Raw genomic sequence first — 144179 nt, 5'->3', positions numbered from 1 at the left:
AAAATAGATAAATAATTTTTAACAATAATAATAAAAAAAATCTGAGTTTCTGCGGGCCTCTCACTGCTGTGGCCTCTCCCGTTGCAGAGCATAGGCTCCGGACGCACAGGCTCAGCGGCCATGGCTCACGGGCCCAGCCGCTCCGCGGCATATGGGATCCTCCCGGACCGGGGCATGAATCCATGTCCCCTGTATTGGCAGACGGACTCTCAACCACTGCGCCACCAGGGAAGCCCTAAAATCTGAGTTTTAATGTCAGTGGTTGTCAAAGCTTGAGCTCTAGACCAGCAGGTTATATATGTAAGCTCTCAGGCCCCATCCCAGTCCTACCAGATCTGAAACTCTGGGGAGGGTCCCAACAATCTGCTTTAACAAGCCCTCCCTCCGGGTAGAGAACCAATGCTCTAAATTACTGTTAAGCCACGGAAGATTTCCGAAAGGAACGTAATGCTTATAAAGCGGTGTTTCTGAAGATTAAGCTGGCAACTGTGGGTGAGATAGATTGGATAGAGAAAGGATTGGAGGCACGAAAGTCTGTTTTCTTAACATAATGTCTTAATTAGCATCATATATATAAATTATAATACCTGCTGTTGAATTCCAAAGCTGTTCTTTGTCAGAGTTTTAGCATCTTCATTTTATGGTACAACATATTAAATTGTGGCAATCTACCTTAGTGAGCCAGCTTTAAATTATTTAACAATCAATTAAATGCTTTCATTTTATTATCGTGAAAGTTAATTTAATAACTTGTAGCTAGTAACTAGTAGGAGGAAACTCCATCTTTTACACAAAATACAATAAAAATTCAGCAACCTTATAAACACAAATCAGAAAGATAGGAGGACCATTTTTATGTAATGAATTTGGGTGCTTTAAGGGAGTTTTAAAAGATACTCTCCTTCCCTAGACATGATAACTTCAAATAAACATGTGTGAACTCGCAGTATTATAGGATATTTAAGAGAGAGAAGGGGGATGGGGGAGGGGATGGAGAGGAGAGAGCTAATGGTTATTAGTGGTGAATGAGAGAGTAAGGGAGCAGAAGAGTGACAAAAAGAAGAAAAATGCAGCCAGAAAGTATAAAAGAATGTGCCTCAAAAATCACTCAAATCCATCAGCTGTTGGGTCTCAGTGAATCAGCAGAGCAGGACCCAATCTGGCTCTAAGTGCGGGGTAATGAGTACCACCTATGACAGCCCAGCTGCGGAGAACTTATGCTTCTGTGCCTTGGGGCAAAAAATGACTCTAATGCTGCTGGACGGCTGCCCTTTGAGTGTTTTCTTAAGTTTGAAATCTTGGCACTTTTTATATACCCATCCACAGAAAACCTGCTATGTGAGAAACACGCAGAAAATGTACTTATGGAACCCCATGTGTGACGTGATATTGTTTACATAAGGCTTACACAATTTGAGAATAACGCAATTTGACAGAAGAGACAGGTTGATGAAATGCCTGTGGTATCTTTTTTTTTTTTTTTTGGCATTACAGTCGAGTGGGTAGAATCTAACCATGGGAAAGCCGAGAGCTGGCCCCGATTCCTGGCTCTGTTACTGACATCCCGTGTGATTCAGGACAAGAGACACGGCTTCAACCCCACGTTCATTATCCAGGAGGACCTGAGGGGAGATGGGTGTAAGGGCTGGTACAGGGCTCCAACATCCTCGTTTTTCATCAGATTAGAAGGTTATCCAGCAGACAACATCCAAGCCACATGTGCCCCTGCCAATCTCCCCTCAGGTCAGGCACTAAAAAGAGAGCTTTTCATCAAGACCAAACCTTGAATATTGTTAATGTTGGAACCGTGTAGGGCAGCTGGTCATGGAAGCAGGGTAGAGGCCTGGGAGAGTGTGATAAGAAAGGTCTGGAAATGGGGCAGACGCAGGCATAAGTGCCCCAAAGCATGAGGCAAGCTGCAAGGGCCTGGAGTCACAGAAGAGACCCAGAATCAGAACACACATGCGGGTTCCATGCAAAAATCAAAGCAGTGAGATAAATTGTGGAGGTGGTCAGGGGCCAGAGCCCAAGGTAGGGAATAATAATACTACTCATTCACATATGCCCAGAGCTCAGCATGTGCCAGGCACAGATCTTAGCATCTGGACTGTATTAATTCATTTAATCCTGGCAGCCCACTTAAGGGGTAGTATTTTGTAACACCCATTTTTTAAAAAATTTATTTATATTTATTTTATTTTTATTTATTTTTATTTATTTATTTTTTGCAGTACGCGGGCCTCTCACTGCTGTGGCCTCTCCCGTTGCGGAGCACAGGCTCCGGACGTGCAGGCTCTGCGGCCATGGCTCATGGGCCTAGCTGCTCTGTGTAACGCCCATTTTACAGATGAGGAAACGGAGGCACACAGAGATATCACTGAGGCACATAGAGATATCACTAGGCAGAGACTCAATGGCTGGGCATGCAGGCAAGCAGTCTGCAGGCTTGAATTTCACAGGAATAGAAGAGGAGCAAGAGGTAGCACTGTGTATGTAGATCAGAAATAAAGTATCCAGCATAAAGGTTAACTTTCTGTTCCAATCAGATGCCTCCTACATGCTTCCCGTCAGAGCGCTAACCAATCACAGAATGGAAAGGCCTACAGCCCAGCAATTTGCCACATCTCGCAACCCTGAGAAAAGCAACTGCCTGAATCTGTTTTACCACCGCCAGCCTCTTCTGCTGGTCCTGGTGCTCCGCCAGGCCCAGGAGGCAGGGGGTCGGCGGCCTCTGTGCCAGGATGGGAGAGTGGGCTCCGTCTGATTGCAAAACCATAGCCTTAACACAAGCTCTGTGTTCACTCAACAGAAAACGAAGTGGAAAGTTTGCAATTATGTAGCTTATTTGAACCAAGGAGTCATCCAAAGTGGTAATTCGACTCTCAGCCGTGAACCAAATTGGGGGAAAGAGATGAAGATGTTCACCACACAATATAGAGGAAAACATTCACCCTGGCACACATGCACACAACCCTGTTTGAATAAAATGTAATTGGAAAAAACCTCACTTGGTTAACAGATTTGTTGAGATTCTTTTAAACTGTACTTTAAGAAGAGCACATCAGTGGACAATTTTGAAAAATAACACTATAATACGCTGCAAATTCTCACAACACTTACAGTGATATTACAAGTGAATACATTTTTCTTTTCAGAAAGAATATAACCCACAAGGATTATGCCCTGGAACACTCATTTTTCTCTTAACTCCTTCTTCTGAAAAATGCCAATTGCTTTTCATATGAATGTCTTGTTTCTCCTTCCCTACAAGTGGGAAACGAAGTTTCAGAGCTTATAAGTAAACTTAAAAGCCAACAAAAGCCTCGAACTTTGGATCAAGCCCTGGAGCATCACGAACTATCACGTAAGCTTTGGTGAGAAGTCCTGAGTTGATTAGACACATTAAACCAAGGAATTATAGAAATGAAATGGAGACTTAATCGCATAATTAGAGGCTTTTATTCTACAGATGAGGAAACTACAGCTAAAATGTCTCTCATTAGGTCATTTGCTCACAAAGCTGGGAAGTCACAGAGATGAGTCCATCCTTTCTACCATCCTCTGCTCTTGCTCTGCTACCCACTAGACTGAATTTTTTTTCTGAATATTTCTGAAGTGTTTTTTTTCCTCCCACATATGAAATAAACACCAGAACTCAGCTTTCCTATTTAAAAATACATGGGAAACGGGACTTCCCTGGTGGTGCAGTGGTTGAGAATTAGCCTGCCAATGCAGGGGACATGGGTTCGAGCCCTGGTCCGCAATAAAGCCACCGCAGTGAGAAGCCCACGCACTGCAACAAAGAGTAGCTCCTGCTGCAAGTAGAGAAAAGCCTGCGTGCAGCAACGAAGATCCAATGCAGCCAAAAATAAATAAATAAATTTATTTAAAAAATAATTTTAAAAGATCTCTTAAGCTAACTTTTAAATTCAGCTTTTCACAATTTGCTAATATAGGGTTAAGCTCTATTAATTCTTTCTTCAGATGTTGAGAACTTATGACATACCTGAACGGTGAATTTGGCATGAAACCAACATTTTACTTTTGTCAGCTCTGCAGAGTCAGTATATCATATCCCCAGAAGAGAAGGTTGTGTTCCTCTTTGCCTCAAACATCATTAACAAAACTGACAGTGAAGCGCTAATTCCAGAACTGTTCCAGTTGTTACTGACGTGTAGAGTGGAAAGGACTGAGCCTGATTGTCAGATGTCAAGCTGGTTTCCACTACTAACAAATAAAAACCTGTACCGTTTGACTTGTAAAGAAGGGCCAACTGGGCTTCCCTGGTGGCGCAGTGGTTGGGAGTCCGCCTGCCGATGCAGGGGACCCGGGTTCGTGCCCCGGTCCGGGAGGATCCCACATGCCGCAGAGCAGCTGGGCCCGTGAGCCATGGCCGCTGGGCCTGCGCGTCCGGAGCCTGTGCTCCGCAACGGCAGACGCCGCGGCAGTGAGAGGCCCACGTACCAAAAAAGAAGGGCCGACTGATCAGAACAGAGTAGGTTAGGAAAAAGTATTAAGAAACATGATTATGCCACCTTTTCAGAATTTTTTTAATCATAAAAAGGAGAAAACAGACGTCTAAGTAAAAACAAGGATGCTTTAAGGATAAATGAAAAACAAAGGTTCAATTAGTAAGAATTACATTTCAGTCTTCCTTCCTCTTTTACTAAAAGAAATACAATATTCCTCACATTTGTTACATTGCTAAAGACAGTTGAACTTCTTTACGGTCATCTTCTCTGGGTCTGTGGGCATTTCCAGACAGGCATAGATTCCAACTTTATGCTCTGGTTTCAAAGTGAAACAGGTATGTATCCAAATGTTATGGGTTGTCTTCCATGTATAATTTTTTTTAAATGTATTTTTAAGTAATTAATTTTTGGCTGCGTTGGGTCTTCGTTGCAGCATGCAGGCTTTCTCTAGTTGCAGCGAGTGGAGGCTACTCTTCACTGCGGTGTGCAGGCTTCTCACTGTGGTGGCTTCTCTTATTGCAGAGCACCGGCTCTAGGCACACGGGCTTCAGTAGCTGTAGCTCGCAGGTTCCAGAGCACAGGCTCAGTAGTTGTGGCACATGGGCTTAGTTGCTCCACGGCATGTGGGAATCCTCCCAGGCCAGGGCTCAAACCTGTGTCCCCTGCATTAGCAGATGGATTCTCAACCACTGCACCACCAGGGAAGTCTCCCATGTATGATTTTGATGGCTTCTATAGGTAGACACAAACATCAATTTTTTAAAAACTTTTTTACAAGTTAATTAATTAATTAATTATGGCTGCAGTGGGTCTTTGTTGCTGTGTGTGGGCTTTCTCATTGCGGTGAGTGGGGCTACTCTTCGTTGCAGTGTGCGGGCTTCTCATTGCGGTGGCTTCTCTTGTTGTGGAGCACGGGCTCTAAGTGCGCAGGCTTCAGTAGTTGTGGCATGCAGGCTCAGTAGTTGTGGCTCGCAGGCTCTAGAGCGCAGGCTTGGTAGTTGTGGCGCTTGGGCCTTAGTTGCTCCGCGGCATGTGGGATCTTCCCGGACCAGGGCTCAAGCCTGTGTCCCCTGCGTTGGCAGGCAGATTCTTAACTGCTGCACCACCAGGGAAGTCCCCATCAATTTTTTTTAAAGAGGCTTTTGGAATTCCTCAATTATGATCTTCCTTTACCTTTCTGAGTGCTTGGCTATAACTGGCGATGCCGGTTGCTTACCTAAGTTCAATGTTTCCACCTTCCTTCCTAGTAGAACCCGGATTTTGTTTGGGGAAAAAAAATCTGTCCTGTCAGCTTTTGCACAGCAAAGGAAACCATAAACAAGATGAAAAGACAACCCTCAGAATGGGAGAAAATATTTGCAAATGAATCAACGGACGAAGGATTAATCTCCAAAATATATAAACAGCTCATGCAGCTTAATATTAAAAAAACAAACAACCCAATCCAAGAATGGGCAGAAGACCTAAATAGACATTTCTCCAAAGAAGACATACAGGTGGCCAAGAAGCACATGAAAAGCTGCTCAACATCACTAAGTATTAGAGAAATGCAAATCAAAACTGCAACGAGGTATCACCTCACACCAGTTAGATTGGGCATCATCAGAAAATCTACAAACAACAAATGCTGGAGAGGGTGTGGAGAAAAGGGGACCCTCTTGCACTGTTGGTGGGAATGTAAATTGATACAGCCACTATGGAGAACAGTATGAAGGTTCCTTAAAAAACTAAAAATAGAATTACCATATGACCCAGCAATCCCACTACTGGGCATATACCCAGAGAAAACCATAATTCAAAAAGACACATGCACCCCAATGTTTATTGCAGCTCTATTTACAATAGCCAGGACATGGAAGCAACCTAAATGCCCATTAACAGATGAATGGATAAAGAAGATTTGGTACATATATACAATGGAATATTACTCAGCCATAAAAAGGAACGAAATTGGGTCATTTGTTGAGACGTGGGTGGATCTAGAGACTGTCATACAGAGTGAAGCAAGTCAGAAAGAGGAAAACAGATATCGTATATTAACGCATATATGTGGAACCTAGAAAAATGGTACAGATGAACCAGTTTGCAGAGCAGATATTGAGACACAGATGTAGAGAACACACGTATGGACACAAAGGGGGGAAAACAGTGCAGGGTGGTGGTGGTGGTGTGATGAATTGGGCAATTGGGATTGACATGTATACACTGATGTGTATAAAATTGATGACTAATAAGAACCTGCTGCATAAAAAAAATGTATATATATATATATATATTATTCAAGTCATCCAAAAAAAAATTACATCATCTCGGTGTGTAGTAGTATATTAGAGATAATAGTTCCCACATCATTAAATATCGCTAGTGATGTAGCTAACATTAAAAATTCTAACAATGTGATCATAGGCTTCTTCAATGAAGAATCCAGCCTGGGATATAAATTCACTGAAATTATGATGTGCTCGGGTAGGAGATTTTGCAAGCAAATGAGGCAACAGCTTTTGGAGGCATCTTCAAAAGATAGTACAAAAGGCCATCGGTGGGGCTTCCCTGGTGGTGCAGTGGTTGAGAATCTGCCTGCTAATGAAGGGGACACGAGTTCAAGCCCTGGTCTGGGAAGATCCCACATGCCGCGGAGCAACTCGGCCCGTGAGCCACAACTACTGAGCCTGTGCATCTGGAGACTGTGCTCCGCAACAAGAGAGGCCGCGATAGTGAGAGGCCCGCGCACTGCGATGAAGAGTGGCCCCTGCTTGCTGCAACTAGAGAAAGCCCTCACATAGAAACGAAGACCCAACGCAGCCAAAATAAATAAATTAATTAATAATTTAAAAAAAGAGTAGCTATTATCATCATTGAAGGGAAGTAAAAACTTTTAAAAAAAAAAGGCCATTGGTGAGAAAGAACACTTATATTTCAACCCTCTTTGAATCCTGTGTATTCAAATTTTTAAATTAAAATGTATCTTAATGTCAGCATAAAAAATAAATTCTCACTGTGTTCATGTATTCTTTTCTGTAATCCAATTAGCATTCTTGGTAGTAATGCTTTGAACTCTTTTTCTGGTAAACTATCTATTTCTGTTTATTAGTTGTTTTTTTCAGGTGTTTTCCCTTGTTCTTTCATTTGAAATAAATCCCTCCGTCTTCTCAAAAAAAAAAGTGAACAGGCAAGTGACAGATAGGAAAATGTATTCACAAAATATGTATCTAACAAAGGGCTTGTATCCAGAATTTATAAAGAACTCCTACAAATCAATAACAAAAAAGATTGACAATCCAATATAAAAAGTGGGCAAAGGAACAGATACTTCCTAAAAAGGCAGTCTAGATGACAAATATGTACATGAAAAGGTGCCCAACGTCATTATTAATCAAGAAAATGCAAATTAAACCATAATAATTTACTCAGGAATGTCAAAGTTACCTACCAGGAGGCTAAAATAATCTCAAGTGTTGTTGAGGATGTGGAATAATGGAGCACTCATATGTTGCTTGTGGGAATTTAAATTGGTTCAGCTACACTGGAAAACTGTACCATACACCTGTACATTTACCTAATCTATCACCCAGTAATTCCACTTCTAGGTATGTACTCAAGAAAAATGAATGCAGTTGTTCACCAAATGATACATACAAGTATGTTCACAGCAACTTCATGCAGAAAAGCCAAATATTGGAAACAATGAAATAACCACCAACAATAGAATAAATACGTTGTAGCCTATTCATATAATGAATATGAAACAACAACGAGAAGAATGAACTCCTGACATATCCAATAACATGGACAACACTCACAGACAAAATATGGAGTGATAGACACCAGATACAAAAGAGAATATACTATTGATTCCTATTTTTATAATATCAAAAAGGAAAACAAATCCATTGGTCAAAGTAGCTGTTACCTTTGTGGATGAATATACACTGGAAAAGGGGATACAATGGAGATGCTGAAAATGTTTTACCCCTTCTTAGTGATGTTTATAAGTTTGCATATAAAAATAAAAATCCATGCTCACCCCCCCCAAAAAAAAATCTGTCCTGTTGAAAACTGTTCTCATCAGGCTTTCTTCACCACCCTCCTTACCATCACTGTCACTACTTTTCACCCCTCTTCACTTTGTAGCTAAAGGTGGCCACGTGATGGTTTGGGTCACGAGTATGTAAGTGGGGATTGCTGGGTAGAGCTTCTAAGCAAAAACGCTTTAGAAAGGAAGCTGACTCAGCTGGTGGCTGGCCTTGGCTTTCCCCTTCTTGCTGGAAATGGGGTGTGAAGTTGGGGTGGAGCAGCCATCTTGGCACCCTTTGAGGGCTCTCCGTGAGGATGTGCTGAACAGAAATAGAAAAGACCCTGGATCCCTATTGGCTGACTGGGGCCACAATGTCAGCTCTTGACAGCTTACTTCCAGACTTCCGGTTATATTAAAATAATGACAATAGTGGTAATCATGCCATCAATTTGTTTAAGCACTCTCCTTTCAGCTTCCTGTTACTTACAGACAAGCTTACTTCCTACTCATGGGAATATTTTATTTCAAAAAAATTTTATTATTATTATTTTTTTGGCTCAAATTTACATTTATTCATTGTCAAGATACGTGTACCAAAGCAGTACAAGTGTATCCAAGGGGACTTGAATCATGATTAACATTTTGGTCAAATCTCAAAGGGAAAAAATTACGTAACAGCTCATCTCTCTTCCCATCCATTCTTTTTTTTAACATCTTTATTGGAGTATAACTGCTTTACAATGGTGTGTTAGTTTCTGCTTTATAACAAAGTGAATCAGCTATACATATATATATATCCCCATATCTCCTCCCTCTTGCGTCTCCCTCCCACCCTTCCTATCCCACCCTTCTAGCTGGTCATAAAGCACCGAGCTGATCTCCCTGTGCTATGTGGCTGCTTCCCACTAGCTAGCTATTTTACACTTAGTAGTGTATACATGTCCATGCCACTCTCACTTCGTCCCAGCTTACCCTTCCCCCTCCCCGTGTCCGCAAGTCCATTCTCTAGTAGGTCTGCGTCTTCATTCCATGGGAATATTTTAGAGCAGAAAATTCAAAAGCAAAATACACTAGAGCCTTTAATGAATGGTATTTCCCTAGGCTAACTTTCTTAATTATGAGGATGTTTAGTTAATATACAAATTATGAAGCTTCGAATAATTGGCTTTTATCAGCATCCTCATTATTATCATTAAGGAGGTTTTTATTCAGAACTCATTTGCATGGGAAGCTTTCTCAGCTATTTACCTGGTGAATGGTTTTCTGTATTGGAAGCCTGTCTCCAGCTTGGAAATCACTGAGGAGAGTCTGGAGTCTTCAGTACGATTATAGCAAGAGAAGAGTTTTATAAATGAGTGACTTTCTCAGAGGTGCTGCAGCATGTTGAAGCTGTCTTCATGAGAGTTGTTACAAATGATCTTTAACTGAGACTAGTTATTTGTGAAAATTTGATATGACTTAATATCTTTTTATATAAAAGGAAATTCAAAGTTGTCAATTATTATATGGTTTGTAATAATATCGTTCTTATCCCCATTCGTATATACTTTCTTCAGTGGGATAGAAGATGATGGAGTTACAGTGAACAAGCTGGGAATTTCTTTTCACTCTGGGCATGCCCATGGGTGTTTCACATTGTGAATATCATCTGTTCTATTTCTTGAAGCAGAAAAAAAAAAAAGAAGTTGAGAACTGCTTTATACACGAAGAACAAACCCCCCTAATGAGTACCTCTGGCAGCACCCAGACAGACCATGGGAGCTCTGTTCTAGATATTCTCAACAGGCATGGAGTGTGCTGGGGGGTAATAACCCTTCAGGGATGTATCATCTCAAGGGTGAGGGCTTAGAGCTTTTTATGTGTACCAGAAGTGGTATCAAATTAAAAGTTGAGAAAAACTGCTGGAGAGCCTTCATTTAATATGTTTCTCTCGGCCTATGTCCAGGTCAAAAATTGGTAGTAGTGACCTGAATCTTCACTGAATTGAGAAGTTTTATGAGGCTACGTTCAGGCCCAGTACGGGGTGAATACAGTGATTGTCTCCCTGGCCTTTGGGCATGGCTCCCCATGTCCCATTGGTACCTCCTTACCCTTTTGCTTACTAGGGCATTTAGGTTGAAGTCATTTCCATTAACCTGTGTAAACAACCTTGGCCCATTCTTCTGCACTGCCAGCACGTTTGGGCATTCTGTAAATCTGTATTAGCTGGGATTACTTTCAGCAGCAAATAATAGTGAGCTCTCAAAGGACAGTGGCTTAAACAATACCAAAGTTTAATTCTCTTTTTAAGTAAAGTAAATCTGGAGGTAGTGAGTCAAGGACTGGCATGGTTCCTTCTAGTTTTCTGCTCCATTTTCCTTATGAGGGGGTTTACATTTTTATATTCTGTATAGCAGGATGAGGAAAGACCAAAAAAAAAAAAAAGAAAGAAAGGTTTAGTCCTTGCCTTGTAAGGAAACTTTCTGTAAATACTATATAACACTCTGGTTTTGTATCATTGGCCAGAACTTCATCACATGGTCACATCTAACTGAAAGGGTGGCAGAAAAACAGAGCCCTCTATCTGCGTTCTTAGATGCACTCAGATAAAGTCAGGATTCTGTTACTAAATAACTGGAGAATGATTACTGGGAAGCAATAGCTGTTGTTGCCGCCATTTGCAAATAACTGTAATTAACAGTATGGTTATTTGTAAATGCACTGATTTCAACATACGGGCTGTAACCCTTGTCTCATTTAGCACCTGAAATGCTTTCTCCACTTCCAAGGATTTATGGAAGCCAGATGGCGGCCAGTTACCAGCCATAGGGGTTTAAGTTTTCTCCACTGCTTTTGTTTATCTTGATTCTGTAGATGAAAGGGCTCTAATTTATCTTTTTGTTCTCCCAGGCCCCATTCCATTTAGTGGAATTGCTTTTCAGATAGGATACACCTCTTCCTCCCCTGTCATGTTGGATGCCTGCTTATTTCTGAAGATTATTAGGGTGCTCTTCATGTGTACACCCCTTTCAGGGGCCCATTCCAGTGGCTTGATCATGACATGTACTAAAGAGCTCTGGTGTTTAACTAGACAAGGAAAAAAAATGCCAAACCAGTGAAAAGTAGTTTTAATATCTCCTAGCTGGATAAAGAATACACCTTAGGGATTATTAGTAGCAATTATTAGGCACAGGTGAACCTCTTATTGCAGAAGGAGTGATGACGTCCTCTTGGTACTTTCTCAAAGAGCCAGAATTCTAGAGCACCTCCCTATCAAGTGACCCACAGTGGCCCATCAATGAGGAGTAGTAATAGGCTAAACAACTGGACTATTTAATTCCACATTTCCTGGCTTCTAACGGTAGATTTTGGTATTTAAAAGACTTTTTAGCAGTGGTTCTATTCCTCGAAGGGATAGGATTTTGAAAATAGATTAAGGTTTGAAGGAGTGATAATCCTGAGAATAAAAATAACACGTATACCTATCAAGACAATTAAAAAAAATTCTTTTTCTCTGATTCATTCAACAACTGAGAGTTGTGGTGGTGTAATTTATTTATTTTTGGACATTTTTAATAGAATAGTACCTTTTTCACTGGGATGGGACTTTAAGAGATTTTGCTATCTTAAAAGATTAGAAGTCTTTTTATTTTGTTGTTAAAATCATGACACTGAAGGCACCATGTTGCCACAAGAGTAGAGACATGTTTTAACAACTGCTCAACAATTCCCATATGGCTCTCTTTAATTCAACTCAATGCAGTTCACTGCAATAAATCAATGGAATTCAATTTAATTAAATACTTACCAGTTCTATGGAGGGGGTAAAAAGATACCATTTTATTTAGGACGTACACATATATGCACCAAGAGAAAAAATATGAGGCAGGCTACATCTCAATGCCAAGATGTTCGTAACAGGACATCGTTATATTTGTATCATAGTATTTATTTTACTTTCAGTTGGATTTGTGGAAAGGAGTCCCTGAAAGACCATCAGGAGATTGTACCTGATGGCACGTCTATATTCATCATACTCCTTTGCAAAGGTGACAATCTGAGTACAGAGTTATTTACAGAGAAAGAAGTCAGTACACCATCAAAATCTTATTTATGCATGCAGAACACTATATATAAATTAATGTTAATGGTAGTTGTCAGTGGGTTGGGGGATTTTAGTGCTTTTACTTTATCTCTTACACTTTTCTGTATTGTTGGAATTATTTACAATGAATTTGCATTATTTATCTATTATGAAAATGTAAATGCAATAGATGACATTTTCTATCATTGTTAAAGAAATCTGGGTATTAAATTAATGATGTCTTTGAAAGAGGTCACAGCCATCACTTAATATTTTGCTTTGTTCGTCCTCTTTTTTCAGTATTCTACCCAGTTCTCTAAAATAATTGAGGAAAGAAGACCTACTAAAATAAGCATAATGTGATGAGGGGTTCAAGATGGTGGCAGAGGAAGACCTTGAACGCACCTCCTCCCAGGGACACAGCAAATCTACAACTACATATGGAATAATTCTCTCTGAAAAAGACCTGAAAACTGGATGAACAGAGTCTCCACAACAAAGGGTAAAAGGACACAGGTGGGTAGGAGAAACAGAGATATGGCCACACCAAGGAAAAAAATGACATCCCAGGTACGGCGATCCACAATTGGGAACAATCACAAAGGTATAGTTAATTTTCCTGAGGAGCAAGGGATTTGAGCTCCACATCAGGCACCCCAAAGCATAGATCTTGCACAGGAGAGATGAGTCCCCCAAATACCTGGCTTTGAAAATCAACAGGGAACACATACAGGAAAACTATGGAACCACAGGGAACAAAAAAAACCCACTCTTAAAGGGCTCATGTGCAAACTCACCTGACCTGAAAAGCAGCACAAAAACATCACATTGAAAGTGCATGGACCATAGGTGAAGGGGATCCATTTACTACTCTTGAAACACCTGCTGGAGAGGCAGGAACCAGCAGGGATGCTCCTGGGCCCTGAGACACCAGAGGAAGTCATTTTTGTGATTGTAGGCTACCTTGCTAATACCAGCACTGGTGAGCAACATTTTGGAAATCTCCATCTAACCTGTTAGTGCCAGGCGGTGAGCCCTGCTGAGAACCCTGTACATGCCTGCATCTCAGCTAGGCCTCACAACCTGCTGGGTGGTAACTCCACCCACCAGTGCCTGGCAGCCACCAAGGCCAGGTCTCACAGCTATTCTGGGGGCCAGTCCTGCCCATCAGAACCCAGCAGCTACCACACCCTCACCACAGCAGGAGGGCCCACACAGCCCACATAGGGAAGGCCCCTTAAGTGCTTGGCTATGGTGGCCAGGTAGGACTGTGCTTTGGAGCCCCACAGGACCTCTCTTATATAAGGGCACTTCTTCAAAAATGGGAAGAGTAGCTGATTTACCTAATCCATAGAAACAAACACAAAATTAGGCAAGATGAAGAGACAGAGGAACTATGTTTCCATCCAGAGAACATGACAAAACTTCAGAAAAAGGGATAAACAAAACAGAGTTAAGCCATCTACCTGATGAAGAGTTAAAAGTCATAGTCATAAAGATGCTCGCTGAACTCAGGAGAAGAATGGACGAATATAGTGGGAACTGTAACAAAGAAAATACCAAACAGAAGTTTTAATTGAACTGAAAAACACACCAGAGGGGTTCAACAGCAGATTGGATGAGGCAGAAGAACAAATCAGTGAACTGGAAGACAGGGCAATAAAACTCACCCGGACAGAGCACCAAAAAGAAAAAAAAAAAAATTAAGAAAAGTGAATATGACTTAAGGGAATTTGGGGACAACATCAAGTGGAAAAACATTCATATCATAGGGATCCCCCAGAAGGAGGAGAGAGAGAGTAAGGGTCAGAAAAATTATTTGAAGAAATAGTGTCTGAAAACTTCCCTAATCTGGGGTATGAAACAGTTAGGTCCAGGAAGCCCAGACAGAATAAGATGAACTCAAAGAGATACATACCAAGACACATTATAATGAAAATGGTAAAATTTAAGGATAAAGAGAGAATCCTAAAAGCAGCAAGAGAAAAACAACTTGTTACCTACCAGGGAAACCTCAGAAGGCTATCAACAAATTTTTCAGCAGAAACCTTACAGGTTGGAAGGAAGGGCATGACATATTCAAAGCACTGAATGGAAAAAACTTCCAACCAATAATTCTCTACCTAGCAAGGTTATCATTCAGAATTGAAGGAGAGGTTAAGAGTTTTTCAGATAAGCAAGAGCTAAAGCAGTTCACTGCCACTAAAGCAGCCCTACAACGCTTTATCATTTTACTCCCCCATTCTGCTTTTTATACTTTCGATGACACATTGTACATCTTTTTGTTTTATGAATCCCTTAACTAATTTATTGTAACTTTAGTTAATTTTACTACTTTTGTCTTTTAACCTTCATACTTGCTTTATAAGTGATTGATCCACTACCTTTATTATATATTTACGCTTTCCAGAAATATTTTTACTTTTGTATGTTTTCTTTTCATTAGTCAGTGCTATTTCTTTTCAGCTTAAAGAAGTTCCTTTAACACATCTTTACCCTTCTTCTCCTACCAGTTAAGATGTGTGCTTCATGAAGCTGGTTACGTTTGTTCCCAAGCCTATTTAAGCAAGTTGTAATGGCTATTGTAATGATAAAATTTAGTTCAAATTTATGTAAACCAATAACATATGAGGTTGAGAAGAAACTTCTTATTTCAATGTAAACTAAGTTGAAAGTGTTGGAAATACTTAACAGAGTAGCTATAGAGGAAATGCAGTGGATTAGGTATGGTAGAGACAACTATGAACATTGTGGGGAGGGGATCCTGATGCTAGGAATCTAGAAGTGATTTGCATCATATTTCTCCATAAATATGTTTAAGTTTCTCCTACAGAAAAATTAGTGATGCATTTTGCATGTGATTTCTGAAAGAAAACCAATGTTCAGGTCCCTGATCTCAGCTTTATATCAGAACAAATGGCAAATGAGTGTTAAAATGTTTGAGATAAGCCTGTATTTTGTTTTTTGGGTGATTTCCTGTTTTAACTGACATACTCAATAACACTGGTACAACAAACAGTGCATCCAGAGAATAATGTGTTAAGTAAAAGGATTATAATTCGTCTGTGACATGTTTTTGTTAATTTTTATCACAATGACATTTTAAGCTTAACAAGTGCCTGACAGCAGCAAAGACTGTGAAGGTGTGGAGTGTAGAATTTGCTGGCTCATGCTAAAACAGCTTCACTTCTCTCCTTACAACTTTCTCTCACTGAATTTTGTAAAGGCAGGTGTTTTTCATTTGACCTTATCAAGAAAATGGAAAACAAATGATTATCATGAAATTTAATGAGAACATGTTTCTTTGTGTGGCTTGCAAAGCAGTGGAAGTCGATTTCTCCCTTCTCAATTCATACACTTCCTTAGTACATCTGGGCTATTTTGCACACTGGGGACTATTTTTCCTAATGGTGTTTTCATTCTTTTGTCCAACTCCTTGCTTCAGTTTTCAGAGTGGGAGGCATCTGCGGTTCCAGATAAATGGTAATGCCACACTGCTCTCAGTTGCTCAGCACACCAAGCTCTCTGCTTTCTCAGGAATTCCCAAATGCCGTTCCCTCTGCTGTTCCCTATGGCTTTTCCTCATAGCGTTCACCCAGTTAGCTCCCTGTTTGCATGAATGTGCACATTAGTGGGGAAAAATATAATAAGTACATAAACCACAGACTTCTGGGGAGGGGAGAGGGGCTGGAAATTAATTTCAATCACCAATGGCCAGTGGTTTAATCAATCATGCCTATATAATGAAGCCTTCAAACAAAAAAACAAAAAACAAAAAGAAAGGATCTGGAGAGCTTTCATGTTGGTGAACATGTGGCGATGTGTGGAGAGTGGCTGACTCAGAGAGGATGGAAACCCTGCACTCTTTCCCCATACGTTGCCCTATGTCTCTTCCATTTGTTATATCTTTTTATATAAAACTCATAATCTAGTAAAGTAAAATGTTTCTCTCAGTTCTATGAGCTGCTCTAGTGAATTAACCAAACCCAAAGGAGGGGGTGGTTGGAATCTCCAATCTATAACTGGTTGGTCAGAAGCACAGGTGACAACCTGGACTTGTGATTGGCATCTGAAATGGGGGAGGGGGGCAGTCTTGTAGGACTGAGCCCTTAACCTGTGGCATCTGATGCTATCTCCAGGCAGACAGTGTCAGAATTGAGTTGAATTGTAGGACACCCAGCTGGTGTTCGAGAATTGCTTTGATATGGGGAAAGACCCATACATCAGAACTGGTGACCAGAATGGTTAGCTATTAACACATATACCAGGAAAGCTTTCATTTCTGTTGATTTCTTCCCTGATAAGAACAAAATAAAAGGTTGCTCATAGTGCCACTTCCCATCATTGCCTCAGAATGTCCCAAGTTTCTCTTATAGTAAATTTTTTATGTGGGTTAGCTAAAAAATTTGAGAAATGAAACGAAGAACCCCTGCAGCTGCTTCCCTATTGGTCTCATCTGGTGTGCATTGCTGGGTCTGTGTGTGTTGCTAACCACCATCACTGGTTCATCAGCTGCGTTCCCCTGAGGGTGGTTCAAGTCATAGCGTTGGTGATGTCACTCCCGCCACCACTGCTGAGACTGGCCTGGTCCCAGTCAGTGATGCGTATGGTAGCAATTTGCATCATGCTGTGCTATCCAAAACTTTCTGAATGTGCACTTTCTATAGCAACTCAGTCAGAAAGTCCAGCAGCCCCATGCTTGTTGTCTCAGACCTCTTGCGCTAAAGTCTGATCACGCAGAGACAAAGATGCACTCACTGATGCAAAAATTCCTGATTATTATTGCCTCCACCTCTTTATTTGGAAGGGGGTTTGGTATATTGGCTAATAAGGAGGAGGAAAATAAAAATAAAAACCAGTACTGTTCACATCCACTACAGACACAAAGCATTACCTGACATCCTGAATATTTATCAGAACTGTAAGGAAAGGGCAATGCAGATCAATTTCAGATTCAGGCCCCTCTCTGTCATAGTCCTGAAAAATTTCCAAAGGCTTTGACAAAATGGTAACCTTGATGAATTTCAGGAATATGACTTTATATGGCCTTCCCTTTCACAGTCTGAAAGGCTAAACAATGGGCTTATAAACAAACATCTTAGTAGTGGTATAAGCTCTGTGGTTTGACTATAAAAACGGATGAAACTATGCTTTTAAAGTGACACGTGAAACCGGCCACATTCCTTCATCTGATATATGGCCATGCTTAGTGTGACTGTGATAGCTATGCTGGTGAAGATGACGATGAATCCTTTAGGTATGTTGGGCAGGATTCAAATCATTAACTGGAATTGCATGAAATTTCAGAATTGTGAAGACAAAAGAAAGTACTGAAATGGAGGAAATTGAAAGCCCACTAGAAATATTTGGAAGAAACAGAACTTGCTGCCTTGCAGTTAATGATCTGAATCCTGCTCAGCATCCCTGAGGTCATCGGCATCATCTTCATCAATGTCATTATCATTGAATTTCTCTCAAGCTCACGCTGCGAATGGCCGTATAGTAGGTGCTTTGGTGCCTTCTACTGCTCTACCTCCTGGCTTATTTAGAGCTTGTTAACGGTGTCATCTGGTTTTTAATTGGTCAGCTGTCAGAAACTTAGAAAACACTGAGTCATCTCCCTGAGCCAAATTGGTGCTTCGCAGCTTCAAACTTGAGTTTACTGCGAGAATAAGACAGAGGCACGTCCTACTGGGAAGCAGTGGGGCTGGGACAAGTGAAAGGCCTCCCTCAACCCACTTACAGCACTTCACCTCATCAGGGTGATTTGCCTGTCACTGTCCATATGGTGCCCGAGGCAAAGGGTTACTGCTGCTGATGGTGACATCCCCTACAGCAGTGGCTGCAGCAATTACCTGGGAGTCACATTATATTTGCAGTTTGTTTGGATGGATGGAAGGGAGAGGCTGCAGGTCAACATCCAGTTTTTTTGGTCAGACTTGTCAAACACAGGAATAAAAATATGAGCACAATGGTCATTTAAATACAAGCTATTATAGTCTTATATCTATTCACCCTTGAATATGTCCTTCTGTTTATGTTTCTGAGTTCTTACTCTGTATAACTCCTGCATGGGATTATATTTCACATGAGTCTTACTTTCCTCTAGGTGAAGCAGGTTTTCCTCAAGCACGATCAGAGACAGGGAAAGAGAAGGAAGGAATGATAAAGGGAACACAGTAAAAGGATTTAAGGATGATTTTTAAAAACTGAATTCAAATAATCAGAAAAGTAAAAATGAGAAGAGAAAAATGGAAAAGTGTACTGAAAGCAGTGACATGCAAAGAAAATAAAAAGAACAGAGAATGACAGTAGCAAAACCTGAAGGTCTCAATATATCATAGAAAGGAAAAGGGAGCAAAAGGCAATTAAATGCACTGCATTATGGGCTTCCCTGGTGGCGAGGGCTTCCCTGGTGGCGCAGTGGTTGAGAGTCCACCTGCCAATGCAGGGGACATGGGTTCGTGCCCCGGTCTGGGAAGATCCCACATGCCGTGGAGCGGCTAGGCCCGTGAGCCATGGCCACTCAGCCTGTGCGTCCGGAGCCTGTGCTCCGCAACGGGAGAGGCCACAACAGTGAGAGGCCCGCGTACCGCGAAAAAAAAAAAAAAAAAGCACTGCATTATACCATATGATCCAGCAATTCCACTCCTTCATATGTGCCCAAGAGAACTGAAAACATGTCCACACAAATGCCTGTACACAATGATTACCCTAAGCCGGAAATAACCCACATGTCCATTAACTGATGAATGGATAAACAAATGTGGTATATACATACAATGGAATGTCACTTGATGATAAAATGGAATGAAGTGCTGATATATGCAACAGCATGCGTGGATCTTGAAAACATTACGGTAAGCGAAAGAAGCTAGTCACATAATGTATTTGTTGTATTTTCTACATATTGTATTTACAAGAAATCAGAATAGGCAAATCAATAGAGACAGAGAGTAGATTGGCAGATTAGGACTAGGGGGAGGAGGGAAAGGAGGAAGACTGTTAATGGGTATGGGATTTCTTTGTGGGGTGATAAAAATGTTCCCAAACTGGACAGTGGTGATGATTATACAACTCTGCGAAAATACTAATAACCACTGAATTTTACACTTGGAAATATTACATTTTATGGTATGTAAATTATATCTCAATAAAGCTTCTATTAAAAAAAAAACTCAGGGCTTCCCTGGTGGCACAGTGGTTGAGAGTCTGCCTGCCCATGCAGGGGACACGGGTTTGTGCCCCGGTCCGGGAAGATCCCACATGCCGTGGAGCGGCTGGGCCCGTGAGCCATGGCTGCTGAGCCTGCGCGTCCGGAGCCTGTGCTCTGCAATGGGAGAGGCCACAACAGTGAGAGGCCCACGTACCGAAAAAAAAAAACAAAAAACAAAAAACAAACCTCACTGTATTATTTTTCTTCGATTCTCTAGGGTCTTCCATAGGGATGGACCCTAGCAGTATGTCTAAGGAATAGATGGGGGGAAGGAAAAGAGGAAAAAAGAAAGAAGGTGGCTTAGAAGGACAAAAAGATATAGGCAGGAGGCAGATATAGAAGAGAAAGCAACAGTTGAGACTTTCAGCTGGGCTTGTTAAACTGCAAGGAACAGAGACCTACTCCAGTTAACTCAACAAAAGGGTCCACTGGAAAAGAAACACATGAAGAGACCTTGAAATGGCAAGCCTTGGGCACAAAGGCAGATCTTGCAAGCAACTCTGTCATCTTCCTCACGGGCTGCATGTTCTCTTTCTCACATGATGTTTCTATTCTCTCTGCATCTGATCCACTTTTTTCCCCTAACGTCCGACTTTTTCTGCTGTCTCATAATTCCAGCCAGCATGTGACTTTGACTTAAAGCCTTCTCTCCAAATGTGACTCTACCTTATAGCATTCTTGGTACAATCTTTGCCCTCTGCCTCAGTGGGTCTACGATTCGGTCTCTGTTTCCTGATTCTCATTTCCTAAGAGAGAAGTCGAACTAGTTTAGCTCATGTTTGTAATCCAAAAGCTGGATCATAGGCTACTGGTCAGTGAGCCAGTCTAGACAGACCCTCTTCAGATCATGGGCATTAGCATTAGAGGGGAGCAAGGCAGTGGGATTATCTGGTTCATGAGGGGCACAGTGGGCTGGAGGGAAGAGAGAGGGAAGAGAGAGGCTGTTTGCCAAAGGACACTGTAGATGGGCAGTGGAAAACATTTCCAGTACTGTAAGAGAGGAGAGGTACACAGGAAGCTGGGGATGGAACTCTCGTCAGCTGTGTCTCCCAAATGATAACTACTGTTAAGAAGCGTCAAGTTCTTGCTCTGTTTATAACTCAGAGAAAGATATTCATTACCCATGTAAGTCCTTTAGTTGGGACCTCAACTCTACACTATTTGCTAGAAGAAAATTATAAAGAGGATGGATTCCATTTCTTTTCCCATTTTCTGAAGTTTCAAAATCTTCCTGCAAACATTCAAATAATTGAAAGACAACAATTTAAAAGATCTTGGACTAGAATCAAAGCAACTAATACCCAATATTTGCTAATTAAAATTTCTATTCTTTTTCTTACCTCACATATCATGGCCTAACTTACACACTATTACACACAAAAACTACACTTTGCAACTCCACTTCTAGGTATATACCCAAAAGAATTGAAAGGTGGGGTTCAAACAGATATTTGCACATCAATGTTCATAGCAGCATTACTTATAATAGCCAATAGGTGGAAACCACCTGAATGTCCATTGACAGATGAATGAAGAAAATGTGATATATACAGGTAATTGAATATTATTCAGGAGCAAAATTCTGACACATGCTAAAATACAGATAAACCTTGAAAATATTATGCTAAGTGAAATAAACCAGATACACAAAGAACAAATATCATCTGATTCTACTTACATAAGGTACCTAGAAAGGTAAATTTTTTTTTTTTTTGCGGTACGCGGGCCTCTCACTGTTGTGGCCTCTCCCGCTGCGGAGCACAGGCTCCGGAAGCGCAGGCTCAGCGGCCATGGCTCACGGGCCCAGCCGCTCCACGGCATGTGGGATCTTCCCGGACCGGGGCACGAACCCGTGTCCCCTGCATCGGCAGGCGGACTCCCAACCACTGCGCCACCAGGGAAGCCCTAGAAAGGTAAATTAATAGACAGAAAGCAGAATGGAGGTTACCAGGGGCTGGGGTATATTAATCTGTTCAGACTGCTATAACAAAATACCACAGACTGGGTGGTTTATAAACAATAGAAATTCATTTCTCACAGTTCTGAAAACTGGAAGTTCAAGATCAGGGTGCCGGCCTGTTCAAGTGAGAGGCTCTTCTCTTCTGATCACAAATTTCTGGCTGTACCCTCACAGAGCAGGATGGGCTGGGGAGCTCTGTGAGGTCTCTTTTATAAGGGCACTAATCCCATTCATGAGAGCCCCTAAGCATCTCCCAAGGCCCCACCTATTAATACTATCACATGGGGCATTAGGATTTCAACATATGGATTTTGAGGGGACACAGGCATTCAGAACATAGCACGGGTTGGGGGCATTGTTTAATGGCTATAGAGTTTCTGTTTAGGATAATGAAATAGTTCTGGAGATGGATGGTGGTAACGGTTACACAACATTGTAAATGTACTTAATGCCACTGGACTGTACAAATGGTTAAACTGGTAATTTTTTTTTTTAGATTCCATATATATATATATATGTGTTAGCATATGGTATTTATTTTTCTCTTTCTGACTTACTTCACTCTGTATGACAGACTCTAGGTCCATCCACCTCACTACAAATAACTCAGTTTCGTTCCTTTTTATGGCTGAGTAATATTCCATTGTATATATATCTTTATCTTTATCCATTCATCTGTCTTCTTTATCCATTCACCTGTCGATGGACACTTAGGTTGCTTCCGTGTCCTGGCTATTGTAAATAGAGCTGCAATGAACATGTTGGTACGTGACTCTTTTTAAGGTATGGCTTTCTCAGGGTGTGTGCCCGGTAGTGGGATTGCTGGGTCGTAGGGGAGTTCTATTTTTATAAACTGGTAAATTTATGTTATGTGTATTTTACTACATGCACATACACACAAATCCAGGAAGAACAACAAAAACTGTATAATTTGCATGAGTGCTTCTTGGTGAAAATCATTTCCGTTTTCATGAAATCACTGGAAAGTTGTAGTCTCCACTAGATCTTCTTACAGAGGTGTTGCTATAGAAATCAGAGCCATGGTGCCCCATCCCGACCAGGATTTACTCTGCTGCATACAGAACTTGTGGGGTATAGTTACACAGAGGCCTTTTTATACACATATAGTAACCCACTTCAGTCTGGTTAAGAGATCCAGCCCTACATGGCATCATGATAATTACATTACTGTTAAAACATCTCAACTGTTATATATAGTAACATGTTTCCTTTAGAAAAAACCATATTGCTTGTTCCACCTTTTCTTGTTTCTTTTGTTTTCCCATGTAATAAAGTTGGCTGTCTTACGTGAAATTGTTCAAGTTACAAATTTTAAGTTATTAAAACAAGGAGCCGTGAGTATCAGGCAGAAGGCAGGGATTTCTGCCCCTCAACCACACTTTTGGCTATTACTTTCCTTTGAAAAAATGAGGTATTCTTGGAATAAAATGAAATGTAACTCTCTTAGAGTTCTTTTTTAAGATATGGTTTCTGGCTTGTAACTAAAGAGTTATGTTTATGGCCAAGAAATAGTAGTAGCTTAGAAATTTTAAATGGTGGAATGGTAGAGGTCGAACCTTTTCTGTACAAGGTTTGTCAACTACCCCTCCCCTAAGTGCTGGCCCACAGGTGCTTTTACAGTTGAGTACAGGGACATGTACCCTCTTTGAGGATTGTCAGATCAGCAAAAATCGAATGTTTCTGGGAGCAAAAGGCTTAAAGACTTAAAATTTGTTTTTAATTTTAACGGTGGTTATTTTTATTATCTTTGTGCATCCATTTTTGTTTTGCTGCTTTGTTCTTGTGTGAAACGAAGTTTTAGTAATCCAACACCTTTTTATCTTGCTCTTTCTTTCCCTCTGGCTCACTCCTCCTGCTTCCCTTTTCTCTCCATCATGCCCAAAGCCAGATAACACTTTCCTGCTGAGACATTTTTAAAGTCACCACACAGCTCTAGCAAATGAGGGCTGTCATAGTTTTTGGATGAGAAAATCTACTGCAGCTCACGCAGATCTAGGAGTTGATAGTGGTTAATTGACAGCCGGAAGGACCTGGTCTCCTGGCAGAGTTAGAGGGAGGGTGAGCCCTGTGGGTTTCATTTGGGTAGAGATAAAACAGGTTTTTATTCAGTACTCATGGAGAGAGCATAATTAACCTTTTAGAAGTTTAAGGATGATCAAATTGTTATTCATTTTGCAAATGAGAAGAGAGAGCTTCCCTTCCTGCCAGCAAAATGCCAGTGCAGATTTCAAGGTCACTAGATGATCTCTTTGAGGAAAAAGCAGTAAACACACATACGCACACACATACACACACGCACACACACACACGCGCGCGCGCACACACACACACACACGCGCGCGCGCCACCCCAAACCCACAGACCGAGAAATGTCACCATGAAAACATTCAGGAATGAAAAGGAACAACTGTTCTTTTCTATCAAGCTCCGCAATAAAAATGGAAGTTAATGTTTGCCGCACATTCACACAGGCCTATTGGATTATAATGGCACTAACCCTGCCAGAGAAAACAGATATATGGCCCCAGTTGGTAACTCCTATGCTCTGGTACGTTCTGAGTTTTTTTAGAGGATGGGGGAAGGGCTTTTTGAGGTCTAAGCATGTTTTAAAGATGGCATGCATAACATTGCTATCACATGAGAACTCTGTGGTGTAAATAATAAACTCTAGTGCTTCAAAAAATTCTAAAAAGGATTTAGCCAAGTCTATGCGTGAAAAAAAAGGGGTTTTCACTAGGTATCATGCCTTACAGATGACGATGCTTGTTGTGTGAATGACCTTATTTTGCAGCTATGTGCTTTACCACATCACAAACAACACTTCATTCACTGTTGCTTAGGAGAATATTCTGGCTATCCTTTTTTTTTTTTAAACTATATTTTGTGATAATTTCAAACACACAGAAAAACTGCAATAATGGTACAAAGAACAAATAATAGTACAATGTGTACCCTTCATCCAGATTCAGGAGTTTTTAATATTTTTACCTCATTTACTTTAATATTCCCTCTCTCTCTATATATATATCTCTTTAGGTAGATAGAAAGATAGATATTAACTCTCTCTCTCTATATGTAGATAGATAAAAAGATATATATTTGCTGCAAAACAAATATGGGTTAAAATGACACATAATACATATACATGTATGTAATGATTATATGATTTTTCTGAACCTTTTGAGAGTAAGTTGTAGACACAGTGTCTCTTTATCCCTAAATAGTTCAGTGTGTATTTCCTAAGAAGAGGGATATTCATTCACATACTTATGGTACAATGATCAAAATGAGGAAGCTGAACATTGATACAGTACCATTATCTAATCTACAGATCTTTATTCAAGTTTTGCCAATGGTTCCAGCGATATCCTTTAGAGTAATTTTGTCCCTGGTTCAGAATCCAATTTAGGATCTTGCATTTTGTTTAGTTTTTATGACTTTTATTTTTCTCTAATTTGGTATGTGTCTTTAACCCTTCCTCGTCTTTATGATATTGTTTTGAAGAGTATAGGTCATTTATTTTGCTGAATATCACTCAGTTTGGGTTGTTCTGACATTCCATTACAATTAAATTCAGAATCTACCTATCTATCTATCCATATCTCTCTCCTTTTTTTAATTTTAATTATTTTTGGTAAGCAATACAAGGTAAGTGATAAGTGGTACTGTATCCTTGTGTCCTTTTTTCACGATGCTGTTAATCTCACTATTGGTGATGCTAAGTTGGGTACGGTGGCACCGGACAGAGTTCTCCACGGTTCAGCTGCTATTTTTCCCTTTACAATTTATTAGCAAATTTCGGGGAAAATCTCCTTTTCTTTGTTGGTTTTGCTCTAAGATAAGCATAGCTGAACAACGCTGCTAGAAGCTATTCTCACATATTTTAAGAGGAGGCTAGATAAGATTTCTTAAATAGTTTAGAAAACATGTTGACTAAACATATTTGGATTTTATTTTTCTCTTACTCTGTGGTGTACAGTCCCGCACAGAATCAATCAGTGCCCTTCCCTTATCGGAAACTCAAGGCTTATCATTTGTTGACAAAATAATCTAGGAACTCCCTGCCTGCCATTTCTGTGAGGGAAGGTGACAGGGGTGGAAAGAACTATTAATGGGGAAGAGGCATGAGAGAAGAATGGGGAGAGCACATACATGCTAAAAGCACGATAATGACAGTTTACAAAGTCTTCTCACATAAATTAGATGTGCACAAATCCGCTTTAGCCCTTTCAACATATACAGGTCCTAAGCCATTTGCTTCTCCCCTCACAGTTACTCCTACTTCCTGCCATTGTTTTCCATTTCAGTGGAAACAGTGGCATCTTCCTGCAGGAAATAAGCTCAATTAAGCTGACACAAAGTTTGTTATCGGTTTCCTCAAATTGTCTTAGTCATACTCATTGTTGAGAGCATTCAAAAAAGTAAATATTATTATGTATATGTTGGAAGATGAAAAAGTATAGCCAAAAGGGGACACGCCTGGGTACGCGATTGACGTTGTCCGTAGATCAAACCCAGGGTTGAGGAGAAACAACTCGTCCTGGCACTGAGAGCTAAGAGAAGTTTCTCCAGCAGGCCTTCACAAAGAACGTGCTTTGTAGTGAAGTAAATACCGTCCTTGACAACATCCTTACAGGAAAGCAGCAAATGAGCTACAGGGTTGTTTCTTATGAGGTCTCTCAATGTGGCTGATTGCCTTATGCCGAAGCACAGGGGATAAAAAGAGATCAGTCAGCTGGTGACAATGCGCTCTGTGGTCTGGTTTATTCCAAGGTTAACTTGTAGAGTATCTAAAGCAGTATTTCCAAATGTCCTTTTTTAAAATCTCCCTCAGCCATGTCCTCAGATCTGTCAGATGGGAATTATAAAGCTTCCTCATTGATTGCAGTGAGGGTTGAACGAGGTAAACCGATGGGATCCAAGCGAGGCAGAGCCAATGATGGCAGAAGAAGAAATTAACAAATGGAAGTTATTAGCAGTTTTGTCTCTCAGGAAACAAAAAGGAATGAATGGATAATCAAGGCCCCAAACAGGGAATGTCCACAATAATGTAGCTGGAAAATTTTAAAGCAGTTTTACCACTCCATGACGCACGCTGTTAGAAATGATCTTTGTAAGTCATCTAGTGAATGTCTGGTTTTATGTAATTTATCTTTCTAGGAGACAGGAAAAGCAGGATATAAAATATGTCCCTACGTGACTTAGTAGATTTGCTAGGTGGGGTTGTTAACTATAACCCAGTTACCTTTCAGCTTGGGTGCTGGAAAAGCACACAATTTCAGTGACTCTCAAAGTGTGGAATTCGAACCTGCAGCATCAGGACCATCTGGGAACTTGTTAGAAATGCAAGTTCCCAGCCTTATCCTAGATCTACTGAATCAGAAACTGTGGAGTGAGACCCAGCAAGCTGTGTTTTAACAAGACCTGAAGGTGACTCTGATGCTGGCTAAAGTTTGAGAATCACTGCTCATGCGTCATAGTTAAATAAGAGGGCTAATAAGCTATTAAGGCCTTTCCCAGGATATGACTGTCTCCTCAAAAACAAAAATCCCCTTTTCACATAGAAGGATGCTTATTTTTCCTTCTCTATGGAGAAGGAGGAAGTAGAACATCCAGTTTATGGTTCAAGTGATATCACATTATGGTATATTATTAAGATCAAAGTTAATATGAAAGGGGATCAAACTACATTTGTCTCTAATTTATCCCAACGGAAAAGATTGAATTTGGCCAATACTGTACCTCCTGACTCTAATATTGGCTTAGCCTAAAACTGGTTTCTCTTCACAGAGTTAAAGGCTGTGGGACAATCAACAAATGTTACAAATGATGCTATGAAAATTAAACCAGTACTACTAACTGGCTTTCTTCTGTTGCATAAGGCAAAGGATGCTGAAATATAGAGCACGTGCTCATAGGAGCAGAGGGAAGTTAGAGGATGAGCTGTGTATACTTTCTGGTGTTTGAGCTTTAACTGGGCTCCTTTCTCTTCTAATAAGAAAAACACACTGAAGGGCTTCCCTGGGGGCGCAGTGGTTGAGAGTCCGCCTGCCGATGCAGGGGACACAGGTTCGTGCCCCGGTCCGGGAAGATCCCACATGCCGCGGAGCGGCTGGGCCCGTGAGCCATGGCCGCTGAGCCTGCGCGTCCGGAGCCTGTGCTCCGCAATGGGAGAGGCCACAGCAGTGAGAGGCCCACGTACCGCAAAAAAAAAAGAAAACAAACAAAAAAACTGAAACGCAGTAACGAGTGTGATATTTTATAGGAAAATTCATAAATGTCATCTCATTTCCGTTTTAATTAATTGTTTGTCTGCAACTTTTGGCACTTTACGAAGAGCAACAAATTTCCGGTGGTACCCACATAACCAACATGACTCTTTACAACTATACTAGTGCATTAAACAGTATGCAGGCAAAAATGGGTTCTGAGCAGTAATTCCAGACCTTATTCTGAGTGAACCAGGCTTATTAAGTTTTTTTTTTAATACGCTGCTCAGTCTTGAACTGCGCACTTAGGCTGTAGCACTGGAGGTGATTTAGAATTTGGATTCCCAAGTAGAGTTAAGGGAGCAAAATGAACATTTTTCTCTCCTGCTCAGTAAATATTTAAAAGGAAGAGAGAGCTAACTAGAGAGAAAAAGAAAAGGAGGGAAAAAAAGGGAGGGGGGATTTTCAATTTTCGTAATGGCCCAATCATTTGGTCACCCTGGGGAGAAGTGCCCTGGCTTCACCACTACCCTGAAAGCCTCAGCCAGATGCCTGGTGTCGAGAACAAAAACGCAGATGGCAATGACCCCACAGACCGGGGTGGCTCATCGGGTACATGCTTAATTTAAAGACAGATCTTTAACCATAATCTCATGCGATATGGGAAAAGAAGTGGGGAACTCTGTAAGTATGACTGCTTTTCAGTTTAGTCTAAATGTTCAATAGTAAATTTTAGAAAAAACAGGTTACCTTTAATTCTAAAATTGGCTCATTTGGCTAAATGTCATATCCCTGTCAAAAAGGAAGAATGAATGTGTTGCTGTCTTCAAACTCGTAGCAGGCTTTTAGGTTTTCCATTTTTAAAAACTTATTTAGTTTTTACAATATGAAAATTATAGACAGAGTGACATTTAAACCTTTGCTTTTCATAGCATTTCACACTTACACCATTTTAAAAGACAGCTATTAACATTTACAAAAATCTTTCAGAAACCAAATGTTCTAACATGCAGAATTCCAATTATACTGTGTAAGAGGGATATCAACCATTCTTCTACAAGAATACTTTGAAGTGTCTGGTATTAAACCAAGAGCTAAAATGTCAGTTGCACATAGACAATAAATTAGGGTTTATAAAATCTTGTAAGATTTATTTAACATTACAATTTTGACCTTTAGGCTGTCCTCACCATAGCTTACTTAAGTTTCTTTCTCTCTCTCCCCCTGCCCCCCATTCCTGTAATTTTACTTGAATGTTAAACAAAGCTTGTGTGGCAAGTTATATAAAAGTGATAGGATCCATTCATGCTCCTCAAGCCTCCCCAGACGCCCCTGTTTGGGGTGATGGAATCCATGAGGCACTGCCCATTTGCCTACAGAGAGCACTTGTGGGGTTATCAGTGGAATGCTAACCCTCTTAGCAGCAATGCCAACAGAGCACAACCTGTTCTGTTCCTGGAGCAGGAAGGCTGTCCACCTCTTTTAGGACCGACTTTGGAAGGCAAGCCTGAAAATGTAAGAACCACTCTCACACCCCTTAACTACTTTGCAAGAGAGATTAAAAGAAGGTGGTATCCACATTTATTATGCTTACAATCTGGGGTGAGATTCGCTGAAATTCCCAGAAAAAATGATCAAAAGAAAATTTGATCATTCCCACTGAGCTGAGGAAGAGTCAGGGCATTTCCCTTGAAGAATGGGATTCCGACCAGGTACCATCCCTTGGACATCTCGTGGGAGGCTCCTACAAACAAATCGTTCTCACCATTGGGCGCTTTTCCCAGAAATGTGGGAAATGTGGAGGGGAGACAGGAAATACGAGAATAGAGAAGCGAGTAGTCGATCATCTTGGTCTTCTCCAGCTGTTGGCAACAATGAGAAATGCTCCCTCTCTTCCACATGTTGGAAAGCAGCTAGAACCGTTGTAGTTTTTAGGAATGCTCTCTCAACCGCTAAATAAATCTTAATAATATCAGCCAACTGTTATACAGCGTTTCTATAGCCCAGACTTCATTCTGAGCACTTTACATATTCACAACTCACAAGGACTCTAGCATTTACTGATGAGTAACCAAGACATGGCGAGCTTTAAGTAATTTGCTCAGGGTCAAACAGCTAGGAGATGGTCGAGCCATGATTTGCACCCAGGCAGTTTGGCTTTAAGGATGGCAAGGGTCTTTCTGAGAACCAACCTATTCAGCTGGGTTAAGAAAACTACACCAGCCTATTAATGCTCTTACGTTTTTAACCAACAATCTGTGAAGTTACAAATGACCTGAAATAAGGCCGTAGACTTGAGCCTTTATAGAATTCATTTTGTCACCTGCTTTTGAAAGCAGCAGCTTTGCGCTGGAGCCAAAAGCAACAAGCAGAATCTAATCGCGAGGAATGGCTTAAGTAAGTGGTTCTCTTCAGCCAGCTACCAAGTCAGAAGCCTGTGAACAACCTGCAGCTGACGCATTAATGACACTTTTCATTTGTGGCAGATATGACTTTTTTCCTATATTTTTGTTAAACAACATACTGTGACATATTGTGCGAGCACATTTCTGAATGTTAGCTTCTGAGATAGATCTATGTAAAAAATAGATCAGTATTCATGAACCCATGGAAGGGTATCTTGCTCTACTAGACTACATTTTATGATTGTAGTACAAATCAAATTCCATTCCAATGAAATATATTCAAAGATTTCTTACTTTCAGCCAATGGCCCACTTATTTTAAGTAATATTCCATACAACAAAATTCTAACATAACCATAGAATTGGGTCATTTTCTTGGAGTTCACTGAAAGGGATTTGGCATGCAGCGGTAAGATTGGCACTGCAAACAGCCATCCATTTATACTGATATCTGTCTAAAGTGGTTTTAACCCCTTATCCACTTCTGCTGGATTTCTATGCACTTAGGTCATGGGTAACAAATACTTTACACCTGAATAGGCCAGCTCTGTCAACAAGAAATATTTGCCGATTTCCATTTCTTAAAAGGTAGATATCCATTTTTTTGTGGTAACTCCTGATAAAATGGAGGCAACTGGGATTCTTTTTCACCTGACATGATGTTGCTTTTTCTGCAAGAAGCGTTCTCTGGAAGGCAGGGATTGCACAAGGCCTTTGTTATTTTATTTGTACTTAACTTTCAAAATATTGGCCTTTGCCCTTGGCAAGTGGCCCTTTTAAAGTAAATTCTATCATTTACTAGAAATTTACCTCTAGCGTTAAGCACCAACCTAGGATAATAGAAACAGTCATCTACCTACATTTGGAGCTTTGGTTTCAAGACTCCATTTACAAAAAAGAAATCAAGGCTGTTAAAACTGGTAATAAAAAGATTACATTTTAGTCTTATACAGATAAAAATAGGAACACAAGTTAAAGATTTTATTTACTTCATTAATGAGGAAACCAGTGAGCTGTTTGAACCAGTTCAAGGGAGAAATTTTTTTTCAGTTTACATTTTTAGATCAGAAATGTTGAAATAAACACGCAAATGGAGGCAAAACTGGCCTCTTCCGTGTGGGGAAGAAAGTCAGTTGAACTTCCACTAGGCAGAATTTATACACCTGCAGACAAGAATTATTTTGCATTGCTAACAGTTGTCTACAAATTACAGAGTTGTAAAAGCTCAAAGACAATTACAGACTAGAATAAGATAACCTGGAAAGGTGTGCTCCAAAGAATGCATTTTCCACTGAAGCACATTTTTTCCTTTACTAAAGTCTCTGTGAAAAACCAGGAAGGGAATCAGAAGCAGACTTATTTCTGTTGGCCTACCATCTGAGCAGTTAACAAATCTCCTAGTTCAGTCCCTCATTACTGCATTACTTCTCACCTGTAGAGGTGCAAAAGCTTCCTACCTGGTCTCCCCTTCCAGACTTTTCTTTCTCCAGTTTGTGCTACTTGCTGCTGACAGTTTGATCTTCTTAGAGCACTTCTGTGATTGCTACAATCCCCTTAAAACTTGTAAATGGCTCCCTGCTGCCTGTAGATAATATTGGAAAGTTCTAACCTGGTCCCCCAGGATTTAGTCCTCTATCAGTCAGGGTCCCACGTTGTAAGTTACAGGAACCGACTCTGGTTGATTTAACCAAGAAAGGAATTTCTTAAAAAGGATACTGGGCAGTTCACAGAATTGCTGGGAGGGCTGGAGAACCAGGCTCAGAAGTTTATGCTGCCAGAGCTTATTCTCAAAGTCATGCCGAGGAACTGTTTGGATGAAGACATCACTGCTGCCGCGACCAAAAGCTGGAAGGGGCGGTTCCCACCACTCATGTTGTTGCCATGGGCACTGGCTTCTGCTTCAGCCATCACCCTACTGCTGCCCCCAGCACAAAGTTCCGCAGCTGTCACCAATGCCACCGTGGATTTCTTCCTCTCCCTGCTACTTACATTACAAACCCCCTATTCAAAAATCGGGGGGTGGGTGGAACTTAGGTCACAGGCCCATGCTCTAGCTGCAATGCAGGCTGGGAAAGAACAGTTGGCAACTGGCCATCTTTAATGGTGGGTGGATCTACCTCCTTCCATGATTCAAAAATGGTGGATTCCATAAAGGAAACTGGGAATTCCTCAGAAGAAAAGGAGCGGGGGTTAGATTCCGGGTAAAGGCACAATGTTCGCTACAGGCTCCCTCTGTCTTCCCAATCTCAGGTCCTGCTACTCCCACTCCTATATCCTACACTCCAACAAAACCCAACAGCAAATCAACTAATTACTGTCTCATTTAGCAAATATTTGATGATACCTATATTCTCAGCACTGTGCTGGGTAATGAAAATAGAGAAATAGTGGTTACTTCAAGGAGATTATAGTCTAGGCAGGGGCTCATACAGGTGTAAGCAGGCAATGATAACCCTGTGCTGTGAGACAGGTAAACTCAAGATGCTTTGGGAATGTTCATGGGGGGGGGGGTGGATATTCTGGAGGGAAGAAATCATCACCTAGTTGTAGTGGTGATTTCTTCCTTCAATGCAGACTGAGTCAGAACAGGTGGTCCTGCTGGTGCCTTTGTGCCTCTTCTGGTCATCCATCAAACCATGGATGAAACCAAACTGACTCTTCTATACCCCACAGCATTATTTAGGTCTGGCCACCAGCATGTTTACTAGGACCCTCAGCTTGTCCATCTCATAAGCTACCTTCAGAAGCTGCCAAGAGCACGTTCCTGCAGAATGGAAGGAACTCAGCCCTGTCCCTTTCTTGTGTCTCTGTGGAGGTGATCATTTTCCTCCTCACAACCTTCTCCACTGTCTGTGCCTCTACTCTTCGACTGCCCTGTTGCAGCTCAGTTTATTCAGAGAGAAGCTGCCCATACTCATCAGCCTGGTCGCCAAAGCTCTGCTCAGGCAGCCTGCAGAGTGGCATTGGCCTGCCCCTGACCCCTGAAGTCCCTCGTGATGTTTGGTCTTTCTGCCTGCCTCTTGGCATACTTTGGTATTTTTGCCTACCTCTAGATTAGTGGATGACTTTCCCTGATCCCAGCTGAGATAGTCTTAACACTTTCTTCATCCAAGGAGCTGCTTTGATTTTAACTAATTTTTCTGAACATGATAAGAAAGGAGGTATGATGTTTCAAGTTCTTGGAGCATGGTTTCAGAACACCTAAACTATATAGAGTGTCATGTGCCAGCTTGGCAGTTGGAGGCTGGCCTGGAAAAACTGGTTCCCAGCTGACAGCAATGTCTTACTTCATTTTTTTCACCATTCCTGAACTTCGCTGCCAGGGAGAGATCCAAAAAAATGTCAATGGGTTGTTTAAACTGAGTTATTGTGAAATTTGTGTTGAATGGCACGTCACACTGCTGCCCTGTGTTAGCCTTTTGAGTCTATCACCCTTGTAGACTGTTGGTCCCCAGAGGACAGGGCCTCTGACTCATTTTGGTAAGACTCAAAATCTCCATCAGACTGCCTTGAACTCCAGAAACAGATGTCAAATACATGAATAATTGAATAAATGGTCTTCCTACTAATAAAGAAGTTGGCAGCCTACGTTTCATGGGATGATTTGACCTACTTAATGTTTTCAAACAACCTGCAGTGTCTTCAAAACCTGTAATTGGTCTGACTCATGTCCAGGGGCTAGAGTGAATGCCAGTTCTGGGCCCTGGCCCAGAGGTTTGCTGGCTTATTGTTTTTCTGAGCAGATGAGGAGTGAAATGTGCTGGTGATGAGCAACGGGATTGGAAACAGTACGTCGTATTCTATTCTTTCCCTCCTTTGCTTTCATGAAACTAGATGACCTCTTAGGAAATCAAAAAAGGAAATGATTTCATAGCTGCTAGTCCTTGAAACTATGTTCTTTTTCTATAGATCTTTATAAAGGTATTGTTTCTCTGTTTGTCAGCCACCTAAATAGTAAATATTTAGTGTCTTTCACATATTCAGGTGCATAGAGCAAGCACATTAGACACCATTAGCCCTCTGCTTGAACTACTTTGGAGAAAGGTACCAGGTTCTGCTGATTGAGTCTTGTGCTATTGATTTGGGCATCTGACCTTTCTTTCCCCTCCCACTGCCTCCATCCCAGCTGAGTCTTTATGAGATCTCATCTGGACGTGCAGTACCCTTCCAGCTGTTCACCCTGCCGTTTACGGATTCTACCATTTATCTATTGCATGAATTTAGATGTCACTAAGTACACTGTGAGCAGCATAAAGTTCTGTTTATCTGTTCATACACTCCACTGCTCAAAAATTCTTCCATCCTGTTTACAGCATGAATGAAGCCCCTTAGAGATGTGCAGGGCCCCATCTGTGCAACTGTAATGGTGGTTGTCCTATTCAGACTCTAAAATGGCCCCAGATGATCCCCATTTTCTGATAGCCACAGCGCTGTGTAGTCCCACTCATACGGCAGGAGGGTTGGGCTGAGAGACCCATAGAATATGGTGGAAGTGATGGTAGTCGTTTCCAAGATCAGGTTACAAAAGGCACTAGAGCTTCTGATCTGGTCTTTCTCTCTTTCTGCCTATGTCTCTCATTACTTACTCTAGAGGAAACCAGCTCCCGTGTGGCGAGGTCCCCACGGAGGCGGACCGAGGTCTCTGGTTGACAGCCATGTGAATTGAGAAATGGAAACTCCAGCCCCAGAAAAGCCTTAGGTGACTGCAGCCCAGACTCATAGACACCATGATCGCAGCCTCATGAGAGACTCTGAGCCTGAATTACTCAGCTAAGCTGCACCAGGATTCCTGACCTACAGAAACTGTGATGTAACAATTATTTTTTGCCTGAAGCTGCTAAGTTTTGGGTAATTCGTTATGCAATAAAAGAGAACTAATACTAAATAGTCCTGATGCTCTTTTCCATCTGTCTTCTCCTCTCCCTTATATCCTTATATATGTTTTAAGCTCCAGCCAAACTGAACAGGTCTTCTTCCCCCAAACAGAACCAGAGGATACAGACTTTTACATCCACGCCTTCTCCTCAAGATGCTCTTCTATCCAAACTGCCCTTCCCTGCTGTCTCCACTTGCCAATGTCCTCCTCATGTTCGTTAAGTCCAGTTCATGTCACATCTCCACCTTAAAGCCTGTCTGATCATGTCTATTGAATGGAGCGTACTCGTTCCATCTAAGTCACAAAATTACTTTTGTTCCTCTCATGTCATTTAGCTCTTGGTGTCTTTTATGTGTTCATCTGAATATGTCCTTCTTGCTGTATGAACTGAGTTACACAGAACAGGGATATGTAAATATCTGTCGAATGAGAAGATTACTCTTAAACCTGAAAACCAACCTGGTTTGGCTGGTTTAGTCATTTTCACTGCAATGACGTCTTCTCCCCTGTGCTAAGCATAGGAGATATTTAAGCTTCACGACAATGTCCAGGGAGGCTTTTTCCATCTATTTCAGAGAGACAGGTCTCTGGGAGATGAGATTTTCAAAGGCAACATTGTTTCCTGGACAATAGTCATTTCCACTGTTCTATGATTTCCACCGTCACCCTAAATGAGCAGGAGTCCTTGTAACTCTGTATGTTTGATCCACAGACAGGCGTTTTCAAAAACACAGAGCTTTGATCCTGAGCTTTAAACTTAGGCTTCAATTTTTCAAACTACTTGAAAATCTAAATAAATGTCCTTAGGCAGGCCCTTCTTCCAACCATTTCCTTACATCATTTATTAATAAGTAAGATGCTAATGCCGGAAAATGGTTACGCAAATGAGAAATGAATTTGCTTTGCTGCTGGCTCTAGCACTGCATTCTATGTGAAAACAATCACGTTCAATTCTCTGTCCCCTTCGGTTGTGAAACTAAGGTACATTTTTATTTTATGGCTCTGTGGGGAATAGGAGAACGATTGAAGCAAATGGGAAGCTGGTTCAAGAAAATGAAACAGAGAATATAGATGGATAACGGTAAAGAGGTTTCCTCTGTGTTTACATCAGATATCCAAGGCTCAAAGGGCAACATATATGAGGTCTGTTCTTATGTGGGAAATCTGGTCACCCAGACTTTTAGAGAAGTGAGTATAAGATGACTCTAGGCAATTTAAGGAATGAGGTTCAGAGAATGGGTGGAGAATGGGAATAGCAAACTCTAATTAATATGTAAGGGAGAAAATGGGATCTTATGGTAGAAATTTAAAATTTTCCAATTGGTTTGTCACTTCAGTAAACCAAATTCCTTAAACTTAAAAAATAAAGAGGCTTAAGAGAATGAGAAGACAAGCCAGAAACTGGGAGAAAATATTTGCAGAAGATATATCTAATAAATGACTGTTATCCCCCAAATTCAAAAAACACTTAAAACTCAAAAATAAGAAAATGAACAACCCAATTAGAAAATGGGCAAAAGACCTGAACAAACACCTCACCAAACAAGACAAACAGATGGCAAATAAACATATGAAAAGACGTTCAACATACGTCATCAGGAAATTGCAAATTAAAACAACAATGGGATCCACTACATACCTATTAGAATGGCCAAAATACAAAACACTGACAACAGCAAACGTTGATGAGAATGGGGAGCAACAGTAACTCTCATTCTCTGCTGGTGGAAAAGCAAAATGGTACAGCTACTTTGAAAGATGGTGTCTTAGTCAATTTGGGCTGCTATAACAAAGTTCCATAGAGTGGATGGTTTATAAACAACAGAAATTTATTCCTCAGAGTTCTGGAGGCTGGAAGTCCAATATCAGGGTGCCAGCATGATTAGGTTCTGGTGAGAACCCTCTTCTGCGCTGCAAAGTGCCAATTCTCATTATATCCTCACATGGCAAAGAGCAGAGAGGGGAAGCAAGCTGTCTCTTATACGGTTCTTATAAGAGCACTAATTCCATTCCTGAGAGTTCCATCTACATGATATCTAATCCTAAATACCTCCCAAAGGCCCTCCCAATGCCATCACATTAGGGAAGGGGGTACGGATAGGGTTTCAATGTATGAATTTTTGGAGGATACATTCAGTCCATAACAGAGTTTGGCAGTTTCTTACAAAACTAAACACACTCTTGCTACACAGTCCAGTAATAATTCTGATGGGATTCAGTACATGCTACCTCAAAATACAGCACTTTGGCATACTGAATATTTCAAGCTGAAGGAATTTGAGAAATGGCAAGTGTAGGAAGGACTTTCTGATCTTCCCCTGAGGCAGGTCATAAAACCCTTCTATGAGAGGTGCCCTCCCTATACTTGGAAAAAAGGAGCATCCTTGTCACTGAAGATGGAAGGACACAGAAGAATCTGAAGGAACAGGCCATATAAATTTCCCCAGTTTACTACACTTGCCTCGTACTCTTTCTACGTACAACTTTCCATTCTTTCTCAAAACTAGCATACAAACACTCAAGTTTAACCATTTCTTTGGGGTCTTCATTTCCTTCTGAAGGTTCCTGTGCCACATACAGTTTTATCTTAAATAAATGTGTAAGCTTTTCTCCCGTTAATCTGTCTTATGACACTTAATTTTAGGCCCAGCTAAGGGCCCAAAGAGAGTTGAGAAAAACTTTCCTCCCCTATAGCACTCCTTGGTATTTCCCCAAATGGATTAAAAAATTATGTCTACACAGAAACCTGCACACAGATGTTTAGGGCAGCTTTATTCAAAACTACCAAAGCTTGGAAGCAACAAAGACATCCTCCAGTAGGTGAATGGATAAATAGACTGTGGTACATTCAGACATTAGAATATTACTCACCGTTCAAAAGAAATAAGCTATCAAGCCATGAAAAGACATGGAAGAAACTTAAACGCATATTACTTAGTGAAAGAAGCCAATCTGAGAAGGCTACACACTGTATGAGTCTAACAATATGACATTCTGGAAAAGGCAAAATTATGGAGACAGTAAAAAGATCACCGGTTTCTAGGGATTAGGGGAGAGGGATAGATGAATAAGCGGAGCACAGAGGATTTTTAAGGCAGTGAAACTATTCTTTACGATACTGTAATTGTGGATATGTGTCAATACACTGGTTAAAACCCACAAATATAAAAAACCGAGGAAGAAAAGTAATGTGAACTATGGACTTTGGGTGCTAATAATGTGTCAATGTAGGTTAAACAATTGTAACAAATGTACCACTTTGGTATGCGCCGTCAATGATGGGAGAGGTTGTGTATGTGGGTGGACAGGCAGTAAGTATATGGGAATCCTCTGTACTTTCCACTCAGTTTTGCTATGAACCTAGGAGTGGTCCTAAAAATAGTGTGCTAAAAAAAAGAGACCAATAACTCACCAGAAAATGGCATGAAGAACTGAATTTATCATGAAGTTTAAAGTTATCTGAATTTAAAAAAATTAACTTTACCTCTATTATTTGTATTTAAATTTATGATGTGATCTTGAACACTGGAATATCTTCTTATATATTTTATATTTTTACATAACCTGATTCTATTAAAGTTATTTTCCAACAAGTTGTGTGACAATTGAATATTTGTAAATACACTCCTGTTTTTCTTACGTTTGTGAAACTACAACGTTCCAAACATTTTTATTTACAATGTAAAATATCCCTTTATATCTCAAGTAACAATTGAATATATTGGTCATAAAAAGTTCAACAAGAGCAAAACACTGAAGGTGGTTAACCCTGTTGGGGGGAGAGGGAGACTTCAATATTTTGTTTTATAGTTTTCATATTGCTTGAATTAAAAAAATGCATTACTTTTGTAATTTGTAAAACATGAATTACAAACTTTTTTTTTTTTTTTTTTTTTTTTTTTGCGGTACGCGGGCCTCTCACTGCTGTGGCCTTTCCCGTTGCGGAGCACAGGCTCCGGACATGCAGGCTCAGCAGCCATGGCTCCCGGGTCCAGCCGCTCCGCGGCATGTGGGATCCCCCCAGACCTGGGCACGAACCCGTGTCCCCTGCATCGGCAGGCGGACTCTCAACCACTGTGCCACCAGGGAAGCCCGGCATGACCCTTTTAAACAGAAATCATGTCCTGTCAGATTTTTGTTGTGACCCCTCTAATGATTTCACATCTCATCTAAAATAAAACACGAAGTCCTTATAGTGTTCTACGTACCATACAGAATCCTTCAATTCAGCTCATTAGGAAGGCCTTCAGTGGCCGCCCTTTACGAAATGGTATCTCACCATGACCTTGCCCTATCACTCTGTAACTTCATTCTTTTTTTTTTTTTCATTCTTTTCTTTATAGCACTTATCATCACCTGACATAGAATTACCCCTACTGGAAAGTACGTACCAAGAAGGCAGAGATTTTGTTTGTATAGTTTACTATTTTAAAAAACAGCTTTATTGAGATATGTCACGTCACCCACTTAAAGTGCACAATTCAATGGCTTTTAGTATATTCACAGAGCTGTGCACCCATCATTACAAATTTAGAACACTGTCTTTGCCCCTAAAAGAAATCCCATTTATCCTAGCCATCACCCCCATTCTTCCTGTTTGCTCCAGCCCAAGGCAACCACTCAACTGGCTATATAGATTTGCCTATTCTGGACATTTCTTGTAAATGGAATCATACATGGTTCTTTGTGACTAGCTTCTTTGACTTAACACAGTGTTTTTTTTAAAAAACAAATTATTTATTTATTTTTGGCTGCATTGGGTCTTCGTTGCTGCACACGGGCTTTCTGTAGTTGCAGCGAGCGGGAGCTACTCTTCGTTGTGGTGCGCGGGCTGCTCATTGCAGTGGCTTCTCTTTGTTGCAGAGCAGGGGCTCTAGGTGCATGGGTCTTCAGTAGTTATGGCACGTGGGCTCAGTAGTTGTAGTGCATGGGCTTATTTGCTCCACGGCATGTGGGATCTTCCAGGACCAGGGCTCGAACCCGTGTCCCCTGCATTGGTAGGCAGATTTTTAACCAGTGCACCACCTGCGAAGTCCCTAACACAGTGTTTTTAAATTTCATCTATGTTACAGCATGTATCAGTACTTCATTTTTTTGTGTGTGTGCCGAACAATATTCCACTGTAAGGATAAACCACACTTTGCTTATTCATCAGCTGATGAACATTTGGGTTGTTTCCACTTTGTTTTTTTTGCTATTATGAATAGTGCTGCTATGAACATTCATGTACCAGTTTTTGTGTGGACATTTTTTTAAATTCTTATAGGCATATACCTAGGAGTAGAATTGTTAGATCATAGGGCAACTTTATACTTAACCATTTCGGAAACTGCTAGACTGTTTTCCAAAGCAGTGGCAACATTTTAAATTCCCAACAGCACTGTATGAGAGTTCTGGTTTCTTTTCATCCTTGCCAACATATTTAAAAAAATTCTCGCCATCCTAATGAGTGTGAAATGGTATATCATTGTGGTTTTGATTTGCATTTCTCTGATGGATAATCATGTCAAGTATTTTTTTCATGAGCTTATTGACCACTTGAATATCTTTTTCAGAGAAATGTCTGTTCAGATACCTTGCTCCTTTTAATTGGATTATTTGTCTTATTATTGAGCTGTAAGAGTTCCTTATATATTCTAGATATAAGCCCCTTATCAGAAATATGATTTGCAAATATCTTCTTCCATTTGGCGAACTGCCTTTACACTTTCTTAATGTTGTCATTTGAAACACAAAATTTTTAATTTTGATGATGTCCAGATTATCTATTTTTTTCTTTTGTTACTTGTGCCTTGTCATATCTAAGAAAATCATCAACTAATCCAAGGTCATGAAGGTTTACATCTATGCTTTCAACCAAGAGTTTCATAGTTTAGCCTTTATATTAGGTCTTTCATCTATTTGGGGTTAATTTCTGTACGTGGTGTGAACTATGAGGTAGGGGTCCAAGTTCATTCTTTTGCATGTGGATATCCAGTTGTCCTGGCACCATTTTTTGAAAAGACCATTCTTCCCTAGTGAATTGTCTTGGTACCTTGTTGAAAATCAGTTGACTAATTATGAGGGTTTATTTCTATATCTCAAGTCTGTTCCATTGGTCTACATGCCTATCCTTATGCCATTTCCATACTGTCTTGATAACTGCAGGTTTGTAGATAAGTTTGACATCAAGAAGTGTGAGTCTTTCAACTTTATTCTTTTTCAAGATTGTTTTGCTGTTGTTTAGAGAGTACTGCAGAGCTGTTATTAAAATACTGTCTTGGGGCTTCCCTGGTGGCGCAGTGGTTGAGAGTCTGCCTGCCGATGCAGGGAACACGGGTTCGTGCCCCGGTCAGGGAAGATCCCACATGCTGTGGAGCGGCTAGGCCCGTGACCCATGGCCGCTGAGCCTGCGCGTCCGGAGCCTGTGCTCCACAACGGGAGAGGCCACAGCAGTGAGAGGCCCGCGTACCGCAAAAAACAAAACAACAAAACAAAACGTAAAGTAAATGCAAGTCATGCCATTACAAAATACTCAGTTTATCTAGCTTCCTTTACCTTTTGCATGATCTCCCTTCAATCTCAAACAGTTATCCATCAGTAACCATGGTTTTACCACTCCTACCCAGAAAAGTCCTATTTAGGTTGTTACGGAAAAATTGCCAGATGAATGGACGTGTACTTATTCTGCAGAATACCTACTATGCGCAAGAAAAATGTGCAAACAACCCAGATTTAAGTGTGCTTCAGTTTGGTGCCATCTGCTTTAAAAATAAGGGCTCTTTGCTTTTGTTTCAGTTTAGAGACTCAGTGGTGAATCAGCTCATTTGATGAGTTATAGATGAGAGCAAGTACTCAGGGAACATCAAGCGCTAAAAGTTCGGAGGATTTGATTTTTTTTCAGTCCAGTAACCCAAAGCATTTGATCTTTTATTGACTGAATATGGTTGCTGTAAAAAAGAAATGAAATGTCCTAAGTATTCAGGGTTGAATAACTACAAATGCTTTCCATTTCCACTGTCCAAACACCCTTAACTTTATGCTGTGTATAATAATATATTAGCCTGTTCAGGTTTTATTAAGAAAACAGACCTTTTTTCCCGACAGTATTAAAATGGTCTCTTTAAAATGTAGATTTCAAAGGAATGAAATTCTCTCCAGGCTGTAGTTCTTTGTATTAACAATTATTTTTCCAGATTAGTCTTCTGTTTTACCTAGGTAAAACAAGTCAAGGGAAAGTAACATAGAGGGATGCTTCTTATTTGAAAGAGTAGGGAATGCAGTTTTCTTCCAAATTGTCATTTCCTTTGATAAATGTGCTGTAACTAGATCCTGGGGGCTACTCGAAGTGCACTCAGGAACAACATACAGCTCGTTGGGCAAATCCTCCCAGGAGGCCCTGGAGACAGTCCCACTGGGCTAGAATAACAGTTCCATTATTCAGCCCAGCAAGTCTATCACCCTACTTATTAGCATAGTTTGGAGGTTAAACAATGGTATCTCCTCCTACTTATTCATTATCAAATTACTTCACGATGTTTATTTAGACTACTATCACTGAATCAGTGATAAAAACCAGTTATAAAAACACAACTTTCTGAGAAGACTTCATTAAAGTGAACACTCCAACAGAAAAGCTCTCTGGGTAGGAACATGGGAAATGTGCTCCTTTGCACTTAACGAAAACAATTCCGATATGTTTCAACTATCTCAAAATTACTATGTGGGACATATCAGTTACTTTAATCAAAAAATAATACTTAGAATAGTATCATTTAAATATTAATGTAATTAATGCCACATCACAGTTAATTGAAAATCACTAACACTTGTTAATAATAAATGGAAAAATACGCTTTACAGCCAATGCCAGCAAGTAAAATGTGTATTTTGCACATGGCGGTTTAGAAATACATAAGCAAACCAAGAGGTGTCAGTTTTTAGCGGGCAAGACGAATCGGTCTCCTTTACATTTATATTTGACGGCAACACTTATTTAATTTTTAAGAAGTCTTTGTGATGAATCAGAGGAGGAAGGATGATCTGTGGGTTAAGTCTGGGGGTTTGGAACAGAGAACTCACTTTTCACTTTCAGTCACTGAAAAACTGATAAACTGGTTAATCTTTTACTAGGAAAATGTCCACTGATTAGGTAACTTGGAAACATGCTCGTATTTCCTAGCTAGGAGGGTAGATCTGCCAGGTCAATTTACACGTTAAGCCTGGGAAATGGAAACTGTTGATCCTGGATGTAGGTCTACCCAAAGCTCTTTGGTGTCCAGCCCTCCTTCCTTCGCCCCCAGACATGGTTTCCCTAGAGGAAGCAGCCTTTGCAGTGGGTATGTGAGCGGCGCCCTGCTCCCCAGCACACACGGACAGTCAGCTGTCTCAGCACCATCTAATAATGAAGTGAGCACCTAGGCAAGCCCAGATCCTGAGCAAATTCTGTTTGAAAGGCAAGCAGCTGTGTAATCATTCATCTAGGCTTGGGAGGAAATGGCTTTTTTTACATCATTTTTTTCAAAAGCAAACTTGAAGTTCTAGTTGTAATGTGACACCTTGCCTATCCTCAAAGTGGAGTGAGAAAAGGAAAATTTAATATGGGTGTCAGCTTTCCCCCTCTCCCCCTTACTAACAGTATGCTAAAATCTGGGAAGAGCTGAGGTCACCTTTTTTGGGTATTTTCATTACAGTTGGTTGTCAGGGCTAAACTGAATTACATTAAGTTCCATGAAGTTAAGGAGGATGAGAATTGTGTTAACTGCAGAATAAACCCACCAACCACTAGACTGTTTACAGTGAAAAGGACCCTCAGTTTTTTCATAGACCCTTGATATTTACAGCCTTCTAACCATCCACCTTCTCCAATTATAAACATTAAGGCAATTTCAAAATCGGAAGGACTATAGTCAATCCGTGAATTTAGGAAGAGAAAAATTTCTTTACGTGCTTACTTTGCATTTCAAGTCTTCCAGAAAGAAGGCTCTGGCACATCTGGAAATATCTTGGGAGTTAGTTACACAAAGGTATGCAAGGCATCCCAGATTAATCTTTGGCATCTCTGCCATTTATTTAGAAGCTGCAGACAAACAGAATTCCTCCTGTTCTGGGCAGCCCTTGCATCACACTAGGAATACATCAGCGTGCTTCTGTTTCTCATGCAGAAGGGAGCGACAGATATGGTCCAGTTATACTTTTATAGCCTCCAGTTTACAGTTGAGCACTATGCCTTTTTAGGGCTGACTAGGAAATCAGATTGGATGAATCTGGGAACACAGCTTCACAATGTGCATAACCCTGACTCTGCAATGGAGGAAAATCAATGAGGGGAAGGAAGCATTGATCTCCTTGCAGAGTGCAAATGCAGTTGGCTCAGAAACACTCTGCCCAGGGATTTTGTTATTCAAGTCATTCCGTTGCACATGTTTTCAAACCAAGCTCTTATCATGAAGCAGCTCTCTGGATTCAGCTTAGCTCCAGTTACACATGCATAAAACCCACGGCTCCTAGAAGGGAAAGGAACTCTGCGTATCCACAGTTCAGCTTCTGTGTTTGCTCAAGGCTAAACGAAACAGCCTTCACTTCAGTGATATTTCACGATGTCACTCTGTCACTGGGTGGAGAAAACTCCTGCAGGAAGGTGAGAATATGACTCACTTCAAGAAAATATTATCTTCAGCTATGATGAATGTGATGTGCGTCTGGGCTGCTTGGCCAATTTGTTTTCCTTTTTTTATTAAGAAGTAAATGTGACTAAGAAATTACCTGGAGGGCCTACTAGAGATATGCACGTTTGTGCAAATACACACAAAAATGAAACATATAGCCACATGCAGTATGTATAAAAATATATATTGCAATATTTCATACTTGTTAGTGAAAATATTTTTACAACATAGTGCCTCCCAAGGGCAGGAAGTAAATCAAGCCTCTTAAAAGTGACTGTAGTTGATTCATTTAGTGCTGTCATAATATAGCGTTTTCTTTAATGAAAATTTATATCGTTTTTTTCCTGGACTCAGTGGAATAAATTTATACTGAAAGATGGAAGCGATCGATGTATTCAGTATTAAACACATCCAATTCCTGACAATATACAGGAGCTTGATCAAGTGAGGTACAGACGGACAGAGCTTAAGCTTAAATGCACCTTTTCTGCTCTGAGCTTTTCCACATCAAAATTGTCATATAAACGTAGTAGAAACCAGTGGCTTTTGGCAATGAGACACAGCACTTTCAGATCAACCTTGTGCTGGTATCACAGTGAACTACCAACACACTGATTCAGATTCAGATAATGGATTTATGTTTAAAGCAATTTGCAATTGTGAACATCTGCAGTAAGAAAGAAAGGAAGTTAGCGGCTCTAGCTTAAGAGCATTTAAAAATGCAGACAGATGTAAAAAATAGTACTAGAGAAGGATGACCCATATAAAATCAGCAGGAAAAGAGAGTAACTGAAAGATTCATATACATGCATGCCTTGTTTTACTGTGTATATTGCTTTTTTTTTTTTTTTTAAACAAATTGACAGTTTGTGGCAACCCTGTGTGGAGCAAGTCTACTGGTGCCATTTTTTCTAGTAGCATTTGCTCACTTTGTGTCTCTGTGTCACATATCGGTAATTCTATGTACATTGTTTTTTTTTAGACATATTGCTATTGCACACTTAATAGACTACAGTGTATTTGTAAACATAATCTTCATATGCATTGGGAAAGCAAAAAATTTGTGTGACTTCCTTCATTGTGATATTTGCTTTATTATTGTCGTCTGGAACCAAACCTACAATATCTCTGAGGTATGCCTGTGTGTATGTATGTATATATATATAATCTTATAGTCCTAGAATGTGAAGCAAGGACTCATGATAAACAAAGAGTCGGGGCCATAAATTAGGACGGAAGAGAAAAAAAATCCTTCCTGGTGTAGTCAAGGTAATCACAGAAAAGAATGTAGTTCAGGAGATAACAATCTTTTCAAGTTTTAATGATGAAATAAAAGGCTCTCCTGCCTAGGGGCGGGGGCAGGGATGGGGGAGGTTTGAAGTCGGGCTAGGTGGGAAGTGGGAGAAATGGGGTGAACCACCAGGACTGGGGTTTCATCTCAGTGTTTTGGAACATCAACTTCATAAACACTGTGAGCTGTGGTCCACCATGGACCACAACCGTGTGCTGCAGAGTCCAGAAAACAAACCAGGCAAGGAACCCGTGGTCCTGTGTTAATATTCTCCAGGATTACCAGTACGAGAGGGAGGGCGACTTTTTATTGCCCTTGAAGTAAAAAGTGATGTTAAAATTTGATTCTTGCTCTTACGATAATCTAACTTGGAACATCAAACAAAACCTTAAGTACTGTATCAGTCAGGGTCCAATCAGGAGAGAGAATCCATACAAGAATCTCAACGGGGAAAGTTTAATATAAAAACTATTAATTTAAGAGGGGATTGGAGTAATGACATATTGGCTAGTAGGAAATAAAGAGATCTCTAAAGACAGTAGGAATGGCAGATAGAATAGCATGTAGTAATATATGATATGATATAATATAAAACATATAACAGAATATAATATAATATGTTACTACCCCTATGGCTGAGAGAGAAAAACCAAGGAAGGGGCCCCCAGAGCTCAGATCTATAACTTGTTGGAGAGGGCGTAGCCACGGCTCACACACTGGATGGAAGAAAAGTTGCTAGTGGAATTTTCCAGAAATCCACCCTCTCAGAGGCCAGGGAAAGCTGTTCATAGGAAAGTGTCTCACTGGAGTCACTCTAGTGCAGAACCACCTGAGGCAGGTGTAGGAGGAGGTTGTAAGGACTGTGCACTGGAGAATCTGTGGGCACATCAGGAATCAGGTGCTGGAAAAACCAGCCGTGCTGCAGGAGCTGGGCACTGAGGGAGCAGTGTGCCCTGCAGGCACTGAACCTGAAGAATCCACCTGTGCTGCAGTTGGCAGATGCTGAGAAAACATCTGGAGAACAAGGAAGAAAACACTTCTCCTCCTGCAATGTCTCTCCAGTGCTCTCTACTGATAAAGCTAGCACGCCTGTCAGCAAAGGGAACATAGTTAAGGGGCCCAGATCCATTTTCAAAGAGCAGGCAAAAAGGTTTAATTTGGAGCTGAGAAGCAACAAATCACAACTGGCACAAGCATACATACAGAATCATCATAATCCTTTAAGTTGAAAATTTGAACACATTGAGAGTCTTTGGACAGTGAGATGATTCTTACACTGTGAGTTGTTTTTTGTTCTCTTTACATCTTCATGAGATGAGTACTCAGAGGAATAGCAGAAAGGGTAGCTGTGTAGGCAGCACAAATCACCCAACTTACAAAAGTCTAAATCAGTCCTCCTACATCATTAACATCGTATTTTGATTACAGACAATAAAGAAATAGAGCATTATCGATGCTTCTTTTTAAAATTCTTTTATACTGCAGAGCGAAATACATAAATAAGTGACCTGGGCTCAAGCCGATTCTTTTTTCTTTTCATAACATTGCTGTTAAACGAATGTTCTTCATCTCTTTTCTGTTAGCCTCATAGGATGGTGTATTAGTTTGCTAGGGCTGCCATAACAAATACCAGAGATTTCTTTTCTCATAGTTCTGGAAGTTCTCAAGAAGTCTGAGATCAAGGCATCGGCAGGACTGGTTTCTTCTGAGGCTTTTCTCCTTGGCTTGTAGATGGTTGTCAGCTCCCTGTGTCTTCACATGGTCTTCCCTCTGCGTGTTTCTGTGTCCAAATGTCTTCTTTTTATAGGGATACCAGTCATATTGGACTAAGGCCCACCCAATTCCCTCATTTTAACATAATCACCTCTTTAAAGACCCTATCTCCCAATACAGTTAGATTCTGAAATACTGGGGATTGGAGGCTCAACATATGAGGTTTGGGAGGAACAGAATTCAGTCCATAACAGGTGATTAACTGCGAGGGTCGTTAACTTCAAAAGCCTGGGTTCAAACTCCAGATCAGCCAGTTTGATACGTCAGTTGTGTAACATGGGGCAACTTATTCACCCACCTTGAATCTCAGTTTTCTCATCTACTTTGTAAAGCTGTTGTGAGAATTAAATTAAGTAATATAGGCAAAGTATTTAGAATAGATTCTGGAGTATACTATGAGCAAAAGATGTTAACTATTAGTAATGGTGATATTATTTTTATCTTCACTTATTTATTTGATTATAAACACATAATGGCTACTTCCCAGATGACATAATACCTTTGCTGGTAATATGATAAGGAGGCACACAAACTAATAATTACCAGGTTAAATTTGTGCTTTCCTCAGGACCTTTGCACTTGCTGTTCCTGGTGCCTGGACCTCTGCTTTGCTGGCTTCTTCCAGCCTCTGCCCAGATGGTACCCACCCAGAGAGGCCTTCATGGACACTCTATGTAAAGTAAATGCTCACTTCTGCTCTGTGTACATCCTATCGCCTTCTCTTCTTTTTGTCATCGCCCTGAGTGCAATCTCAGATTCTCATTTATTTTCCTATTTGTTCTCTGTCTCTTCCACCATAGTGTAGACATTGCTACATCTCAACTTCCTAGTGTACTAAACCTGGCACACAGAGCCATTCAAAAATGTTGTTTACATGAATAAAATACAAAAAACTGTGTAACACCCTATTTTGAGGTAAGTATGTGGTGAAAAAAAACACACAGCCATGTGCTCCAGAGCATAAATAAAAGATCTCAAAAAGGAGAAAGGGATATATTAAACACATTTTGAATACTTCTATTTTTCTAGTTCAGTGATACAATATTAATTGTTTTTATTGCTGGAAAACCTTTTGTTCCTTTCCAGGACACTAGCATTCGTGTTACTCTAACAATAAGTTGGTATCTTAAAATGTTAACTTTTAAATCTATGAATGGAGAGCTAGAAGTCTTTCAACAATCACTGTCATCCACTGAAAATGATCTAAAAATGGGAGCACTTAATGAGCGCTCTTCTCCTTTCCTTCCCAACCCACTACAATGCATTTGTTCTGATCTTAGGGTTACCACAGACTTCAAAGGGGGCTACGGTCAGCTCTGCAGGAAGGAGAAGAAAAGTCCCAGTAAACACAAAGCCCATCAAGTCTGAATACACATTTCTTTGACTGAGTCCACAGTGCATGAGTATTGGGACAATGATTGGTTCTGGCTGAGGACTGTTTTGTCAGGCCTATATGGTTAGGCAGGCCATTTAAATGGTCATATTTTATTCCGGGAGCACGAAAGAGTTATAATCAAGTCAAATATATTTTGCGTATGCACAAATGAGCCTCTGTATATCTTTTTGGCATGAAAATTTGAATGCAATCCTTATTCGAAATTCTAGCTAAATTATTAGATGATTTGGATTAGGAAATATTACACTTACAGACCTTTGTCTGCCATGAACCTCATCCGTCGTAGTTTTATTATCGATATTTTAACGACACTGACGGAAATTTAAGCCTGTCCAAATGTGATGCCACATCTTCGTGGTGCTTTTCAAATATAAACTGAGATAATCTGAGTTTGTTAATATAGTTAGTGAAAACTTTTAACAATTAACTTTAAAGTGAATAAGGAAAAGACAAATTCTCTGCAATCAGTATGCCAGTCCTGGTACAACAAAGTCTACAGTCTAGCATGAATCACTGTTGGGCATGGGTCAGTATGGGACCCAGAGGGATCAGGGGGCAGCCAACAAACAAGATTATTTTCCCCTAAACAATAGGTGGCTAAGGATTTCACCATTTTACAAGTGAAATACTGAAATTAACGCTAAAACCACCTACCATAGACTAAGATAAGAGTTGAGTCAACTACGTTTAGTCTATTTCACATTATGAAATTAATTCTTCCCAGCTCCTAAGTTTTGCTGCCCTTTAAAAGATACGTGTAAGGAACAACTTCATAGGCATATTAAGGGGACTTTATCTGAGTGAGTTGGACTCAGATGATTACTGCAATCATGATTCTGATGTCCAGAAACATAAGGTCAGTTGATTAGCTCCTGAATACTCAGCTTGGCAAAAAGTAGTCTTTGCGGCTGGTTACTCAGAAAGTATGGTGATTACTGATGTGGGTAGGGGGTAGCAGAACTAAAATGAGAACACTTGCTTTGCCTGTCTTAGAGAGTAATGTCTAAATGTGAGGTGCCACATAGAAGCTTTTCTGCTATTATGCAATACACATGTTCCTGAAAGACTTTCTTGTTCTGAAAAATTATGCATGGAAAATAATAGGGTTCTCTGGCTAAATAGGGTTGGGTCAGATCATTCAAACATATGCAACTTCATAACCAGAGCACCAAGAACACAACAATGATCTTAAAATACTAACACAGTTAAAAAGATATTCCAAATTCCTACTGAATAAATATCTTAGCAAACATAGGATTTTATCTTTTTTTTTAAAAAAGTAGACTACGTCTGAAAGAGGGTACAAAGAAGAGCCAAGGTTGCTAAATAACAGAGATAAGGAAAAATATACAAAGACTGAGGAAGAACCAAGCCCAAAGCACCTACATGAAGTTCAGAATAAACTGAGCCAAGAGGAAGACCATGCAGCAGATATGCATCACTGGGAGAACCCTGTTTCTTGGTGGTTCGCCGCATTCAGTGCCTACTGCTTGGTGACATACAACAGTCATGTGGGGAATGATTCTTTTGTGTGCCAAATCGACTGGGCTAAGGCATGCCCAGATAGCTGGTAAAACATCATTTCTGGGTGTGTCCGTGAGGGTGTTTCTGGAAGAGATTAGCATCTGAATCAGTAGAGGAGAAGAGAAGATGGCCCTCGTCCATGTGGGTGGGCACTGGACAATCAACTGAGGGCCCACATACAACACAATATCAGAGGAAGGGTGGATTCATTCTCTGCTTGACTTATCTATCTTCTCCTGCCCTCTGACATCCACAGTCCTCGTTCACAGGGTTTTGAACTTGGACTGAATTACACCACTGGCTTTCCTGGGTCTCCAGCTTGTACACAGCAAACTATAGGACTTCTCACCCTACATAATGACATGAGCCAATTCCTGTAATAAATCTCTTTCTACAAAATACAAGTATAAATTAAACAGATATTTCCTATTGGTTCTGTTTCTCTAGAGAGCCCTGACGAACACAATGCAGTGGGAAAAACCCACGTAAGAACTAATAGGACATCCCAGTTATGTTAGCATTGCTTTCTTACTTACAATTGCATATGAACTCGTGTCCTTCAGAGAGGCATGTGTGGTACCAGAGTAGACTGTATTTCACTTTGAAGTGTGTGTACTTATTTCTATCATCATTTACTGACTTGGGTCACTGGCTTTCAAACAAATTTTACTGAATTTAGCTAAAAACTCTGTATTTGTTTATCGGATATTGAGATCACTGCTATCCTGGTTTCCCTTTTTTTCTTGACTATGGTTTTCTTCTCAACTTCTGTGCTTTGTTCCAGGTAAAATTTTTTTCTTCCTTTCTTTTTTTGTTATTGCCCTTTTGTCTTATTCTTTGTTAATCATCCTTGTTCTTAATGTACCTGTGTTTCGATGGTAAGATATCTCATATACATATTTGAAGCAAACAGTGCATAAACAAGCAGTAACACATATTTAAAAACGTTGATACTAAAGACACACCTCACGCAACATATCACCAATCCACTTTTCCACCAGCTTGTTCTCTCCTCTCTCACACAAGCATAATGCTCTCAGTCAAGCATATTACTGTCCCAGGACTGCTTTGACACATTACCACAACCTGAGTGACAGTTTTATACTCTCACAGCTCAGGATCCCAGAAGTCCAAACTCAAGGTGTGCAGAGTGGGTTCCTTCTGGGAGCTTTGAGGGAGAATCCATTTCATTCCTCTCTCTTAGCTTCTGGTGGCTACTGGCAACCTTTGGGGCACTCCTTGGCCTGTAGGGACATCACTGCAACCTCTGTCTCAGTCTTCAAGCTGACTTCTTTGTGCAAGTCTGTCTTCTCCCTTCCTCTCGTAAGGATACCCGTCATTGGTTTTAGGAACCACACTAATCCAGGATAACCTCATCTTGAGATACTTAGCTTACATACCTCTTCAAATAAAGCCAAATTCACAGGTATCAGAGGACAAAACTTTTCAAGGGACACCACTCAAACTACTACAGGCATAATCAGAGATACTGTGGGTACAGTTCCAGACCACAATGAAGTGAATATCAAAATAAAGCAAGTCACATGAATTATTTTGTTTCCCAGTGCATATAAAAGTTATGTTTACACTATACTATAGTCTATTAAGTGTGCAGTAGCATTGTGTTGAAAAAAAAAACAATGTATGTACCTTAATTTAAAAATACTTTATTGCTAAAAAATGCTAACCATCATCTGAACTTTCAGTGAGTGGTGATATTTTTTTTGCTGGTGGAGGGTGTTGCCTTGAAGTTGATGGCTGCTGGCAAATCGGAGTGGTGGTTCCTGAAGGCTGGGGTGTGTGGCAATTTCTTCGAATAAGACAACAATGAAGTCTGCCACATTGATGGACTCCTCCTTTCATGAATGATTTCTCTGCAGTATGCCACGGTCTTTGATAGCATTTTATCCATGGTGGAACTTCTTTCAAAACTGGTGCCAATCCTCTCAAACCCTGCTGCTGCTTTATCAACTAAATTTATGTCCTATTCTAAATCCTTTGTTGTTATTTCAACAATCTTCATAGTATCTCCACTGGAGTAGATTTCATCTCAAGAAACCACTTTCTTTGCTCATCCATAAGAAACAACTGCTCATCCGTTAAAGTTTTATCATGACGTTGAAGCAATTCAGTCGCATCTTCAGGCTCCACTTCTAATTCTAGTTCTCTTGCTAGTTCCACCACATCTGCAGTGACTTCCTCCACTGAATTCTTTAACCCCTCAATGTCATCCACGAGGGTTGGAATCAACTTCTTCCAAACTCCTGCTAAGGTGGATATTTGGAGCTCTTCCCGTGAATCATGAATGTTCTTCATGGCATCCAGAATGGTAAATCTTTTCCATAAGGTTTTCAATTTACTTTGCCAGATTCATCAGAGGAATCACCAACTATGGCAGCTATAGACTTATGAAGTGTGCTTCTTAAAGAGTAAGACTTGAAAGTCGAAATGACTCCTTGATCCGTGGCCTGCAGAACGGATGCTGTGTCAGCAGGCATGTAAACAACCTGAATCTCGTACCTCTCCGTGAGAGCTCCTTGGTGACCAGGTGCATCATCAATGAGCAGTGATATTTTGAAAGTAACCTTTTTCTGAGCAGTAGGTCTCAACAATGGGCTTAAAATATCCAGTAAACCAGCAGATGTACCGTCATCCAGGCTTTGATGTCCCATTGAGAGGGCACAGGCTGAGAAGTTTCAGCTTAATTCTTAAGGGCCCTAGGATTTTCGGAGTGGTAAAGGAGCATTGGCTTGAACTTAACGTCAACAACTGTGTTAGCCCCTAACAAGAGGGTCAGCCTGTCTTTTGAAGCTTTGAAGCCAGGCGTAGACTTCTCTCTGGCTATGAAAGTCCTAGATGCCATCTTCTTCCAAGTTAAGGCTATTTTGTCTACATGGAAACCCTATTGGGTAGTGAAGCCACCTTCATTCATCATCTTAGCTAGACCTTCTGGATAACTTATCACAGCTTCTACATCAGCACTTGCTGCTTCACCTTGCACTTTGATGTTTTGGAGACAACTTCTTTCCTAAAACCTCATGAATCAACCTCTGCTAGCTTCCAACTTTTGTTCTACAGCTTCCCCTCCTCTCTCGGCCTTCACAGAATTGAAGAGAGTTAGGGTCTTGCTCTGGATTAGGTTTGACTTAAGGGAATGTTATGGCTGGTTTGATCTTCTATCCAGACGACTAGAAGTTTCTCCACCTCGGCAATAAAGCAATTTTGCTTTCTTAGCATTCGTATATTCACTGGAGTAGCACTTTTAATTTCCTTCAAGAACTTATCCTTTGCAATCATAACTTGGTTAACTGGCTCAAGAGGCTTACCTTTCGGCCTATCTTGGCTTTCCACATGCCTTCCTCACTAAGCTTAATCATTTCTAGCTTTTGATTTAAAGTGAGAGACGTGCAACTCTTCCTCTCACTTGAGCACCTAGAGCTCATTGTAGTGCTATTAATTGGCCTAATTATAATATTGTTGTGTCTCAGGGAATAGGGAGGCCCAGGGAGAGGGAGAGAGACAGGGGAACAGCCGACAGTGGAGCAGTCAGAACACACGCAATGTTTATGTATTACATGAGCCGTCTTATACGGGCATGGTTCATGGTGCCCCCAAACAATTACAAAGGTAACGTTAAAAATCACTGATCACAGATCATCATAGCAAACTTAGTAATAACGAAAAAGTTTGAAATATTGTGAAAATCACCAAAATGTGACAGAGACACAAAATGAGCAAACGCTGTTCGAAAAATGGCCCCGACAGACTTGATGTACGTGGGGTCGTCACAAACTTTCAATTTATAAGAAACACAGTATCTGTGAAGTGCAACACAGTGAAACACAAGAAAACAAGGTATGTCTGGATAGTATGGTTTAAGCAATTTTTGTTGTCTGTCATGGAATGATGATGATAGATTTTACTTAATTGTTGAAAATCTCGTGTTAAATAATTGGCTTGGTTAGGACTGTGGACAGTGGCTGGGAGAGTTTTCCTCTGCTTGAAATTAACTTATTTTTATTGAATCTGTGACCTTGGCTGTGTTAGTTGAATACCCCATGAGAAAGTACTTTGATTAGACAGGCAAGTTCAGGGAAAAGTGACTCTAAAGGCCCAACAGTATTAATGTTGGCTCTCCCTCACAGGCAGTATAACTCTTAACAAGTCAATTGCTTTACAGCAACCAGAGTGTGAGATCATTCATAAATTATACAAATTCTCACAGTGGCAAAGTGAAATTTACCTGTAGGGAAAAACACAAATGTAAAAACGTTTCCTGTAGTCTCATTCTGTTTGTAGCAAGATAGAATGATTGACCTCATCTTCTACCACTATTATACAACCCCACACCAACACACACACACACACACACACACACACACACACACACACACACACCACTTTGACTAAATACCCAAAGTGATTTCAAGCAACTCACAGAGTATAGACTCAGTAAGCGGTAATTAAGAGCAATGAATTTATTTCCTTTATTTCTTCCTTTTAGTACATTCTAGACTCTGTTTTTAACCTTTCAATATCACTCACTTAATTAAGAAAAACGACCCCACATTTCTTTTACGTAATACACCACTCCTTAGCAAATATAAGGGGATCTTGGCATACAAGGCTATTGTTTTCCTTTTCACTGATCTTCCTCTCTAGAACCAAGGAACATGAATCACAATTACTTTATCCACTGAGAAAGGAAAGTTTAAATCAGTGCCTTTATGTATAGGGCTACATGAGGCTTTTAGATCACTAGATGAAACTAAATGCCTGACTTAAAAAATAACTGAGTTTACAGATACTACCAGAATTTTACTAGCGTTTCTGTTTATCTGTGGTTTAAAAAAAAAATAATGCCAGGGCTTCTGGTGAAATATAGATGACCCTTCGTAGACCTGAGTCAATGTCAAATATCTTATTTTCTCTGGAGCTTCTTGTGTGGTCAACTGTAATTGCTATTCATAGACCCACAGGGCAGGCTTCCAGGACCAAAATGTACACATTCTACAGTTTGACCCTTCAAGGTGCTGTAAAAACATAAAATACATTTCTTTGGAGAAAACTCTCTGCTACAGCATGGTCCCTTGAACTGTCCAATTTGATCTGTGATTCCTGCTGAGATATGCATTACATCATGGTCTATTTTCAGCTTGTTACATTAATCAAAACCTATGCCATTTATTAAACAGCTTCCTGCAGCTCAGGCATTTGAAATGCAGAGTGCCAGCACGCGGCTGCCAAGCACCGTGAAGGAAAGAGGTGGGCTGGATTTAAGTAATGTACAAATTGAATTTCAAGTGACTGAGCAGCCTCTTTATCTCTTGGTGACACAACCAGGGACTGTAGCAGCGTTCTTAAGGAAATGAAACCCAGAGCCATGGTTCAATCATGGGGTGGTTACCAAGCCTCTGCCCAGCAGTCTTTCCGGAACTGCTGATGAATGTGACCTTTGCAAAAATGCACAAAGCCTTGATTTCTGCAGGGTTAACCTTTACAAGCTGGAACCCCTCTGTGAAACCTACCCACAGCAAAGGGAAGCTTCAGAATCAAAACAGACACATACACATTTCATGAAAGAGCGACTACAGACACGCACATGCTCACGCGTATTCTCAGAGGATGAAGACATTGAACCATTTTCAATGATTCTCTCAACTGTGTGTTTCCAAGCATTTACATTCCTCTTCCTTATGAGTAGGAAAGTACCAGAACTCGATGCAGTGTCAACTCTGTACTTAAATGCATTCGCTCCATTTCAGAACTGCCTTGACCGGAATTGGTGGTGGGAATGGAAATTATATGTGTTCAGGTTTGAGAAGAGTCACTGAGACCCTTTGTTCACCATTAAATAATGATCATGTGCACAGGTTGAGGAGAAGGGGGTGGGTATTAAATGGACACCCTCGATTTCCACTGTTGGTCTACCTAAGAAAACCATTGTGCTGTGATAGCATCTCACCACGTTGTTTTTTCCAAACGTATTGGATATTCACTGTGAGGAGCAGGTAGGATGAGCATTATGAGAGTGACTATGTCAATATTCTTAACCGGTTACAGTAGTGAATCAAACTTCCTTTCTATGGCTTCTCCCTGATTTTAATAGAATTTTGTTTTTAAACAAATCTAATTTTTCTCATTATTAATAAGTTGATTCAGATGACATTAATCATTAAGGAAAAGTAAGTTACACTAACTTATCTAATCCTCTTGTAACGTCTAGTTCTAGTGGTAATTTTTTTTTTTTTTTTTTTTTTTGCGGTATGCGGGCCTCTCACTGTTGTGGCCTCTCCCGTTGAGGGGCATAGGCTCCGGACGCACAGGCTCAGCGGCCATGGCTCACAGGCCCAGCTGCTCCGCGGCATGTGGGATCCCCCCGGACCTGGGCACGAACCCGTGTCCCCTGCATCGGCAGGCAGACTCAACCACTGTGCCACCAGGGAAGCCTGGTAATATTTTTTGTATCATACTTTTCTCTCAACTAAGTTCTTTACTACCTGATCATGTGATTTGCCTAGCAAGCCTATGAAGTAATTAGAATAGGGTAAGCTATTATTATTGATGAGAAAACTAAAGTCCAAAGAGGATAAAGAGCATGTCAAAGGTCAGCATGGCAAATCACTAGTAATCCTGGAACGTTAACCTCTCTTTCCTGTGATTTCTATGAACCATGAGGGCTATGGCAATAAGGATATGGGGAAACCAGTGACTTCAAAAGACACCTTGATTCATCTTTATAGGGTCTCGATCTGCAGCTTCCTGTCCACTGTATTCACTTCAGAATCCTTGTCAAAGTGCAGGAAACCCCTGATCCTCAAACACCCAGCTTAGAAATGACCCAGCCGTGCAAACACCCGCTTTCTGGCTGTCTTTTTACTGTCAACTGATCAACCGTGGGGAAACAGTGGGGAGGGTGTAGGGCAAACTTCTAGAGACATCAAGTGAAAAAAAAAAGTGGGAGGGAGGATACACTGTAAAAGAATAAAGAAAGAGGAGGTGATCCCCAAAGTCATTCATTCATTCACTCACCCACCATGGGTTAGGCAGGAAAAACGCAAGTTAGCGAAATTCATGAACCCTTTTTAGTCTTTGTGCATTGCACTAAGTATTGAGAACATAGACCCAAGATGTGTCTACAAGTAACTCTAAGCAAAGAATGAGTGAGAAGAATGGTATTTGAAAAGTACAAAGCAAATTAGAACACAGAAGTTGGGAGGTTTATTTCTGTCTGAGGTAACCAGGGAAGGCTTTGTGTCCAATGATGGGGCTGTGACGGATGAGCTGGACTCAGTAAAATCCCAGTTCTCAGAAGTCACGCTAACGTGTTATTACTCCCTTGAGTCCAATTTTCAGCCCAAAAGGTTTTGTGGGGATTCTAGTTACTTTCATAAAATGTAAAATACATAAAGCAATGGACGTTGTATAAGGCAAAGTCATACCAATATCTGTTAGGACCCTCTGTGTACCAGGTGTATATTATCACTCATCTTTACAACTGTTTCCCAAGGTAGATATTCTAACATCATTTTACAGATGGAGAAACTGAGGCTCAGAAAGGCTAAGTCTCTTGCCATCACCAGTAAGTGGGAAAGGAATGCAGTTATTTTCGAGCAAAGTGTCAAACACACAAATGGTCTTATAGTCCTAACGTGTGCAGATAACCTAGCCCTGCTGGTTACTTGGCTGGCTACAGTGTGCTGAACCTTCCACAAAAATATTTTGAGATGGTGAGCTACCGTCAGTGTACTTGACCCCTTTAAAGCTTTCATGTATAACGCAAACTTTTCCAAAATACGTGTTCTTTTCTGTAAGACAGTGTCCCTTTGATTTTGGCTAAGTATGGTTTCCCTCCTTCCCTGTTCAATACGGGGGCAACTGCCTCAAAGACATAATTTAGCTGAAGTTAAAAATAAGGGGGTAAAGGGTATAAGTAAATGTGAAGGCTGATCCTACTTGAACGAGAGGTGATTGTCCCAGGGAAAAGTAGGCGATTCTTTTTTTATTTTATGCTGTCAACTCTGGCCTATGTCTTTAGAGGCACCTAAGGCCTTAGTGTATTAACTGTTCAGACTTTTGATTTCAAAAGATTACTTCTTCCTAAAGGCTGACCCAGGGCTTGGCTGTGCTGCTTTAAATTCGGGTCTCTAAGAACTGATCAACTTTCTTTGAGCCTTCAAAGTAAAGCCAAATGCTCCATCCTCAGCGGGAAAGTGACTTTAATTAATTCTGGACGACCTTTAGGTTGAAAAGCAAAACACTGCCCCGAGGCTTTTTAGAAAGGTTAGGTTGTACCTTTTCCCTCTTACTGTGATGAGTTTTGAGAAACACATGTGTGTTTCTCACACAAGTCTCTGCTTCCTGCATTCTTGTAGATGAGCATGTTCTTTAATAAGGGCAAAACAAAATAAAACAAACAAGCCAAAAAGCCCTGTTTGTAGCCAATTAACTTCTCAATTCTAGCTAGAACTAAACCACAGTATAAAATCTTCCGTAACAATAAAATATGACTAAAGACCTCATCAATTCTCATTTAGCAAAAGCTTCGTACTGGACCATCTTTTTCTAATACTTAGGAATTCCATTATTTCTTATTTCAGTGAACATGTTAGGAAAAAAAATTAAGTGAAATGGGATTAGGTTTGCCATTTGTCATTTACTCGGAGCAGAATTCTGGTCTGACATGTGGGCAACTCATACCCAGAGCTTAACGCTTTTAGTAATTATAAGGATCATGTAGAGTATGTTGATTGGTGGGGGGGAAAATTCTTTATTAACTGCTCAGAAATAGTTAATTCTTCATTAGTCAGAGCACTGCACTAGAGGCTGCAGCCTGTGAACCATGGATTAGAGTTTATGATAGTAATAACCTCCCTGAAAAAACATTTGTTACTATACTTAATGACCAGATTTTAGTGCATTAACCTTCCTTGGGAGGTCAACTAACAAAATGGATGTTAACTGCTGGTAACAACCAATTCCTCTGAAATTAATATTTAGATGCCTTTGGTGTCAAAAAACCTTCCTTCCATATCAGGGCATTAAAAACACTTCTAAATTATTAATAGCAGGCAGGATTCAATGCCTCAAAGATTTCCATGCCAATGCTCTTTATCCTCGGCCTCTTCCTATTTTCTCAAACAGTTCTCTTCTGCAGGAACAAGGAAGGCATTCAGGGAAATTAGGTCTCAGAAATGCATGTGGGTCAACAATGCACTGCAGTTTGGAAAAGGTCACTCTTTAAGTTCAACAGAAATAAACATAACAGGAGTGTGAAAGGCAATGCTGAGAGCACTGGGAACCCGGCGGGGACAAACTCCCCACCAGGCCTGGGCTCAGGAGCCACGGCCCTCTCGCCACCTGTCAGGAACTCCCTGCCGACACATTTTTGCATCCCTTCTGTGACTGACCTCCTGGCTCATCTCTTCAGCCCCTCCCCCTGCCCTCAAATTGGAAACAAACCACACTTATGTCAAAACAACTCCTGAACTATTTCCTTCCCAAGCAACCCCAGAATATAAAACATGTTCTGAAAAGCTGCACCATTCCCTGGAGAAATTTTATGATTTGCTTATTGCAGCGTGTGCTGCTCCTTGGCCGGGGTAGCCTTGAGTCCTTGCCAAACAATGAAGCATTGCTATTATTAGCCTTCCTATTCAATGGCCACAAAACAGTCCCTGTTGCTATTTTCAGACTGTGTTCTTCTGGTGCAATAGGGCCGACGTTGCACCAGGAGGGCAGAGTAGCTGTCTATTGCCAAAACCTGCACAGTGGTATGAATGTGAAAATGTTTTCATGGGGGTATTTTTAGGCAGAGGTGAAATACAGATAGAGAGCCAAAGCCCAGCCTGCTGAAAGCTCTGCTAGTTTCAACAGAGACATACCTACTGGCGTTGGGAGAGCGCCCCTGGGACCTCAGTGATGAAGCTGCTGTGTTTAATAATTTCCTCAAATCCCATGAAGGCAGTGACAGTCCTGACTCAGTCATTTACATCAGCCCAGGTACAGGCACAAAGTGATAAACCAATATCATACAGAGCTGCAACGGGGATGATAAGGGTGACCATGCAAAATGCACGTACATTATAAAAGGGCCTTTCCCTCATGGCCTGGTCAGTTACAAACCCAGCAGCAGTGTTTCCAGAGCTGTAATTGATATAACATTGTATCAGTGTCAGGTGTACAACTTAATCATTCAATATATATTTGTGAAATGATTACCACAGTAAGTCTAGTTAACATCCATCTCCGAACAGGGTTACAATTTGTTTTCCCTTGTGATGAGAACTTTTAAGATTTATTCTCTTAGCATCCCACTTCACCCATTTTACTCACCCCCAACCCTGCCTCTGACAACCACTAATCTGTTCTCTGTATCTATGAGTTTTTTTTTTTTTTTTAAAGATGCCACATATAAGTGTGATCATACAGTATTTGTCTTTCTCCGCCTGATTTATTTCACTTAGCATAATTCTCTCAAGGTCCATCCATGTTTTCACAAATGGCACTATTTTATTCTTTTTTATGGCTGAATTACATATATATATATCCATATATATATATATATATATACACCTATATATATACACATACATATGTCTGTCTGTCTATCATCTATCTCACATTTCCTTTATCCATTCACCCATCGGTGGATACTTAGGCTGTTTTCCATGTCTTGCCTATTGCAAATAATGCTGTAGTTAACATGGGGATGCATATATCTTTCCAAGTTAGTGTTTTCATTTATCTTTGGCTAAATACCCAGAAGTGGAATTGCTGGATCATATGGTAGTTTTATTTTTAGTTTTTTGAGGCACCTCCATACTGTTTTCCAGAGTGTTTGAAACAATTTTCACTCCCAGTAACAGTGTACAAGGGTTCCCTTTCCTCCACATACTTGCCAACATTTGTTATTTCTTGTCTTTTTGATAATAGCCATTCAAACAGGTATGAGGGGATATCTCATTGTGGTTTTGATTTGCATTTCCTTGATGATTAGTGAAGCTGAGCATCTTTTCACGTACCTGTTGGCCATCTGTGTATTTTCTTTGGAAAAACATCTCTTCAGATCCTCTGCCTACATTTTAATTGGGTTAGGTTTGTTCTTGTTGAGTTGTATGAGTTCTTTATATAATTTGGATATTAGCCTCTTATTCAATATGATTTGCAAATATTTTCTCCCATTCCATAGGTTGAGTTTTCATTATGTTGATGGCTTCCTGGACTGTAGAGAAGCTTTTCAGTTTTGATGTCTTCCCACTTGTTTGTTTTTGCTTTTGTTGACTTTGCTTTTGGAGTCAGATCCAAAAAATCATCCCCAAGACTGATGTCAAGGAGCTTACCACCCATGTTTTCTTCTAGGAGTTTATGGTTTCAGGTCTTATGTTCAAGTGTTAAATGCATTTTGAGTTAGTTATTGTGCATGGTATAAAATAGTGGTCCAGTTTCATGCTTTTGTATGTGGCTGTCCAGTTTTCCCAACACAATTTATTGAAGAGACTGTCCTTTCCTCATTATATATTCTTGGCTCTTCTGTTATAGATTAATTGACTGTATAAACATAGGTTTATTTCTGGGTTCTCTGTTCTGTTCCATTAATCGAGGTATCTGTTTTTGTGCCAAAACAATATTGTTTTGATTACTATAGCTTTGTAATATAACTTGAAATCAGTGAATGTGATGCTTCCAGCCATCTTTCTTTCTTTTTGTTTGCTTATTTGTTTGTTTTTTTATACTGCAGGTTCTTATTAGTCATCAATTTTATACACATCAGTGTATACATGTCAATCCCAATCGCCCAATTCAGCACACCACCATCCCCACCCCACCGCGGTTTTCCCCCCTTGGTGTCCATACATTTGTTCTCTACATCTGTGTCTCAACTTCTGCCCTGAAAACTGGTTCATCTGTACCATTTTTCTAGGTTCCACATACATGTGTTAATATATATTTGTTTTTCTCCTTCTGACTTACTTCACTCTGTATGACAGTCTCTAGATCCATCCACGTCTCAATGAATGACTCAATTTCATTCCTTTTTATGGCTGAGTAATATTCCATTGTATATATGTACCACAACTTCTTTATCCATTTGTCTGTCGATGGGCATTTAGGTTGCTTCCATGACCTGGCTATTGTAAATAGTCCAGCAATCTTTCTTAAGATTGCTTTGGCTATATGGGGTCATTTGTAGTTCCATACACACTTTAGGATTGTTTGTTCTATTTCTGTGAAGAATGCCATTGAAATTTTGATAGGGATGGCACTGAATCTGTGGATTGCTTTGCATAGCATGGATGGGTCATTCTTGTTTCTTTCTGATGGATACTTTTGTACTATTGGAAATTTAGTACAGACAGGGGTCCATTAAAATTTTGGGCCTGTTTTCATTTGAAAACACGATTTGCTATCTGACCACTCAGCTAGGACAAGTAAATCAAGCAATTTAAATTTAATAGCTAGATTCTTCATTACTTTGGGAATAATTTCTAATCGAAAGGCTGCAATGCCATTGCATATATATTATTCCCCCTTTCAATTGTTGCTGCTTTTCACTTTTTTTATATTGTCTTAGGAAAGAAGTATTTGCAAACAGTAAATAAGCAATTCTTTCTTTTAAACCATGACAGATTTTGCAGATTCAGTTGCTAAAATTTCAGATGATGGTCTCTCTCTCTTAAGGTTTGGTGTTTTACTTTTTCATTTAAAAATACAAATTAAACAATTAAACTTTTTATAAATTCAGTGAAAAAGACAGGATGTTATCTTGGTTTTTAAAATATTTTTTTGCTAGACGTTTGTTCTTAACAGAGGCATTTAGAAAAAGATCTCTTTCCAAATATAAAACTGAAATATGAACTGTTGACATTCTCCCCTGCCACCCTTTTTCCCACGGAAATATCAGTTATATTCTGCTGGTAGCCAGCTTTCAGACATAGTGTTCTGAACTGGTAGGAATGATCAAAATACAGTTATTGTCTTGCTCTGCGTTATCTCTAAACTGATAAGGTTTCTGAAAGCTATTTAATTGTCCTGTGAATCATTAACTTCATTACGTTTACAGAGAATATGTTATCTCCCCTGATTCTTGGGAACTGTGGATCCTTCATCAGTGACCTGGAATGGTTGCTATGTGCAATGCAGCTAATGTACCTGTGCAATTTATTAGTGCCAGGTAGAGTTTTAAATCAGCATGTTGATTGTGGTGTTGTTCACTTAATGAACTTCCATGCACTGCTTCCTGAAAACCCTTTTATGGTTTCTGTTGGCTCCATATGGCATTCTGATGAGCTTACACTTCTCCTTAAGTGCTTCTATATCAGAAAACAAGAGCAAAGCTAAAACAAAGTGAGTCATCTGGTTTTGTCTTTGCTTTCACTGCATGAGATAATGTGGAGGTGTTAATTACAAGACTTCACTGAGTCTTGACTAATAACAGTGTGCAAACAAATGCATGTCAGGCTCAGCCACAGAAATGCTTCTACTAATAAGGTAAAACTAGCAATTAGAGCTGACAATGAAGTAATACTTTCCGCTGAATATTCATTAATGAAGTTCTTGTTTGGGAGAAGGGAGGCTTCTGATTGTCCAGATGGATACCTAGAATAGGAACCCTGGTCATTCCTTTTAAATGAATTAACCACCATTTGGTGAGCCAGCACACTGGATTAATTCCCTTTTGTACTAACGCACTGACCCTTTGCTTCAAAGGCAGAGCCCTGATGACCACTGAGATCCCTCAATCCGTGACCTTGGCATAATAGGGACAAATTGAATTCCCAGAAGGAGAAAAATGATAGTGACCACAGAACATCACAAACAGCGGGCTGGAGACACAGCATGTTTTATTTAAATTCTTTGCTACAGCTCCTAGGGTTTCAGGGAGAAAAAGTGTGATTAGCTTACCTAACCCAGTCATGTCACTTCATCTGATGTTTTCCTCTTTTTCCCTTTTCCTTTTCCCTTTCCTTCCCTCCTCTTGTCTCTCTCATTTAGAGAGCAGTTCTGACATACTTCTTTAAGCACACAAGGTCCACTGTTTTCATGTCAAAAAAGACACCTCCCAGGAAAGAGAGCTTTGGGCACTGACGGCTCTTTCATACTCTGCACCGTTATTTCTTTTTCATTTTTTAGTTACTTTTTATCAGAGTACAGTTGATTTACAATGTTGTGTTAGTTTCAGGTATACACCAAAGTGAATCAGTTACACATATACCTGTTTTTTTGTTTTAGATTCTTTTCCCATATAGGCCATTACAGAGTACTGAGTAGAGTTCCCTGTGCTATACAATAGGTCCTTATTAGTTATCAGTTTTATATATAGTAGTGTGTATATGTCAATCCCAATCTTCCAATTGATTCCTCCCCCCTGCACCGTTATTTCTGATGCCAGATCACGAGCTATACTACCCAAGTGATATATGCCTTTTTGGCATTTCTTAGTAAAGATGCCCAAATAAGAGACTCTACTGATGAAAGCATTTCCTTTAGGGGACCCTTTAAAAGCTCTCTATATATTTACAGAAATACAAAGGGGGATGTATATTTTTTGGATTGGGAGAATACAAAATCTTCCATTGCAATAAACCGTCAACGTATCAAATTTTTAGAATGGATCATGACCTGGGTAAAATAAAACAACCTTCTGTTTTGACTTTCTTGACAGCCCAAATCCTAATTTGGTGGAAGTGACTCTGCCCTGATTTAGAAAGCCACAGTCCCAGCCTTCTTTGCAGTTAGAGGTGGTCACATAACATACATCTGGCCAATGGTATATAAGAGGAAGTTACTCAAAGCTACTTAAAATAGGACAGTAGCTGCTGAGAGGCACAGATTTTGTTCTGTGTGTTCTCCTGTAGTAGCCGGAACCAACTAGCCAGTCTGCACTAGACCATGAGAAAAAAGTGAAGAGAATCATATATTCAGAGCAATAACGGTGCTCTGTACTTCTCCTGATGTAAGGCATTCCTCCTTCCTCCTCCACATTATGCTAGTAATTTTCAGTTCTCTGATTTGCACAGCCAAATGTAACTCCTAATTGAAATAGACTATGGTATCAGAACCATTGGGGGGTGTGGGCAGGAAAGGATGCTTCAAGTAATAGAATCTAAAATGTTTAATTTGCTTAATGGAAGAGGTGGGATAATGAGGGCACTATTGCAGGGGGTAAAGCTGGATGACCCATATTAAACAGGGCAAAACATTTTTTCAGACTCTAGGAACGCTGTCTACTGACTCCTAAGTAATACAGAACGTTGGCATGTGTTGGACCCTTCTTGCTGCTTTTAGCAAAGCCCTAAGGGACTGATGAACTAATTCAGTATACATACAGTCTACAAACAGATGCGGAAGCAAAGACAGCGCTGCTAAGAGAAGTGCTTTGCTCAAGACTTACAATCTAAGTTTGAGAATCTCAAAAGCTGGAGCCTTTTGATAGCTAGGATCAATGTTTGACGGCTGGAAATGAAACTCAAAATATAATGGAAAAGAAAAACAGAAGCTTAGTTCTCTCTCCTGTAATAGTCTGAGCGTAAGCCAGAAAGCCGTGAAGTGCATCACTCCAAGGTGCATTTCTACCTTACTGCTTCTGCGTCTCTTTGTCACAGAGATCCAAGATGACTCGCAACCACTTGGGCATTTCAGCAGGCAGGAGGGGAAAGAGGGAAAGAGAGGGTACCCTCTTCCCTTTAAAGGCATACTCTGGAAGTTACACACATTATTTCTGCACATAACTTATTTGACAGAATTTAGTTACATGTCCACTCCCAAGCACGAGGTCTTTAATCTGGGCCACATGTGCTCAGCTAAAAGCCATGGGTTCCATGACTATGGAACTGGGGGAAGAACTGACACTGCCTCCCTTGTAGAGTTGAATATCCAGCTTCTCCTCTACCTCAAGTGGAAACCATTCTAAGCTGAAGACCCTACTCTGTTTTCCTCCTCTGATCTCCTTCTGAAAATCCAGCTTTGAAAAGCCGCCTACACCAATCTTAAATTTTTCATGCTCCACGTTAAAAAAAAAAAAAAAGCAATGTAGGGCTTCCCTGGTGGTGCAGTGGTTGAGAGTCCGCCTGCCGATGCAGGGGACACGGGTTCATGCCCCAGTCCGGGAAGATCCTACATGCCGCGGAGCGGCTGGGCCCGTGAGCCACGGCCGCTGAGTCTGCGCGTCCGGAGCCTGTGCTCCGCAACGGGAGAGGCCACAACAGGGAGAGGCCCGCGTACCGCAAAAAAAAAGCAATGTAGCTTTAATAAGATAGCAATACTTTGTATTTATATTTCACTCTTCCATTGGGCCAAAGGGTTATAGTGTTGGAATGCTCTTTGGCAATTCCAATCAGGAAAAACAAAATCTAAAAAATCTTTTGAAGATATCTAGGATAGTGGAAACGTCTCAAGATTTAGTTCTAATTAGCCTCTGAAATAATGTTCCTGGCAACTCTATTGCATTAACTGAGTTCAGATCAGGCATGCTGGGACATTTTCTTCTGTTTTGAATGAGGTCCATTGCTAATTCTCTAATCAATGAATGAACACTCCATTTGTCAAACGGCATAATTGCCATTCAATGAATATAATTCATAGCTAATTGGTAAATAGGAATAATTTGCTGTGACTTGACTAGGTTGTATTCCTTGACTTATGGGACCATCTAATTAAATAGCGGAAAAATCTTTTTTAAACCTATATTTTGGAGAAAAACTTGGCAATATGTTTTTGAAATCACACATGGGATGGATTAATTGATTCAAACATTATGTGAACAAGTATGCTGCTACAAGGATGTTCATTGAAGCATTATCTACAATACCAAAAAATTTCAAGCAACTTACCTATCCATCTACAGGGGATTAGTTAAATAAAATATAGTGTATCTATGCTAAAAAACAAAAAAGTTATGCAACCCTTAAGATAAGGAGATAGGTCCATGGGGAAAGATATTCAACATACAATATTAAGATTTAAAAAATTATAAAACAATATGTATAGTTCAAGTTCATTTGTGTAATACAGAACAAATCAGGAAACATACACATATAATTGTATATGCATGGAGGTTTCTGGAAGCATATACAAGCAGCAATTAATAATGTTTACAACTAAATAGTGGACTGGTTGTCCTGGTATGAGGAATGAAAGACTCTTACCTTTTACATTATAAACCTTCTGTATTTGTTGAAATTTTTACCTTAAATGTGCATTCGTTTTAAATTTTAAACAATTATTAAAACCTCTAAAAATAATTTTGTTCCAATGTATATTGTCTTTAAACATTTCATAGAGTATACAGCGTAAGGAATTATTGAACGAGTGTCTAAATTGAATTCTGCTTCCCTTTGTTTTATATTGATTAAGAGCCTGCTTCCAGACAATTTACTGTATTTGTTTAGATAACATAAAATCTGATACTGATTTTTTTCATTTGTACTCTTGCCCCAGAAGCAAAGCCACTGTAAAGGCACACCATAAGATCTTTCAGTAATGTATTTTTAAAAAAATTTTTAATTTAATTTAATTTTACTTTTTTTGCGGTACGCGGGCCTCTCACTGTTGTGGCCTCTCCCGTTGCGGAGCACAGGCTCCGGACGTGCAGGCTCAGCGGCCATGGCTCGTGGGCCCAGCCACTCCGCGGCATGTGGGATCTTCCCAGACTGGGGCACGAACCCGTGTCGCCTGCATCGGCAGGCGGACTCTCAACCACTGCGCCACCAGGGAAGCCCTCAGTAATGTATTTAATACGTTGCAAATTATTTTCTTTTTTTCTAAATTTTACTTTCACAAAGGGTTTCAAAATTAGTGAAGTTTGTCTTATTTAGCAGTTTTGGAATTCACCGGAGAAAAATGAGAAATGTTCTTCGTCTCAAACTAAGCTTAATCCCTTTCCTTATAACTACGAAGCCCTGGCCAGAACCTGTCAAGGAAGAAATCGTCAGTAATTTCCTACCTTATCTGCAAGGTGAAAAACAGATGAAAGGAGCTGATGCTCACTTTGACAGCTCACAAATTTATTTTAAAAATTTCCTCATTTATCAAAATGAAAAGTGCTCAATCAACTGGGCCTCAAATTTCAAACAAGTTTGTGGTAAGTACAATTTCTGCTCATTTTAAGAAAGAGTACATTCCTCTTAAGGGGAACACAAGGCTGAAGTCTGCAGGAGCATGAATTTGAATTTGATTGCTGTATGAAATTGTATGAAATCAATAAGAAGGCCCGATTTCTCTAGCCTCAGGGGGTCATAGGTCACAGCAGAGAAATGTTTAATTCGTAGGAGCTCACGTAACAACCACACTTATCATTATGGTAAAAAAAAAAAAACAATGATTGAGGCTATGTCCTATAAGTTACTGTGTCCTAGGCCCTCTGCCTGCAAAGGGAGAAGACAAACTGTCATCTGAGACTCTATCACCTAGTTGGAGGAGACCAGATTTTGCTATGGAAATTCTTCATAACGAAAAAGTTTTATGTTGCTATACCACAGTATTCATTTCTGAACTTCAGAAATTGAGAGCTTAGCTATGTTATAGAAAGACTCCTCCACATGAATGAGATAAATGCTTTTTAAATCTAATTTGCAAACAGAGAAGGGTAAGAATGGCTGAACAATAACAGAACTTATCACGATAGGCACCTACTCTGAGTTCCACCCTTCACAGACATTCTCTCTAAACTTCACATGGATCCTGCAAAAATGGATACTATTAGTTTCATTTTGCAGAGGAAGAAACTGAGGTTATGCACCAGTTAGCGACTGAGTCAGGAATCAAACCCCAAGCACAGGTTCTTTGAACCTCTGAGCTCTAATGCTTTGTACTCCTAATGAAGGGAAGTGGAGATGGGGAGGGGGTAGGGAAAACCTTTACATTCTTTTTTTCCTCCTGAAACCCTTTAAAAAGACAGACAGGACAAAAGAAGAATGCGTGTTCTATATGCACGATTCTTTGCCGCCCTCTGACGAAGTACCTCAAAAGCTAAGCTTCTATCAATCCTGGAGAGATAGGATCGGTGGAGCATTAGTGATGGAATGAATGGTTGAAAAGAACGGCGGTGACCAAAGAAGTTTTTATGCAGAGAAAATCCCAAATCTGGAGCAAAGCCCTCCTGTTCATTTTATCTCACAAAAGGCAGGTAGCGCTGCCTGTTAAGGTAATGCATTACTACCCTATTTGGAAAAACTACAGTTCTAATTAGACGAGCAAATAAATGTTCATTTCAATTTATTAATATAGCTGTAGGCCTTGTTACACTTTATCTCTTGGTTCTGAGACCAATCCATCTCGAGCTGGGAATCATTGTGGGGAAGTAACGGGTTTTAATAATGGATACAGGCAGTGAATTATTCAGGCAGATGGGAGCGAGCCTTGATGCCTTCACTCACTTCTTTAATTAACTGTGAGATGCTGACGAGTCTGGGCTGTCTGGAGGCTTTCTAAGTTCATCTCCATCAGAACTGTGAATTTTTCTTGAGCCATGGATATGTTGTGTTCTGGCTCACCCATATCTGAGAAAAAGGAACGCCCGTTCTCCTGTCACCATTTTGTCTTACGGTCTGAATTTCTTTGTCTGCTTCAATATTATTTTCACGCAACTTTTTAGCAATGAACATTTTTCTTGATAAAACCCACACCTTCGTCTGACTGCACCTCTGGATACGACTTTAGCTAAAGAAAATCCAAAATATTTCAATCCTGATTGAAGTCTGGGAACTAACCCATAAACAAAACAAAATCCGGTTCTGGTCACTGAAGCCCATTTGCTTGGCTTAAAGCCACTTGTTTTAATGGCTTAGAAAGAAAAGAACTGCTAGAAAAGAATTTTTACAGTCTTCATTTGACAGAGCATCAAACAAACAAAGCTAAAACTCTTATGAGATGCAGATTGCATAATTTGCATGGAACAGGGTATATTAGTTATGGAGCTCTGCAATGTGCCCTAGTGGTTCCTGTAAATAAAAGTTCTAAATGATGGAACATGGCCTTGTCCAGTGAATTTTCTCCTTTGCTTAACACAGATTTTCTGAGTGGGAAATATAGCTCATAGACTTTGCCCCAGTGTAAATCAATGGATTTGCTCTGAACATGTTAATAACATGTTAGATAACCGATTGCCCTTATTTGGGCAATCTACTTTGCCATTACCTGTTACTATGAAAATTTTGTTTCGAAAGTGCACATAAGCTGCTATACAACCATTTACTAATGCTGTGACAAGAGAGCTCCTCTTTCAGTTTTGTCACAGCAGAGAGAAAGTAAGGATCTGGGGGAGGTCTGAGCTCACCACTTCTTGGTAGAAATTGAATCACGATTTCTATAAATCAAAAGTCATGTTAAAAGCGCTGTGAAGTAAACAATGATGTATACGAATTAGCAGCATGACTGTAGTCAATACAAATCAAAGTGGCTTTATGAACATATTGATGTTTTCGGCTCTTCTAAGGTTGAATACATTTAAGTGTTTATCCCCCAGGGCATTGTTGGTTTAAATGAATCTATTTACTCTGAGACCAGACCACAGTTGCAGCTGGAGACACAAACTATCCACACTGACCCAAAGGTGGTTCTGACCCAAACCCAGTGACCCCATCTGTGTCTAGATGCTCATGGTAAGCTGAAATTAAATGAACGACACTCAGGACAAAGACACTGTATAAAAAAGTGGCTACGTTTGTGTTCGGTCTCCTTATATATTAATTTCAGTTTGGAGTCTCTTGGAATGCAACACAAATTTTTTTTCTAAGGATTTGGCCCAATAGCACGCATCTGGATGTGAATCCTGTATCAGGATTTAACTTAAACTATGCTCTTAAGAGACTGATTCTGTATCTTCAAGTTGCATCAATACATCCTGTTACGGGATATTGACTAACTCAGTAGGTACCATAGACATATCTTGCTTGTCTGAAAGGAAAGTTTATTTTTATATCCAAATGCCATGTTTTAAAAATCAGATAATGCAGGCATCCTGTTAGGATTTACTAGATTAGCTAAAGAACACAAAACATCAGATTGTAATTAGATGACTACAGAGAAAAAACATAGGATACATATTTCCACAAAATATCTGGCATCCTTCAGCATATTCAAAGTAAAGATAAGTCATCTATTTTGGCCTCTCTGTGGTTTAGAAAAGGATTCTTTGCACAATGGCTACACGTTGGAATTCATCTCGCTTTTCTGAGAATATTACAGCATCTCACTATGCCTCCAAAAGGACCAGCCTCAAAATTATCAAGGGCACTTACATAGAGACCAGCAGTTAGAAAGAACACAGAAATGAAACATAGACTGATAAGTGGGTGGAAGTCATTCATCTTTTAAAGCCCATTAAAAAAAAGAGAATTTTAAATTAAAATGTCTACAATAGGTTCAACACCTCTCTCTCAGCCCCTCCCCTCCCTTTGTCATGGAACAGCATTCAAGTGTGGGAATGTTTCTCTTAAACATGTGTAAATCACACATTTAGTCATGCTCCAGGCAGGAGCCCCTACCAAGGGGTCCAAGGGGAGGGAGGCAAAGGATATTAAATACTAGTCCAGCAGTGTGTTAATGAAACATTTACACAAGCATTTTGTGTGGTTATAATAAAAAGGGGGACCTCTTTCACGGCACCCTTTCATTACTTAGCACAATCTTTAAGAGGATTAATGTTGGGGGAGGTAGGGGTAAGAATGTGCTTATCAGTTGAGTCTCAGGATCAGTAATGCCGAGTTCTTAATAGATTGCCTCTGGATTTGGGATTACTGCCGTGCAAATTCTTCCAGGCTTTCAATAGAATAGAGAGCAGTTTGTTTTCTCCCCTCCGATGCGGAGAGCTATTGACCTCATGATGAAATGACCTGGTTTATCTATTTATTTATTTACCTCAGTTTATTCATATTCCTCCTTCCTCTCCTCTGTCACTTCAAACAGACAGACTTATTTATTTATTTAGGCTCCTGGTGGCTGATGCATCAATATACGCATTCATGCCACTGTTACTCTGATTAAGAAGCAGCTAAGGAAGCAAGTTTAATAGCAACCAACTGACTTTTATGACGTTCATATCAAGAAAAGGAAGTTACTGAGAAGACAGATGTACATTTTAGAAGTTGTTCGTTCTCTGCATCTCATTTTCTGAAAGGTTTCCAAACAGCTCAGTTAAACTACATATTTTGGAGGACACTGAAGCTTGTAAGTGGCCCTTTTATTTTTCTGGGGAGTTAGAGGCAGCTTTTGTTGGCAGTCTCCTGAAAGAGTACAGCACTGATGGATCATGCTGCCTGAGGTCCCGTGGCTTCCCACTATTTTTAGCACAAGAAAGATGTTAGTTGAAACAGTGTACAATGGACTAATCAGCCATAATAGAACTCACACTGTTTTTTACTTCACATTGCACTTATTATGTGCCTTGAATGTAAACAGCTCTTTGCTCTGACAAAGATGGCAGCTTGCCATGGTGGGATTCAGTCTTCTCTAAAGCTCAGTAAACATTGAATAGAAACAAGCCTGAGGACTCTGAAAAAGCAATTGTTTGAATGTATGTCACTTGCAGCCTTAGACAAAATTATTTTTGTTCCTTCCATCCTTTACTCTCCACCTCCTTCCTCAAATTAGCAAGCATTCACATACACCAGTTATCTGTGTATGAAAAATTATTTCGATCATTTCTCCACCCACCTTTAAAGAATCAGAAAATCACATTTTACATAAAAGGCTTGAATGATGACACCCTGTACAATTTACACTCATTGTGAAACATGTGCAACTTAATGTAATGATATAAAGCTTGATCACGTAAGTAAATTGAAGTCTCTTTAAAGTATGATAAGAGAGATTCCGATTCTATTTAAAATTATACCCAACACCAAAAGGAAGGTTATTTTTTTGTACCATCTGTATCTGCCATTAGCAGATTCAATAGTTTGCTCTCAAAACAGATTTAGAGCAATTTACTATAAATTGTTGTTGGCCAGCCTTCCTACATTGTTATCATCCCATGATTTTCCAGCCATGTTGGCTTATTTAAAAGTATTTTGAATTATGATCACAGTAATACATGCCTATGACATAAACAATCAAATAGCAGAAGAGGGTTTATAAAGAAAACTATCCCTTTCCCACACAGCCCTTTCCATGCTCAGGCCCATTTCCAGCAACAATTTTTAACCTTTTTGGTTTTTTAGCTCTTCTGGGAATTACCTTCTAAACTCTAAATGAATAACAGGCTTATAATGGTTATTCTTGACTCATTCAACGAATGAGTCAACAAATATTCATTGTGTGGTAGGAATGTAAATTGGTGCAGCCACTGTGGTAAACAGTATGGAGGTTTCTCAAAAAACTGAAACTAGAACCATCATATGACCCAGCAATTCCACTCCTGGGTATATGTCCGAAAAAAACAAAAACACTCATTTGAAGAGATATTTGCACCCCATGTTAGTAGCTGCATTAGTTACAATTGCCAAGATATGGAAGCAGTCTAAGTGTCCATGAATAAATGAATGGATAAAGAAGATGTAGTACATATATACAATGGAATGCTACTCAGTCATAAAAACGAATGAAATTTTGCCATTTGCAGCAACATGGATGGACCTGGAGAGCATCAATCTAAGTGAAATAAGTCAGATAGAGAAAGACAAATACTGTATGATATCACTTATATGTGGAATCTAAAAAATACAACAAACTAGTGAATATAACAAAAAAGAAGCAGACTCACAGATATAGAGAACAAACTGGTGGTGACCAGTGGCGAGAAGGAAAGGGGGAGGGGCAATATATGAGTAGGGGATTAAGAGGTACAAATTACTATGTATAAAATAAGTCAAATACAAGGATATATTGTACAACATGGTGAATATAGCCAATATTTTATAATAACTATAAATGGAGTATAACCTTTAAAAACTGTGAATCACTACATTGTCCACCTGTAACTTATATAAAATTGTATAGTAACTATACTTTAATTAAAAAAAACCCAAGTATTCATTGTGTGCCCACTATCTGTCAAGCTCTCTTCTAAGACTGAGATACAAGAGTAAACAAAACAGACAAAAGTTCCTGTTCTCATGGAGCTTATATTCTATTAGGGTGGTGATGAGGAGAGTTAAGTAACAACATCCATGAACAATTTCTATAGTATATTCAAAAGTTAAAACTGCTACTGAATAAAAGAAATGGGAAAGGTAGGCAAAGGGAGCACTGAGGAGGAGAGGTGGTTTGCAGTTTAAAATAAGGTGGTCATTCCATCTAGAGGGGTGGGATAGGGAGGGGGGGAGGGAGGTGCGAGAGGGAGGGGATATATGTATACATATAGCTGATTCACTTTGTAATACAGCGGAAACTAACACAACATTGTAAAGCAATTATACTCCAATAAAGATGTTAAAAAAAAAATAAATAAATAAAATAAAATAAGGTGGTCAGTGATGACCTAACTGAGAATGTGATATTTGAGCAAAGACATGATGGAGGCAATTCAGTAATCCATGAGAATATCTCAAAGGAGAGTGAACGGCAAGTGCAAAGGCCCTGAGGCAGGAACATGCCCCTGCAAATGATACAAATTAACTTATTTACAAAACAGAAATAAAGTCACAGATGTAGAAAACAAACTTATGGTTACCAAGGTGGAAAGGGTGGGGGAGAGGGATAAGTTAAGAGCTTGAGATTAACACACACATACCGTTATATATAAAATAGATAACCAACAAGGACCTACTTTACAGCACAGAGAACTCTACCCAATACTCTGTAATAACCTACATGGGAAAAGAATCTGAAAAAGAGTGGATATGTGTATATGTATAACTGATTCACTTTGCTATACACCTGAAACTAACACATTATAAATCAACTAGAGTAAGTCCCCTACATACGAATGAGTTTCATTCTGAGAGCACATGTATAAGCCCAGTTCATTCCTAAGTCCAACAAAGTTACCAGAGGTACCCAACTAATACAATCGGCTATATATACTGTACTGTAATAGGTTTATAATACTTTTTACACAAATAATACCAAAACAAAGACAAAACATAAACAGTTTTAATCTTACAGTACAGTACCTTGAAAAGTACAGTAGTACAGTACAACAGCTGGCATACAGGGGCTGAACAGGCAAGAAGAGTTACTGATGGGATGAGGGAGAGAAGGTGGGAGATGGTAGAGCTAAAGGACAGTCAGCAACAGGAGACAGAGGGCAAGGTGCAATTTCACTCACACCTGACGTTGATGGAACTTTGCATGTTCACATCTTTGAAAGTTCGCAACTTGAAGGTTCATATGTAGGGGGCTTACTGTATACGCCAATAAAAATTATTAAAAAAAAAAAAAAGAAATAAACAGCAAGGAGACCAGCTTGGCTGAAGCGGAGTGAACAAAGAAGACCGTGAGATGGGGCCTGTGAAGGAAAGCGATTGGGAGGTCAATCATGTAAGGACCCCACTGAATTTTACCCAGCAAGAGATGGAAGTTACAGGAAGAATTTGAGTGGAGAATTGATTAAATAGTATCTAAGTTTTTGCTCTATTGAGGAAAGGATGTACGCAGACAAGAATGGAAGCAGGAAATTGTTTTGGAATGTCTATGGTGATCCAAATAAAAAGAGAAAACTCAGAATGGGCTAATGGCAGGGGAAGGGGTAAAGTGGTCAGATTCTGGGTGTACATTGAAGCGTACATGATTTCCTGACAAATTGGATTTTATAGAATGTAAGAGAAAGACTTTGCCTGAGCTACTATAAGGAAGGGGTGGCCCTTAACGGAGATAAGAGAGACTGAGGTAGAGTGGGTTTTGGGAGGAAGATGTGGTTATGGACATGTTCAGTGTGAGATGCCTTTTAGACTTTGAAGTGATGATAACCAATAGACAAGCAGAAGTAAGAAGCTGGAGTTCTGGGGTGAGATCTATAGTATACATTTGCATTTTTGGTCACTAGCATATATATAGTATTTAAGGTCATATGACTGGATGAACTCACTAAGGGAATGAGACTAAAAAGCAAAGTCCCAAGACTGAGCCCTGGAACCCTCCTGCAATAAAAGGTTAGATAATGAGGAGAAACCTGAAAAGAAAATGGAAAGAAGTGAGGTGGAAAGAAGTGAGGTAGGAAGAAAACCAGGAGAATACGGAAGAAAGGAAAGTAGAAAAGTAGACTAATAAATTCATAACAGGCTCACATGATTCACAGTAATATACCCATGTTAGAGAAAGAATTATGAAGAGAATGGAGATCTTGCAACCAAATAAAAGGTAGCACTAAAAATATTATATGAATAGCTTTTATTCAATGATAAATAATCGTATGAATAATGTTTCATTAAACATTAGAAGCATTCCCTTTAGAGCAGGGTTCCCCAACCCCCAGGCCACAGACCAGTACAGGTCCATGGCCTGTTAGGAACCAGGACACAGCAGGAGGTGAGTGGCAGGTGAGCGAGCGAAGCTTCATCTGTATTTACAGCCGCTCCCCATTGTTCGCATTACCGCGTGAGCTCCTCCTCCTGTCAAGATCAGCGGCGGCATTAGATTCTCATAGGAGCGCGAACCCTACTGTGAACTGCACACGCAAGGGATCTAGGTTGTGTGCTCCTTAAGAGAATCTAATGCCTGATGATCTGAGATGGAGCTGGGGCAGTGATGCTAGTGCTGGGGAGCGGCTGCAAACACAGATTACCATTAGCAGAGAGGTTTGACTGCACAGAGACCATAATAAATCAATTGCTTGCACACTCATATCAAAACCTTATCAGTGTGTGGCAAGTGAAAACAAGCTCACACTGATTCTGCATTATGGTGAGTTGTATAATTATTTCATTATATATTACAATGTAATACTAATAGAAATAAAGTGCACAATAAATGTAATGAGCATGAATCATCCCAAAACCATCCCCTCCCCACCCCGTCCATGGGAAAAATTGTCTTCCACGAAATCAGTCCCTGGTGCCACAAAGGCTGGGAACTGCTGCTCTAGAGTTTAGAATCAGTATTCTAAAACTGTCTGGAATAAAAGAAAATATATGTAAGATAACATTGCTATGTACTAGTAATAATCACTTTTAAGTATTATGAAACTCAACATCAGCAGAGACTATATATACCAAAGAGTAGCTTTAACAAAGAATGTGAAAGATGCGAATGGATAATATCACAATACTGTTTTGAGAGGTATAAAAGTTAAAAAGATTTAATAGAGATACACGTTTATTTGATTATGAACTGTAAGACTGGATATTGGAAAAATGTCGATTTCCCCTAAATGTGTGGGTTTATTATAATTCAAAACAGAATTTTGATGGGCAAATTTTGGGTACAATAATGATCAAAAGAGCACTATTTGTAATAGCCATCAAACTATAAACAATTCAAATGTCCATAAATAAGTAAACAAACAAATAGTATGTTCATTTAATGGAATAATATATAGCAATGAGAATGAATGAGTTCTAACTATAGACAACGATGGCGATGAATCTCAGTAATATAATACTGAGCAAAATAAGGCAGACACTAAAGAGTATGTACTTTATGATTCCCTTTATATAAAGTTCTGAAACAGATAAAAGTAATGTAAGATTCCCAGAAGTTTTGGAAGGGAATCTTTAGCTCTGGTGATGTTTCATTTCTTGATTTTTTGGCTGCTGGTTACATATTGTGTCCATTTTGTAAAAATTCGTTGAAATTACATTTGTAATTTGTGTACTTTTTATATGAGTATTTGACTTTGATAAAACTTTAAAAATACCAATAGTTTTAAAAAATTGGACATACTGATTTAACCATTTGCTTGTAATTGCAGACAATAAAAAAGTAGCTTCTAGTTTGTTCAGAAAGGAAAGTAATAATGAAAAACTGTATAAAATATATAAAAAATCAGAAATGAGTGGAACATTCTGGCAACAGCTAAGGATCAATGGACAGAATACAACATTTGGTTGAGAGGAAAAATAATTCAGTAGGGGAAAGGCATGATCAATAAATGATGTTGCATTTTCAAACCTCCCTATGCGACTGGGTACAACCATGTGATCAGATTTTAGCTAATGGGATATAAGTGAAATTGAAAAATACCACTTCCAAGTCTTGCTGCTCAAAGGATTGGGCTTCTGGTCCTTCTCTCCTGTCCTTCTAATTTAGAGAAGGTCAGATTTAAACAATTGCCTGAGACGCAGCTGTTTAAATGGGAGCCGCTGGTCAAGAATAGCAGAATCACCTTCCTAGGCCTGGCCTGTTAACTGTACAAGAAGTAAACTTCTAGCTTGTTAAGAATAAGCAAACAAACAAAAAATACAAATAAAGCTGCAAGTGCTGGCTGTTCCTTTAGGAATATATCAGTTACCTATTGCTGTATAACCAATTACACCTAAATGTAAGAGCTGAAATCTACAAACATATATCATAATTTCTTTGAATAAGCAATCTGGGGAGCAACTTAACTGGGTACATTTCACTCAATCAAGATCCCTCATGAGGTTTCAGTTGAGCTCTCAGATGGAGCTTCAGTTATGATCCAGACTCAGCTGGGCCTGAAGGACCTGCTTCCAAGCTCAGTCACTTGGTGGCTGGCAGGCTTCACCTCGTCACAGGCTGTTGGCTAGACAGTCTGAGCTCCTCTTGTTCTATTGGTTTGAGGGCCTGAGCTCCTCGCCACCTCGCGTGGTTCTCCCATAGGGCTGCTTGCAATAGGCTGCTTCCTCCCCGTCAGTGTAATAAGTGAGCCAAGAGAAAGGGCGAGAGAGAGCTCAAGACAGGACCTGCAGTTATTTATAATCTAATATTGAGCTACTGAGTCCAGCCCACACTCAAGGGGAGGGGGTGACGCAAAGGCATAAAAGACAAGAGGCAGAGATATTCAGTGCCACCTACCACAGGAAGAAAAATCAGGTTAGATCCTCACTTAACACCACACCAAAATAATTTGCAGATGCATACAAAATTGAAATATAAGAAGTCAAGTCCTTCTTAAAAATAGAACCAAGTCTATGCGAATGTTTCTCTAGTATCAGGATGGGAAGAACAGCTAAGCTTAAAAGCATGGTAGCTCCTGTCACAGGCTGGGTTTTCTAGGAAGCAGACACTGAAATGGGTTAGAAGGTGAAAGCCTTACTGGTAGGCAACAGTGTGAAAGGTAGAGAGGAGGAAGCAGGATCGGGCAGGGAATGTGGATCTGAAAGAAGTCGGTTAGCCCCAAGGGGAGCTCCGGAGCCAAGATTTCCCATTAGATCAGTCCCAGTCTGGGTAGACCAGCTAGGCCCTTGAACAAGTTTCTTGTTCTATATATGGTTAGGGCTGCCTTGAGATCAAGAGCAATCATGGCATGAAAGCTGAGGAAGATCAAGAAGGAACTTATAGCTGGAGGTTGTCCACCAGCTGTACCATTTAACTGGGCAACAAGTCCATTTTTGAAGATCTGAGCTGAGCGTCTAGGTCTCTGCCACAGTCTACCCCTTGCGGCATTTAGACACAGCGCTTCAAACACTTGTGCAGAGCAGCTCCTTAGGGCTGGAATGGGCTTCTTTTCCTGAGGAGGAACTGCCCTCAGGCTCCTGCTCTAGGCCAAAAATACCCATTAGAGGGATCATGCACTGGGCAGAAATGGCCAAGCTTCAGTGCCTCTTTACTGGCTGAAGACGATCCTGAAAATAGTGGGCCCTCAGCTCAAAAGCGGAGGCAAAACCTAAAAGGCTAACAGCTAGCGGCTGAAGCGAAGCACACGCCTGGTCACGTGGCAGGGAGTCCTTTCTACGAGGGCAGTCTGAGCAACACACAGTCACAAAAGAATATATCAAAACAATTTTTTTTACTTCACAAAAACATAATCCTCAACATGCAAATATATAAAACATAACAGGAAAAAACCCATGACATGTTAATATCATAATTTCATAAAAGGCGAACGCCCTATCAGAACATCAGTCTTTAGTAGAGTCCATAGTGTATGTACTGTATATGATGAATTTAACATATTGTTAAACACTTAAGACATAAGGGAATACTTAGAACAAAGCTCTCAAACCCAAGTAAGTATAATTAACTAATAGATATGAACAAATATTCAGCTGGCCTCACAAGTAGTCAAATGAACGCAATAAAGTTTTATTAAAGCAATAAAAAAGTTTTGGCAGCCTATCGAATTTCCAATTTTTTTAGTAAATGATTTAGTTTTGGCAAATGAGCTTTAAGTTAGACATTTGCACATGCCTGGCAGGAGTGTCAATTCATAGTTCTGTAAATCAATTTGGCATCAGGTTTTAGGAGTTGTAAAAACAAATCCTTTTACTCAGTAATTCTACTTCAAGAGTTTATCATCTCTGCTGTGTCTCAGAGGCAAGCAACTGCTTCAAGACAGAGCTGAACATCTCTTTCCCAACCATGGCCTGCCAGAAACTCACTGAAGTGGACAACAAAGGCAAACTCTGAGCCTCCTATGAAAAGCGTTTAGCCACAGAAGCTGCTGCAGATGCTCTGGGTGAAGAAGGGAAGGGCTATGTGGCTGGAATCAGTGGTGGGGATGACAAACCAGGTTTCCCCACAAAGCACGGTAGACTAGGAGGACTAGAGAAAGCAAGCACAAATCCGTTCAGGGGATGCACTGTGGATGCCAATCTGAGTGTTCTCAACTCGGTTACTATTTTAACCAATAATAACCATTGGAAAAAGATATTCTTGCACTCACTGATACTACTGTGCATCATCACCTGGGGCCCAAAAGAGCTAGCTGAACCCACAAACTTTCCAATCTCTCTAAAGAAGATGATGTCTGCCAGTATGCTGTGCAAAGCTCCTGACCAGAGAAGGTACGAAACCTCGGTGCCCAAGACTCAGCGTTACGTTATTCCCTGTGTCCTGCAACACCAAAGTCGGCTTGTTGCTCTGAAGAAACAGGGTACTAAGAAAAATTAGGAAGAGGCCACAGAATATGCTAACCATTGGCCCAGAGGATGAAGGATATCAAAGAAAAACTCCAGGAACAGACTGCCAAGAGATGGAGGCTGTCCTGTCCGACAGCTTCTACCTCTAAGTTTAAGTCCAGTCAAAAACAAGGTTTTCTAAGAGTAAGAAATAAATAAGGTCAGACTTAAAAAAAAGAAAAAAGTTTATCTTAAGGAAATAATCAGAAATGTGGACAAAGATTTACACATAAAGATATTCATCTTAGCATTATTTGTTATATCAAAAGCCAGAAGCAACCCAAGGGCTCAAACTTAGGAAAAGTGTTAGATAAACTACATTGTATCTGTAGGATAGTGTGTCGTGCAACCATTAAAATGAAAATGGGTGATGAAGCTTTAATGTCAAAAGATAATGCTTATGATGGACGTGTTAAATGAAAATAAAAAGAATTGCATATATAGCGTTACCCCAAGTATGTAAAAATCCATAATAAGATGCGTAGAAGAAGATATGCCAAAACTATAAACATGGATTTGATTATCTTTGGTTGGGTGATTTTATTTTCTTTTTACTTTCAATTTTTACAAAATAAACATTCTTGGAGTCGTCTCAAGAGACAATTGCAAGCTTTCCTTGTCCTTAGAGAAAGGGCTGGGTCACGTGCTTCTCCCTGTGTGCCTCCTGCACTTTCTCAGTGCACACCCCTCTCTTAGCATTTCCTCATGGTGCTCAAGTTTTCTGTGCATATATCTGCCATGCAGTCCTGACACTAATGATGTGGAGTTGGGTCAGATTTCACAGGTCAAGAGCACAGTGCTCTACAACATACCCCTCACTTCAGACACCAGCTGCAAGCTCTAGAGTTCTCAGGCCACTCACACTTCTGACCAACCGGCTACGAATCTGGAGCTTCCCACTACCTCCCCAGGTTCTGTAATTGGCTAGAATGACTCAGAGAATTCAGGAAAGCATTATACTTAGGATTATAATTTTATCATAGAGCACACAAATTAGAACCAGCCAAATGAAGAGACACACAGGGTGAGGTCTGAGAGGATCCCAAACAAAAATGTTCCCTGTCCTCAGGATGTATGACCCTCCTGGCACGTTGATCAGTATCACTAACCTGGAAGCTCACCAGAGCTTCAGATATACAGAGTTTTTACTGGGGTTTCATGACATAGGTTTGATTGATTGAATCATTGGCCATGTGATTAAACTCAATCTTGAGCCCCCGTCCCCTTCTCAGATCTTGGACTTATAAATGCATGGCTCAAAACCTTAACCCTCTAATCATGCAGTATGGTCTCTCCAGCATGGAAGCCCCATCCTGAAATTATCTAGGGGCTCACCAGGAGTCACCTCATTGGCATAAATTCCAGTGTGGTCCAAGGGACCCACGATGAATAACAAAGACACTCCTTTCATTTTGGAAATTCCAAGGATTTAGAGGCTCCCTCCTAGGAAGTGGGGCAAAGTTCAGCCGAATTCTTTCTCACACAACAGTATCTGTCTCACCCATTGGCTATGGTGTCCAATATGGAGGGACCATGCCTATGCCTGGGACTGGCACCCAGCAGATTTTTTTTTTTAGTAAATCCGGCAGCTTAGGAAAGTTAGCCTAAGGCCCATTAGTAAACTAGAGAAGCCCCTTTCTGTCTGTGAGTCCCAAGTTGACACTCTCTCTTTTACCTTCCACCACAGTATCCTCAGAAGGTCATTTTTCCGGGAATTAGTAATTCACTGATATTTTGGTCCTTTGATAATTTAATCCATCATTGAGAACAGTAATATGACAGCAATGACCACAAAACAGTTTTTTCTTTCACCATCTCTTTTCCCCCCTCCTGGGTGGTATCTATCTATAGAAACATGTTAGCTAGTCTTGAATTAACTAGGAAATTAATAGAGAATGTATTAGCTTTGTACCAGGAAAGGCAACAAATAGCACAGGATTGACAATTTCATGGCTGTGTTTATGCGGGTGCTTAAGGCGTCAATATCAAGTAAGTTACAGAAGTAAGTGCTGGTGTTTCCATTTTTGTTCTTAATCTAAACATGGCCTGGGGATGGGCTTTTAGAACATCAATATGGTGTTTGGTGAATTTAACAACTTAGTTGATTGTATTTATGTTTGCTCGTTTATTCCAAAAGCTATTTACTTCTGGTAGGTTATATAGTCAATGCTGAGTATTGAATATTTAACTTAGTTCTCCAAGTCTTTCATAATTTCTATTTCACAATTTACTAGATTAAAACTAGGACTACTGCCTGGAGTTTTTTTGTTTTACTTCATAAGACTATGTACTCAAAATTAAGTCGCTTAAGATTAAATCAACTTTTTATTGAGACAAAATAATACATATCCTAATTTTAAATGTTTTACACAAAGACAAGGGCAGAAGTTTCTGGGCATCACAATTCACTAAGTTTTTCCTCTAAGCACATGGAGACGCCTTGCTGGCGTCCTAGGACAGTGGCCCTGGGTGTTGCTTCACTTTCTCCAGACCCCTGACTGGTCTGAACTCTTATTTTTTCTCTTCTTATCTGAGCAGACTTGAGTCCAAGCTTGTGCGAGAAGACAGGACGTTTTGTAAATTAGGATGAACAGAGAGCCTTCTCTGTTTAGTGGATTTTTTATAGTCTCCTGTTGTTGCCTGAGGGTAGGGTTCTCCTGTGACTATATTCACAGTAATTTCTAGGTAGCATCCAATACCTGGTCCATATTTAAATTTTCCTATTAAAATCAAGGGTTGATTTTACTTTATTTAAAACTGTGGAGAATAACAGCATGTTTGTATGTAACAGGATGATGCAGCCAAGAAGGGAAAACTGATGATGCAGGATTGAGTAGAGACCTTTGCAGGGGTAATGCCCTTAACCAGGGCCGTGCACCTCACTCAGCTCCAAGTGAGACTGTCACATGGCCTTCTCTGTGCATGGTTGTCCCAAGAGGGTGCATCAAGGGTACATCAAGCCTGTCTGTGCAGGCTACAGGGGATAGGACTGAAGGAATTAGCAGCCCACCAAAGTGGTCTGAAGATTATTTTAAACGAAAACATCTGAACAGACAGTAGCCACAGAAAGACATTATCTCAAAAAGAAAAACCTCCCGAAAATACAGCTGCCACGGACTCCCCCCATCTACCCCACCCCGCCCCCCAGGGAGTTTCCTGTTTGAAAGAAGACAGACCTTCAGCCCTGGGAAATATGAATTCAGCTGCCATACTCCGTACTCCCCACCAGGAGGAAATTTCTACCCAGGAAGGAAATAGTCCACCCATTTCCATTAGCATCTAAACACTCAATAAGGGCTTCCCTGGTGGTGCAGTCATTGAGAGTCCGCCTGCCAATGCAGGGGACATGGGTTTGAGCCCTGGTCTGGGAAGATCCCACATGCCGCGGAGCAACTAAGTCCATGCGCCACAACTACTGAGCCTGTGCTCTAGAGCCCGCGAGCCATAACTACTGAAGCCTGCGTGCCTAGAGCCCATGCTCCGCAACAAGAGAAGCCACCGCAATGAGAGGCCTATGCACCACAACGAAGAGTAGCCCCCGCTCGACGCAACTAGAGAAAGCCCGTGTGCAGCAACAAAGACCCAATGCAGCCAAAAAATAAATTAATTAAATTTAAAAAAAAACAAAAAAACACCCAATAAAAGCTTCCATACGTTCCCACTGAAACCCTAAGCCCTGCTCTTTGTTAAGCTGGTATATAAAACTTTATCTCTATCCATTCCCTCAGTTACTCACTACTGAGCAACTCCTGTGTGCTCCTGTTAAAGAGGTCTTGTCTTTTTCTCTAGCTAATCTGTTTATTTTCAGTTAATTTTCAGGCCTCTGACTATTTGGACCTAAGCTGGTAGAGAAAAACTTTTTCCTTCCCACAAGATCGTAGGTACATGTGGAGAGCTGGCCTTAGTTAAGAGCATGGACCCTTAATCTATAGTAACAGGAGAGAAGGCAGAAGGATTTACGTGTATTCAGACTCTCTCATTCGCAAACACACTAGAAGTGTCATCTCTTCTCACTGACTCATGTCCTCACTTCCCATTCACTACTCTACCTATTCCAATAAGGCTGCCAGGCTTAACACATATTCATCCAATTATTCATTCATCAAATGTTTCTTTAATCCTACTAAATAGTCTAGGCCCTGAAGATACAGCATTGAACAAAATCCAAAAATCCCTGCCCCTATGGAGCTAGATCTCTGGTGGGGAAAAACAGATGTGAAACAAACTACATACTACCTTCAGTGGTAATAAGTGTGATGGATAAAAATACACACACACACACACACACACACACACACACGCAAGGCAGGAAAGAGAGTGATGGCGTGTTGGCTGCCTCACCAAGAAGGAAGCAGTTGAATAAAGACCTGAGGAGGTAAAGAGCAAGCACTATGGATACAGTGGGAAGTCTTTTCCAGGAAGAGGGAGCGGATAAGCAGTGGGAGTGTGCCTGGTATATACAAGGAAGAGCAAAGAGATAAATAGGGAATAAACAAGGGGAGGAGGCACAGCAGGAGATAAAACCAATGAGGTCATAAGGGGCCAGATTGTGTGGGAGCTTGTAATCATTGCAAGTGCTTTGGCTTTACTCTGACTCAGCTGAGGAGCCAGTGGAGGGATGTGCGCAGACAAAATGGACTTGGGGAGCAAGGATGGAAGTAAGGACAGCAGTAACAATGTTGATGAAATAATTCCACCAAGAAATAATGGACACTGCTTTGGAAAGCAATCTGGCAGCTCCTTAAAAGGTAAAACATAGAGCTGCCCTGTGATCCAGTGATCCAGCAATTGCACTCCTAGGTACACACCCAAGAGAAAGGAAAACAAATGTTTACACAAAACATGAATATTTATAGCATCATTATTCCTAAGAGCCAAAAGGTGGAAATAACTGAAATGTCCATCAACTGATGAATGGATCAACAAAGTGTGCTATATCCATACAATGGAATATTATTCAGTCATAAAATGAAGTACTGATATATCCTACAACATGGATAAACCTTGAAAACATTACACTATATGAAAGAAGCCATTCACAAAAGACCTCATTGTGTACAATACCATTTATATGAAAATTCCAGAATAGACAACTCCATACTGATACAAGGTAGATTAGTGACTGCCAGGGACTAGGGGAAAGAGGGAATGGGGAGTGACTGTTAAATTTTTTGGGGGGATGACTAAATGTTCCAAAATTAACTATGCTGATGGATGTACAACTATGCAGATACAATAAAAACCACTGAGTTGGGCACTTTAAATGGATAAACTACACGGTACATGAATTATATTTCAATAAAGCTATTATTAAAAATAAGAAGAAACAATGGAGTTTAGCATAGGGAGGTGGTGACATGTGGCTAGGGGTCGGAATACTTTGAAGGTAGAGTTAATAGAACTTGGTGAAGACTGGATGAGTTGTAGGAAAGTAAACTAAGAGTCAAGGATGGTGCACTGACACTAAGTGAGATGGGGGAGAATGCAGGGGGAGCAAATTTGGGGAAGAAAATCAGGAACTTTCTTTTGAATGTGTTACGCTTGTGATGCCAAGTAGACATACAATATGCAACTGGAGATATGAGTCTGGGGTTCAGGAAAGAGATGGACTGGAATTTTACATTTGGGAGTTATCAGCATATGAATGGTACTTAACTGGTTAGAGTCATCAGTTACCTCGAGGGAGCCAAATCTTCACCTTGGCTTCTCAATAGCACTGGACATTATTGACCACTGTCTTCATGTAAAATTGTCTCTTCTCTTACTTTTAGTAGAGTAATTTTTGCTGTTTTCTTCCTTCCTTTCTTGTCTCTCCCAATCTGTTTCATTTGCAGGCTCATCGTCCTCCACCTGATCTCCAGTTCAGAGTTGTTTAAATTTTGCTCCTGTATCATTTCCTTCATGATACTGTATATTCTCTGAGAGATTGTATCCACGTCCTAATTTCAACTATTTCTTATACATAAACTTGTAAGTGAGCTTCAGATCCTTCACATAACCACTAAATACATATCGAAAACATCTCTAATTCAATCTGTGCAATATTGAATTCATCATTTCTACCTCCACTCCCAATCCAAAACCAGTTCTCTTCCAACATCCCTCATTTCAATGAATGAGTTATGTATGAGTTATGTAAACCACAAGCCAGAAGCCATCCTTGGTATCTCTCGCCCCAGCATATCTAATCCATCATCAAATTCTGAGACTTTCATCTCCTAAAATATTCTCTAAATGTCTCTACTTTTCTTTATTTTTACTGGTGAGCAATGCAAATATATTTCTACTCTATAATTTTTCACACAACAACCCCTACTGATAACCAGCATTTCTACCATTCTTATGCCCTGGAGACAGACTAATTACAAAATATTGTGGATTTTAAAAAGGGGACGATGGGGGCATGGGCTCCTTTTATATGTTGAGGATTTCTCCTCCTCAATGTTCTCTACAACTTTCCTTTTCAATTTTCCTACTTCTTGTCTCTTTTAAATCCAAATCATTCCACCAGTTATCGCCAGACTAATTCTCGTAACACGTAGTTCCATTAATTTCCCAGCTAAAAATTCAAAACTGCATTTTGCCTAGGAATTTAAGAGCAAACTCCTAATACTAGCATTATCGTTCCATCATGACAAAGTCTAAATACTCTTCTTCTCTATGTCCCAGTGTTATGGGTTGAAGAGTGTCCCCCAATTCACGTCCTTCCTAGAACCTCAGAATGTGACCTTATTTGAAAATCGAGTCTTTGCAGATATAATCAAGTTGAGATGAAGTCATCAGGGTGGGCTCTAATGCAAATGACTGGTGTCCTAATAAGAAGAGAGAGATTTGGAAACTGACCCACAGAGAGAACACCATGTGACAACAGAGGCAGAGATGGGAAGGATGCATCTCCAGGCCAAGAAATGCCATGGATGGCTTCCACTAGAAGTCAGGGAAAGGTAAGGTGAAGTTCTCCCCTACAAGTTTCAGAGGGAGCATGGCTTTCCAATGTCTCATTTTGGATTTCTATCTTCCAGAACTATGAGACAGTAAATTTCTGTTATTTCAAGCCACTCAGTTTGTGGTAGTTTGTAATGGTAGCCCTAGGAAACTAATACATGCAGTTACTTTGGAAAATTCAGTGTTCTCCTAAACCTGCACTCTGTTTTTTAAAAAATTCAGGTATAATTCATGCACTATAACATTTATCCCTTTTAAGTATACAATTCAGTGATTTTTAAAATATTTTCACAAGGTTGTATAAACAACACCACTATCTAATTTTAGGACATTTTCCTCAGCCTTAAAATACATCCCATTCTGTTAGAAATATAGTTCCCCAATGCCCCCTCCTCCCAGCCCCTGGCAACCATACACCTTTCTCTATGGACTTGCCTGTTCTAGACTGCACTCATTTTATTTGTTTCCATGCCTTTTTCTCATGTCCTCTCTCCATTACTCCTATTTGTGGCTTATAACTATTATGTCATTCACTCACTCACTAAACTGGTTCTACCTGAGGACAGGGAATGTGTATCCCTGTTCCTAGTACATATTAAGCATTATAACATGCTTCCTGAGTGAAAATACGAATCAATGAATGCCCATCTCAAAGGCCATCCTCTTTCTATCATCTATCCTTTCTCATTTGGTTCAAATCTACGCTTCTAACTCACGTGGTTCTCCTTGGAATCAAATTGGTTTTGATGTATGAAATATAAACACACAGTAATGTGCGCTACAATATTCAGTGGACAAAATTTATTGAATAAACTACTCTGCAAGTAGCATTGAACAAAACTCTCTACTGGGCAAAATAATTACGATCATGAAATAGACATAAATGAATGGTTGAGTTTCTTGTTTTTTAAGGCCATCTGCACCCTTTAAAGATATTACAGTCTGAATGGGGCTGAGACTAGAAATACTATGAAATACAAGAGATCAGCACGTGGAATCTTGGTCTAAGTATGAATTGCTGATAGAAGACAAATGATGTTGCTTGAAATTGTGACTTGAAAAGCAAGTGCCATGAATCATCCCCATGTATAAGGTTGTAATCAGAACAATGGAGAGCTGATACATGAATAGTTGTCATTTACTATGTTGTTGGCAAAACACTGGCCAATTCATGGCTATGCATGAAGCTTAAATGTTGCAACATGAATACACTTCACATTATCTGGAACAGCAGACACTTCTGTTTCCAATTATTATTTTTTTTTACCGTATGTTTAGAAAAAAGAAGATATCTTAAATTAGCTACAGCTAGGACAGCACGTTGTGCTTCTCTGTTTTTTTTTTTTTAATAATTTATTTTTATTATTTATTTTTTTATTTTTGGCTGTGTTGGGTCTTTGTTGCTGTGCGTGGGCTTTCTCTAGTTGAGGTGAGCGGGGGCTACTCTTCGTTGTGGTGTGTGGGCTTCTCATTGCGGTGGCTTCTCTTGTTGCAGAGCACGGGCTCTAGGCACGCGGGCCTCAGTAGTTATGGCTTGTGGGCTCTAGAGCACAGGCTCAGTAGTTGTGGCGCACGGGCTTAGTTGCTCTGCAGCATGTGGGATCTTCCCAGACCAGGGCTCGAACCCGTGTCCCCTGCATTGGCAGGCGGATTCTTAACCACTGGGCCACTAGGGAAGTCCCTGGGCTTCTCTACTGAAGGACACCATATTAAAAGAGATAGGACTAAGTATGTATAGTACTGCATAGTACTTTAAGATATTCACAATATTTAAAACACTCTTGTGACTTAAGCATTATTATTGTCCCAAATTTACAAATGAGGAAATGTCCTTGGTAAAATGAGATGACTGGCTTATGAATCTATCAAGGTAGTACATGGTAGGGAGGCAGGACACAAACCCACAACTTCACCTTCAAACTTCAAACTCACTATGTCCACAATCCAAATGGTAACCGCACACTAACAGGCAAAGTTGCTCTATTTAATCATGATGATGATGATGTTGTGATAAAAATAACAATAGTAAATCTATTGATTTATTTGTCTCCATTAGAATGTGAGTGCTATGAAGAGAGAGATTTAGTCTTGTTCACTGCTGTATCCCAGTGCCTAGAACAGCCCCTGGCACATAAACCGTCTAATAAAACTTCTTTGTAAATCAAAATAATACATCACATTTTCAAAGACATTTCACAAATATTACTTCATTGTTGTCATAGCAATTTCTAAGATTTCTGACTCTGCTCCAATATTCTTTTCATTACTCCCCATTGTATAAAAGAGGACTTCAAATATCAGCACTGAGATATTACGAATAGGATATATTAGTCATCAAGACCAGTACCATAATAGGATCCCAGCCGATCTTACCTCAAGGATGACAAGTACTGACTTGAATAGGTTGGCTCCTCTATGGATGGAAGGCGTTGAAAGGCACGTAGAGAAAGTCATCAGTGAGGAACACACACATCTGTCAAGATTAAAAAAAAAATTCTGTTAAAGTTCTGAAATGTGGGAGAAGGTTGGCTTCCCTTCATAAGGAAGGTAGTGTTCAAGATCATTGCCTGTTAGAGTTATTAAAATGACTTTCTCTACTATTATCCTGGTTTTTTACATTCATTATGGAGAATCAAAGAGTAAGTAACTGAGTTTAGAAATGAGTATTTTGTTTTCGAATAGAAAGGTAGTAAGACCCTGGACTCTGAGGAGTCTCTTCTTAAGGGGCCCAATGGTTTTGAGAGGAGGAGATGCCAAGTAAGTGGGATGTGGCTCTGCTTCACTTTCTTTAACATAGGAAGTGGGAAAAGGGATTCTGCTGTTTGAAAACCACTTTTATTTAAAGTATAATGCCGTCTGTATCCAGAAAAGATGATTACTCTAATTGGAAAAGATACATACACCCTAATGTTCATAGCAGCACTATTTACAATAGCCAAGACATGGAAGCACCTAAGTGTGCATTGACAGAGGAATGGATAAAGAACATGTGGTACATATATACAATGGAATATTACTCAGCCACAAAAAAGAATGAAATAATGCCATTTGCAACAACATGGATGGACCTAAAGATTATCATACTAAGCAAAGTAAGTCAGACAGAGAAAGATAAATATCACATATCTCTTAAATGTGGAATCTAAAAAATGATACAAATGAACTTATTTGCAAAGCAGAAATAGACTCACAGACATAGAAAACAAATTTATGGTTACCAAAGGGGAAAGGGGGTGGGGGAGGGATAAATTAGGAGTTTGGGATTAACAGATACACACTACTATATATACACTAGATAAACAACAAGGACCTACTGTACAGCACAGGGAACTATATTCAATATCTTGTAATAACCTATAATGGAAAAGAATCTGAAAAAGAATATATATATCTGAATCACTTTGCTGTACACCTGAAACTAACACAACATCGTAAATCAATACTTAATTGATACTTAATTTAAAAAAACCCAATGTGGATATCAATGTGCAAATCAGAAAAAAATTAAGGATTTTTTTTAAAAAAAAGGTATAATGCCATCAATACCATTTTGTATGGTCTTATTTATGTTTTACTCTCCATCCAGAAGCAATATCCAATCAAAGGTAGGGCAAGGTATTTTGAATGTAAACGTTGTTTATCCAGCTCTCTCAGAAAACTGGAGCTCAGTTAAGAAGCTGAAAGGTCATGAAGAACCTAGGGGCAGGATGGGAATAAAGATGCAGACCTACTAGAGAATGGACTTGAGGACATGGGGAGGGGGAGGGGTAAGCTGGGACAAAGTGAGAGTGTGGCATGGACACGTATACACTACCAAACAAAAAACAGATAGCTAGTGGGAAGCAGCCGCATAGCACAGGAAGATAAGCTCAGGGCTTTGTGACCACCTAGAGGGGTGGGATAGGGAGGGTGGGAGGGAGGGAGATGCAAGAGGGAGGAGATATGGGGATATATGTATATGTAAAGCTGATTCACTTTGTTATAAAGCAGAAACTAACACACCGTTGTAAAGCAATTATACTCCAATAAAGATGTTAAAAAAAAAAAAAAAAAGAAAGTCTCACAATAAGCATAGGCCTCCCTGACACCACAACACCATCTTCAAAACTATTAAGCTGTTTACTCACAGGCAAGTCTTCAGTCTGCATCAGGACCCGCTCCCTGGAATGCTAAGAGCCTCAGCTCTCTGGTTTCTCAACCCCTAACAGGAATACAACACCCACGGAAGGACGAGAGGCACCAGGAGGGTGATGGGGCTCTTAGAAGTAAGTTCTACTGGCCGCAAAATGGAAGTGGGAGAGATTGGTTAGGAGGACAGAGCCCCTCCTCACCACCGCACCGCCCTCTGATTTTGCAGAGGAGACAGGTGTGCATCGTGAGGGACTCAGACTAAATAACTTTATAAGCCTCAGCTGACTCACAGGACCGCAGATAGGGAGGTGTCGTCAGTAATGTTTATAACAGTGATGGGAGTATTTTAAAAATATTTAAAACACTCTTGCAAATTAAGCGTTATCAGTTTCCCACGTTTACAAAGGGGGGCGGTTAACATGTTTAAAAGATTAAATGATGTTTAATACTGCTCTTAAAAACAAAGAGAGACCTATGCGGTACAGTTTTAAGGAAATACTTGAAAAATCTTGGTAGGTTAAAGGGAAAAGGCTCAGTTACCTGGAAAAAATCCCAGTGTTTGGAACAGTGAATCCCTAAGGGATTTCCAATAAAGGAGGTGTTACTTTACTTAGATGTAACCATATGTTCAATTACAGGAAGGCACATTTGTGGAAAATCAACAAAATATCCACAGATAGTTTTATTTCACAAAGCATAGATGATAATGTGGGTTTCTGTAATTGTTTCCTTGAAATCTACATTATTTCGAATAAACGTTTTTAAAATTAGTTTGTGGAAAGTAAGTCTGTTTAAGTTTGGTGTTTTGTAAATAAATACATTATTTTAAAAAATGCATTCCTACCAGAAAAATGAATGGTACTGTCTACTATTTTGCAAAGAAATATGTATAAAGATAATTGCTCTGTTTTAAAAACTAAACAGATAGTGTTTAGGCTTTTTAGTCACCTATTAAAGTGCTTTATTATCATTAAAATTACTTGTGCCCTTAGTTCACCTAAAAATTTGTGATCTCAATTCACCAGAGGAATCATTCATCCAATAACATGAGTGAAGAGAATTGATCAGGTACACACATATACACACACATACACGCACATCTTGTGACACCACCCAAAACCCACAGTAATGGTGTCAGCTCAGAAATACAACAGCTATTGAGAAACAAATATTCTTTTGAAGAAATATTTCCTTTGTGTCTATCCCACTTTTCTGTTTTTAAAAATTACTTATTTCACTGTGAAAAATGAAATCAAATGAAGTATCCTTGAAAAAATGAAAGCTTCTGTACACCCCACATGCAGGAACTAAATCAGGACATGTGGAAAAGTGTATATGTGCTATGATATAATGCACTTGGAAAAAGAATTAGTTTTTTCTCCGCTTTCTGATGGAGAACTCCATGAAAAAGTGTGCCAGGAAGAACAAGTTCCTCTAAGTGACATTTCATTTCTTAGCAGCTAGATAGATTAATGCCTGCTTCTCTACAGCTCATGCATTACTAGCCCTAGTACTTCAGAAATGAAAAATCATGTACTCAATTTATTCTTTATTGCATAAATGTTATACAAAGAGAATGGAAATTTGCATTGGGGTCTTCATTCCTGATAAAATATTGTGGTCTTGATAATAGGTTAAGAAATACTATAGTACCACTGTCCTTTCATATTTAGCCTCTATAAAACAGCCTACTGGATTATATGTGTAAGATGAGGAGAGATGAAAGTAGAATTATGTTAAACTGTGTAGCCTCTAAACAGATTACAACAACTTTTATCACCTTTTCAGGGCATGGCTAAAGAGACACACCTGTAAATCTTCTGAAGAGCCGAGTCCCAGAGAACCAGAGACATTTTCAAATTATCAGCAACAAAACTCAACCAAAGGGCAACTGAACTACAAAACTCAAAAGGAAAGTCTAAAGGAATACACAGTGAAGGACTGAGAGACTCCTGAACAAAATGCTTGAAAGCAGGTCTAAGAGTCTGATCTCTTCTCCTCCAGACAAGAGAAAGCAATTTTCAGTCAAGCAAGTCCAAGGAGCAAACTTGGACTTTCATTTGTGGTGCCCACACTATTCTGCCTTTATAAGAGTCCCTGAGCCACGACCTTTAGTACTTTGGTTAAGCTTGAGCTTTTGTTCTTCAGATCTCTATTTTTTGCCTTAGTTAGAACCTGAGTGTTTGAGTTGGGATGGGATGGGGGTGGAGGAGGACTGGGGTGAGAAAAGATATTAAGCTTTTGCTGCTTCTCTCCAATTGTGAGTTTATCCAAGTAATCTTCAGTGCTTTGGGAAAATATTGTTTGAAAAAATTAAGTAGAATTAAAACAATTATGGCTGGTAGACTTGTATACATGACAGATCATTAAGTCTGTTATAAATATATTTGGAGGGTGAAATAAATTCTGGGCAAGTGCAGATGTTTCCAACTTAATGAATCAGCATGAGAATCTTCAATTCTGAATCATTTCTTTAAAATATTTGATCTGATCAATGTTTTAACCTTGAATAAATTTTTGGATAATAATTCTACACAGCTGCCTAAAATTCCTTTCCAGCCACGCAAAACTTTGGAAAACAGCACTTCTCTTCCCCCGCACCTCCCCCCAACCTTCAGGATGCACCCTCAACCCCTTCTCTATCCACAAACACTCTGGCCTCCAGTGTGTTTCTACACTCAGCTGAACATGGGGGCTGTGTTGAACATATGAACGACAGATCCTAGCAGCATCTTTCAAGGTCAAAGTTTGAATTTCTGCTTCCTGTGGCCTTGTGGACTGCTTCTAGAAACTTGCTGAGTTAAACTTGAGTCTAACACTCAGAGGAAGGAATTGTTTGTGGTGCTAAGGAAGAGAAAGGGAAACACTTGGGGGTTTAATTTAAAGTAATTATGACATTGGACTACTGCCAATGGAAAATTTTCAGAAAGCCCTTCTTTAGTGAGAAAGTCAACTCCTGAATAGTTGCAGGAGTAAAACCATTTTTCTGAGGAAAAAACACCCTAAGAACCAAGTAATTATTTAAAGCAGTTTTTTCCCCCCATGGGTAAGATTTTTGTACTTTCCTAAAACACAATGTAGAGGAAACATAAAATACAAAGAAATGCAATAAAACTGAATATTGTCTTTATCTTAGGAAAGTCATAGCCATTTACGTAGTTCCATGGGCCGTAGACTTCAAGAAAATCGTAACAATGCAGCGTAAGCCTGAGGGAAATGAAACGTGGCGTTCACCTCCCTTCTGCTCTGTTTCTGTCTACTTCAGGAATTCAGGTAGCCAGACAGAGAAACGGAACGTTGCGGATATCCAAGTGTTCCTGTGTTTTGATTCAGTGGGGGAGAAGTAAAACAAAGTTGGGATGTGTTGAATTACTCACGTGTTGGTCAAAGGAGTGAGGGGGAGCTTAAAATGAATTTAAAAACTATTTGTTTAAAAAAAAAGTAAAAGCCTCTTGCATGTCTGGGGTATAAAAGTGCCCAGAGGCAAAATAATTTCTGATGACTTTTCCTAAATGCATTTTGAGAAAGAATTTTCATGTTTAGAGACCAATGGGCAGACAGGGTAGGTTCAGTTGGCACAGAGAATATTATTTTTAATAGTGTCAATGTGATTGTGTTGCTGCTTTTATTTTTGAATGCCTTTAGGCAGGTTCTGCATTGCCCAGCTGACGGCTCCCCATCATCTTCTACATAACTGTTTTCATATGTTTATCCTCATTAGCCTTTAAGTTAGCAATTACAGAAGAAAACTGTTGTTAGATAATAATAATAAAAGCTATCCTTTTAATGAATGCCTACAATATGTCAGACACTTAACATTCACCATTAACCTTTAGAGCAGTCCCAAAAGATAGATATTATTATCCCACTCTAAGACTAGAAGCCTCATAAGTGGCAAAGCTGAAATTTGAACACAGGTACGTAAGGCTCCTACACACCTCTTTCCATTAAGCCTCAGCTTTGTTGTGATACAGAATTAATGTTGTGCGCCAATTTTGAGGCTATGCCACCTCAGATAATACACAGGATAAATGACACCTATATCCTGTTAAGTTCCAATATAAAAGAGTGCAAGAGCATTTGGACCTCAACTGAGATTCATAACAGAAAGAATGATGCATTTGTTCTGCATAAGATCAGACCAGAAAGAACAGATTTTTCTCTTTTTCCTTTTGGTAATACGGCCTCAGGGCTCACAAAGTGGTCAACCCTTGTCATAATTCATTTGGCAGTCCTGTCAAAGATAGCTCAGTCATTTAGTCTAACAAAATATTTTTTAACAGTCAGGGTACATATTTGATTTGGATCCAGGGACAAATTGCTCTCCAAAGGCTTCCTGGCAGGTTGATGATGCGATGCATCAACCGGATGTATCGGGACTTAATAGCACTGAACCATGGAGTACATTTTAAAAGCTCACATACATTCTCAAATATTATAGTATATAACAAATTTCATTGCCTTTGACTCAATGATATTTAGCATATGTGATATATCAGTCTTTCTGCTCTGGGATTTAGTCATATTCCAAGGTTGTTGTCTTCTGTTCAAATGTAAAAAGCTTAACTTGAAATGTAGGTCATTTATCTTGGGCTCGGTTTGAAATGGCATATATTCAATCATGTTGTAATGTATAATAGCTTATAATTTAACCAAGGAGGAAGTTACAGTCACACATCATTTATCCAGAATCACTAACAATGGAGATGTTACACATAAGGACATTTTCCTGAATACCTTAAGAGTATTTTCAAAACCACAAAATCTGTACTTATTTTTATCCATTCAGACTTGATTTAAACAGGGTCATCATGACAATTTGACTTCTTGATAACTTAGAGTTTTTATATTACTAGCTTTTTTATTAAAAAAAAAAGAGAGAGAGCACTAAAGAAAAACTCATGAATCTGTCTGGACCCACATTAAACCTTCAGCACTGCAGAGATGAAGGTGCTGTTTTTGCTTTGTTTTCTTGCCAGTTATCACGCTTTCTTCATCCTCTTCTTCTCCATCTTCCTCTTCCTCCTTTTCTTCTTCCTTTTGTTCTTCTTCAGCCCATTTTTAAATCAAATTGTTTTCTTATTGTTGAGTTTTAAGAGTTCTTTGTATATTTTGGATAACAGTCTTTTATCTGATATGTCTTCTGCAAATATTTTTTCCCAATCTGTGGCTCATGATCTTCTTCTCTTGACATTGTCTTTTGCAGAGCAGAAGTTTTTAATTATAATAAGTTTTGATGTCAGGAAGTGTCAGTCCTCCAACTTTGTTCTCCTCCAATATTGTGTTGAATATTCCAGGTCTTTTGTCTCCATAAAACTTTAGAATCAGTTTTTTTTTTTTTTTTTTTTTTTTTGCAGTACGCGGGCCTCTCACTGTTGTGGCCTCTCCCATTGCAGAGCACAGGCTCTGTACGCACAGCCTCAGCAGCCATGGCTCACGGGCCCAGCCGCTCCGTGGCATGTGGGATCTTCCCAGACCGGGGCATGAACCCGTGTCCCCTGCATCGGCAGGCAGACTCTCAACCACTGCACCACCAGGGAAGCCCTAGAATCAGTTTCTTTATATCCATAAAATAACATGCTGAGATTTTAATCAGGATTGTATTGAATCTACAGATCAAGTTGGGAAGGACTGACGTCTTGACAATATTGAGTGTTCCATCCATGAACATGGAATATCTCTCCATTTATCTAATCCTTCTTTGATTTTGTTCATCAGAGTTTTATAGTTTTTTCTCATATAGCTCTTACACATATTTTGTTCGATTTACACCAAGTAGTTCGTTTAGGGGGGTGCTAATGTAAATAGTATGGTGTTTTAAATTTCAAATTGTACTTTTTCATTACTGATAGGAAAGGGATTGACTTTTGTATATTAAACTTGTAACCTGCAACCTTGCTATAATTGCTTATTAGTTCCAAGAGTGTTTTTTGTCAATTCTTTTGGATTTTCTACGTAGCTTATCATGTTTCCTGTAAACGTAGAGTGTTTTATGTGTTCTTTCCTTGTTAGATTAATTGAAGAGATTCCCATTAGCCAATTTGGGCATAAATAAGAATATAACTGGAATGGATTAAAACATATAAAATATGGTTAAATTTAGAAGTGTATACTGATCTTACAAAAACAAAACAAAATCTCACTGCTTTCCTTCAGAAGATGCCAGAGAAACAACTCATTATTTTTTAAACTTGTAAATATAGGGAAACATTCAAGCATTTATCCTTCCTTTCTTATATATCTATACTGCAGGATAAACAAAAGAGTTTGCAAGGGGAAGTTACTGTTTATAGAAGTACTCCAGCTGGTAAATGTAGAAGCCATGCTAGAATTATCATATCACCATTTTGCAACACTTTATGAAATAATGGATCTACACAATAATTATCAAAGAGTCCTAGCAACTCAAAAGGAGAAACAACTTGACATTATATGCTTCATGATGGAAGTATACAATACCACCAAATAAGCATTACTACAAAAAATTAGCACTTGAAATGACCAAGCTTCTAGAATTGCAGGAAATATACGGGGCAGAGAAATATATTAAATATTAGTACTACAAAGATACAATTAGCAAAGTCCAGACTGAGAAACTCTACAGGACAAATGATCTAGTTCTTTTCCCCTTAATAAATTGTAGGAGAGAGACAGACAGACAGACAGAGAGAGGGAGAGAATGAGAATATAGTTTAAAGTAGATTTAAGAAATATTTCAACAATGAAATTTTATGAACCTCATTTGGATCCTTTAAAAAAGAGCATTTTGAAAAATCTGACAATCAGGACAATTTGAACAGTCTGCATTTTAAAAAATATTGCTAAATTATTATCGTTTTTAGTATCTAATATTCTTACCGAACCAAACTTGGGTCTGCTTGCTCGTGAGTGGTAAAGTCAACCTACTGACACCTGTTTAGGGTGAAGGAAAGTGCAGTGTTTATTGTAAGGCGTCCCAGGGGTTCTGGGACAGCTAATGCTCAAAAAGCCCGAACTCTCCAATGGGTTTCAGCAAAGCATTCTTAAAGGCCAGGTGAGTGAGGGGAGTCTCAGGATAAGTGATCAGCTTGTGCATAATTCTCTGATTGATTGATGGTGAGGTAACAGGGAGGTGTCATAGGGGTTAAAATTATCAATCCTTAGGCTCCAGTAGGCCTGGGGGCCTGGGGGTCATCAAGTAGTTAACATCTTCCATTTGGTGGGCGTTTTTTAGAATCTGTAAAACAACACAGGAAATGTGCATCAGATACTATTCTCTAGGTACTTCAGAGTGGAGCTGAAGTCGAGGGTATGGGGGAGGGGTCTGTCCTGGGAAGGCCCCATAGGGCCCTGCTGGGTTATAATGTCAGTGTGATTTGTTGTTGTTGTTGTTAGTGTGATTTTTTAAAAAATTATTTTAATAGATCTTTATTGGAGTATTGCTTCACAATACTGTGTTAGTTTCTGTTGTACACCAAAACTGAATCAGCCATATTCCATCCCTCTAGGTCATCACAAAGCACCGAGCTGATCTCCCTGTGCTACACAGCTGCTTCCCACTAGCTATCTATTTTACATTTGGGCGGAAGACCTAAGTAGACATTTCACCAAGGAAGACATACAGATGGCCAAGAGGCACATGAAAAGATGCTCAATATCACTAATTATTAGAGAAATGCAAATCAAAACTACCATGAGGTATCACCTCACACCAGTCAGAATGGGCATCATCAGAAAATCTAGAAACAATAAATGCTGGAAAGGGTGTGGTGAAAAGGGAATCCTCCTGCACTATTGATGGAATTATTAGTGTGATTTTTAAAAACAAAAGTTTCTAATCTTTTGGAGATACACTCTGAAATAGTTATGGATATAATCTGAAGTCTGGGGTTTGTTTTACAATAATCTAGTAGGTAAGGCAGGGTATAGATAAATCAAAATGAGTAATTGTTGAAGTAGAGGATAGGTATGTGGGACTCATTATATTATTCTTTCTGCTTTTGTATATGTTTGAATTTCCCATAATAAAATGTTAACAACAACAACAAAATGAAAAAAAACCTAAAGCTCTGATACATTAAATTATTTGCCCAATGCCATATAAGTAATTAGGGATAGTTCAAACCTGAAACTGGACCCTTGACTTCCCATCAAATACCCTCTCCCTTATAACAAGTTATTCTGCAGAGAAGCCAAACTTCTGGGGTACCAGATACCTGCCCAAAGCTTGACAAGCCAATGGGTGAACTAGGGAATACACTCTGGGGCTATCAGACACTGGTATAAGCAGCTCATCAGTAAGCAGCCAAGTGGCAAATTGGGATTGACTGGGAGTGCAGAGCAGCTGTTGACTTTTGAAGTACTGCCCAGAGTTCTTGGCATCCCCCCGTTTGGTCTTTAAGGGAGCCATTTCAAAATCAGACCAGCCTTAAAAATACCCAGAGAAACAGAGTTGAAAAGCTGCTTAATCTGTACCTAGACTTTTAATTGCATCACAAGAATACGTTTTTGCTGTAAACTATATAGTCAGACCAACATGGAGTTGTGAGGTGACAGCTGAGGTTACAGTGCCTGGGCACGAAGGATTAGAGAATAGTTAGATTGGAGTGTCATTTCCACATTGATGAAGATTGCTGTTTCATGAGACACTAAAACTCAGTGGCCATTGCTTTAGGTTTGGTATGGTTTAGACACTGGGCTCGTGAATAGATCTGTGCGTAGATGGAGAAATTATGAAAATCAGATGGAAAATCAGAAAGGGGATACAGTGGTGGTGGCAGCAGTACAAAACCAGGAAAGGGCATTCAAATCCTCCAAAGGAGGCCAATACTGACCTAATGTTACCAACCAGACCCAACAGCAAGGTGCAGCAAGGCCAATCTACTGATACCTGGTTGTGGTGAAGGAAAGCACAGCGTTTATTGCAGGGTGCCACGCAGGGGAGTGGGAGATAGGCCTCAGATCCACCTTTACTTGGTTTTTGAGTTCAGGGTTTTTTTAAAGGGGAAAACAAAGAGGCTAGAATTAATCATTGTCTTTTGACATTTCTGTGACATTTCTTAATCCTAGTTTCGGGAGTCAGGATGCCTCTGGTTTATGATTCTCTCACTAGGTGGTCCATGGCTTGGAGGTCTGTTAGCTCATCTTGCCCTGGAGAAAAAACCTGAGTTTTTATATTAATGATGATATCTATAGTAGCAATTTTAGTACATTAACAATGTTTCCGACAACAAAAATTTTAGTCATCTGATCTGGTTGATTAGTGTTCAGTTCGCACAGGATTGAAGTCAGAGGGGACAAGACAGGGAATAAAGTTTTGGATAGAGAGATTAATCATAAACTTGGTAAGGGAACGTGTTTTTAAGGGGACTCGGTTTCACCAATATTTAAATGCAGCTAGCTAGGCAGACATTCCCTTCCATTACACAGCATCCTTATTTCTGGGTTTTTACTATGTATTAAGAGATTGAGGATCTCCTTGGAGGTCATTTTTGGGAAAGAAAGGCAGCAAGAACTTTTTCTGTTGCCAGTGCTTATACTCTCACCTCTCACCTTTCCCTAATCAACACTCAACACAGGTATATTTCAGGCAGCTGCTCCTAGTAGACACCTGTTGCGTTTTCCTGTCCAGTGTTCATTCTCATTTTTCTAACAGCATGCATGCTTTCCTTGAAAACCTATTACTTCCTCATCATGTGTGGTCTTAGTGGACTTGATAATCAAATGGGCACCTGACCCAAGTTTTGCTAACCTGACCCTTTTTAGTTTAAGTTTGGATATCGAGGCTGTTATTTATCCCAATAGTGGTTTCCTAAAACGAGTGGCTATTGGGTTATGCTCTCTAGAACCCTAAAACTTAGTTAACTCTGCATCTTGTCCTTTCAAAGACCAGGAACTTGTCTTTAATTCTGTGACTTTTCTCTTTTCATCTAACAGTCCCCTTTTGCTTAAGTCAGAATTGGTTTATATTGCCACAACCCAGTCTAAATGCCATATTGTCTACATGTGATAGGCAGCCACTAAAAGGGAACAAATCAAGGGTACTGAATGTTCATTTAGCACGTGGCAGGGCAGTATTTTTGAGCCACATCACTCAGGTTATCGGCACACACGAAAATCAAATCTTCTATGCTCCTTGACTTGTTCTTAGAGAAAGATGAATTGTGTACTGAAATTGTGTTGTATTTTTGGTTTTCTGTTTCTTTTGAAAATAAATTTTAAAGTTATGGTATTTTTATCAGCCCATAATGCAATACACTGATATCACATTCATATTTTTATTCTTCTGCCTTCTGAAGAATTAGATGCAATAGATAGCAATAGCATGACACTGAGATAAAACACACCTTCTTAAAGTGGAAGAACATTCATGATGGCCAGAATTCACACCCTGTTTAAATTGTTTTCATCGGTGTAGGTGAAGTGACAAATCCTTCTTTTGGTTAAATACCCACAAGACTAGGGGGTGAATAAAGACCGGTTCTTGGAAACTCTGAGAGAGGGGAATAATGGGTTTTTACTTCCTGCAACAGGACTTTCTCATCTACAGGTCATATACAAACCCTTGAAGATGGACGATCATCTTTAGCTACCAGGTAGGAACAAGGCAGAACTCATAATCTTTTCCATCTCTTAGGTTCACTCATGCAAATTCCATCCTGGCTCTTTGTTATGGACTGAATTCTGTCTCCGCACATTCACATGTTGCAGCCCTAATCCCCAGTGTGACTATATTTAAAGACAAGGTCTTTAAAGAGGTGATTAAGGTTAAATGAGGTCGTAGAGGTGGGGTTCCTCAGGAAAGTAAGTCTTTGTCCTAATGTTATGAATTGTGTCTCCCCAAAAATCATATGTTGAAGTCCTAACGCCCAGTAACTTAGTATGTGATTGTACTTGGAGACAGATCTTTAAAGAAGTAATTAAGTGAACATGAGATCATTAGGGAGACCCCTAATCCCATAGGACTTGTGTCCTTATAAGAAGAGACATCAGAGCTCACCCCCTCTCTGTGTGAACACAGAGGAAAGGCCATGTAAGGGTACCAAGAAGGCCACCATCTGCAGGCCAGGAAGAGAGTCCTCACAAGACATCACTGATGGCCCTGTGATCTTGGACTTCCAGCCTCAAGAATGAGAAAATAAATTTCTGTTGTGTTAGCCACCCTGTCTGTGGTATTTTGTTATGGCAACCCTAGCAGACTAATACACTCCCTGTCTGTTCTCCAGAATACACCATATGTCCATATAAAAACCTCCTTTAGGCCTTAATAACCTGTGATTCTTAGGTAAAGTCAACTTAACATTTTGATCAATAACTCCAACTTGACTGAATCTTAACTCCCTCCCTTTCTTTATATCACTACCTTTATGCCACTACCAGCCCCCTGACGTTCCTAGGCTCCGTTGCTGCTCAGATCGATCCCAGCAGTGCTTCTGGCACTGTCTCAGCCCATTACCACTGCTGTGTTCAGGCCACCCAAATAATGGTGCTTATCAGCTTTTAACCTCCAAAACTTTAGGCACCCTGGTCTCTGTGCTTGACCCTGAGTTCCTTGACATTCTTGTATACTTTTGGACCAAAAACACATCTACCTCTTCTCCTTTTCTTATCCCACAACCACACATGGCCTTCTTTTCCCCAGCATATCCAGGGGATCTCTGAGGATTAGGTCAGGATGGAGTCAAGTTCAGTTTCACTCCGTACCTGAGTCCACTGTTCCCCGGTTGTTAGACCTGTTTTTGCATCTGGTCCACAATGCAAAACTTCTTTCTCATTATGGTTTTCCTTCTAAGGGATGCCATTGTTTCTTCTGCAGTCCAACCCCTCTTGCCCTCACTTACACCCCATCAATGTATGTCTGAACACACACTACAGTGTTCCAGATCTTTCCCTTGAATCTGCTGAGACTCATGCAAATCACTGCTAGATAGGGAGTGAAGGGTGGCCTCAGCTTATAAGCTATCATATCCAAGCCTCACCAAGCCAAGCCAAATCCCTGTGGCAGTTTCACCAGTTGGATTTTTTAGGTTTCACTCCATTTTAGCTCAGTTCTTAGGACAGAATCTATGACACAGAGAGGAGCAATTTATTCATATGAATGAGGGAAACAACAGTGTCACAGCCCAGAGGATCCTCCACAGTGTCTCCTCCCCCCTCATGCTTTCCGTGGATTCCTGCTGCCACCCAGCCTGCAGTGTCTTTCTCTGACGCCACCTAAGCATCTTTACTAAGGTCCTTATCACTCCAGTACCACCCCAACTTGCTTCTACTGTTGGATGTTTTGACAAGTGCTTCTCCTCTGTTTGCCTCCAATATAAAGAGGAGATATTCATATGATCTCTTACTCTCTGTCCCTGTTCTCTCTCTCCATTTTTTCTGAACATTCTAGAAAGCTGCTGGGAACAGAGACAGCCCGCATCCCTCCATCCCTTGCTTTCCTTCATCAGACCAAATAACACTGCAGAGTAGACTCTTGATTACTCTTCAGTTTGTCCAGACCTCACCAGACCCAGGCCAGAATGTATCCCTTCTACAGGGAACTGGTTGGTTTTCCAAAAGGAAAAATGCTGTGTACAATTGCATACCTCACATAGGTGTCTTGCTTTTTTTAGGTTAAAACCTAAAGGAGATGGTTACTTAAAAACCATCATTCATTATCTGCCGTTTCTTCTCTTTTCAGAGAACAGATATATCACTGAAAAGAGTCAGCAGATAAACCAGGGATTACTTAAAATGACTCTCCTAGCTTATGCTGGCTAAGTCTTTAGAATCAGATACAGAGGTTATCAACCAAGAAAGTGAGCAGTCAATCAATAGCTTCCAAAGAAGTTCAAACAACAAAAAAATAATAGCCTGGGTGTTCCCTAAATAAACAGGGAATTCCCATTTGGCTGATTTGTTACAAATTCCCTAAAGTGAGAAATTTCAATGCACAAAACAAATAGATATAAGTGTTTTCTCCTCATCACCTTATTATGCCTGTTACTACAGGAAGCGGCACAGCTTACTGGTAATCTGTTGATGTTAAATTAGCACTTACATGCCTTTTCCTTTGTAAACTGCAACAGAAATGCTTATTACGGGAGATTTTAGGTCATTGTTATTTGAACTGTATGTTTAAACTCAGGAATATTTTGCCTTAAACTCTAGTCCTACTAAGTGTTCTACTCTTGTCCATAGGTTTTCTCCTAATTTGTATTGCTTGGCTGTTGTGTTTTGACCACGTAAGGAACTTGCATAAATTAAATAAATTTGTATAGTCAAAGAGTGCTTTCCAAAGTCAATTCTAGATTTTTCCATATTAATATTTATATAACTTTTGAAATTTCAGTCTTCAAAGTGTTGACCCACGAATGTAAATTGGTACAGCCACTGTGGAGAACAGTGTGGAGGTTCCTCAGAGAAACTAAAAACAGAGCTGCCATGTGATCCAGCAATCCTGAGGCAAGAGACAGATGGGCCCCGGGGCAAACGGAGTTCGTTCCCTGCGGACCGATACTCTGAGACAAGACGGGAATAACAGGACAATTGAGAGAGGAGGCTGGGCCCTGCCCAGATAGAAGATAAGAGACCACAGGGCTTCCCTGGTGGCGCAGTGGTTGGGAGTCCGCCTGCCGATGCAGGGGATACAGGTTCGTGCCCCGGTCCAGGAAGTTCCCACATGCTGCGGAGCGGCTGGGCCCATGAGCCATGGCCGCTGAGCCTGCGCGTCCGGAGCCTGTGCTCCGCCATGGGAGAGGCCACAACGGTGAGAGGCCTGCGTACCGCAAAAAAAAAAAAAAAAAAAAAAAAGAGACCACATATTCCTCCTTCTCAAAGTCAGGAGACCTCCCCAACTACACATGTGCAGAAAATCTCCTTGGAAGTCAAAAGGGGAGTGATGCTAAGTGGCCAAACCTACCCATAGGCCTCTCTGGTAGAATCCATCTTGGCTAAGAGATGCACGCACACACCGGAAAATCCTGAGATAGACCAAATACGGACTCTGAACCAGGTAAATCAAAATGATTGGTCAAAGGAAACATGGAAGAAATGCCCCACGTAAGTAATTTAAACTGCCACAAGGGCACAACTCTCTCTGAGTCCACACATACTGTACTCTTTTTTTCTCCTAATAAATACTTTACTTGTTTCACTACTTTCTGTCTTTGTGGGAATTCTTTTTCTGCAAAGCTGTAGGGCCAGGGTCTTGTCACTGACCACTGGTCTAGTGGCTAGGATTCGGTGCTCTCACTGCTGTGACCCAACCTCAATCTCTGGCCGGGAACTGAAACCCTGGTTCGGGCCACTGCAGGCCGAGGCCACCTGAGATCAATCCCACTCCTGGGCATACACCCAGACAAAACTATAATTCAAAAAGATACATGCACCCCTATGTTTATAGCAGCACTATGTACAATAGTCAGGACATGGAAACAATCTAAATGTCCATCAACAGATGAATGGAAAAAGATGTGGTACATATATACAATGGAATATAACTCAGCCATGAAAAAGAATGAAATAATGCCATTTGCAGCAACATGGATGGACCTAGAGATTATCATACTAAGTGAAGTCAGAAAGAGAAAGACAAATACCATATGATACCACTTACATGTGGAATCTAAAATATGACACAAATGAACATATCTACAAAACAAAAACAGACTCATAGAGAACAGACTTGTGGTTGCCAAGGGGGAGGCGGGGGGAGGGAAGTACTGGGAGTTTGGATCAGCAGATGCAAACTAGTATATGTAGGATGGATAAACAATAAGGTCCTACTGTACAACACAGGGAACTATATTCAATAGCCTGTGATAAACCATAATGGAAAAGAATATGAAAAAGAATATTTATATGTATAACTGAATCACTTTGCTGTACAGCAGAAATTAATACAATACTGTAAGTCAACTATACTTCAATAAAATTTTTTAAAAAGTATTGATCCATGAAAGAATCCCAGGGGTTTCTTCTGAGAGATGCCACGTCAAGACCTGTCTCCTCATCAAGTTATCCGCTTAACAGTTAGCCCACAATAACATGTTGTGTGAAATCATCAGGATTATTTTTACTCCAGGTCTCAAGATAAATGTATATTTTGTGGACATGGAAAGAGTTAATTTCCTTTCCATCTGTTCCTCAAACTTAACATGCACCCCCTGCCTCCCAATACCTATGCTTGATTTTCAAGAGTCATTACTACAAATGCTTAATTTTGTGGGGAAAATTTTCACAGACAGTGATGGCACAAAAAAATAACGTATGAATTACTATAAAGCAGTCCTCCTTTTTTTTTTTTAACATCTTTACTGGAGTATAATTGCTTTACAATGCTGTGTTAGTTTCTGCTTTATAACGACATGAATCAGCTATACATATACATATATCCCCATATCCCCTCCCTCTTGGGTCTCCCTCCCACCCTCCCCTATCCCACCCCTCTAGGTGGTCACAAAGCACCGAGCTGATCTCCCTGTGCTATGCAGCTGCTTCCCACTAGCTATCTATTTTACGTTTGGTAGTGTATACGTGTCCATGCCACTCTCTCACTTCGTCCCAGCTTACCCTTCCCCCTCCCCATGTCCTCAAGTCCATTCTCTACGTCTGAGTCTTTATCCCTGTCCTGCCCCTAGGTTCTTCAGAACCATTTTTTTTTTTTTAGATTCCATATATATGTGTTTGCATATGGTATTTGTTTTTCTCTTTCTGACTTACTTCACTCTGTATGACAGACTCTAGGTCCGTCCACCTCACTACAAATAACTCAATTTCGTTTCTTTTTATGGCTGAGTAATATTCCATTGTATATATGTGCCACATCTTCTTTATCCATCCATCTGTCGATGGACACTTAGGTTGCTTCCATGTCCTGGCTATTGTAAATAGTGCTGCAATGACCATTGTGGTACATGCCTCTTTGAATTATGGTTTTCTCAGGGTATCTGCCCAGTAGTGGGATTAAAGCAGTCCTCCTTAACTGTGCTTGGGTTAACAACTGGTTAGTCTTCCCAAAGAGGTGAAATCCCACTGGCACCTCTCAACCTAGGAGAGGTGGGCCAAATCAACACTCGTTTGTGTGTGTGTGTGTGTGTGTGTGTGTGTGTGTGTGAAGCAACAAGAAAGTACCATACCAGTGTATTTTAAAATTCCAGTTTGTTTAATGTCTGCAAAGGATGTGGGGTCTTTCTCAGAGACTGAAGCAATAACAAACAAGTTTAAAAGTACCCAAACATGAGTGGCTTTCATTATTTTCTATGATTTTCAGTATTTTCTCATTGTGATCAGGTGAACACATGATTCTCATGATAGCAAACATTAAGAAAAATATTCAATAATGTACTTAAGAACAATAGCAACAATCTACTGAGAACTGTAATTCAGTCCTCAATGCTGCCTCTAATCCCGTTTTTCTTTCTTTATGATTCCCCCCGCCCCACCAAGGAACGATTATTTATTACTTGTAGCAAGTAAGGAGAACATTTCTTTCCCAAAGCAGTGTCTCCTCTTTTCACATGACTTTCAAAAGTTGTTAGGATTAGTAGTAAATAATTTTTCTGGAAGATGAGTAATTTTGTTTTGTTTTTTAAAGAAACTAAGAGTATGGGATGGAGAGGGTTCACAGGACAGGATGAGCCGGGCAAGTTAAGTGTGAGTTCAGACCCCAAACAAGACTTGAAGGCGACTGGGGGTGGGGGAAGGAGAATTCGAGGCAGAACTCTCAGTGGCTAGAATGTTTGTTTAGAAAGCAGCAGGGATTATCTGATAACACTGGGTAAATGGCTTGTCATTTTTATAATGTAAATGAAACCAGTAGTAAAAGGAAAAGCTGACATCCTCTCACAGGACAGATAAAGCCAAATGATTATTTTTAGAATCATACAGAAGAAAGCAAACATTTTTTTCCTTGTTTGCAACACTCACCACCTCCTCTTTAGCCTCTTGGAATGTTTATTGGGGCTGAATGAATGAAAAGTGGAGGAAAGGCAGAGGGAGGGGTGGGTAGGTGGATGAAATCCTGTTTTGCCTTCAGGCTTGGGATGAAGTGTAGGGAGCATTTGAAATTGGCGACACAACGAGGATTTACACAGAAGTAAGACTTGGTTGGTTCTCTCTAGGCCATAGAGACGTCTGCAACTCACAATCATTATTCCAAAAAGATTTTGCCTTCCATTTCCCCACAAGGACCTGACCCAAAAGTTATTTCATTTTTAAATGGGCATACAAATCATTCAAAACAAAACAAGCTTTTAACAACAACAACAACAAAACCCCCTTATTTAAAATCCCTGGAAGGCTTTTAGTGAGAGCAGCGTGTGACTGACGTGGTAAATTAGGTCTGCTGGAGAAAAACCAAGAAAAAATATGGATTCATTGTTTTTTTGAAAGGCAGCCATCTTTCCAAGAGAATGTGTACACCACGTTTTATTAAGAAATTATATCTTTCCCCATGTTTTCCATCTCTTTCACATGCTGGCAATGGCAAGCAGGTGGAACAGATGTGATGAAAGAATTAATACCAGTCTTGGGAACATGTAAACGAAATATTTCTTTTGAAACACCTACCTTTAAATTCCATTAGTTCAATCAGACACTGGAAGAGCCTGGATTAGGGGAATGATTTACACAGCACAGGCTGTTTGTCCAGACTCAGAACTCCTTTGTAATATGAAAAACGTGAAGATGAATTTAATAGTTCTCCAATGAATTGGCACGGAGTTTAAAATCCTGCTCTGACTGAGATAACTGCGTTTGTTTCAGTGCTAATAAATTCACCTCGGTAAGAATTTTTCTTTCTTTTTTTCCCCAGATTCATTCATAGCTGCTACACATTTGTCTCTGTGTAAAACCAACTCTCCCCTCTGAAAAAGCAGCGTACGTAACCAGTCAAAGAACAAGTATATAGGATTAGCGCATTATGAAGAAAAAAGAGAAGCTTTCAGCTCTCTGTCATGGGTGATATTTATCACACTTCTCATGATCGGCTCTAATAACAGTGCAGAGATAAAATAGGCTTGATGCTGCTCTCCTGTACAGAGAATTTTACAACAGCAACTCGAAGAAATCCAGGAGATGAAACATGTCCTTTTCCCCTCTTGCAGTTTTTATTAGTTGAAAAATGGGAGGTGTTGGGTGGGGGGGGTATGATTTCTACCCAAGTGGGCTTGAATTTTCTGTCTGTTATGCTAATGTATTCATAGAAAAAGCTGGTGCTGAGGGCGGTTCTCCAATTAAGACAAATGAGGCACATTGAATTTTTCCCCCAGGGCACAGCAGGGGTGCTGGCAAAATCTACTTTATTCTCTTCTGTCAGGGCTGAACTGGAAACAAAAGCATGAAAATTCAACACATCCACTTACAGAATAATAAAGGCTGTTGTTTAAAGCGTGAAGAGTTTTGGCACCCTTCTGGGGCCTTATGCAAATCACTCTCCCTCTTCACTGTTACCACACCATCGGGTCTTGGAAATTAAAGATGTACTTGGTCGGTTAACAGCTGAAAGGAGAAGAGCAGGCTGAAACTCAATTAGATTTGTATTAAGCAAATAAATCAGGACTGACTGATATTGGCTAAACTAAAATGCATTATGGGCTGACAGTAATTCTAATTTGATTGACAAATATGTGTGGTATGTTATTAACCTAAATGAAAGATAAGAATTTTTTTTAAGAGTTTTATTCTAGTAAACAGTCCTCTCCCCCTCTGAACTTACACAAAACCATAAACAGAGACCACCGGCTTGGTGCTCAAGACCACAGGAAATCTATTTCCTGGTACATGTTAAGAGTTGAAGACAAAATTATTTTGCAGAAAGACATTTGTTTTCATTATTTGGTGTAATGCAACAGCTAAACACATTACTTATTTGTGGGAATGAAGCACACTCAACACACTATTTTTATTATGGTGAGTAACAAAAGCATAGACCTATATATGCATCGTTATTTTTTTCCGGAACTCTGCAGTATGTGATGTTTTTCTATGGGTATATATGAAGGAGCTTCAAAGTCATGAATGAAGATTTCAATCAAATCTTCCAAGGTTTTAGGAAAAAAAATCTTAAGTAGCATAAATGTGTTGGTATGTGTGGTTACGAGTGAGGTTTTCCCTTGTGAGAAGATTTTGGGAGTTCCTTTTTAACTCATTTCCTTGTCTGCGCTGCTTACACTTTTAGAACACATAGAGATGTAAGTCATCACAGTTAACATACTCTAAGTTCATCATTGCATAGTAATTTCATGCTTTTGCTTTGGTTGTCAGCATCTTCTACTTACCCCACCTTTTCCTTTCATCCGAAGGAACACCTTTTCCTTCTGGCAACCAGATTAAAGATTCATTCTTATCTTTCAATAATCTTTCCTTCTCTCTTTTCCTACCAGGCTCTTCTTGCCAAGTCCTGCTGTGTTCTGTGCTGCATCAGTGCCAGAAATGGTTTCTTCCTCCCCTTAGAAACTTACCCAAACCTTTGCTCCGCGTGGGCTGCCCCCTGCTGTAGTTCTTGCCAACGTCTGTTCTTCACTCTTCCGATCCTCCTCTCTCCTCCGATGAGCACATCAAAGATACTCACACTAAACACTTTCTTTGGCCCCCGATCCCCAATTTTCTTCCTCATCACCATCCATAATACTCCTCATTAATACTGAGAGTAAAGTTAGAACATCACGGGATGAGACATCGCCAGTCACGGGCAGGTTTCACACACACTGGTTAATCCCAGGTTAAATTCTCTATTTTTAGCTTTTCAGGTACTTGCCATCTCAGACCATTCAATCGCTACTTTCACTTATCTCTTCTTATTCCCCTGCAGAGCTGGTCATCTGATGAGCGTCTTCTTCTTCTTTTTTTTTTTTGCGGTACGCGGGCCTCTCACTCTTGTGGCCTCTCCCGTTGCGGAGCACAGGCTCCGGACGCGCAGGCTCAGTGGCCATGGCTCACGGGCCCAGCTACTCCGCGGCATGTGGGATCCTCCCGGACCGGGGCACGAACCCGTGTCCCCTGCATCGGCAGGCGGACTCTCAACCACTGCGCCACCGGGGAAGCCCTGATGGGCTTCTTCTTGTCTCCTATTTTGTCTAGTTTTTGCTCTCTTTCCTGACACCTCTTCTGAAATTTACCCAAGAAATCAGTTTTAAAACTTCAGTATCCATCCCAACACTCACACACAATCTGCTAATGACAATCCCTACCACTTAGAATAACTTTCTGCCCTAATATTTAATTAACTTTTTTGGGGCTTTCAAACTCTAGCTAACATTCTTTATTATTTGATGATTGGTAAATGTGGGATTAAATATCATTTTCTTGAAGGGCTTTGTTTATGCCTATTAGATTATCCATTTTGGTTTTTTTCCATTTAAGAGCATTGACATCACAGAACTTTGACATTTGCCAGGAACCCATTCTACGGACCTCCACGAATCTTGGGATTTATTTTTTTCACTTTTTTTTTGGTGGTAAAATAGGCATAACATAAAATTTACCATATTAACCATTTTTAGGTGTACAGTTCAGTAACATTAAATACGTTCACAATGTTATGCAATCATCACCACTATCCATTTCCAGAGCTTTTCCCCCATCGAGAACTGAAACTCTGGACCCATTTAACAATAACTCCCCATTCCTCCCTGTTCCCACTATTCTGCTTTCTCTCTATGACTTTGACTACCCTAGGTACCTCATATAAGTGGAATCATACAATATTGTCGTTCTGTGACTGGATTATTTCATTTGGCATGACTATGACATCTTTAAGGCTCATCTCTGTTTTTAACATCAAAATTTCATTCCTTTTAAAGTAGTATTCCGTTGTATGTATATACTGTATTTCATTTATCCATTCATCTGCTGACGGACATTTGGGTTGCTTCCATGTTTGGGCTATTATGAATAATGGTGCTGTGAACATGAGTGTGCAAATATTAGAGTCTCTGCTCTCAATCCTTTTAGGTATTGAATTTTGAGATTTGACAACACAAATGCAGCATATGATTTTCCTCATAAAGCTTTTATCTTGCTTCTTAGACCCTTTCATGTCTCCCTCCTTGCTGTAACACTCACAGCAGCTCATTTCTCTTTCGGGGGATTTTCTGTCAAGAAATACAGCTTCATATACACTTACAAGACAAAGCTAAGTCAAAACCAGCAAGATGATATTGACACTCCTTTCCCACCCCTCTTCGAATATGCACTGAGTCTGGGAAAAGGAAAATTGAAGACTCCCAGATCTGTGATCAACTGCCCAATTTAAACTAAATTATATCCTAGAGGATATAATTTTCACACCTCAAATTCATATTCAAAGTATTTTTCTGCTTCTTACAGTGCCAGGGAAGGAGTGAAAGCAACACAGGAAGCCAGACTTGAGAGGGAGAGATTTTCGCCTGGGTAATCAGAAGGCTTTGTTCCCTAAAGCCCAGTCAAATAGTGTTGAGCTATCACTCAGTACTAGCAGAAACAGTTTTCTCTTGCATTGCTCTAAAACCAACTACTAAATAATGTTAGGATTTCTTTGAGGCAATAATGTGTAATCACTCACAGCTCTTTGGAAGGGAATGTAGTTAAGATTTTTAAAAAAGCCCAAAGGTAGAGAGCTTTTAACTAGTAGCCAGAGAGCTTTTAACTACTAGCCATTTGGCAATATTACTTTCACTCTCCTTCCAGCCCTATTTCCCTCTGCCATAACCCTTAATGAAAATTTTCTTTCTGTATTTAGAGTTGGAGAGAGAGAGAGATCCTGCCTTCACTTGAAGAAAAGTTCTTATTGTTTCTTCATTTGTTCTGTTGACTTCACTATATTTTAAAATGTAAGTGTTGTGAGAGCAGACTGAATTCTGAATTGCTAGGTGGCACATCCACTTGCTGTAGAAGAGTATTTCAATCCACCAGTCAGAAAGCTCAAATTTTCTCCATAGCAGGTGGTCTAGAGCTGTAAGGCAGGTAAAAATCAGATGGGGTTAGGGGGAGAATGAGAGAGACAGAGGAGAGAGAGAGAGAGGAGAGAGACAGATGAGACAGAGATGAGAGAGAGAGAGGTGTGTGATTCTCTAGGAGATAATACTACTCATATCTCCTAGCTTATCTTGCAGGTATAGAGAAGGGAGGGAGCCAGTGATAGTCTTCAGGGGACGTACAGGGAGTCACAGTGTTATCCCACATGATTGGCAGGCCTGGTCCAAGCCAGTATGGATAATCTCTGAAGTATCCTTGAGTGGAAGTTTCCAAAGAGCAGTTTTCATCTGGGTGGTCTAGTCAAAGTTTTTCTTTATTCAATTAAGTATAGGCCTGATTTCAGATACTAATAGCCTAGAGATTGGTCTAAAAATCCAGGTCTCAGTGCTGTGTCTTTCCTTCAGATGGGGGTCCTGTCTCTTCACACAGCTCATGTGGCAGCTCTGCCAGCATCTCTGGGTTCCAAGGCCTCTGAATTGGAAGTGTTCTTTCTTAGTTCTTAGCATCACATTCCTTTATTTCACATCAAGATATACTCCAAATATAGACATTTAAAAAAGCTAATGCCCTCTGTGTTTCTTAAGGGATTTACAGAGGAATGCTTATATTCTTAGTTCATTCAAAATAGATCAAGTTTATCTATCTATCTATCTACCTACCTACCTATCTATATCTATCACCTATCTCAACTTTTTTATAAGGGAGCTAGAACACACTTGGGACCAGCCCTAACAATTGATCAGTTAATCAAAAAGTTGCCAAGAGAGGAGAAATGACTGATACCACAGATATTTTTAAAAAAATCATAAGAAAATTTCTTTCGTAAGAAAATATTGTGAACACTTATATACTAACAAATTGGATAACCCAAAAGAAATGGACAAGTTTCTAGAAACATACAGCCTGCCAAAACTGAATCAAGAAGAAACATAATTTGAAGAGACCAATCACTAGAAGTGAAATAGAATCTGTAATTAAAAAAAAAATTCCTTGCAAACAAAAGTCCAGGACTGGATGGCTTCACTGGGGAATTCTACCAAACATTCAAAGCAGAACTTACACCTCTTCTTCTCAAACTCTTCCCAAAGATTGAAGAGGAGGGACCACTCTCAAAGTCATTCTATAAAGCCACCATCACCTTGTTACCAAAACCAGAAAAAGACACTGTCAAAAAAGAAAATTACAGGCCAATATCTTTGATGAATATAGATGCAAAAATTCTCAACAAAATATTAGCAAACTGAATCCAACAACACATAATAAAGTTCATACACCACCATCAAACTGGATTCATCCCAGGGTCACAAGGATGGTTCAACATACACAAATCAATCAATATCACATCAACAAAAGAAAAGACAAAACCACATGATCATCTCAATAGATGCAGGAAAAGCATTTGATAAAATTCAACATCCATTCATGATAAAAACTCTTACCAAAGTGGGTACAGAGGGAACATATCTCAACATAATAAAAGCTATTTATGACAAACCCACAGCCAACATTATACTCAACAGTGAAAAGGTGAAAGCCTTCCTGCTAAAATCTGGAACAAGACAAGGATGCCCACTCTCACCACTTCTATTCAACACAGTATTGGAAGTCCTAGCCACAGCAATCAGAAAAGAAAAAGAAATAAAATGTATCCAAATAGAAGGGAAGAGGTAAAATTGTCATTATAGGTAGATGACATATACTCTATATAGAAAACCCTAAAGACTTCACAGAAAAGCCATTAGAACTGACAAATGAATTCAGCAAGGTAGCAGGATACAAGATTAATTTACAGAAATCTGTTGCATTTCTTTACACTAACAATGAAATATCAGGAAGAGAAAGTAAAGAAACAATCCTGTTTAAAATTACATTAAAAAAACCCCCCAAACCCCCCCAAAACCAAAAACCTAGGAAGAAACCTAACCAAGGAGGTAAAAGACTTATATACTAAGAACTATAAAACACTGATAAAGGAAATTAAAGATGATTCAAAGAAACTGAAAGATATCCCATGCTCTTAGGTTGGAAGAATTAATATTGTTAAAATGGCCATACTACCCAAAGCAATCTATGAATTTAATGTGACCCCTAACAAATTACCCATGACATTTTTTACAGAACTAGAACAAATAATCCTAAAATTTATATGGACAACAGAAGACCCAGAATTGCCAAACTAATCCTGAGGAAAAAGAACAAAGCTGGAGGCATAACCTTTCTAGACTTCAGAAAATACTACAAAGATACAGTAATCAAAACAGCATAATACTGGCACAAAAACAGACATATAGATCAATGGCACCAAATGGAGAGCCCAGAAATAAACCCACACATCTATGGTCAATTAATCTTTGACAAAGAAGGCAAAAGTATACAATGGAGAAAAGACAGTCTCTTCAACAAGTGGTGTTGGGAAAGCTGGAGAGCCACATGTAAATTAACGAAGTTAGAACACTCCCTCACAGCATACACAAAAATAAACTCAAAATGGCTTAAAGACTTAAATATAAGACATAATATCATAAAACTCCTAGGAGAGAACATAGGCAAAACATTCACTGACATAAATCTTAGCAATATTTTCTTAGATCTGTCTCCCAAGGCAATAGAAATCAAAGCAAAAATAAACAAATGGGACCTAATCAAACTGAGAAGTTTTGCACAGCAAAGGAAACCATAAACAAAACCAAAAGACAACCTATACACTGGGAGAAAATATTTGCAAACAAATAGTCGTGACTGATAAGGGCTTTCCAAAATATACCAGCTCATATGACTCAATATCAAAAAAAACCAAACAACCCAATGAAAAAATGGGCAGAAGACCTAAATAGACATTTCTCCAAAGAAGACATACATGAAAAGCTACTCAACATTGCTGATTATTAGTGAACTGCAAACCAAAACTACAATGAGGTATCACCTTGCACCAATCAAAATGGCCATCCTCAAAAAGTCTACAAATAATAAATGTTGGAAAGGGTGTGGAGAAAAGGGAACCCTCCTACATTGTTGGTGGGAATGTAAATTGGTGCAGCCACTATGAAAAACAGTATGGAGTTTCCTTAAAAAACTAAAAATAGAGTTACCATATGATCTGGCAATCCCACTCTTGGGCATATATCTGGAAAAGATGAAAACTCTAATTTGAAAAGATACATGCATCCCAATGTTCATAGCAGCACTATTTACAATAGGCAAGACATAGAAGAAACCTAAGTGTCCATCAACAGATGATTGGATAAAGAAAATGTGGTTTATACACACACACACACACACACACACACACACACACACACACATACACACACACACACCCCGGAATATTACTCAGCCATAAAAAAGAATGAAAATTTGCCATTTGCAGCAACATGGGTCTATCTAGAGATTATCATACTAAGACAGAGAAAGACAAATATCACATGATATCACTTATATGTGAAATATAAAAAAATGATATAAATGAACTTATTTATAAAATAGAAACAGACTCACATATATAGGAAACAAACTTATGGTTACCAAAGGGAAAGGTGGGAGGGATAAATTAGGAGTTTGGGATTAACAGATACACACTACCACACATAAAATAAACTACAAGGATTTATGGTTAGGCACAGGGAACTATATTCAATATCTTGTAATAACTTATAATGGAAAATAACCTAAAAAAGGAGATATATATATATATATATATATATATATATATATATATCACTTTGCTGTACACCTGAAACTAATACAATATTATAAATCAATTATACTTCAAAAAGAAAAAGTTGCCAAGGTAGGAATACATGAAAAATGAAACATACATGCTTTAGACATCTATCTAGCAATCTTTTTATGAAGGGATAAGGATGTTTCCACTATTGGGAAAATCTGTATTTTTTTTCTTGCACGTACTCACAGTGTATGGTCTACAGTTTCCAGTTTTTGCTTCTTTCAAGTGAAGTAAGAGTTTATAGTCAATTGAGAAGCAATGTGTAAGTAGAATCACTCCAGATGAGTGATTCTCAAATGTTGGCATCTGAATCACTTGGAGGGCTTGTCAAAACACAGATTTTTGAGCCCCATATGAAGAGTTTTGGATTCGGTAGATATGAGGTGGGATCTGATAACTGATATTTCTAACAAATTTCCAGGTGATGCTTATGTTGCTGGTCAAGGGATCACTCTTTGAGAACTGCTGCTGTAGATTTTCATCATACTTTACAGAAAGTGTCATATTTAATTTAGAGAAGGAAGAATGTTGATGAGTAGCAGAGTTGGTTAATAGAATGTAGGTTGAGGGTGAGTATAAATAAATACCTATTTTATATAATTGATAAACAGCAATCCATATTTACATGCATTTTTTCCAGAGCACTACTAAATCTGACATAGGATGTTAATAACATGCTGTGAATAGGTGAGTTTACAAGAGATAGGAGGGAGTCCTGGAAATGGGAATGTTCTTTGAAACAGTTCCTTTTCCCAACTGAGCAAGCTAAGTTCTCAGTGCTTCTTTACCAGTAAATTGGGCATGATTGCAAATACATCACAGGGCTCTCCTGAAGACAAGGCGATACTATAATTTTTCTCAAATATTTTCATCACTATCTTTCATGGTAGGCAGGGGAAATATTCAGAAAACCCGTAAGTACATATTAGAGAAAAACTTTATTGAGTTATCTTCATGCCTTAGAAATGAATACATATTTTGTCTAAAATAGATCTGTTTGCTTTAATATAAAAATATTTTACCCAATCTGGCATTATCCATGTTTATCTTTGATTTCTGCTATGAAGAACAAGTACCTCAGTTTGAAAAACTTAGGAAAATGCTTTGTAAATAGTAGTGTATTGCATATGATTTTCTTCTTATTAGATTTTGTTTTATTTTGGCAAGGATATGAGACATTCATTAGCATATCCACTGACTTTGATGTCTCATTTACAGATTCCTTATGCTGATATTTGGGTTTTAAATGATCAGACATATGATGAGATCTTTTCCCCGCCAGATGTTGTCTAAAATCTTAAAATTTTACTTCTAAATTGAGATTCAGAGATGCACCAAGGTCAAAGCCATTTTAAGAGTGTAATTGATGACACATGGATTTATTTTTCTCTTAAATAAAGTAATAAATTAGGGGGCAGTGAATCAATATAACAACTAATGGTTTCTGTGTTACATCATTATACAATCTCTAGCATAATCAAAAAATTTAAATGTGCATCTTAAATTTACACAAAATACTGCTTTAATGTCATTTCCAACAACCTGAAAAAAAATTCCAAAGTATGTATGATCCATTTAATTATTATTACTTGAACATTTCCTACGCTAGTCTCCATGAATGGTACAGAGATAAATAAGACACAATCCTTCCCTGATTCTTGAGAATCTCAAGAATTTTCCATTCTAGCAATTGACCAGAGACCTGCTGAACTTTTCCACTTATAGACAACAACCCACTTATAACTAATAATCTTTAACAGCATGGCTAAAATAACTACCTGGAGTCAGACAAAGGTTGGTGTGAATCAAAGCTCAGCCACTCCCTAGGTATATGATGGTGGGAAGATTACTTCAATCTTTCTACTCATAAGTTTTGCAACCCGTAAAATGAAGCTAATTATATTTGCCATGCAGGGTCTTGTGAAGAGTGGATGTAGTAGATTTAAAACACGAAAAGCAGGGACCAGCACTTAGATCTCCCATCCCTGCTTCTTCCTAGTTGCTTATCTACTAGCTTGAGTTTGTGAGCTGGTCTGACACAGAGCCTGGGGGACCTGTGAATAGAGCTGCCTTGGTCTAGCCTCAGATCACGGTTCTGGGAGCTAAAAGCAAGCAGATCACAAATTATATTTCTCAGTTAGCCTTCCATCTTGTTCCTCGGTATATAAAATCATTCCTTCCTCCTTCTCTCTCCTATGCACTTGCCTGGACGGACATTTGACTGTTTGACTCAGATGCAATTCCTGTTCTAAGATCTCTTTAATAAAATATATGGGATTTGTTGTTCTATGAACCTGATTATACTATGCGGGATATAAACAAACTGTTTATCATTAATAAATGTGAAATCTATGGCCCCTCCCTTTTTCCTAAAAAGTTTGTCATCAAGGTCTTGTTGGGAATATAACATTAAATAATCCTTATGAAAAAATCATTTGATTTACAGAATTTTTTCTCTAAGAACATAATCTACCAATCTACTTTTTTTTAAATGGAAGTATAATTGATTTACAATGTTGTGCCAATCTCTGCTGTACAGCACAGTCTACCAGTCTACTTTTAGTTTAGAATTGCCTGTGTTAGCTGATAATGAATGCATTTCTGTTATTTACAATCAAATAATATTCGAATTGTAGACCTAAAAAAAAAAATTGTAAATTTTTTTCATGACAATCTGAAATCTGTAGGCAAAGTACTAAAGCTGGTTATTTACAAATAAAGAGAAATTCCTTGCCAAATTTACAGTTTTTCATGCAAGAAATTAATATACATACTCCAAAGTGGGTCTTCATATTGATTCTGGCATAAAATTTGCTGGCATAGAATTGGAACTTAAATGTGAATATACATCAGTAATAAATCATTAACTAAATGTCCATCAAAAGATGAATGGATAAAGAAGATGGGATATATATACATGTGTACACACACACACACACACACACACACACACACACACACAATGGAATATTACTCAGCCATAAAAAAGAATGAAATAATTCCATTTGCAGCAACATGGATGGCCCTAGAGATTATCATATTAAGTGAAGTAAGTCAAAAAGAGAAAGATAAATATCATATGATATCACTTATTTGTGGAATCTAAAAAAATGATAGAAATGAACAAATTTACAAAGCAGAAATTAGAAAACAAACTTATGGTTACCAAAGAGGATTGGGGGGGCCGGGGGTGGAGAAATAAATTAGGATTCTGGGATTAACAGATACACACCACTATATATAAAATAGATAAACAACAAGGACCTACTGTATAGCACAGGAAACTATACTCGATATCTTATAATAACCTAAAATGGAAAAGAATCTGAAAAAGAACTGAATCACTTTGCTGTACACTTGAAACTAGCCTAACATTGTAAATTAACTGTACCTCAATAAAAATTAGAAAAAAATCATTACACATGTAATAAATATTTCTCCATTTTGTCATTTACCTTTCACTTTGTGGTGTGGTGGGATTTTTGTTTTGTGTTGTGTTTTGCCAATCAGGAAAACAATTAAATTTTATATGATCAAATATTAAAAAAAAAGATTGTTAAAATCTAAGTTAAAAACAAAACCCGAGAACACTCTTTCTATAAGTGAACATTTCTTCGTCCTTTCCTTTTTTAGCAAGATAAGTGTTTTTGACAAGTTTTCGAGAAGCAGCATGTTGTTCACATTGGACAAAAAAAAGGAAGCTGCTCTGGTCTGGGGTGGTACTGTTAGATTTTTGTCAAATGTAAAACTCACTCAATCCTCCCCAAAATGAAGTACCAGTGTAGCTGGTTCTTTAGTCTTTCTTATGCAGGAAAAAAAAAAAAAAAAAAGAGTGAACACTCACATAAAAACAAGTGCATAAAAGCAAATAAATAGCTTGTCATGAATTTCATGATAAGGAATGACTAAATCCCAGAAGCTAGTTTTAAGGTTTAAATATAGGGCCCACACAAATACTAGTGGTCAAAGTCTTTCAAGTAGAATACTTATTCTGAATTACTGATGCCTGCTCAGATTTAGTTTAAAATGCTCCCATACCATCAGAAAAAGAAGTGTTTACACAAAGATGGAAATTCCTATTTTTTTTTTCCACACGGAACTGAAATTGTTCATAGGTCACAGCTAAAAGAGAGGGGAATGTCCAGACTGACTGTCCTTTTTTATTTTCTCAGCTGGGCATTGTGCATGTCAATGGAATGTATCTGTACAAACAGCATACTTTACATTCGGGAAGTGATATTTCAGAACAAGCTTTTATAAAACAATACTCCATTTTCTGTGGTTTGGGGGTAAAGCCAAGGCGAAATTTAGATTCCTTCTATTTCATAAATGAACTCCATAATAAACAAAACAAAGTCTATAAAGTAGGTTTATAATATGGTCATTGTGTGCGACTCAACACGACTGCAAAATATCACATTTGACAAAATTAATGCTGCTGAAAATACCTGCTGCCAGCAGCTCTTATAATTACAAGGAAAGGCAACTGGTAATGAATTCTTTTAACTCGGGATTTCAAATCTCGGGACTGAATGTTGCCCATTATCGGAGTTCAAAGGCAACTATCTCTAGAATTGTTCTTTTAATGCTTGTTGGATGGCTTTAGTTGTTCTTTTCTTGTAGGCACACAATTGTTGTCTTGATCTTTGTGATAAAAAGAGCTTCGCTGGATCTTTGTAGTGAACTCAGTTGGCTTGGTAACAGGCCTGTAGTCAGAATTCCAAAGTGGGGAAACAAAGGCTTAGAAATTAGAGGCTGAGAACTGTTTGTTCAGGACTGTGGGAATCTTACCCCAGCTTGGGGAACCAATGGACTCTCTTCATTAGATCCACATTCATCCATAAACTCCCCAATTCCTTGCCCTTTGTCTTTTCCCAAACTAGAGCTTTAACCACAATAAAAACAAATGTGGCAACTTATTTTGTAAATCAATTCATACCAACATTCCCAGCATGCTCTAATTCTTCCCCACCATGTCATAATTCGAAAAGAATGACATTAACTTATTCAACGTTACATTTATTTCCATAATAAGGATGTGTCAAGGGGCAAGACTTTACTTAAAGGCAAAAAAGAAATAAAATAAAAATAAAGGCTGTGTCTAGGCCTATTTGAATGGTGATGAGTTGCCTTTCTCCCTGTCCAGATATGGTCCTTTTTCCCAAGTTAATTAAATGACCAAATATAGTTCAATATGAATTTTTAAACTGCTTAGTTTAAAAAATTCAGTCAAATTGAAGTATAATCTGGTAAAATAAATTTCACTGAAAAATACCATATAATAGAAAGAAAACAGCAATTTCACTTTTTTCTTTTCTTTTTTTTTTTTTTACTGGGCGTAAAGGTATTCTTAAACCAACTGACACTACGTCATGTGATTACACAACTGTGACTTGGAAATGCCAAGATTTTCCTTTGTGTGTCTAAATAATGCAAGTTGAATTCAGCAGTGTTCATATAAATACATTAATTACACTGAAGCTTTATTAGCGGGGAGTCATGGGAAGTATGTGAAACACTGGATAAATGTTTTTAAAAGCAAGAACCATTCAAGGTACACAAAAGACAGGACAGTCATAACAACAGCAGGAACCACAACCACAACAAATGAGGGACACTGGTAGCTCAATAATTTTTAGGAGCCTAGGACTGAATTGTTTCTTTTCCTTTTATTTACCACCATTGTTCTGAGTAAAATACTTAAAAAATGGGAAAGATGAAGCCTGAGACACTGAAAGGACTGATGAATTCTAATAGTGTCCTGTGAGAAAAAATAAAAAGAAGCCTGAACAATAGTGGTTCAGATAAATGGAAACGCAGAGTATTTCGGCTTGGCTATTAGATCTGAAAATTAAGAATCAGGACAAACACAAATTCATTTTAGGAACGCTTTAAAAACTTTGTTCAAATTTGAGAGAATGCCTTACCAATGTGATGTCACATACTCATGGCTGTAGGTCACTTTGTTTCTACATAGTCTTAGGTGACTTCTAAATTTCCTTGTGAAATGTGTAGGGCCTTAGCATTATGGAATGAAAGTTGAATGTGGTGTTGGCTCCAGGGCTGTTAGGGAACCATTGACCGAAACTGACTGCCTTGGCCAGGCACGCTGATAACCGCTGGTATGAGCTGTCTCACAACAGGAGGTCCCGATAAAGAAAACTAACCGGGAGAATTCGGGAGGGGCTGAAAGGAGGAGGAAGGAGGAGACGATATATCCTGCCAACCTCTCAGAAGCCCTCACGATGGAATCCATCTTGGCTGAGAGATGCACACGCCACCAGGGAGGACCCTGAGTCAGGCCCAGTATGGGCCAAGCAAGATGACTGGCCAGAGACAACCCAGAAACTAACCCCATTACCATGAAACGTGAGACTGCAAGCCCTGTGGCAGAGCAGTTCTCCTGGGTTCCCTTACCCCACTGCTTTCCCCCCAGGCACCCCTTCCTAATAAAGTCTCTTGCTTTGTCAGCACGTGTGTCTCCTTGGACAATTCATTTCTGAGTGTTAGACAAGAGCCCACTCTTGGGCCCTGGAAGGGGTCCCCCTTCCTGCAACAGTGCTATGACTTATAGCCATTGATGAGTGACTGAGCAATTCATGGCTTCATACAAGGAGGAAAATAAATAATAAGAAAGAAATCATGCTACTTACCTTTTGTGAAGCTTGTAGTTTAGTTTACTCTTTTTGCCCTGAGTGTGATGGAGTGCAGAAGCCAATCTAAACTTTATCATTGCAAAGTTGATGAATGGTCACTGCCATATTTATATTTTCCTTACCTTGGTCTTCCTTCCTTCCTTCTTTCCTTCCTTTCTTCTACTTTTTTTTTTTTTAACTATTTTGTTGTATATATAATTGTTAAATGCCACTTGGATTACTTCCTGAAAATAGATAGAAATTAAATAAATATAAATACATATTAAGGAAAACACCTTGTGAAAAAAATTTTAAATACACTTTTTAAGCAGTGTCCGGTGCAAGGCAGACGTTTTGTGGTTACTGGGTACTTTTTAGGCTGTAGTTGCCTCATCTGTTTGTTTTCTGTTTGACAAGATAATCTTTGTGCACCAATGTTCTGTGACTCAATAAAATGAGTAGATCCCAATAAGCAAACAAACCTCTGTTTTCAGATTCTCTTTTCGAGCAGGTGAATAAAACACATTTTCAGGTGTAGGCTGTGCCTTAACTCATGGGTCCCCATACTGGCTGAGTGTCAAAATCCTTATAAGGTTGTAAAGTATAGATTTCTAGGTATCAGCTCAAATGTATTGAATCAGAACATTTTGCATTGTGCTCTGGAAATTTTTGGGTTTTTTAAAAAAATGTTAACAAAAATTCCCCAGAGAAATCTGATGAATGGCTGAAATGATCCAACTAGATTCCCCCAGAATAATAAAGAGAAAATTCTCTTTTAAACCAGAGGCACAGAGCCCACATTTTCTCTAATTGCATGCTGATCACAATTATTTTTTAAAAATGTATCACTCCTGGCATAAGCATAGTTCTCATCTGATATATGACTGTATATGCATACTTATTTTTATATTCATTTAGTTATTTTTCTTCATTTTTCATGATTTATGTACTAAAAAAACCCACTTATTCTCATGTTTATCTCCCACCAAAAAATCTAGGAACCTTTTTTTTCCCAGTCAGCTTAAAAGACCTGGGTCTAACTCTTCCATTAGCTAATGGTATTCTTTCAATGTTCCCCTTTCCTGCTTCACTCAGTCAAAGTAAATTTCTCTAGTTTGCAAACAAACACCCATTACAGGCTCAGTGACAGAAAGGAACAAACAGCAAGTTGTCTTTCTATACACTTCACAGGACAAGATAAAAATAATTTTCTGGGAATATTTTTGTGCTTTGACAATCTTGTGCCTTTGAATTAGGAAAGGTTTTTCAAGAGTGAAAAATGGACTGTGTGAGTTTTGCAAAGTTATTTCTTATTCTGGCTGGGTTGAGCAGAAATTCTCTGGTGGTCTCACTTGTAAAATATTCAGCAAGAAAGAGCACTCTTCCTGTTTCCACAACTCCTACTCTACTCCAAGCTATCATAATCCTTCTGTAGACTGCCAGAGCTTTCCTGATTGATCTCCAATAAATCCTGGCCCCATCTCACAGAGCAGCCAATATCAAATCTATATTGCATCATTCCGCTCCTAAGCTCAAAACCTTTGTAAGGGAAGAAAAATCTCTTCCTTTACCCATCTTAGGTTCTCCTGCTGGGGCCCTATAAATCAGACTGGCCAAAGACAGATTAATAAGAGGAAAAACAAACAAGTTTATTAACATGTGCATCACACATGCACACATGGGAGCGCTCAGTGCTGAGTAACTCAAAGGGGTGGTTAGAGCTTGGGCTTTTATACCATCTTAGGCTAAACAAGGAAAAGGGCATATGGGAGCAGCTGCGAATCAGGGAAGGGAAGGGATGCAGAGACGAGGGAGGAACAGTCAAGAAACAATAGTGCAGCCTTGGGGCAGGTCCTTGTTCCACCTCAAAGAACACACATAATATCTTTGAGCTCTTTTACAGAACTAAAACCCCCTAACAAATGGAAGATGTTAGCATTCTTCATTCCAGAGAAGGTCACAGTTTGATAACCATGAGAAGCTCATCAGGAGACGACCTGAGGCCAGATTAAAGGAGTGCAGGCCCTGCACACACCCTGATCCTTATCAGCAGCCCCACCTTTGAACCATTGCTATAAAACTCCTCACCAATCCTCCTGGGTTGGGACACACAGTTTTGAGAGGTATGAGCCCGATGTGTCCCCCTTTTCCTGGCAAAGCAATAAAGCTAACCTTTTCTACTTCACCCAAAACTCTGTCTCCGAGATGCCATTTGGCACTGGTGCAAAGAGGCTGAGTTTTCGGCATCAATAGTTTGAAACATCATCTGACATATATACTAATAATTTGCTTGTTTACTTACTCATTTTCTTTCTTTCTCCATTAGAATATAAGACAGAGTGTTTCTTTTTTGTTAACTGCATTATCTTCAGCACCCAGAACACAGAAATATAGGTACGATAGGTATGAAATAATGTTTGTTAAATGAATGAGTAATTAATCCTAAGTACCGTCGGAAGTCTAACCAAGTGTATTCATTCATTCATTTGTTGAATCAAGAAGATTCAACAAACCTGTGAAGAACAATGTAACACTTTAGAATATGCAAAATAAATTACTGGATTTCTTTTCTATGGAATGTTGGAGGCTCCAGGGATTACCTGGTCCTGTACACGTTATGCAACTTTCTACAACTTTGTAAAGTAGGAAATAACTTGTAAAAAACTGACAGTCATGCAAATAATTCTTATCTACAGACAAGTAAATCAATTCTGTTTTGTGGAGTTTCAACTTGGCTCTCCTATTTTAGAAGGAGCCACTTTTGCATACATTTGCAAATTCAATTCAATATTCCTAATTTATATGTGTCTGTTTTTTGGATTCTCCTTTGAACCAGTTGTAACATCTTGCCAGTTTCCTCCTTCAATTTATGAATTAAAACACATCTTTGACATGTGTTCATTTTATATTTATATGAGTCATAATTTTACCTGCTTTTGAAATTTGTCCCTCAACAATTTGGAAATATAATTTATATGATTTTTTTCTTTGTTTGCATATCTTTGATGTAATCATTTTAGAGCTGGCCACTTAATGTCCAGCTCTTTGTTTTGTTTGCTCATCTGTTATGACTAAGTGCACTATTATCTGGGACATAAAATGCATGCTGGTAAAGGAGACATGGAAGAAATAGATTGAAAGGCCAAGATGAGTAAAAATATGGGAGGATACTGGGTGCTAAATGGTAGAAAACTGAAGGAAGATATTGCCTTAGAAGAGAACATTCATTTGTTAATTAAGAACCAGTTACCTTTTTAAGAGTCATTTTAGTTTTCATAGGCAGAGCCCAGTAGGTCTGACGCTGAATCAGGACTCTCAAAGAAAATCTTTATATTTAGGAGCACTTAGATAATTCAGCTACTGGAACAAGTCAAAGAAATATAGAATCGCATCTCACGAAAGTCAAATACAGGCGTACCTTGGAGATATTGTGGGTTTGGTTCCAGACCACCACAATAAAACTAATGTAATAAAGCAAGTCACGCAATGTTTTTGGTTTCCCAGTGCATATAATAGTTATGTTTATACTCTATTGTAGTCTATTAAGTGTGCAGTAGCATTGTCTTAAAAAAAAAAAAAGTAAATACCTTAATTTAAAAACACTTTATTGCTATAAATGCTAACCATCATTTGAGACTTCAGTGAGTTGTAATCTTTTTGTAATAGTAACATCAAAGATCACTGATTGCAAATCACCACAACAAATATAATAATAATGAAAAAGTTTGAAATACTGTGAGAATTACTAAATGTCAGAGAGACATGAAGTGAGCAAATGCTGTTGGAAAAAGGGTGCTGGTGGACTTGCTTGACACATGGTTGTCAACAACCTTTAATTTGTAAAAAACACAATAGTTGTGAAGTGCAATAAAACAGGACATGCCTGTATAAAAGTAAAACAAAAATGGGCAAAGAAAATATTTTGTAGGGCAGACAATTTTGAACCTGAGTGATGAAAAGCAGATAGATACTGTTTTATGTATTATGCACTAAAGCTAATGGGAGGGGTTGTGGGAGAGCCTATTTGTAAGAATAATGTGGACATCATCCAAGAAGGCCCCCCACTTTTTTAAGGATTTCACTCTCTGAGATCTGACATCACAAATGCCTTAATGTGGCTGGAATTCATGAGAAGGCATGCAACTACTGGGAAAATATTAAGAACCCAGAATATTTAAGAATATTCAAGACAGAGGAGATTAGGCTAAAACTCCTTGACACTGACCAGAGCAGCCACTAGTGCTAAATAGAGTTACCCACCACCAACAACCATGAAGGACAGATATAGCCAAGAGTACCAAGGAAAGAGCACAACCCCATGGACTGGTGGCCACCCCAGGGCATTAAACTGACAATAGATCCATAAAGGCCCTTTGCCTTTTTATTCATTTTGGCTGTAGGTATTTTTTGTTCCCCTTTGGTGAGAAGGAACTGGCTAACATGGGACTCTGGAGTGGGACCAGATTCTTTCCTTGTTGCTTTGAAAACGTGCTGCTGGTGCAGCTGTTATTTCTATGAAAACGTCCAGTTAATCAAAGAATCAACGGGCCAAATAAAATAATTTAAGTATAATTGGCAACCAGATTCTTATAGCCTGAAAAAAGGGAGAAGTGTTTTGCGAATGAAAAAATAGATCACAGTCTATTGCAGGATCATATGGTCCATTTTCTCAGTATATTTCTTGGCAGGGCCCTTTAGTCTGTAGAACTGTGAGGCTTAAGTTACAAACTCAAGGGTTATATAGACCCAAGCTTGGTGTTAAAAAATATTCTATTTGAATAACAAATCGGTTTCCACATTACTATTAGAAGTTTTACTTGCCTGGTAGAGGCCATACAAACCAAGGACTAAGTTAAGTGCTTAGTCCAAGGGCCTGGAGTGGAGAAGATGGGGAGAAGCAGGGGTAGAAGTATGGGGTTTGAATGGATCTGGGTAAATTAGTTATAGCATAGAATTGCTCTTTATCCCATAAATGAGTATTCAGGAATAAATCTTACAGTAGTTAATTGTTTAAGGCCACATCAGTTTGGGTGTCTGAGATTCACTTACATAATATGCATATATGCACACAGCATAGTTTATTATGTAATCTTTTGGACAGAATCTCTTAAATCATGCCAGGGTTTAGGCTTGTGTGGCCTAGTAATTTCCAGTTTAGTCCTAGGTTATAACTCTACCTTCTCCTCTGTTAGATGGTTTACAACAATGTTAATAGGTAGAAGCATGACCAAGATCATGAACCAAGTATCACACTGGGAAAGAGATAAAAGGCAAATAAAAAGGCACCATGCTAAATGCTCTCAAGAGGGTCACCTTTCCAATCCAGCTACCATTACCAGAAAATACCTACATCAAAGGTTAATTTGTTTATGACTATGGTCCACTGCTTATCTGCACAATTTATTAGTCACATAAAATATTTTGTAATTTTGTACTACAATGGATTTGACAGATTTGTCCACGTATCTTACATAATGCTTTGATGGGCTCTATTTAAATTTAAGTCTGCATATATTATTTGCAAAGTTTCTAGGTTGGGTACACACACTGTACATATGCATTGTATGCATAGATAGTTAAACCTAACTTAAACCTAACCATCACATTTCTAGGAAATGTGTTGTTTTTCCTATATTTTCTTTGAGTAATCAGAAAAAATTGCATTGGTACTTATATTTAGGCACCAATCAAGCTCCATCTTTTACTTTCAGTGTAGATGAATCTTTCTTTTATATAAATGCATATATTTCTACACAGAAATCCTTCAGCTAATTCATGACACTTGACATTAATCACACACACAGATCAACAAAGACTTTGCTTTCATATAGAAACTAATTTAGAACATATTTCTAAATTACTGCTTGTTATTGCAGTCAATCTAATTAGATAGCTAATGACAATATCTGTTCATAATCAAAGTAGTCAAAAATACCAAGTTTAGTAATTAGACCATATAATTCCTTAACAACTCAATTTGATAATGGCAAAGTACAATGCTTTTAGTCAATTTTCTTCAAAAACTCCTCTATATTCAAAATTAGGAATTCCACAGTGTATTCTTATGACATTTAAAGCTCAAGATGGAGCGGTTAGGTTAGAAAGCACAGCTCCCTCCCGGATTCCATGTGAAATTGCTTGTAAGTCACATTGCATTCTAAAGCCATTTCCCCTCAAACCATTCTGAGGGTATAACATTTACTCTTTGTCACTAATGTTCTTTTCTGTAAGACACACAATTATGAATTGTAACACAATGAAACAATTAATCTTTGGGGGCAATTTTAATGATTTTATAATTATACAAAACTATAGAAAATCATGTTTTCCTCTTTATCAACCCAGATACTCAGGGACATTCCAATTCTCAGACAAAAGCAGAAGGGGGGAGATTCTCTATATTTCTAAGAATATCGTATTAACAGAAATCTAGAAACCAAACATAGATAGTGTCACAAATGCAAACTGACACGTGGCATAACGGGTGGTGATGCAAAAATCCAGCCGGAAAAGCACTAAAATAGGCTAATTTCATTTCTCCCAGCTGCCTGCCTTTCAATGCTTTATCTTGGCTACTGGGTTTGAATAAATTTCATCTCCCACACCACAAGTAATGAGCAGGCAATGACTTATGAAGCACAGAGACCGAGTTAAGACAGAATTAGAATACAATTTTAATGAGACGGAGCTGAGAAAGTGAAAGTGCTCCTCATTTGACAGACTTGGCAAAATATCCAATATTATTTCAAATGTTCTTTCCTTTCTACAAAGAAACTGTCAAATATTAAAATAAAAATGAAAAAAAAAAATAGGGCTCCGAAGAATTCATTAGGGGTAGATTTTTAATGTGATGAGAAGCTAAAAAACAGAGAAGTCATTTAGGAAGTCAAGCAAATGTGACTTAAAATGTAAACGTGTTAAGTATAAATACTCCTGTGAAAACAAACAGCCCGCTTTGGTTTCTCTGGAAGAAAGAAAAGCACATTACCATTCCGACGACATGCATCTCTTTGAAATGAGGTCCAGAAATTGTTGGGGAAATGGAGAAGAGACAAATAGTTTCTTTGTTACCACTTACTCAGAAGTCTATAAAATAATGTTATTATATGGCCTTGAAATACACTGAAAATAAGCTGATATGGAAACAAGATAAACTCAGGCATGAAGTTCTTTTTCTGAGGCCCAATGGTCAATGTTCAGGACAGGAGAAAGAACCTAATGGAGGTGGTGGGGACAGTCCCCAGAGATGTGTAAAGGGAATGGTCCCTGGATAATAAGAAAGGTTTGCATCAAAATGAAACCATTTCTTTTCATATTAAAAAAATTACAGGGTACTTGTTCTGTGAAACACTTAGATGCCACAAAATAAAGAGAACAACTGAAAAAGTTAAGAACTCCAACCCACCAAAGACAATGCAAAGGAATTTTCAAGTGTGTTTTCCCACTCAGCTTATGTAAAGGATGCCCCATCTTCCTTACAAGGCCTGTACCTTCTCAGCTGGGCTGAGCTGGAGCCTGGGTCAAGCTGAGCCACACAGCAAGGCTACTCACATCCTGCATTTTAAATCTATTCCCCCAAACATCCCCTCAAAGGTAAAGGAGTCTTTTTTCTCCCCCTTCTCCTACCTATTCCACACTGTTTCTTTTTCTTAGTGATTACTTCCTGTCGGTTTTTCTAGTGCATAAAACATCTGTGATTTGTTGCAGGCGTTCAGTATTTATACGGAGAGCCTCACAGCAGGTGCCACTTGCAAAAAAGAAGGCCCCTGCCAACGTGAGCACACCATTGTTATCCCATGACCCCGGGGGTCACGCTGCTGGTACTGCACAATGTTTAGCAAAGGAAGGCTTCTTCCATCAACAACTGATAAAACAGTGTTTCGTCTGGTAGGCTAAACGTTTTATGAAATGATCAACTAGTATCTAGACATCTTTGAAAATGAATATGTGGGCTTTCAAAATTATGGGCAGATATCTGATTCTGATTTGCAACCTGTAGCATAAAAAGGAAGAAAGAAAGAAAGAAAGAGAGAGAGGGAGAGAAAGAAAGAAAGAAAGAAAAAATTTCTAATGCTGACGAACAGTCTCCCTTGGTGTCCCCAGGCTCCCATGCCCCAAATCTACTTCCTTGACTTTGAAGTCTGGGTCCTCTAAAGCTGTGAAATTTCCTGGATAACAAACAATGCTGAGGAAACCGTGTTGTGAGCAAATAAATTTGATAGCCATGGGACCTGTAAATGTAGTTTGTGTTTAACACTCAAAAACAATGACCAAAAAAGGGGTGTGCAACGTTTTCTCATAAAGGTCCCCATTCTTTAAACAGCGTGTTAGAAATTTAGTTAAAGGCATTTAATGGAGCTAATTATAGTTTGTGAATCTCACCAGCTTTCTCCTTCTTGTTGTTTTCCTGCATCCTCCGCTAAAATACCTTATGGAGTTTGCTTTAGCCTAGCTCTCTACAGCGATACTCCACATTCAACATGCCCTCCTTCAGTGTTTCTATTGCAATGGATTGTGAACATCAAATCCAAGAAATCCAAAGAAAGTCCAAGGCAATACCAGGAGTTTAAAAACTGCTTTCCCAAGTATAGACAACAAATCGTGTGTTTGGCGTGTTACGGGTAATCCTTTTGGGTGACCTAATTAAATTGGTAGAAAAATTATGTCATATATAAGGTATAATGTATGATGTTATATATAAAATAATACAGAATTGGAAGATGAATTTCCAATTCATGAAAGAAGATGAAGTTTTAATTGTCTAGCATGCTATGCATTTACAATATGTATGGGGAGAGGTAACACTGCCAGTTTATGCCCAATCAAGATTCTTAAAGAAATTTTGATTTTCACAAATAATAGAGTCTTATTTCACAATCCCCTTCTTACTTTCCCTTTCCCCCACTTCCACACACACACATCTAGTTCCTAATAAAGGACTATAGTTAGTCCTCAATAATAGGATATAAAATATTCTTGGGCTTCCCTGGTGGCGCAGTGGTTGAGAGTCCGCCTGCCGATGCAAGGGATACGGGTTCGTGCCCCGGTCCGGGAAGATCCCACATGCCGCAGAGTGGCTGGGCCCGTGAGCCATGGCTGCTGAGCCTGCGCGTCCGGAGCCTGTGCTCAGCAACGGGAGAGGCCACAACAGTGAGAGGCCCGCGTACCGCAAAAAAAAAGAAGAAAAAAAGGATATAAAATATTCTTTATCTGTCACTTTGTCTCTTGTATTTAATGATAAGGCAAAAATTAATATACTAGGTACTGCTTAACTCTCCTAAAACTTTAGGAATCTTGTACAGAAAAGGCAGAGGTGGACCTTAGGCAGAGCCTTGGGCTTGGGGAATGGAGCACACCCTTCTCATTCTCATTGCCCTGGGTTCTAGATACTATATCCCATCCATTCCTTCCCCACTAACTTCTTCCTCCATTTTGCTTTTTAACTTTTTTCCCACATGGAACCATGTGTACACCTCCACTGTGGCAGGTACTTAACATACTTATTACCTGTCAGCATTTCCCACTAGTTTCTTGAAGGCAGGGGTGTGATCATGTTCACATCTTTGTGTCTAAGGATTACTGTATTGGTGTTCAGTCATCGTAAGGATGGATACTGAAATAGTGGCTAACGCAGGACAGTGAGGGGTCCATGGTCACTCTAGAATGCGGCCTTCGATTCCCAGGAACCAGGGACCAAAAACAGACATAGTGTATGGCATCATCCAGAGTATGAGAGCTGAGAGGACACACTAGGTATGCCTCTGTCCCTCAGTTTCACTCCTGACTTTCCAAAATGGTGTCACAGAGAAATGAGGATTGGACTGTATCAGATTCTCTGAATTGGTGCAACCTTTCTACTGATATCAGTACTATCTGAACAAAATAGGGCAAATTCCTTAACCTCTCAGATGCAATTTCTCTCATTAGAAATATGGGATACTAGTACCTACCTCACAGGATCAAATGAAATATCACTTGTAAAGCACGGTGTAAGCTCAACAAATCTTATTTCCCTCTCCTTTACTTTCATCCAAGGAATTTCTTTTCCCTCTTGTATATCTGACATTTAGAAACTTGGCCTTGTGTCAATGTCTAAGCAATGATCATGTCAAGGATCAGTAAGCATTATTTAGGAAGAGTGTTTTTCACAGCTTTCCCAGCCACACTTTTCATGGTGAAAGGTTTATCTGAGAGGTGATTTCAGTTATTCTGCAGGAATTAAGATTATTCAAGGAGACAAAGGCATTGATCATCTTCTCTTTGCTTCTTGTTTTCCTTGACCCCTGTGGTAGCTTTACCAACCTTCTCTATAACTGTGCCATGTAACTTAAAGCTGGCTTTTGGCAAGAAGATAATGAATCCCACCTAGCCCATTTTCCTTGATCCAAAGGAGAATATTTCTCCTGATTATGTTTAAAAAATTTTTAACTGTGGTAAAAAAACCCATAAAATTTATCATCGTAACTATTTTAAGTGTATGGTTCAGTAGCATTAAGTATATTCACATTGTTGTATAACAGAAATCCAGAACTTTTTCATCTTGTAAGACTGAAACCTGCTAGTGGGAAGCAGCCGCATAGCACAGGGAGATCAGCTCGGTGCTTTGTGACCACCTAGAGGGGTGGAACGGGGGAGGGAGATGCAAGAGGGAGGAGATATGGGGATGTATGTATATGTATAGCTGATTCACTTTGTTATAAAGCAGAAACTAACACACCATTGCAAAGCAATTATACTCCAATAAAGATGTTAAAAAAAAAATATATATATATATATATATATATATATATACAGGTAAAAGCTCATTGTGATAAATTTCCCGAGACTTGCAAAAAAAAACAAAAAACAAAAAACAAAACTGAAACTCTATGTCCATTAAACAATAACTTCCCATTTTCCCCTCCCCTAGCACCTCTGATTACATTTTTAATTGTTGATTTTGGTCTAGTTTCAGATATGGTGATACAGAAACATGTATTTGGTAATAATTAGAATAGCTTTAAAAAATAGTCATCTTTCATTTGAAAAACACCTATGTTCACAAAAGTGGTATATAAAATACTCATTTTCTGCTACACATAACATTAATAATAGAAGTAATTACCCAAGAAATATGGATCTCACCCGTAAGATGCTGAGTGAATGTTTGTAACCCTGGGCTCTGATTTGATTGAGAATGGAAGACAGTGGAATGTGAAAGGTTGGTTTTTCTAGAAGATGGTGATTTTGTTGGAGGCGACTAGATTACACGCTGTTTAGCCACGTAAAGTGATTCTTGAAATCGTATCTAGATAATTGAGGTCAAAGTAATTTTGGGGCATCTAATCTACCACTTCTCTGACTCATTTGGCATATTTAGATTCAGCCTGTATTAATATTTGAAGAAGGCTTATTGTCTTTGAATAAGTTACAACTTAGAACACTAATTGTTAAACATGTACTACAGTGAAACCACAAAATTTGAAAAAAGAAGTTAGCAACAAAGAAGGAGAATTTTACTTCAAATTCTTAGTTATTATGTATGACCATATTCCGTTTCCATTTTCTGATTTATCTGCTAACTTTCCGCATTGATCTCAGCTAGAAATATAAATCCTAATATCACATTTGCCTAGCATTGCCAATACTTTTTCTTCCTAAAGTGCCACTAAATGTTTTCTTTCATCTTCATTCTCCATATATAAACAAAATAGTTTTTAAACATTAAAAACATTATCTTAAAGAGGTTCCATTATAATCTATCCCTGAAAATGATAAAAAACAAAGAAATACCATGCCACAAGTTGGGAAAGAATACAAATTCCATTATATAAGCATATTTCTTAAAAAAATCCCTCTACTTATATATTCTTACTGACACATTTTGCCATGATAGACATAGTTAAGATGTCCTTAATTTTATTACTACACCAGATTTTAAAACCACAATAAAAAACAGTATTTACTGTTGCATTTCTTAAAGTCAAATCATTCTGACAAGCTAAGGTCACTTCAGTTTAAACCCCAAAATGCTCCCATCCCTTAGGAGGCTCGGTTGTTATTAATATTTTTGTCAAGAAAGAGTAGTGAATGATGCAGTCTTTTTCAGTGAGAAAATGAAAGGTGTATTCCATTGTGGCTGGGAAAGAGATGATGTATCTTCCACAGACTCGGTGGAGGATTCACTGCCAGCTTCTTCACGGTGTGAGCTCCTGATTGAAGCACCAGCTGTGATCCTAGGTTTCAAAGAGACCTTGGAAATGGCAAAGCAAGACCCTGTGTTCAGAACTGACAAAACCCAGTTGACAAGAGAAGCAGTAGCTACTCTTTCGGAATGCTCATCATGGGGAATGTCATTGACAAAAAGAAAAGAGTGGGGGAAGGAGGGGAAAAGGAGGCTTTTGTGTGATACGACTTGACAGAACTGAAATCAAATTATAATGCCACAGAAATAGGAATTTTCTTCCTTATCCATTGCACGTAAGACAAATAACTTGGTCATTATAGACAAAATAAGTAGTTGGAAGAATATTTCTTTCTGAAGTTAGCCTCCTCAATATTATTGGATATTCTCTGGCTCATAGTATTAACAGAACAACCTGTGAGTAAGTCTTGGCCTGATAGGTTTAAGGAGATTCCAGAGCGTCCTAAATTATACCCACATTGTCACCCCTGTAGCTCCAAGGTAGAGTTAAAAGGCCTCTGCAAATTACCCAGGAATGAAAGGCAGTCATTTCTCCCCTAGGAGGATGGCTTCTTTATTATTCTTAGCTTCTAAACACTTTTAAATATTTTTTTCTCTCTTTTGCTAACCGCAGCCACAGAGAAAAATGTGTATAAGGAAGTTATTGTTTTGCAGCAAAACTGTTGATGTGTCCTTTGGTGCCCCTTGGAGACTTCCACTCTAGGGCGTGGAGGCTGTCATCATGCACAGGTCTGAGCTGACCTCCCTGATGGTGCCTGAGTTGCATCCTCGGAAATCAGAGATGCCCCAATGGAAGACCATGAGACAGCAGTCTGCCCATGCCCAAGCTCGCTGGGCCCAGAGGCACAAGAACAGCATTATCAAGAGTGCGCCATGCAGTGCCAGGCCATTACGGAACAGCAGTTCTCCATCTCTGCCAGAGGACCTCGCGTAGGGCAGCATATTATCCTCAGCCATGAAGCTCCATCACAAAGAGATGGTCTCCAGAGGGCTTCAGGACAAGCCGGGGAAGGCTTTACAGAAACGCAGTCCCAGCTGCATTCGAAAATCTGTCTTGCTAAACTCAGTGTACTCCGGACCTTCCTTTTAACCTCAGAATTACCTCCCTAGATACTGGTCAGTCAGTTAGACAGTGTTTATTTAGTGACCCGAGGCTGAGAAGATGAACTTCCGAATACTTAATTGTTTAAATCAAGATAAGTAGCAAAACTTGTGATGTTATAATCAGGTTCTTGTTCACAAGACAATTTTGAATGAGGCAGGGTATTAAAAACAATCTGTTTACACTAGCTTACACTGTTTTTGAACATTGGTAAGTCTCTAGAACGAATCGATTAATTCATATTTTTTGCTGTCGTACATGGTAGAACTTCTATTGGCTTTGTTTCTTATGCCACAAACCTTACAAAAAGCTGGGAGGTGATCACGTGCATCCCCTGCCTCTGAGCCTCTGATGAATCTAGTCATGTGAGAAGGATAGGGCTCTGCCCTCTTCTGATTCGCTGGCAATAGACCTTCAGCTAACAGCATATCTTGCTCAGCCGAAGATGGAGTGCTAATCTAGAGGGACTTGAAATGGCTCTGGCATTTTCTAGATGACAGCTCCTATTTTCCACTGGCTTCTGGCACATGTGCTATCGTCCATCTATGTCAGGAAGACACTTGCTTATCTGGTTGCTAGAAATGCTTTTGCTAAAAACACGTAACTGCAGTTCATCAGTCTTGTGAGCAAGTTGTTGATTTTGCTAAACTAAGTTTGAACTCTGCTGTGGTTCTGTGATATGACATCTATTTTTATTAGATATTGTCATGATTATTTATAGTGTCTTGGAAGTATACTAGAGTTTACAAAAGGCAAGTTAATCAGCCAGTTGAGTGGTGCAAAACAAAAGTTTCAGGACTACGGTGTACATATATTAACTTCATTCTTCATTTTTTGGCACCTCTTAATTAAGAAATTACTTACTAAAGAAGAGCTAGAAGTTGAATCAGGACCATTAAAAAAACAAAATTCAATACAAATAATGTATGTTTTACAACAAATGCTGGCAAGTATTTAAAAAAATTTATTATATAAAACCAGTCATCTAACTATAACTCATGAAGTACTATCAAACATCAAAGAATATCACAGAATATATCCTTAATTAATGTGTAGAAATAACATTTTTATTTCAACTGGAGAATACTTATTTTGCTGACATTCTTTTGGTTTTTACCAGCCTGCTCGTGTCCTCCTGGTTCAATCGAGACTTGACCACTCAAAACTTGGGCAAACTCTGTCTAACTGGTTCAAGCTAGCCCTAACCTTTCAGGAAGCTTCTGAAGAGTTCATATGCACCACAACCAGCTAAAACTCGTTCAGACCCCTTTGGCATATATTAACTCACAGCCAGTAGGGTTGTTCACAGTGCCCAAAGCAAAGACATGCCACATAATCTTTCAAAAGTGGTACCTGCATGTCAAAATCAAGTGCTATTGCCATCTGGCTTTCCTCATACTTGCCAGTCTGGGCCACACCCTCTCTTTCTCTTCTCTCCCTTCCCTTCACACAAACACAGACTCATGGCCCTCCTGCCAGCTGCTGGGAGTCTGCCATGAGTCCTGATTAATGGGCATGGATGGAGGAGCCAGGGAGAGTCAAGGGATGTTGACTCAGTCAAGCAGCTGCCTACTTTCTTTCAGCCTTTTAAAATTGAGTGGCTATCATAGTCACCAGAGAAATTTTTGGTAAGAGCTGTTTTAAGATTTGCTGCCCACCAGGAGCCTCGGCCTTGTAGAGGACAGATGAAGCCAAGGGCTGAAGCCAGTACCACAAGGCTTTCCTGAGAGGGTCTAATTGTGGGTGGGAGGTTATAAAGTGGCTCCTGAGTGTGCAAACAGCCCCGGAACTCTTTCCTTGTGTCCATTTCAAACTGATGAAATGGATTCTGAAGAAAGGATAGGGACCTGAATATTATAATATCAGGAAGATAGCTGAGTACCATTTGATGTGCAAATAAAATCAGAAAAGTGATTGCAATGACTAAAGAGACAAAATGACTAGGTATCGCTCATAAACAGAGGCACTATATTATATTTCTTGAAAGGAAAAGGAATACAAAAAAGTGAAAAAAGAGAAAATGGAAAATCTTGGATTTATTTTCCTTGTAGTAAAATGGAAGCATGTTGGAAACAGATTTGTCTTTGCCTGAAGGGGTGATGATATCAATTTTACGACAAGGAATTATATTTCTAAAAAATAAAAAGAAACAAAGTTTGATAAAAAGCTTCCAATTAATTAGGTTTGACAGTAAAATAAGTTATTTACTCTTTTAAGACTCTCACAGATGTGTTTATTTTTTGAAAACCAAATTTTATGTTATTTTGCAACTTATGAGACACATACACAAAAATATTAAAAAGAAAATCAAGTGCCTCCTTTTCTCCCTGGATCTCTGTCTGACTCTTTTAAAAATGGATGAAATAACTTACATAAAGCAGAACAAAACCAAATAAAATATATATGAACTTTAGCCCCACTGATGTGAATGAGACTTTTAAACAACGAGCGCTTTGGAATTTTATACTAATCCCATTTGACTATTTTTTTTCATGTCATTTCTTCAGCTATATCAATAAAATTAACTGCCGATGAAATTTTGACAGTTATGCCTGTGATTTTCAGAGTGATATAGGTCAATACTTTCAATTAAAAAAACCATCTTGCAATATACATCTTTACAAAGGAACAAAAGCAATGTTAAACCTCCACAACTGTAACATATCTGTTAAAGAAAGAACGTTACTATCTTCAGATGAAGACTAGTACCTAGAATATGTCCGAAGTGTTAGCAGTAGTATTACAACTGTATTCTGAGAACAGAATCAGAAGAAATGAGACTAATCTGAGGGGAAAAGATTTGGGGAAATGAACAATTTCCCCAACAGTGAGTTAAGAACACCGCTTACTAAGGCATGTTTCTTTTAAGCACCAACATGGGATCTTCTTTAGAGACCAGCTTTTACACAGGCTTGGCACACAGCTGCACGTTTCCCTACAAGTATGGAAGTGAGCAGATCACGTGTCTCCCCAGGGTGCATGGATGGGAAGACAGAGCCGGAAGGGAGATTTCGGAGACTAAGGTTTAGACAACAGAGAAAGAAACCGATGTCACTCTAGCATCTTGCATAAATGTGGTGAGAACTTCAGTGTGGTGCTGAGTCTGTGCTGGATCTCCTCACTCCTAGCCACATCCATAGCAAGAAAACCTATCATTATTTAAGAGAACTTTCTTCCTTCTTCCCTCCCTCCCTCCCACCCTCTCCCTCACTCCCTCCTTCATTCCTTCCCTCCTTCCTTCCTTCTTTAAAATAGTATGCCTTACAAAGTCTAATAGTTCATACATAGAATATGCAGTAATATTTGAAATATCTAGAGATATCAAATAATGAAAAAAGAAGTAAGAAAATGTTTTGATCGTCACCTTCATGTAAAATACAAGTTGAAACCATCCTACCTAGAAATGTATTAAGGCCCAGGGAAAATGAATAAATAAAACCCAGATAAATATGCGATGGGTGTAGGGACAAATCCTATTTGTTTTCCTTATTTTGAGTTCTACTGTATCAAATAAGATGCAGTCGGTACAGCAAACTAGCAAAGTACCATGGAATGTCAGTGTCATTTCCTAGCAATGTGTCTAATTAGTGCTCCAAAGTCCAATTCTCCTGTCTATAAACTGGAACCACACTGACCCTGCCAGGGCTGTTGTGACGATTCCACACCAGGCGCCTTGGCACAGTGCCTGCCCTGCAGGCAGCATCTCCCAGCTTCAGGGGCTTTGTGGCTGGACTTCAGTCCATCACAGCCACCGGTGGCCTACAGGAAAACGAATCACAGGGCACTGATCACTTTAGGAAAATCCCATGTTCATCTTATTTTATCATTGCAGAAGTCAGTGGGACTCCAGAAAACCTCAATATTAAAAAGCTATATCAAATATACTCCTTGAGCTCATCTACCCTGAGATTTTATTTGCTTGAGTTCCCATTCCTTTCCCTTCAGATAGAAGATGTCCTTACTGGGATGTGATGTTTTCCGTTTCATCTTGTATTGTCTCTTCTTTCCTTATCTCGTAGGCACCAAATGCCTATCACGGAGTTAAGAATTTACCACGCCTCTTCCCAGGTAATATGTCGGGACTGTTGAAAGTAATGGAGAGGGATACACAGTCAGCTGGGATTGTTTTATGGGGCTGAGCATGTCAGATTTTAAAGTTTCTGGGTTTTTAAGAATAGATTCTTTGCTGTAAGTTTCAGCCTTAGTTGCTTTTTTCCCTAGCCAATATCAGGTACTTAGTTACCTTTGGGTACAGGGTAGCTAGTATTTTAAATATTATTACTTTTTATTAGCAAGGGTTTTATTCCCATTTGATTGAAGTCTGTCTGGGGGAGCTGGTCCCCGAGTTCCTCCAAGGAAAATTCTGATTCCACTAACTCTGCTAGATGCTGCCAATACTCTGTTCCTTCCACACATATAAGATTCTGCCCCCAGTAGGTCTCTCCTGGCCACCACGGACTACCCATTCTTTGTGAATTCTTTGCACATATTTCCTTTGTATAGTATTTTTCTCTCCTTTTTATATTCCCAAGATATATGTTCCTGGGTAAAGAAAGCTTTCTCAGTGCACATATTCAACCGTCATTCTCACACTGGCTGATGAGGAAGCATCCTTCCCAAGCAGTGTGGTTATAATCTAGTGTTTTGAATCAACATCAGGCCTGGTGTGAGTTGCATACTCCATTATTATGCCTGATTTGATGCCATCAAATGCCCAATTTACCAAATTCACTAATTTACAAAAAGCTGCTACTTCTTATGTCTACTTACTAAGTTTTACGCCATTCCCATGGAAAAGAATCGTTTTAATGGTTGTTGAAGATGTCTGTGAAATTATATTTGACTGTTGTGAAGTTCTAGTGTTGTTTAGTTTTATTTTGGCAGCAAACATTTTACTGTGGCCAGGAAAACCTTATTAATGTCTGGATTTTTCTGTACTTTTGCTCTATGGCTTTTGGAAATGCACATTGTTGCTGTGTTTTGAATTACAACTATGATGCATATCTTGATGTCAAGTATTTTATAAACGATTGAGTGGATTTCATTAAAACATACACAATAGAGTCCATTGTCCTTTGGACCTCTCAGAATTCACAGATATTTATATAAAGCTCAATTCAAAGAATATTTTGTGAAGTCTCAGCGTTTGAAATGTGAATCAGACACAGAAATGACATCCAATGTTGAGGGACTAACAAATCTCTTGCATAATCAACTGGATGAAATGGCTACAGTTAAACATAAGCTTAAACTTAATCTAAAACTAAATATAAACTAAAACCTCAAAACAAAGCCTTAAAGACTTGAAATTTTCCAAATAACTTTGCTGTAAACTTTAAGCAGATAACACAAAACAAGTATTTGGGAAATCTTTAATTTGGCTAGTTTTTCTTTTGGCTAACAGGCTTTCAGCAAACTTGTCTTGAGTGAGTTGATTTTGGGTGAACTGGTTTCTGAAAATAAGCTTTTGGTAAATGATTGAACTTGAAAAATTTGGTAAGTTGGTCATTTGGTCACTTGGCTTTCAGAAAATTGATTTTGAGGGAATTAGGTTCTTCCACAATTTCCCAGAAATAAATGGGAAGCAAGAACAAGATAGTAGATAGTAATACCAATTAGGAGTACAATAGGACATCAAGTGTGCTTTTTTTTTTTTTTTTCCCCTTGAGTCCAGAAGTTGTGACTATGGACTGAATTTGAGGACAGAAGCATTAAGTACCTCATCTTATAAGTTTAAAGAACTACCAGCAATTGGGTTTATTAGAGAGTATAACCAA

General features: G+C 39.3%; 1 pseudogene; it reads left to right on the top strand.

Moving 5' to 3' along the window:
• Positions 1 to 78317: 78317 nt before the first annotated feature.
• On the top strand, positions 78318 to 81925 carry LOC113617638 (40S ribosomal protein S6 pseudogene; annotated as a pseudogene).
• The last annotated feature ends 62254 nt before the right edge of the window (positions 81926 to 144179 follow it).

The sequence above is a fragment of the Aethalodelphis obliquidens genome, unplaced genomic scaffold (assembly GCF_003676395.1).
Source record: "Aethalodelphis obliquidens isolate GAN/ISIS:26980383/991018 unplaced genomic scaffold, ASM367639v1 scaffold4, whole genome shotgun sequence".
NCBI lineage: Eukaryota > Metazoa > Chordata > Mammalia > Artiodactyla > Delphinidae > Aethalodelphis > Aethalodelphis obliquidens.
Note: the sequence above shows the minus strand (reverse complement) of the source record. Positions and strands in the feature narration are given on the sequence as shown.